Source organism: Emys orbicularis, chromosome 7 (genome assembly GCF_028017835.1).
Source record: "Emys orbicularis isolate rEmyOrb1 chromosome 7, rEmyOrb1.hap1, whole genome shotgun sequence".
Classification (NCBI taxonomy): Eukaryota; Metazoa; Chordata; order Testudines; family Emydidae; genus Emys; species Emys orbicularis.
In genome coordinates, this window is record NC_088689.1 from 113695392 (window position 1) to 113839570 (window position 144179).

The 144179-nt window shown below is 41.0% G+C and overlaps 1 protein-coding gene across 1 annotated transcript; it reads left to right on the forward strand.

Annotated features, from left to right (window-relative positions):
• The first annotated feature begins 7404 nt into the window (after positions 1 to 7404).
• RAD18 (RAD18 E3 ubiquitin protein ligase) lies at positions 7405 to 91179 on the forward strand. Its single transcript, XM_065407787.1, has 12 exons — positions 7405 to 7496; positions 8484 to 8565; positions 15046 to 15107; positions 16905 to 16975; positions 32808 to 33166; positions 36107 to 36206; positions 39536 to 39720; positions 52229 to 52305; positions 53192 to 53252; positions 66509 to 66643; positions 70547 to 70709; positions 91092 to 91179. Exons 1-12 carry the CDS (start codon positions 7449 to 7451, stop codon positions 91156 to 91158), a joined length of 1410 nt encoding a protein of 469 aa, XP_065263859.1. The 5' UTR covers positions 7405 to 7448; the 3' UTR covers positions 91159 to 91179.
• Positions 91180 to 144179: the final 53000 nt, after the last annotated feature.

The following is a 144179-nucleotide window of genomic DNA, read 5'->3' on the forward strand; positions in this document are numbered from 1 at the left end:
AAACAGTTTCATTGGCTTAGATTCTGTTTCCACATTCAGTGTGACAGCTGCTAAAAATATCAGTCACTATGGAAATAAAATTAAACTGGAAATGGTAAACAAAGTCCATTTAAAATGGTGTTTTGGGAGTAGTTTTACACATTGTTAGACATAACTCCCAAACTTGTAGAACTATAATTTTTTTATATTGATCATGAACTGCAGGTGTTGAAATTTTGAGTATGAACAACTATTTGAGCAAAAATTATTGTATAAGATTTTTAAAGTTCCTATGTTGGTATTTAATTAGACTTAATTAGAAAATGAAAATTGAATAATACATTCTGATTATAATAAAAATAACTTAATAGCACTTTATAAAGCTTTAAGCACTATCCAACCATTAACTAATTAATCCTGACGACACCCTTGAGGAGGAGGTAGGTAAGTATTATCATCACAGTTTTACAACTATGGACAGGTTCAATGACTTGCTCAAGGTCAAAAATGAGATTCAGTGTCTTAGATGAAATATTAGAACTCATAAGTGCCTGACACCTAGTCACAACTTTCTCTCATAGATTACATTCATTTTACTCCACACTCATGTGGAGTGAAAATGGTACAGGAAATAGAGAGAGATAAAAAGATTTTAAAATTGTTAAACTTATAATTATTGTATTAAAGCATGTAGAACATGGATAATAATTTGTTATGCAGAAGAAGAGACTGACTAATAATGGTTACACATTCTATAGGTAGCATCTTCTACCTGCTACTCTTAAAGTACTTTACAAATATTAGAGGGGTAGCCGTGTTAGTCTGTATCCACAAAAACAACGAGGAGTCCGGTGGCACCTTAAAGACTAACAGATTTATTTGGGCATAAGCTTTCGTAGGTAAAAACTCCACTTCTTCAGATGCATGGAGACTGGGTTTTTTACCCACAAAAGCTTATGCCCAAATAAATCTGTTAGTCTTTAAGGTGTCACCAGACTCCTTGTTGTTTTTACAAACATTATTAGTATATTAAGCTCTATATCACCTCTAACAAGTAATTCACTTTCTTTTTTTCAGATGGGTAAAATGATGTACAAAGAGATTGTGACTTACCCCAGTTGGTGGCAGAACAGACAATAGCCCCCGAGTGTCTTGTGTCCAAGGTCCTTGCTCTGATCTCTTGACATATTCACTCCCATGAACAGAGGACGATTCAGAGAAAAAGGATTTTACAAATGAGGGGGCGGAATTTAAACAAATTAAAAAGGTGAACAGAAGGAACAGAAAACAGGAAGGAAAAGTGCCATTGACTCATGGTTTAAATTGAATTAGAGCATCTATTTTTCACATTCTTGTTCTAATTTATCAAGATTACACAGGACCTAACTTGTTTTGGTTTGAGAACATCAGCTATAAGTAAAGTTACAGCCTAAATTGCTCTTTGGAGGACAGAAAAAGAGTAATTTTCTGTAGTCAAGCCAGGGCAAAAGCTGGTTACTCTGTTATGACCTTTTGGGGTCCACCCACACCAGTGAGTAGTTGCCATCACCTGCTCAGTAACTTTTGGGTAGCTTGGTGCTGTGCGGCTATGGTTCAGATCTCTGACACTAGTCGCCAGCCCACAAGCATAAGGTCTCACCAGCCAAGTGAGTCTTTGCAGGGTGACATCAACAGCCCTTCTAGTCCTGAGTCTCCCCAAATATGTCCTCCTTGAGTTCTTAACTATCAGACATGCTGACTTTTCCCCTCTGGTTCATCACGCCTGAGAGCATGAACCCAGCCCCCGAGATATCAGCTTACTTTGGCTTACACAGTCTACATGGTTTGCATACCAGAGACCTGCTTGCAGTGAAAATAAACAAAAAGTTTGTTTAATAGAAAAAAACATAGATTCAAAGATGAAATAGTAAGGGAAAGCAAACATTACAACTTACACAAAAAATAAACACAAAGACGCAACCTCAGGCTTTATACTTTCATATTAGATAAAATCCCTTTTGCAATAAGAGTTACCTATTGCCTTAAAACCGTTTTGCAGCATATCCCCTAGTACGTTAATTAAATAACAAATTAGACCCAATGTTTATAGAAGGATCCAACTGAAAACCCCAGGGATCAATTAAATCCTCACATCCAAATCTATCTAGGTATTTATATAGCTCTCATCATTGTAGTGTCTGAACTCCCAGTTTATTCTGGTTTGTTTTTCATCTCCTTTCTCTGAAGCATCAGGGACGGCCATGGCTGGAGATGGGTCATTAGATGGGGAGGACCGGGGCTCTGAGGTGACACCAAGCATTCTCTCTCTCTAGTACTTGGCTGGTTGGTTCTTGCTCACGTGCTCAGGGTCTAACTGATTGCCATATATGGGTGGAGAAGGAATTTTCCCCCGGGGCAAACTGGCAGTCACCTTGGGGGATTTTTGCCTTCCTCTGCAGCGTGTGGGTGTGGATAATTTCCCTGCCATTGCGGTTGCCGTGGGCACTGGTGCACTGTGGTCCCTCCTATTCTCTGGCTGTGGCACATATAGTCTAGTCTCCTATAATACTTTGTATAATTTCAGTTTAATGTGTGGGTGCTGGGTGGTGGTGGTAGCCAGGTCAGACTAAATGATCCAGTGGTCCCTTCTAGCCTTAAATTCTGTGACTCTAAAAGTCATCAGTGATCTCCAGCATCTTCTCCTCAGGCAAAATTATGGACAAACTAATGGTCTTGTAGCATGTTCTGAAGACTACGCTGTTGCTCATGCTTACCATTGTATTGCTAGTCTTGCAATATTTGGCATTTTTCTTGACGCCTCTGCTCCTGGAATCATCAGATTATGTGTAGATCGCCACTTTTTTTTTTTAAAGCAAGTTTCTGCCCCTTGCGGTTGTGAAGAAAAGATTGAAAATGTGACCCTTAGAGGCAAATAAAAAGCTGCCCAAACTTATTTTTAAAGTTTAAATAAAATCTTGTGATAGTTGTCATCAGAGGTTCGGCTGTATGTGTGTTCCTTGTGTGCTGTCCCAGCTCTGTGCCAATAGCTGGCACAGCAGATCTTGAGCGAACCGCCTAATGACCACAAAATCCATTAAGGTGCGAAGGCACCTGGCCAGGTTTATTGTCAGCAAAGCACGGTCCTAGCTCCCCGGATCAATGTCTACAGTTACACTAGCACATGTATGTCGGTGACAATAGATGCAGCTCCGTCGGGGCGGACCTTTACACTGCCCTCTCGGCTGGACAAAAACACTCCCTCTGAGATACATCTTTATACACCAATACAAACAAGTTACTTCTCACCTTCTGACATATCAGGGTGCCACCCATTGCCTTGTATCTGTAGGTTCGATCAAAACAGCTCTATTCATCATGCTGTCATCCTGACCTTATCCTTAAAATGGGTCAGCGTATTCTTCTTATCGTTGGGGAATGTGTTTATCGGGGTGTTCTGGTACCACCCTTCTGCAATATGCTTGCGTGAGTGTTTTGTGCCTAGCACCTCTTAGGAATATGTGTTTTTGGGATGAAAATAGTGGAGTGTGATGTTGGATTCACTGGAGGGCCAGCGGCGGGATCCCAGGAGACGTCCCTGTGGACACAATGGGAGGCAATGTTTTCCCCAAGAATTGAAATTAGCGGGGGTGTTTGAATTTACAGGGAGGAGTGTCAGGGCCGATGAGGGGTCAGACCGTGAGGGTGAAGGTGGGCTGTATGGCACCATAGTAAAAACTGAAAAATGTTTCATGACCATTTTATTAGATTTAACTCATGTTTTAAAATCATCATACAAATTAAAGTTGGCTACTCACGTCTTCTATGAAGCACTACATCTATATCCTTCTTGGTTTCTTGTTATAATTTTGCACAACTCTGTTAATGAACTTCTTGAATGCAATGCGTTCATCTTTGGTGGCTTCTCATGTGTCCGGTACTTCCATTCCTTCAATTGATATGCTCATTAGTTCATTCACATGATCAGGCAGAAGGCGACTTTTTTCCAAACACAAAATTCTACTCAATGATGAAAAAGAACGCTCAACTGTAGCTGTTGTGACTGGGAGTAGCAAGAGATGAATTCCTACTTCTTTCATCCCAGGAAACATAGCATAAAGATCGGGTCGAGCCACTAGTGATAATAAAAAAGAAGTTGAAGTCAAATCTTCATTCATACATCGTATGATATTCCACTCTGTGTTCAAATTCTCTATTCTGTCCTGAGCACATGGCAGCCCCCTTGCTGGTAGTGCCTTACTCACTCCACTCAACTGTCTGTGTTTTATAGGACAGGGATCTTTAAAAGCTATGTAGAGGTTGAGTAAAATCTAGAAGTCGCTGTTGTAGATTTTTAAGAATCAAGTCTGTGTACTTTTTCAGTTGTCTTATCAAACACTTCTTGTCCTCTTCACTTAAGGATTCAATATAAATGCCTTCATTGGTCAACTTCTGGACTGAAGTCTTTGCTTCTTCCAGTACTTTTTCAATGGATAGCTCTCTGATCCAAATGTAGTTTCTATTGCTGGACAAAGATCTACTACTGTTTGTAGCAGATGCCTGGATGGCATTGTTTTATGACCCAAGTGTTTTCAGTAGACTTACAAGAGAGAGAATGGCAATAGTCTTCTCTGAACGTAGTAGCAAAAGTAATCCACCAGCCTCATTACTTAGATCCATCCCATCTTGGTAGATACTTTCCAAAGCCAGTAATAATGGCTGGAGTAATTTTAAGACAACAGTCCACGATTGCTCATGAGAAAGCCAGAGGGTTTTCCCAGGTTGGACTAATTTGAACTTCAGTCCCAATGTATCTTCTATATATTCCAAGATATTCAGTCTTTTTGGACTCTTGTTGAAAAAAGAATATAATGAAGACATTAAATTTATAGCTTTTTAAATGTCTTTTGAAGAGTCTGCAGCTCGTACTAGCGCTAGTTGGAGTAGATGGCCTCTGCAGTGTGTATAGAAGAGATTAGGGTTACACTTTTATCTGAGCAAAGCTTGTACTCCACCATGTCTTCCAGAGAAGTTTGCAGCTCCATCAAATGCACAAGCAGCTATCTGTTTGGGGTCCAACTGACAAGCATTTAACTCTTCTAAGATTGGGTTGTCACAGATGCAGCCGATGTGTCTTCTATAACTTGAACATCTAGAAATGCATCTACTGGCCTATCACTGACATCAAGATAACGTACACAATGACTTAATACTTGATGCCCATTTGCATTGGTGCATTCATCAGCCAGGTATGCAAATTTTTTGAATGTGGTGAGAGAGTTCTTCACTTTTTCAACTGTTGAGTCTTTCAGTGTTGCACCACATGCTTCTAGCCAGTCAGTTGAGTTTCTTGCAGAAAGATAGTGAGCATTTGCTGGTCTTGTTTAGAACCAGTGTTCAACTTCAGGATGAACATTGGCCTCCAGTTTGTAGTATGTGGTATCTCTTGCTTAAATAGAAAGTATGATGCCACAGCCCTGTGTGTTCGCATGAACTGTGTTGTGTGTCCAGCATTCTTAACAGCCTCATTAACACTCACCGGTGTTGTCCTTGGTCAGTGGAGACTCAGAGTTCAGAGGTGCTTTCACATGAGTTCACCTCCCAGGTGGGGGGCAAGAAGGCACCTTGCTTGTTCCTCCAGCTGCTCACTGTTCGCTCTGGCCACTGTTGTTCATTGTGCTACCGTTCACTCCATTGCTCTGTTGCCAATGGCCCTGCACCATCACCTTCTGCTGCCACCTGCCACTGTGACCTCTGCGAGTTGGTCTCTTGAGGTTCTACCCAGCTCTCTGTGATTTCACTGAGCTCTCAGTGCGGGAACCTCACTGCTAGTGCAGACTGGGTCATCTCTTCCACAGAAACACTGTCCCACAGCAGGTCTAAGTGCTTAGACCTGATTTTCAGTGATTTCAGCTGTAGTGGTCACTTAACAAAACAAAAGACTATCTATGGAGCCTAATCAGCTCTTTCTTTAAACTGTGGCGAGGGGCAGGTCAAATTTAAAAATTTTATTAAGATGATGTTAAAAAAATAGTAAACAGAATTTGAGCATAGAAGTTTCTGGTTATCAGGGAATAACATACAGATTATCGAGGGTGCAAAGTTTGGTTTAAGATCAGGTGGCATGAGGAATACATAGTCTGCAATATCCCCGATTGGGGGTAAAAGGTTGATGGGTTAAAGTACAGACATTGAGATATGAGGGTATGAAGTTCATAGAGTGGTTGTGTTCGGTTGTGGAGTATAATGAGTGGATATGATGATGAGGATGGATTGACCCTCATTTGGTGAGATTTAATGTTTAGGGAGTTTATGGTTCCAGTTCATATGATCCAACGGAGAAGGTCACTTGGTCCCTTTCTCGTAGTGGGAGAATGATGTCACTAGTACTTGTGACTCAGGCAGACCATCAAGCAAAACACCTGTCCCCATCCTCTCTTGATGCCCTCAATCAGCACAGGCTAAGTACAGTTCTACTGCCCTTTATTCATACAATAAGAATACATTACCCCCCTCATTCATGGGATTTGTAACCCAACCCCAGCCAAAATCTATTACTTGGGCAATACAGCTCTGTTTGCTGGATACCTATGTAGATTAGGTGTGAATGTAAATACACTCTGGTCCTGAAACCTTTCCCCCCAGCTCATCAGTAGCTGTCAGGGAGAGCTCATTTAGACTTTGCTTACAAATCATAATTTGAAATTATTAGGTTGGCCAACATCACCGAAATGAATGCACTGACATTGTCATAAAAAACAACAGCTGTATAAGGAAACTAGTCTATGTTCATTGTTTTCAAATCTATTATACTTTTTCAGATGCACATATTTTATCATACACTTTATATGCTTTTAACGTTTGTATTAATGTTTCCATTTCAATTCAAATTTCCAAACAATCACTAAATTGGCAACGCTGCATGTAACTAGTTCACAAAACTGGGGGGGGGGTGTTGGTGAAATTCAGGGGGGGGGGGTAGGGAAATCCCTGAGGGGAGGGTCCCATTGCACCTGCTGGCCCCTGTATTTTAAACAGCCCTGGCAGTGTCTCTGGGAGAGGGAGGCTGATACTGCAGCAAAGAAGGAATCCCTCAGTGGTTTGAGCATTGGCCTGCTAAACCCAAGGTTGTGAGTTCAATCCTTGAGGGGGCCGCTTAGGGATCTGGGGCAAAATCAGTACTTGGTCCTGCTCGTGAAGGCAGGGGGCTGGAATCGATGACCTTTCAGGGTCCCTTCCAGTTCTAGGAGATAGGTATATCTTCCCCTAGAGGGACAAGCCTTCTCCCCCCCCCCCATGACTGGCCCCGCTCCCACCCTGGCCGGCCCAGCCACAGCTCTGCCAGGGGAGCAGAGCGCAGCCGCCACACAAACTACATCTCCCAGCAACCTCCGGGGCGGGGCCGGAAGTATGCGCGCGCCGGTTGCTGAGCGCGGGTGATTTGGGGCCGGCTGCGTGCGGGTTGGGAGCTGGCCCTGCCTGTGGCGGGTACCATGGCGCTGGCCGAGCCGCGCTGGCCGCAGAACCTCTCCCTGCTGAAAGTAAGTAAGTGGGAGGGAGGCAGGCTCCTCGGGGCTTCAGTCCGGGCGCTGCGCTGGGGGTAGCTCACCGGAGCCGCCGATCCCAGCTGTATGGGCGTGTACTGAGCCCCCCCCCATGACAAGGGGGGTTACCAGCGGGGGGAGGCCTGGGGCCTGCCCACTGAGAACTGCGGGGGGCAGGACCGGGGGGGGAAGGGATGGAGGGGGGGCGTCCATTGGTGCTTATGGAGGATGGTAATAGACTTATGGTCCAAAGATCCTTATAAGTAAGAGTGGGGTCCATAAAATGCTTAATCAAGAGAGTGGTTCTCTAGAGCTGGCCAAGTGTCAGGGCTGGCATTTTGATTCATGGGGGCTCCGAAGAGTGACCATGGGGATACCTGAAGTATCAGAGGATTGCAGCTGGCCTTAGAGTGGAATTTACCTTCCCCACCCCTCCTAAAACTTTTAGGTAGCAGAGCAGGCCCTTTGCTTTTGACAAGACCCAGGCCCCCATTTTTGCTAGGGAGGAAGCTGGATGAGGAGAGTTTGTCAGGAGGAATGTCAGATAATATTGAATTGCTAGCAGAGCTTCCATTTGGGAAGGGTCTTCTGCAAGAACTGCCTTTCCCTTCCCCCTTTTCACCCTTGAGCTCTAGCAGAGGTGCCAAAGATTAAATATACACATTGGAACTGATTTTGGAAGCTGTTCTCAGTTCAGTTTGTTTATTGAATTTGTGTTCAGCAAGCTGCTACCGAATAGCTATGTGACAATTTGCATTTGTGTTGGCATTTAGTGTAACAGCTTTTGATGTAAAGCAACTGTTAAACTCATCCCCAAGAGATGTGAGAGATTGTTGTTTTTCATCTATGGGGTTTAGGAAACTGGTGGACAAGAATTTCTGAGAGTGAAAGCATGTAGATATTTCTTATATCAGACGTATAGTCAGATGAAGAGCTCTTGAAGGGTGCCTTTGAATGACCTTAACTTTATTTTTCCCATTTCAGGCAGTGGATGATTTGTTGCGTTGTGGGATATGCTTTGATTACTTTGATATTGCAATGATCATACCACAGTGTTCACATAACTGTAAGTACAGGAGTATTTTTATGGGTGTGTGTGTATGTATCCCTTACTAGTGCCTGACTCTCATTCCATCCTGCCATCTCTTCTGTTAGATGTTGGGGTACGCCTACACAGCAGTGTAAGCCCACGCTCAAGCCTTATCCCCCTGGCGTCCACACACCAATTATGTTAACCTAGGGCTTGAACCTATGGTCTCAGGACCCTGCAGGCTGGAGGGTCAAGGCCCTTGTTAAGCTGACACCTAGATAGTGGCATAGAGAGTACACTTATAAAGTTTGCGGCTGATGGCAAGCTTGGGAGGGGTTGCAAGTGCTCTGGAGGATAGGATTAAAATTCAAAATGATCTGGACAAGCCGGAGAAATGGCCTGAAGAAAATAGGATGAAATTCAATAAGGACAAATGCAAAGTACTCCACTTAGGAAGGAACCATCAATTGGACACATACAAAATGGGAAATGACTGCCTAGGAAGGAGTACTGTGGAAAGGGATCTAGGGGTCATAGTGGATCGCAAGCTAAATATGAGTCAACAGCGTAATACTGTTGCAAAAAAAGCAAATATCGTTATGGGATGTATTAGCAGGAGTGTTGTAAGCAAGACACACGAAGTAATTCTTCCGCTCTACTCCGCGCTGATTAGGCCTCAACTGATGTATTGTGTCCAGTTCTGGGCACCACGTTTCAGGAAAGATGTGGACAAATTGGAGAAAGTCCAGACATGAACAAAAAAATGATAATGGTCTAGAAAAATGACCTATGGGGGAAGATTGGAAAAAAAATATTAAGTTAGTTTAGTTTGGAGAAGAGAAACTGAGGGGTGATATGATAACAGTTTTCAAGTACATAAGAGGTTGTTACAAGGAGGAGGGAGGTAAATTGTTGTCTTTAATCTTTGAGGATAGGACAAGAAGCAATGATCTTAAATTGCAGCAAGGGCAGTTTAGTTGGACATTAGGAAAAACTTCCTAACTGTCAGGTTGGTTAAGCACTGGAATAAATTGCCTATGGAGTAGAATCAGCTTGGCCAGGATGTTGGGAGTTATCTCTCCCCTGGTTGTGCTGATCCAGGAGCTCTGCCACTCCGCCTCCCTACAGGGCAGCCTCTTGGTCCCACTCCGCCCTCTGTCCCTTGCTTCTGGGGCTCCCCTGCCCTTCCTGGGGCTGCGTGTGCAGAGATGCCTGGGCAGCATGCGCTGAGGGCGGTGAATGGGAGCCAGTCCCAAAACTTCACCACAGTCTCCTGGGGATCCCTTATCCCTGCCTGCAGCAGTGTGGCAGAGGCTGGGATAAGGGATTCCGGGGGGAGGGGAGGGGTGCTGGAGCACGCTGCACCCAAGGCCAGGGGATGCACTTCATTGCTCCACAGCTGGCAGTAGCCAGCTGGAGTGTGTGTGTGTGTGTGGGGGGGGGGGGGGGATTTTTCTTCTGAAACCTACACTCTATGTCAACCTTCAAAACAAACAGACAAAAATAAATAAATAACCAGCCAAACAAAAACACCTTCATTGAACATCCCATTTTAAAAATTAAGAATCGCAAAGTTTCATTTTAATAGTTTGTCAGCCCTGGACACGGATGTCCTAATTATCCTCAGAACAGGTGCCCATGGGCATTTTCCTGCCAGTGTGACTCAGCCTAGAGGTGGAGAGCCCCATTCTCAAACTAGATGGTAGTTCAGTATAAAGCCTTTTCAAACTGCCTACCAAAGGAGCTCATTGTGCAGTTTATGTGCTTATGTGCTCCTTATGGGCACCTGAGTCCCATCAGTAACACCATCAGAGTTAGGAAACAGGGTGGGCAGTAGAGCTTTCTCATTTTGCAACACATTCGGAGGGCTAGCGCGTCAATGCTGGTTTGGTGGGGAGGAGAAGGCGCTAGGCACTTTGGAATAGGGTTACTTTGACTCGGGTCTGTGCACTGCAGTGTGGACGCCAGAGTTCTAGGTTCGAGCTCGGGTCAGAAAATCCTTAACCTAGGGTTAAAATACAGTATAGACGTGCAAGCCCAGTGTTCTCTGACACAGCTCAGCTGACTCAAGTCCCACTAACCCTGGGTTTACATTGCTGGCTAGTCATGCCCTTAGTGTTTGTGTGCAGATAGGTGAGCCTTTTTACTTCCTTTGCTTTTTACTACAAGCTCATGCATACTGTCCTGTGACTAACATTCTAGGTTAGTAAAGGTCATATAAAAGACCTGCCACTTGTACTCAGCGGTTACAATGAGCAGTTGCAGAACTTGATTCTATAGCCATGCTCTGAACAGGAGTTCTATTCACTTGAATTAACAGGAGTTCTACATGTGGAGTGACTGCAGAATCGGGCCCTATGTGAGTGGACCCCTTGTGTGGTACATCAACAGATGGAGGCTAAAGTTATGCAGAATCCTTTCCTGCCCACCCCCCTTTGGCCTTATAAAACTTATTGCCTAGAGCTGTATTAAATTTTCCATGCATCTCTCCACTCTGTCCCAGGGCATACAGGGACAACTGTGTTAAATGGGACCCGAAACCCTGACTCCAACGAAGCCTCACTGGCATTGAGCCCAAGGGGGTGCAAATCAAGGCCAGAGCTAAAGCTGAGGTATAGAAGCTTAGGGCAGGTCTACACTACGGCAGGGATCGACGCTCTGAGATGGATCCACCGGCGGTCGATTTAGCGGGTCTAGTAAAGACTCACCAAATCGACTGCAGATCGCTCTCCAGTCGACCCGTGTATTCTACCCCCGACGAGAAGAGTAAGGTAAATCGACAGGAGATTTTCTCCTGTCGACCCCCCACGGTGTAGACCCCACGGTAACTCGACCTAAGGTGTGTCGACTCCAGCTACGTTATTCACGTAGCTGGAGTTGCATAGCATAGGTCGACTTACCGCGGTAGTGTAGACATAGCCTTAGTGTGCATGATCCTGGCCTTTTGTGATTTCCTCCAGGATCTATCAGGGTTGGGGGATGTTCCTGTGGTTTTTACCGCAGGGAGCTAGCCCCTTCCTGCACCCTGTTCTCATGGCATGCTGTAGAGAGTTGGTGCAGAGGTTTCCTCATAAAAATTCCTCTCTGGTGGTGGTTCACATGGAAAGTTATGATCTGGTCATTTATTATTTACTGGAGTGCAGTGCAGAGCTTATAGGTTCTTGATGGGAATTTAAAAAAAAAATGTATAGCCCTTTTAAACGGGTGCAAGGAGGGGGTGGCCCAGGTTCCCTCCCCCAGCCTTCGACCACAGCTGGGTGGTGTAACAGCGGAGTCCCTACTCTGCTGGCATAGCAGAGGGGAGGCAAGGTCAAATTTGAGTGATGTTGTGACTCCGTGTGCCAGGTTGCAATGCCATTCAAATTTGGGGCAGTTCGGCAGGCAACTTACCCCCCCTCCCAGCAAAATTCTAGTTGTGTCCTTGCTTCTAAATCAGAACTCACAGATGGTGCCTCGTACTAGATGGTTCAGTGGTAACCATTGTCTTTAGTGAGCAAAGACCACCATCTTTCATCTATACATCCTAGCCGACACTTTCACAAATGCAGGTTGTAAATTGGGCAGTCATTTTTCTGAGAGGTTTGTTGGGAAACAACCACTGTTTTTTTGAGAATGCAGATGTCTGTTGTGGGGACTAGTGGATTTAAATGCCATTGTTTTTATTACAAAGAGTGTATTTCTATCAACTCACTGCTGAAGTGTCTTTCAGAATAATACATTAGCAAAACCTAGAGTCAGGAACAGGGCTCAAAGTTGTCTTGTAGATGGGATTATAGGTGGAGCTGGTAGTGCTGCCTTTAGTTAAGATTACCTGTCATCTCCCATTATAAGATCCTGTTTTCAGTTGATTATGATTTTGCCAAATATTAACTGTCTTGGTTGAAATTTTCCATGCTGGGTGTCTGCCTCAGGCTGAATTTGCTGGCAAGTTTCAGCAAAAAAGTGCTTTAGCTATTTCTAAGAATGAGATTAGGAAAAAATACATGTTTAAAAAAAAATTACAGTTGGTTTGTTGAGAAGCTATGTAGCTTAAATGCTTTGGCTCAAGGGCTTGAAATTTGACAAGGGTGTTGCCCTGGTGGTGCCTTTTGCTGGTTGTGCCAAAAAATGTACATGTTGGGCCAATTCAGATACCTCTGAAAATCTGTTTGCACCTAGTCTGTAGAGCCTTGGTGGAGTTTGGTAGCTAAATTCTTGGAAGATTACATCTCTACTGAGTGTGCTCTACCCTAGGGTTGCAGGGGCCAAGCAGGACTTTCCGTGCAATTGCTGTTCCTGGGTGCTATGGGTTGCTCTGGCACCGGGCACCAGGGAGACTCTTCAGTGGTGTCAATGCTGCTGGTATTGATATGCTAGCACGGGGATCGGCAACCTTTGGCACGTGGCCCAACAGGGAAATCCGCTGGTGGGCCGGGACGGTTTGTTTACCTGCAGCGTCTGCAGGTTCGGCTGATCACAGCTCCCACTGGCCATGGTTTGCCGTTCCATGCCAATGGGGCTGCGGGAAGTGGCGGCCAGCACATCCCTTGTCCCACGTCGCTTCCCGCAGCCCTGGATCGGCCGAATATGCGGACGCTGCAGGTAAACAAACTGTCCTGGCCCCCTAGCGGATTTCCTTGACGGGCCGCGTGCCAAAGGTTGCCGATCCCTGTGCTGGCATATGTACAATGGGGCTGAGTTAAGTTTGTGCAGGCATCCTTAATTCTGGCATTTCCCAACTTTTGAGTGCTTGGTTTTGTAACCCTAATGTTCTTTTCACATTGTGTTAGGGCTTCTCTATACTTATGACTAAATTGGCACTGCTGCGAACATTTACTTGACAGTAGACTAGTAGGGAATAAAAACCTATCAGCAGAGAACTTAATCAGATCTATTAATTTACATAACAGTAACACAGAGCACTCATATGCTTATGGAGCTTTACATTCTCAAAGCACTTAAGACCTTCCTCACAGGAGTGTTTTTATCTCCATTTTACTGAATGGAGAAATTGAGGCAGAGAAGCGAAGTGCCATGCCCATATCCACGCACTGAGTCATTGTCAGAGCTGGGATTGGAACTCAGGAATTCCTAGGCCCTTCTTACTCCTTTAATCCAAAGAAGCCCTTCTGGAAGGCTCAATTCTGCAAGATGCTAAGCATCCTCAACTCCCACTGAGGTAAACTTTCAACTTTGGTTGAGGGTGCTCAGCACATTGCAGGATCAAGCCCTTACCCCTTTAATCATTTCTTAGCAGGAAGATAAAAATAATGGCTAATTGAAGGTTCTCTGAAGTTAATGGGAGTTAGTGAATTGACTTCAGTGAGCTTTGGACAAGGCCCTGAAAGACAGGAGCATGCAACCTGTGTTAAATCTTCCCCATGATTTTACTCCATATACTGGATGGGATTTGAATTTTGTGGTTCTAGGAAGCGTAGTTATTTCAAACTTGAAGGTTAGCTCAGTAAACTATGATATTTTAACAATAGTAGTTGATGTTGCTTTGGGATATATTGGCTAAATATATTTTTTTTTAAATGGACACAGACTGAGATCAAATGCTGAAATATGCTGGTAAAGGTTCCATTAAAATAGAATAGTATTCTTTATTGAATGTTTCTGTTTTTACGTATGACTATAATTACTTTAGTTCACATTTTGCTAGATTTAATATATATATATATTTATATATATAGTTACTCAGCAATGTGTTTAAAAAAAAAACCAAAACAAAATAAGGAGTCCTTGTGGCACCTTAGAGACTAACACATTTTTTTGGGCATAAGCTTTCGTGGGCTAGAACCCACTTCATCAGATGCATGAAGTGAAAAATACAGGAGTCGGAATAAATACATGAAAGGATGGGGGTTGCTTTACCAAGTGTGAGGTCAGTCTAACAAGATAAATCAATTAACACCAGGATACCAAGGGTAACTTTTGAAGTGGTAAGAGAGTGGCCCATTACAGACAGTTGACAAGAAGGTGTGAGTAACAGTAGGGAGAAATTAGTATTGGGGAAATTAGGTTTAGGTTTTGTAATGACCCAACCACTCCCAGTCTTTATTCAGGCCTAATCTGATGGTATCCAGTTTGCAAATTAATTCTAGTTCTGCAGCTTCACATTGGAGTCTGTTTTTGAAGGGTTTTTTTTGTTGAAGAATTGCCACTTTTAGGTCTGTTATTGAGTGACCAGAGAGACTGAAGTGTTAGTTTTTGAATGTTATGATTCCTGATGTCAGATTGGTGTCCATTTATGCTTTTGCATAGAGACTGTCCGGGTTTGGCCAATGTTCATGGCAGAGGGGTATTTATGCCTGCTCCTGTATTTTTCACTGCATGCATCTGATGAAGTGGGTTCTAGCCCACAAAAGCTTATGCCCAAATAAATTTGTTAGCCTCTAAGGTGCCACAAGGACTCCTTGTTTTTTTTTTGCTGATACAGACTAACACGGCTACCACTCTGAAACCTGTCAACAATGTGTGTTCATCTTAGCTTAGTACACTCTGATTATATGGTATGTAATTTGTTTTTTTCAGATTGTTCCCTTTGTATACGCAAATTTCTGTCTTACAAAACTCAATGTCCAACATGTTGTGTGGTAAGTGTTTTTGTTTTGTTTTTCTTATATATTGTTTTGGGCAAATCTTTAGTATTAAGACTTTTTTTCCTCTTTGGGTCTAATCAGATATGTCATTGTATGATATATAGAACTGCTTCTTATATTGTTCACCTCTGCTGGTATTTTCAAATGAGAGAGCCTCAAGTTGAGCACCTAAAATCCATATCTAGGCAGCTAAGTCATGATTTTTTTCAGAGGTCCTGAATATTCATTGAAGTCATTGCAATCTTTGGCACCTAAATAAGTGGTCTAATACAGATTTAGGCACTTACTTGTAGGCACCTGAGTTTGAAAATGTTGCATTTATTCCCCAAAGGGACAATGAATTTTCATCAAGCTTTGACCATTCCATGGTTCACATTACCGGTCTTTTAAAGAGACACTGTCAGGTTGAATTTGATCCAGAATTTAGGATTAGTAAAAATAAACTTTTACAGAACCTATAGCCAATAGAAATGGCTTTTGATTGATTCTCCCCCTCCCCCCCCCCCCCACCGCATTTTTTAAATTGAGGAGTACATGTTATTTTGAGGTGGCTGGTGATGGAATGTTTAGATTGAGTATACTCAGAAGTGATTTTTGTGATTTCCCCTCCCCCCCATGAGAGCATTTTCTAACATTCTAGTTCTAATTAATTAAATCTTGTCGATGCTGCTGGGACACTTTGCATAGTGGAGATTAAGTGTATTCCTATGTGTCTATTGTGTAGAATAAGTAGTTTAATATATTTGCTACTCATATTGTAAAATGAGTTCCATACAACTCATCAGATGTGTAGTGCAGCCACTTCTGGGGTGGAGGATGGCAGTATACTATAGAGCAGAGGCATGGTAGATGTTTGCCATGGATACTGGGGTAAATCCCTTCTCTTCTGAAAAACACTGAGGACCAGCAATACCCGTGCAGCACAGGCAGGACTTTCTTATTAAGATCTTATCTGAAATACTTTCACTTAATAAAGTGCATGGAAGACCATTTGTTTTAGACTTTAAGATAGGATTTGCCTTTAAGCCAGTTGGGTTTTACTGGATGTTTTTAAATGATAGCCTACTTAAACACAACAAACAATGTTTCAAAAGTACTGGCAAAATAGAGGTAATTTTCATTACATATTCCTAAAGCATGAGTCCGTTCAAGGCAAGAATTCAGAAAGGTCTAGTTGTAATATATTGTCAGTTTTTTGACGTTTTAAAAAAGTGCAGACTCTTCAGTATATATTTCTGAACTGCACATTTTATATCCATCCTTCTACCGTCTTAAAAATCCCATTGATTGATATGAGTAAGGGAAAAGGAAGCTCTGGAATGGTAACACAGGAGAAAAATTAAAATAGAGAGGAAGGTTCTTTTAAAAGAATGATATGTATGCAGAAGACTACCCCATAATCTGTATCTTTTATTCCATCATTATTCAGACTGACATTTTCCTTTGTTTACTCCTTCTTGCTTAATGTTCGCATCTCATCCTTAGGAGCCTACTTTTGTCTTCCAAAATGATTGGAGCTTGGGTACAATAAAGCATTGTTGGAGACTAGTGTTAATGGGGTTGGTCTTAGAACAAAGTATTGTTTTTTATCCATACTTCTGGGTATTACCTAACATTTTCGAGACTCACTTATTTCAGGGTCTTAGATGGGTTTCAGTAGAAGATATTTGTACTTCATTTTTATGCAACTTTTTTGACTTAACAATTTTGAGGGGTGGTGTCCGAAACACACATCTGAGAAGTAAATTATGTTTGCTTGAACACTGTCTGTTTACTTCTGTTCTTTTGTAGGCAGTCACGGAACCCGACCTGAAAAATAACCGGATATTAGATGAGCTGGTAAAAAACTTTAATTCTGCAAGGTACAACAGAATTTTTCAAATATTACATATGCTTCCATGGTTAGAAATATAGACATCACTTGACTCCTTTCGCTAAGCCTGCATGCCATAGTGTGTGTGTGTGTGTGTGTGTTTTGAGTTAGAAACCCAGGCCCATGTGTCATAATGCAACCAAAGAGAATAAACTATTGAAAATTTTCACATCCGTATCTCATATAGTAGATGAATCGATTAATGGGTGTATGTGGGGAGATTAACGTTTAATTTGTAATCTAAATGCCACAAGGATTGACAAATTTTCGGAAAAAAGGGCCTGATTGTAAGGTGCATTTTGCATACTTTTAGTTATAGATGAAGTAAATGGAATCTTGTATAGGCAGAAGATGTCTCTAATTGTTTATTATTACAGGTTTTTATAAGGAACCCATCATTGTGATAGCTGTGCACATAATCTGGTTTAAAAAAAAAAAAAAGGGGGGCGGTGGGGGAGATGGGGTGTTTAGCTCTTCCATTTTTACAAATTACGTAGTTTCATTCTGTTCAACCAAATAGACCACCATTCTGATTTGAGGCAGATGACCATTTTGAGAACTTGTTCACAGTTTACGAAAAAATACTCCTGGGCTGTGTAATAATCTTTGTGAAAGATACTAGGTGCTGGAATGTGTTCCAGTTTACATTGTGTGCACCAACACAAATACAAATAAAGATACATTTACTTCTACTTTTTCGTACTTGGATTCTTTGCACTTGCCTGATCCAATATCTACTGAAGTCTATGAGAGCCTTTGCATGGATTTCAGTAGACTTTGGACCTGGCCCTTCATATTTTGTAATGGTGCCCTCTATACAAGTATGTAAGATAGTTGGTAGCAGTATTACAGCTGCTTTGTGGTGCTTCAATTAATTAATTTTATACTCAAGTTTACTCTGACCTACGGTTACCAGATAGCAACTGTGAAAAAACAGAACGGGGATGGGGGGGGGGGGGGGTAATAGGCGCCTATATAAGAAAAAGTCCCCAAAAACAGGACTGTCCCTTTGAAAACGGGACATCTGGTCACCCTACTCTGACCTGTGACCTCCATCCTAGTCAGGTTTGCTTGAAGCCCATAGCAGTACTGTAATTACTGGAAGTCAAAACTGATAATTGTATCTGCCACATATTGCATTGGACAGTAACAAATTGAGTGTTGGGTATGCCTGGAATTTCAGTTAAATAGTAAGATCTGCAAACAGACATACTCTGTAGCATATACTATACTAGAAAAGCTCCTCTGTTTATGTAAATGAATGGTCTTTAGCTGAAAATGATTGTAAGAAAGTCATAACTGCAGTAGAAATGCTAAAATAGATATGTTGTGTGCTAGTGTTACAGTATAAAGTTTGTTACTGTGATTCTAAAATGATAATTAACTATAAAATTGTAAACATGACAAGCCTATGAAAAGCTGAGAGTGAAGTCCATTTTTCTATGGGATGCTGTACTAGTCTTTAACTACTAAGGTAAGTTCAGTGGAATAAACAGAATACTATTTCAGACTCTTTTGGAACCTTTAATAAATGAGATTTATAATGCAATTGAACCTTAGACTTTTCCTAACAGCTAGTGATTTGCTAAATGAAAGAGGAGAAAGCCAAAGCCATAAATAACCATGCAACACTGAGATTCCTCACAACCAGCCATTAACAAAGAAAATGTAATAGAGAACCTGGCAGTGAGGCAGAGCAGGTTCTGGAAAATTTCCTGTAACTCACTAGTCCTGCTGCTGTTGCCAGCCAAGGTACTCTGCCACCTTGGAAGGCCTTTAAGCTCATATTGCTACTGATTTCCCATAAGACCCTTCAGAGTCATAGATTCATGTTAGGAGCCAGTGTACAGGGACAAGGTGAAAAGCAGTGTCAGAGTGCACAAGGTACTTCCTCTGTGAAAGAGATGTTGCCAAATCCATTTTAGGATTATAGTGACTGTTTTATTAAAAGGTGCGGATGAAAGTTGGACAACTTCTTTGCCAGTTGTGAGAATGAACTGTGTTAGCATTGATCTGCTTGTCTTCCAGTTCCTAAATGTAATTTCTTTAGTGGGTGATTCATGCTCATTTGCCTGAATGGTTCCACTGAACTTCTGACCTCCCTGTACAGTGTAAACTGTTCTTTTAAATACATTACTAACTCATATATATATATGAGGCCTTAAGCCTCTGGTTACTTTTTTTAACCTCAACAAAACAGGTTAACTTTATTAATAGGCTAATATACATATACCCATTTCCTTTTAAGATAAGGGCAATTGCACTGGGGAAAGGGATTGAATACTGAGATTAGTACAGGGCAGTACTCTGATGGGTTTTCTCTGTAATAGTAATGCTTTTCTTAAATGTAAGGAGTTAATTTTGGACATGGAGACTTACATCATTGCTGTGTTTCTTAAAGAAATGAGGAAACACAGGTGAACCACAGAATGGAGAAAAGGTTGCAGTGATACTCATTCAAAAGGGCTTGTATTTCAGTCTAGAAAATCCTAAAACCTGGAACCAGCTTAGAAAAGTCCCTTTCATAGGTGAAAGGCAACTGTAAAAAAATTATTCTGAAGAAGACTTGAGTGATGTTGCGGATATTCTGTGGAAGCAGATGTTTTTGAACAGAAACAGAGGCCTTCTGAAGCAGAGATGATATAATGGAAACCATGAGAGAGCTATTTGTTAGATGCCTGAGACAATAATGGGAGGAAAGAAAGGTCTACCATGCCAAGAGAAGAAGGAGATGGACTGGGAAGACCTACATTGCCACATCCTATGGCAGCAGCTGCTTTACATACTTACGGGGCTTAATGAAGTTCCAGCTTGCATTAGGGATGCCTCTGAAGGGCACATAAAAACCTTACTGAATTTAAATTTTATTTCTTTCACTCATTCTTGTTGGAGAATTTGTGATCCAGAGACGAATTGGAAAGTCTACTCCTAGAGTTTATTCTGACACGGTGAGGGTGGGAAAAGAGAAAATACTTTTGCGACAGTATTGTATTACAAATACCCATAATTTAAAGAAAAGTATTTGAACAGTACTTTTTAGCCATGGATTAAAAAAACAACACTACTTTTATAACTTGTCTGGGTGAATTTTTTTTATTTTTTTTAAAACAGAAAAAGGGAGTTAATTTCAATCCGGCTGCAGATTTTTGATTTAAAAAGGCTCGTAGAAAAGTACTAGTTTTGTGTGAGAAATTAAAAAAAAAAAAAAAAAAAAAATTCCCCAAATTTCCCATGAAAATTTCTCTCTTTTATGACACACTGAAAAACAAAAATTTTCACCGAAATCATAACTTATTTTTGGTTTCAAGGTTTTCATGGGAAACAAAATAGAAAATTTCAACAATAATGAACATTTTCAGCAAAATCATCTTTTTGGTTGAAAAAATGTTTTGATAAAAATATTTCAACCAGGTCCAAGGATTATTCACTCAGAAGATAATTCTCACATGAACTTAAGGGGCAGAATAAATGTAAAGTTGTCCAAGGAGCCTAAAATCTGAATTTTTCTAGTTAGTTAATAGATTTGCAGGAATATTATGCCTTCACTTGGATGTTATCTTCCTTATTTCCTGCTTTGCTCTTGGTTCGCCTTAGGGATTTATTTTGTAGCCCTGAATAGTGGGAACAGCAAAAGCAGCACAAGTTGGTGTAGAATTTACCACAGAGTCGATGCATTTGTCTCTGTGAGATTTCTTGCCCTAACAAAAGGGTAATGGAGAGACTGATAAAAGGAGTAAGATAGCAAGTGATTGTTTTTGTTCTTTGCTCCTTTTTTTAATTGTGCTTCGTTATGGGAAGCAAATGTGGCTATGGGCCATTGTTTTTTTTGCCTTTTTTTTTTTTTTAAAGCTGACCCCTGCTTGAAAGTCAATGAGGAGTTTGGCTTCATAAATGATGACAGGATATAGTGTTCATTTTGTGTGTCTGTCTCCTGAGAAAGGTCCAGGGATGCAATTAGATTTAATTGAATTTTAAAAAAAAGATTTTAAATTGCACAATTCCAATATTTGAGCTTGCACTTTCTCTCTAGTGACAAATGGATTTTTTTTTTTATTAGGATTTAATTTTTCAGGGAACAAGCAGTGCTGACTTGGATCCATTATGATATTGAATCTTAAACCTTAATTTATTTTGACTGCTTTGATGAATCAATATAAATCTTATAGTTCACAGTGGTTTAATAGTCTTCCCCCTTGTGACTTGAAATTTCTCAACATAGAGCTGGATCAGTAGACCTAAAACAGTAGTGTCCTCTACTAACCTGGGAAGCATGTAAAACAGCCTTGAAAAAAACATTTCGCAGAGGGGAAAGGTGTACTTGTAGTGCATCAATACTGAATACTGTTCCTTACTGACCTTTGTGGTTACTGTGAATTCCCATATTAGAAAGTGATTTTGAATATTTTTCTTTGATGACTGTCAGGTTGCAGGAAGTGTCTTGAGGCATAGAATAGGAATATGCATCATAAAATATTTTAATTGGAAAGATGACCTCAAATGCATTAAATTAGTGGAAGTACTGAATTTTGAGCCAAAGTTATATTTGGAAGATTATGTAAGGGCTTGTCTACATGGTGTATTAGTCCACGCCAGAGAGATTCTAGTGTGAAATAGGACTATATCCGTGTGCACTAGAGAACTTTTAATGTGTGCCAGCAGGGTCTACATGGGCCAATTAGTGTCATGCTAGTGCACACTAGAATTTACACCCCTCCAGTGCAGATTAATGCACTGTGTAGACAAGCCCTCAGTAATACCTTCGTTTGCAAGTCTCTGCAGTAGAATTGCATCAGATTCATTAAAGGGATAAGTTTATTTGTTTTCCATTTTTCCAATTTTAATGAATAATTGGTGCTCTATCTTCTTTCTATTGTGTGTGCACAGAAGGACAGCTATAGTTTACTATTCCTAAGCTCTTTTCTGAGATGTCTTTTGAGACTCTTATAATTTTCCAATTCACCTTTTTAAGCTGAAGTTTTTCAGCCTTATATTTTTTTTGAAAGTATGTGCAGAAGTATTCAGCTGTTTACTGAGGACAAGAAGGGTGAGGGTGGGGAAATATGCCAGGCCCATTTTGTACTCACTCGTGTGGTGCTAAGACTTCCTGGGATATATCCCATGATTCGTAGCGCCTCAGGAAGCTGAACTGCTCTATGAACTCTTCCTAGTGAATTATGGGAGAACTTGTCTGTCTTTTCTGGGCACACAGAGTAGAAGGGGGTATTGTGGAAAGGTATTGGAGGACTAGCAGCACTGAATTGGTTGCGTTTATACTACAGAGTGGCCATATTAGCAGCTGACAAGTTGTGCTAGGCTATGCCCCTGTGTGGGCCAGCCAATTCAAACAAAAAGCACCACAGTCCTGAGTTAAGGGGTTTTGTGTGTGGATGGGACTGAATTAAGGGTAACACTGGACTTATAACTCAAGTTAACTTAGTAAGGGCTCATCTTCATTGCCGTGCTTAGGATAGACAGTGGCTAAAAGGAGAGTAGCCTCCCTTCATGGAAATACAATGGCTAGAAAGCACAGGAACAATTGGTCTCAGATACACTGCAATAACTACTGGTAGTTGATTTTTGGACACCCAATGAGAGTTTGGAAGGCAATAGGGAAACAAAGGATGAGGGTGGTTCCCCAGTCACCTCCATGTGTGGGTAGATTGCTGAAGGAGCCTAAGTGCTATGATCAGGCCATAGAAAAGCCTAGTTGGAGAGAGCTTTGTGTGAAATGATGATGATGGGCTGTAATGGCTTGGTGAAAGACGCAGTGTTCTTACTGTGTAGAAATGTGATTGTTTCTCTCGCCCCCATGTGGTTTAGTGTGTGGAAAGGATGGTTATTCATCCTTGATGTGTGGAAAGGGATGTGCCTATAGCTTTAAGGGGATGGGGACTGATTGGCTCTGTCCTGATGTATAAAGAGCAGTGTCATTAAGCTGTGCACGTTTAGTGCTAGCTGTGGACAGGGCAGTGCATCAGAGAGGAAACAAAATGGGTGCCTTGGAGGCCTTCTGAATAAAGTATGAGAAGCATATGGCAAAGCAATTGTGGTTCCTCAAGGCAGTGGCGTTCTTAAGCCAGAAATCTGTTCTGTTAGTGGGGAGTCTTGCTTAATTTTAATGTGGTGGTGTTGTGTATGATACTTGCCAAAAAAAGCTCTCTCAGCTGATGCGTGCAAGAACAGAAACCACCTTGTTTGCTTCAAGACTACCAGTCTCTCCTGTATGTTACTCTCAGGCATGCAAGAGAATGAATGCATCACTGGGATACACAGTTTACATTTACATATTTTTGAGACTGGGCTTACAGTTCTGTAAGTAATCTCTTAATCAGTTGTAAGTGATCTTGAAATCACATGCAGGAGCTAGGAGACTGCTTGTGAGGTGACTGCAGTTGTAAAAATGAAAATATCTGCAGTAGTCATTCGTTTATTGCCTGACATGGCAGTTCCTCTGCAGGCAAAGGTGATTCCAGAGGGAATATTGCTGCATGTGGACTGTGCTCATCCAGCTCTTACGCCCCCATTTTATAATACACAGGGCCGGTTTCTGTCCTGCAGTGGTTTGTGCAAGACACTCTTTCCTATTCCTCCCTCCCCCCCCCCCCCCCCCAAAAGAGAACCTCTCTCAAGTGCCTGACTTTCAAATGTGCCAAGCACCTGCAGCTTATATTGATTTCAGTTTGAGCCCAGGTGCTCAGCATTTTTAGGCCTTAAATAAATAAATATTGTGTGTGCCACAAAATTCAAATATTTCTCTTAAACAGGCCTTTAGGAAAGGAAAATGCTAATGTTGCAAGCACATTTTGGAAAATGCTGAATAAAAGCTTATGCTCCAAGGTCAGTGTGTGCATGGGCATGGAAAGGAATAACCATAATAATTCTAAAAAGTCTTAGGCCCTGATCCTGCAAATTCTTCTGTTTGTGCTTAACTTCAAGCCCATGTGTGTTTGCAGGATGGGGGACCTAATAAGGATGATGTGGGCCTCTGAATGTTTGCGAACTGCCCACTGTGTGCAGTGACTCCTGCCCCGCTAGGTGGATATAGAGGGCTCTGAATTGGTATAGTTCCACAGCACAGGTGTATGAGAAGGATTCTGAGGGCTTGTCTTCATTACCACACTACATCAGTGCTGCTGCAGCGCATCTGGTGAAGACACGCTACATCGATGGGAGAGTGCTCGCCTGTCAACATAATTACTCCATCTCGACGATAGGCGGAAGCTATGTTGTCAGGAGAGTGTCTCCGGAGGACACTTTAAGTTGATGTAACTTATGTCGCACAGGGGGGTGGTTTTTCACACCCCTGCGAGGCGTAAGTTACATTGACTTAAGCAGTAGCGTAGATAAGCCATAAGAAGCTGCTTTGGGTGGGGAGTCTTTTTGGGGACTGCATCCCATAGAACTGTGTTCCACATGATCTCCCTGCAACTGACTGGAGGAGAGGGAGTTTTGGGGGGAGGGGCAGGCTACATGCCAATTCACTGGACTTTTGGGGGGCAAGGGAGTGCCCCCCTTTGGGGGCAGTTGCAGCCCTGAGGCTACTTTTGTGGCTGAAGAACAGCCTTTCCCCAGCCTTCTTGGATTTCACCAGCTCACAGCCTGGTTATTTGGACCATGCTCTAGGGACAAAATTTACCACTCTTCGAATGAGGCATGAAAACGAATTGTGGATCTTGGAGGGTAAAATGGACTGCTGTTGCTGCTGCCCTTATGTGTTAACAGTGCTGAGCTGCATCATTGGCAGTAGGAACAGTGGTTTCCAAACTAATCAGAAATAAAAACTTGGGGTGATGTGGTTAAAAAAAGCTCATCTGCCTTAAAGCTTGTCTTTACTACAACAATTAGCTGAAGTTAATACTGTAAAGTTACTTCACTTGAGCTCTTCTAGCTCAAGAGAGAGCAGCCAACTGAGAAACAACACTCAAGTGACACAGAGTGATTCGATAAGCAGTTGGTGGGTTGTTATAATTCAACCTGCTGCATCCCTAGTCCATTATTAGTGAGAGCATAAGCTGCTCTGGAGCTTCAGCCCATGCCTCCTGATAGGCCAGTTAGCTTGAACTTCAGGTACCACTTAACTTGAGCGATAGATTTTTGTGTGTGGACAGGAATTGGGTTGGGGCAAACCTTGAGTTATACGTTGAGCTAGGAAGGCAGTGAAGACAAGCCCTTATTCTATAATAGCAGTCATTTGGGTGAAGGTGGTCAGTCAATTTGTGTATCACAGAAACAGAAAATTTATTTGGTCTGAACTGAAAATGATCATTGTTCTTTATGTATGTGGTAAAGAGAGAACTCCCTCCCCCACCCCAATGGTGATGGCCGTGTTTTCTAGTCAAGAATACTTGTTATTCAGGAGAGGAAATAAAACCTCCTCTCCCCTCCCCCCCCCCCCCATCTTCCCCACATAGATAATTGCCATTTGAAAGCGCTGTAATTTTTTATATAGATGTACACTTTCAGGAGAATTTGTATGTGTGGGTTATAACTACCATGCCATACATTTATATCGGTCCCATGTAATTGTTCTCTAGGAGGCTTAACCCATTTTCCTCTCCTGAATTCTTATTTGAAACCTATTTGGAAGCAGTGAGTTTTCACCCACTTCTCTTTATTTGCTATCTCATTGTTGCGGGGCAAGTACGCACCATCACCCTAGGGGTGGGGCAAAGGCATGGTAGCGCAGTGGTTAAGTCAGTATGGCTGCCTTCAGCCTCAGGGCTGTGTGGTTCAATGGCCAGTGTCAGTAGGACTCCCCTGGGCTGCGGGGAAGTGCGGCCCAAGGGGCAGAGTCAGTAGGAGGGGGTTTGCTGGGCTGCCCCCCAAAGTGGGTGGCTGGGGTAGGGGGACCCAGACCCTCCCTGCTTCACTGGGTCCCAGCCCAGGTCCCTGGTAGTGGCGAATGGTTTCACCTCTAAATCAGCACGGATTCTGCCCACAACACGCCAACTGCTGCAGGGACACTGGCTAGTTCCTCCCTGGGCGACCTCCTACCGTGACTCCTGTAGTTGAAGTCGGGGTGTCTTTGGAGTCTCCTTGGGTGGTGACTGCAATCTCCCTGGGGCGTCTGCAGGTACCTGGGCACCTGCCTGGGTCTCAGAATCTCCTGCTCCCACGGTCCGGGATGCTGTCTGCTCCTTGGCTGGAGACAGCAAGGTGCATCCTTCCTCCTCAGCAGTCAGCTCAGACTGAGCTAGGCTGTTCCCTTTTATACTGTAGCAGCAGTTGGAGCATGCCCAGCAGGGTCGAGGGGACATGGCTTCCGCTGCTCAGAGTGCTGCCGTAACCCCTTCCGCTCCAGTGTGGGGCAAGTAAACCCCGTCGCACTCATAAACACTTGTGCAAGGGAAATGTGCTTATGATCAATGGGATCCAGGATCTCCTGATATAAGAAGGAACTTGTGGTGTACTTTTGCTTTATGATTTCGTTTGGTTTTGCTTTTATTTACATTGTGCATCTTAGAGGGTGCTCTGTACAAGTTTCCCCAGGTATTGTGTGACATTATTAAAGCTATGCCTACTGCCACTGGGCACCTAGACAGGGCAAGCTCTTTACATGGAACCATAGGTATATACACCAATTTACAGACAAAAGAGAAATTCACTGCCCTAAAGAATTTATAATCTACATTAGACATAACACAGGAAGATGACAATAAACAAAGAGTAGGAGGGATGGAGATGTAAGGGTTAAAACAGTGAAAGTTTGTGAGATGTTGATTTTTTACAGATCTTGTTGGCTCCTCTTTATACCTTTAAAACTAAAGACCATACACATTCTCAAACTGAGGTTTCCCAGTTATGAGGCTGTAACCTTTCAGATAGGATAATATGCTGCTGTGTTAAAATTATAAAACACATCATAGATAATTTAGCTGAGGGTAAAAGTCGTTCTTAATTTATAGTTATATACACTTTGCAATATGTTTGCAATTTCAAATATGCAATCTTACTGCGTCAAACCAGTACTTACCACTTGAATCAGTTTCTAGGTGAAATTTACAAATCTGGGTGTGACAGAAAGTGAGCATTACCATTAGTTATATGAAAACAACGAGGAGTCCGGTGGCACCTTAATGACTAACAGATTTATTTGGGCATAAGCTTTCTTCAGTTGCATCTGAAGAAGTGGGATTTTTTACCTACAAAAGCTTATGTCCAAATAAATCTGTTAGTCTTTAAGGTGCTACTGGACTCCTTGTTGTTTTTGTGGATACAGACTAACATGGCTACCCCTCTGATACTTGGCATTAGTTATATGGTAGCCTTGTATCTGGCCTTTCTGCCTTCTGGGTTTGGAGCAGGGGTGGGCAAACTACGGGCTGCAGGCTGGATCCAGCCCATCAGGGCTTTGGATCCGGCCTGCGGGATTGCCACCCCCGTGGTGCCGCGGGCCCCGCACCGCTCTCGGAAGCGGCCAGCATCACATCCCTGGGGAACGGGTGTGTGCGGGCAGAGGGCTCCACGTGCTGCCCTTGCCTGCGGGCACTGCCCACCGCAGCTCCCATTGGCCAGGAATGGGGAACCGCGGCCAATGAGAGCTTTGGGGGAGGTACCCACAGATGAGGGCAGCACACGGAGCCCTCTGCCCTCCCCTCCCCCAGGGGCTGCAGAGATGTGCTGGCCACTTCCGGGAGTGGCGCGGTGTCAGGACAGGCAGGGAGCCTGCCTTAGCCCCGCTGTGTGCTGCTGCCACCCCGGAGCCGCTCAAGGTAAGCGGCGCTGGGCCGGAGCCCGCACCCTGAACTCCTGCACCCTAACCCCCTGCTGCACCCCGCAACCCCCTGCACCTCAACCCCTGCCCTGAGCCCCCTCATACATCCTGCAGCTCTCCTCTGCCCCAACCCCTTTCCCTGAACCCCTTCCTGCATACTGCACCCCCTGCCACACCCCGCACTCCCTTCTGCATCCCAACCCTCTGCCCCAGCCCTACATTCATGGCCCTGCCTGCAATTTCCCCACCCACATGTGGCCCTCAGGCCAAAAAGTTTGCCCACCCCTGGTTTGGAGGGACAAATGAAACTGCAGTATAATCCTAGTTGTCAAAACCACTTGGAGCAACTATTGTCAGAACCACTAGGGATAATTTGAAGTTGGGATAACTGGGATTCAATAGACGGGAAGAGAAGGTGGTGGCAGTTAATAATAAAGAAAGCTTCAAGTAGTGTTGGTTCAGGTAAATGGGGCTATATTGTATTTACAACCAAACATACCAGTGACTTTTCATTAGATTTTGGCATTGTGTTGGGGATGTTGTTTGGTTCGTCACACACAAAATATAGCCACTAGATGTCACCACACAGCTAAATGTAGCTGTGGTATGTTGTCAAAAAAACATTCGACTCAGAAAATCCCATTGTGTGACTTTTGTCTCCTTTCTGGAATTTAGTAGCGGTATTTTGATTCTCCCATAAAATAAGTGTAGACTGACCTGATCCATTTGTGTTTTGGTAGACAAGTTAAAATATAGTAGTCATAGCATGGATGTCTGAATTGTGAAGGTGTAAAGTTCTTTCTATTGTGTGTAGTCCAAAGTTTGGTTACCAATGTCTTTAAAAAGTCTGTTTTAAATCTTCATTGTCTAACTCAACATGAGAGAGAACTCTGAGAATATACTTGATTGTTGTTCACAGTTCAGTTTGGGTAATTGATGTAATTTTGTGAGAATCTTGCAAGTTAATTTTGATATATATTTTATTTATTTATTTATCCAATACGATTTGTGGAGTGGTGTTAGTATTTCAGTAGAGGAAAAGAGTTTATACAAGCTTCTTTTTCTGTCTTCCTTAAGAAAATATGTGGTTCTCTTAGACAGGTTTTATAGTTAATATAGAATTTTAGCCCATTTTATTGATAGAGAAACTAGGTTTTTGTATTTATTTTTTAGAAGCAATTTGTGTTCTTCCCCTCACCCCAATCATTGCCCCTTGCATTGATGCCTACTTTATACCAGAACACATTTTTAGGATAGGAGCTGGAGTTAACAAAAACTGCATACAGGATAGTTGTCTGTATATTAATATCTCTTAGTTGTATTTATGTAGGATCGTGGACCTATTGTTCTAGCCACTGTACACTGAGATACAAGATGTTCCCTTCCCAGTAGAGTTTATAATCTTACTAAGATGAGACACTACAAGCTGTAGGCAGGGTATATTGATCTTTCCCTGGAAAGATATTTTACTCTTTTCTTAATATTTATCAGTCTTTCAGTTTGGTGAGTTGGTAAGCTGATCAGAAGAGTGAATTTAATTCAGACATCTGTCAACCATGGGCTGGAACCTCTCCAAACTGTAAAGAAATATAATTCTGTCTCCATTATTTTTTTAAATAGGAAACCACATTGTTTTGTTGAGGGAATGTGACATCTATGACATGAAACAATAAGCTGAAAAGATAGGAGAAATAGATTCAGCTCTATCGTGTAAGAAAACTGAGTTATGGGCCACTAGGTAATCTTTTAGATATTTCACCAATAAGAACATATTAGAAGTTTTTTTATCATCAGCAATAACATGAGAGAGCTGATCTGTGTTACAAAGCCAAATGATTATCTTTTCTGATCTGTTTTATGTTATCTGAACTGCACATAGTTTAGTTTGCTGCAGTGGAGGGAATGGTACCGGCTCGATTTCTGTATAAAAGAACAATTTGAAAAGACTGTTTGCTGACTGTGAATACGTGTTTATGGTCGATTTTGAAGAAATATGCATTTTATGTGACAGTAAGAAAAACATCTTGCCCTGACCTTCTTTTCTTTCCCCCTATTCTGCTCACCTCCTCCCCGAAAGCTGTGCCGTTAGCAAGACACACTGATGGAGTGAATTGTGCCTAAATATTTATGGATAATAGGTGTCTAATTTCTTTGCATCTTTGATGTAGGATGTAGCAGTCCACCATATGACAAATCTTATAAAATTTCAGCATATTACTCTTAATTTGAAGATTACTGTGCAGTGATCTGCACTTGTCTTGTCCTAGTCTCCCATATATGAATTATAATGTTCTTTTGTTGATGCCTAAGGCTTTAAATGGATATACTGTCTCATAGTTTTCTGATCTTTTAGGATGAAATTAACCCCCCATGTAAGCTTCTAACAGGGAGCATAAGTGAGTCATAAAAACACTCTGCACGAGGTGAATTTCACTCTTTATGTTCAGAACCAGCTAGTTCTTATTTTTCCTGAATTTAGTCCTGTGACAACAGTAGCTAGTGTTTTCTGTTATTGCATGTCTGTCATGGACTAACAATCCTTTCACCAGTAGAAACTTAGACCACATCTGTTTGAGAGCAGACAGCAAAACATTTGTTGTTGCCACAGTTAATTGCTCTTGACTCTCTTGTTTGTGCTGTAGAAGTTCACCGTGCCCTGGGACTATTGTAAATGTGAATTTGCCAGTGTAAGGTTGAATTTTGTAATGCAGGAAAATCAGAATGAGAGCTCTGGGTTCTCTGTATGTCTCTTAAATAGCTACTGCAATTATACCAATGGTACATGGGCTAACAGGTTCAGTGAGAGTGGTAACTGTGGTCCTTACATTAATGTGGTCCTTAAATTAATATAAGAGCCATTGACTAGTAGTATTGCAGATTCACCTGGTGGCAGAAGTATGGATTTAAAAAAAACAACCAACCAAAGGATCTTGTGCAGTTGCTGCACCTTAAACAACTAATAAAAATAGTCTAACTAGTATGGCCTAGTATAAGAATGTCTCAAATTGGACATTGTTACTTGTTCTTTCTTTAATGGGAGCTTTCTGTTGAGTGGACAGTCATCATCTTTACCAAGGAGGAGAAATCCTCAGGTAATGCAGAGGATGAATACAGAGCAATCCATTGGGGGGAGGGATAGCTCAGTGGTTTGAGCATTGGCCTGCTAAACCCAGGGTGGTGAGTTCAGTCCTTGAGGGGGCCATTTAGGGACCTGGGGCAAAAATCTGTCTGGGGATTGGCCCTGCTTTGAGCAGGGGGTTGGACTAGATGACCTCCTGAGGTCCCTTCCAACCCTGACATTCTAGCAAAAGACTGCGCTAGTACAAATGGTGTAATGACATTGTTTTTGAGATGGTCCCTGACTGTTTCTTGAGTTATTGATGCAGAATGCCAGTACGCATAGGCTTATATCTGTCGCTTGAAGATACTAATCCTGCAACTTCAAGTAAGAATAAAAATAAATACCTGATACCTCTGTTCCCTTCCATTTTTAAAGGATTGGAACAGTTGTATGCTGTTTACTTTGATATAATGTAACATATTGCCAGCCAGTTTGATACATTTAAAAATGTAACTTACTTGTAGTCTCTTGGTTTTGCAAAAAACCCAACCCAAACCAAAAAATCTTTTTCCTTCCAGACTTAACACCATTTCCCCCCTTTATTTTTATAATAGATTATGGTGCATTTGTGTTGTCCCTAGTGACATTCTTCTCCTTTTATCCTTTTCTCTTTCTTTCCTACCTCATATTCTCTACCTATTCCATTTATATTTTATTTCTCCTTTTCTATGCCACCTCAAAATATCTGTTGCATTCACACTTCTTTCTCTCCCCGCGGCAGCACCTGGGTTGGGGGAGAGGCGCCTCGCCCCGCTGCAGCAGCCCCGGGGCTGGGGCCGTGAGAGAGGCGCCTTGCCCCGCAGCAGCCCTGTGTGCCCCAAGCTCCCCCATCACCACCCCTCACCTCACCCTACTGCCCCCACCTATTCCCCACCTCATCCCACTGCCATCTTCCAGGCTCACCTGTGGCCACGCCCCTGAGTGCAGTGTGCACATCTGCATGGCTCTGCTAATTAAGTGTGCTGCCCTTTGTGGCTTCCTGTGGCCTTCCTTCAGTTTTCAGGTAGTTGCAAAATAGATACCTGTGTCCACTACTCTGTATTTCTTTAGCCTCAATTGATGAGTTATTGTCTACAAGTAGCACCAGTGGCTGCCTCTGCTACTATTCAAAGCTTTCCCAATCTTGAACAGAATGAAATTGACCTGATTCCTGTTAGTTTCACTGTTGCCTTTAGGGGGTGTAATATTTATATTGCCTCTCTCTAAGAAGTGCAGCACAAAAACAAGCAGCTCTGAGATGGTGGTAGGGGCCAATGAGACCCTTCATATAACGTAAGACAGCCCTGGGGATTACCACAGCCTGTTCGCAACTGCCTGTGGTCAAAGTGCCACCCAGAATTCCAGCATGGTTACCACTCTGAAACCTGACACCGTAACATGTCCCTTGGCCCCCTGTGCGGGGGATTGAAGTGTGGTGGCCTCATTGGGCAATATAAGCTGCCTTGTGCAAACCTGGGTCAGGAAGAAGTTTCCCAAGGCCCGCTCTGGAACGCTAATGGACATCTTAATTTTCTTCAGCAGCATGAAAGGCCTATAGCAGCAAGGAGGGTCTTTCCCAGGGTTCTTTAGCAGTTTTCACTTAAGCGTTTTCACTGTGCTTTAGCTTCACAGAGTTCTGAGCTGCCACAGAGGCACTAGCTCTGTCTGTAGATTTAGGAAGGTAGCACTGTGGTTACACTTGATTAATGTTTAGTAAGTTCTCTTTGCTGGAAGAGCTGGATGCTTCTTATTTGTAATGAGTTCTTTGATTCTTCTGAACCCTTGAATATGAGTGCTTCCTATTTTACACGAGGAGGTGGATTTCTCAAGCTGTGCCTTGTTAACAGGCAGGGGAATGACAAAGAATTGGAACTAGAGCTTAGGAAGCTTCCCTACTCTCTTTACTCCCTGCTTTTTTCCCCAAAGAAGGGTAGAGGGAAGGCTGTCAGAGGGACCCAATAATATTATGTTTATCTAATTATATGTTTACCTTTTGGATATTTCTAGGCAGCAACTGTTCGAGTTGGTCTTGGATTCATCACCAGTTTCTCCTTCAACAAACTATACCAAATATTCTACTGGCAAAGGTCATGCTGCAGGTTCCATGGTTGGTTCAGCTTTAAAACAAGACAGACAACTTATAGACCATTTCTTGATAAAGGAAAACACTCAGACCCCTAAAAGGACATCTGTAGCTGCTGAGGTGGACTATAAAGGTTGCAACAATGAACAAGAAACAGATAATAGATGTTGTAGTTCTGCAGAGACTCATGATGTGGTCAATGAAGGGATGGCAGCCACAAGTCCCGAAGGCATGAGAAATCCTGAGAAACCCTCTACATCTGTAATGAAAGTAGTTACAAAAGGTGAGTTGCCTATGTTGTCTTTCTCATTCCATGCTTCAGTCTTCTACTCTGTTTGTCGCCAATATCAGATATACACTGCCTGCCTTAAAATGCTGAATTAATCTTTCTGTATTACTTTGAGATGAAAGGTACACATATTTACATTTTGCTATGTTTAATTGGGATGTGCTTCATCCAGAGGGCTGCATTATTGGGACATCTTTGGGTTTGTCTGCACTGCAAGGAAAAACCCATGGCTGGCCCATGCCAGCTGGCTTGGGCTAAGGGGCTGCTTAATTGCAGTGTAGTCGGTCAGGCTTGGACAGGAGACTGGGCTCTAGGGCCTCTTGAGGTGGGAGGGCCTCAGAGCTTGGGCTGCAGCCAGAGCCCAAATATCTATACCACAATTAAACAACCCATTAGTCTGAGCCCCATGAGCCCAAGTTAGCTGGCACAGGACAGCCGCAGTGTCTAACTGAAATGTAGACATACCCTTTGAGGGTACTGAATGGTATTGGCGGCTGCTGCTTAATCAGGATGATGTTGCATTAAAAACATACTTCATGGGGGGACTTGAGCCAGCACCAAATGATTAATATGTAATTCAACTCTAAGAAAGTTATTAATAAAAACACAGGACTTTTTTTAAGGCACTTTAGGATTACATAGCAAACTTACTCAGTTTCAAATTATTGTTTTTCATAAGATGTTTGCTGTCTAATCACTATGTTCTTTCTGGCTCTCACATCCTTGCTCACATTGACCCAAGTGAAGTGTATTAAGGTGTAGTTATAATGCAGTTGAGGGATACACATATAGGCATATTGTTTATTTGCAGTTGCATTTTAGTTAACAATTCTGTTGATATGCTGTCCAGAAAAAGATAATACTTCAGCCTGCTGTAGGTCTGTGTCCTCTGTAGAGCTAAGAAGAGTAAAAATTAGTAGTTTCAATTTTCAGAATAAATGAAATCTGCTAAAATAAAAGTGGAATCTTCTTAATTTTGACATCCTTGTGGTACCTTATTGTCCTGATTAAAGAACAAAATGGAAATAAATGTATTGTGCAAGTGTAAAAATGTGACTATTATCGCATCTTTATTTCTTCTTTTAAATCTCTATTTGACAATTTATTAGTAAGGCTACGATTTAGTCTCGGGTAATTTTAGTAAAAGTCATGGACAGGTCACGGGCAATAAACAAAAAATCACGGCTAGTGACCTTTCTGACTTTTATTAAAAACACTGCTAACTAAATCGTAGGTGCTCGGAGAGAGGGGGCTGCTGCCTTGCGGGGGTGCTCTGGTGGTTGCTGCCTCTCCTCGGGGCTGGGGGGCGGCCCGGGGCCCCGCCGCTGCTGCCGCCGACACTCCTCCAGTCAAGGAATCCGTGACTTCTGGGACCTCCATGAAAGACTCGCATATTTATTTATTAGTAGACTAGAGCTCACAAGTCTGTACAGTACCTATTCATCAGCTTGCTAAACACCACTTAAATATGCGCTTATGGTCAGAAAAGTGGCTATGTAAAAATATTATCCACATACCCAGATGATCTGCTACTTGGTATTGTGCATCATATTTGCTCATTGAAACCAACTGTAAGGTCTTTCTGTATAGTATACGCCTCATTTGTTCTTTGGTAAATGAAGATTTCAGGGCTACCATTTTTATGATTAACAGCTAAACCTTTGATCACTCCCAGCATTCATTACATAAATTATTCCAACAAATCTGATAGAGTTGGCCAAACAATGCAAGAAAGATTCTCTCGTCAGCATCTGCTGAGCCTAAAGTTGTTACAAAGGAGAATATTATTTCTGATGCAATGTTGGGAGTTGAACCATAAATCTCAGATGCAATAATAGGCTGTGTAGAGTTGTTTGTTTATTGTACTTCTGTCTTGGCTAAGGTATTTCTGATTTGAAATACTGATTCAGGAGCCAGTTTCAAAAGGTTTTTGTAAATGTGTTAGTCAAAGTCTCAGACATCATCAAATTTCTTTACAAGAAACAGTATTAGAGGGACATCAAGAATTAATTTTCTTGTTTAAAACTGATCCTTTTCGTATTAGCACAGTGGTGATGATCGAAGAATCTCACTCTCAAATTATGCCTTAAATATTACTGGGTAGAGGGGTTTTATACAAAGTGATTGACCACATAAGGGCAAGCATATTAAAAGAATAAAAGGTTTTAGCGACATCTTTGCGGATCTCAATGTTCCTTTTTACAAATACATACTCAGGGGAACATAAATACATGAAGAGTTCATTTAAGATGATCTCTGCTGTAGGTGGAGGAGGGAGCACGTCTTACTGGCAGAGCAGGAGATTTTGTATCAGTTCTCGGTTATGCTGTAAGACCATGGCTAAGTCACAACTTCTCTCTGCCTCGGTTACCCATACAAAAAATGAGGTTAATACTTGTCTTTGTTGCAGGGCTCCTGTAAGGCACAGTTAATTAATGAATATATGAAAGTAGTCCTTTTGAAATCCTTGGATTAAGGAAGTGCTACATGAGTATGAAGTATTAGCATAATTTATTATTCATCAGAATTTAAGAACAATTTCCTTACTGGGAATTGAAATAATTCAAACTATGTAAACTCACAGTAATGCACAATTACAGTGGCATAGAAGCCCAAATATTGTTACCCCTATATTTGCAGCGTTCATTAGCTTTATTATAGCAAACATATGAAACATATAAGCTGTGACACGGTAGAAAATGCTGCTCAAAATATTGAAAAAGGTAGGAATAAAGGTTTTAGAAATGGAAATGATTACCTTTTTAGTATTCGTCTGGGTGGATGTGCCAAATTTCTAAAAAGAAAAACTGGAATTCTGTGTTTGACTCTCCAATAAATAACTATTGTATTTTTCATATGAAAATATTGGGCTTTGCTGTAAGTAATAAACAAGCTTTTAAAAATCCATCAAGTTGCCCTTTATTTTATTTTCAGTGGATTGTCCTGTGTGTGAGGTTGCTATTCCAGAGCAATATATAAACAGACACCTAGATAGTTGTTTGACGAGAGATGAGAAGAAGGACAGTCTCAGAAGGTAAGAAACTTAAATTTAAGAACTTGTATGTGAATTTGACCAGTTGCTGCTACTGTTGGAGTGAGATGCTTGCAGTGATATATTATAATAGTGAACTGTCTGCTTCTCTGTTACGTGCTGTGGACGTCGAAGTTGCTATGTAAATAACGACGGTGATGATTTTCTTCTCTCAACACGATACATTCAGTGCCAACCTTATTTCTTTCCTTGTAATTGAGTCAAAGTTTTATAATGGTAGGAAATTTGGTTAAATTTTATAGGTTTTATGTTGAGTATAGTCTTGTATGTTAGTGTCTCTGTAGTTTTGTTCATTGAAATTCTATCTAGATGGGTTTTCTCTTCATTTTTTTCAATGGATGAGAAGGGGCCCTTGCTTCAAATTTTCCTCTTTAAAGCTCTGATATTGAGCCAAAAAGTGGGTGCTCCACAAGCTCTCAAGTTAAAAAGTAAAATGTACAGTCTCCTGCTTTCAGGGGAGGGGTCTCAGTTGGATTGGGCGCAGCTTGCTCTTTAAGGCCCTGATACTGCAAAGACTTGTGCACATGCTTTACTTTATGCATGCATCCCAGGGCCAGTGTTCTGTTACAGGTACCCTCCTAATGATGTCCCACTTTTGCCCTATTCACATCAGCGATATGAAGTCTTCTCCCTCATTGTTGTCAATTATCTAAATTGAGCAGGAATATTATCTTCCACTGCTACAGATCATTGAGCCATGCAGAAATTTTGCTGCATGTACCCTTGGCATTCTAATTTTATTTCCAGAGTCCTCTGACCCGTCTCCACTCTCCCTCTTGATGAGTCCTGTGCTGTGACAGTTTTCCAACCATAGAATGCTAGGTAACATCTTCAGAGACATCTTCAAACAGTGCCTTGTTTTTGCGAGAGTCACGTTGCTAGAGGACAATACAAGTGCTTCCTCCTCATCCAATTTCTGAGCACTATTTCTAGACCTTGCTGGCCCTGGATCGCTGACACTGTTGTGCCAACACTAAAAGTGATTTTATGTCTGCTTTATTCAGTGCAGGTTTAAACTTGTGTTCTGCATTCTCATGCTTACTACAACAAAATCTACCAGCTGAAGTGTTTGCAAGTGAATAATGGCATCAAAATGTTGGAATTGAGTTGAAAGACTTTGTGCTCTATTCTGCTGCTCAGTGAGATTGTTGTCACTGTTTTCTTGACAAATGAGAAAATGGGCTAAATTTTCATTTTGGTTGCTAGATCCAAGATTTTAAATACAGAACTCTTGTGGTTTTTCAAGAGAACAGCTAATTGTGTGTGTTAGTGTGTCCGTTGCCGTCAAGAAGACAACGACAAACAATCGTAACCAGTCTTATTGCCACAGGAGTCTACTGTGCAGCGCCAAACAGGTGCTAACATCTTATTATTTTGACTGGTTGTTGACCTTTAGTTAACTCTTTTAGTTGCAGTTGTTAAGTGCTCATGGCACGGGCATGGTTGAAACACACTTTCCCTTTAGAATATAAAGAATTTACACTTTTTTGTATAATTTGATTTATTTTCATCTAGACTTCTCAGAGTTTAAAAGAGTATCCAAGAAGGTATTTGTCATGAGGGATTACTTACTGTGGAATTAAGCGTGACCTTGGAAATATTTTTATTTTTTTGCAATAACACTTCAGATCTCTGTAGCACTTGGTATGTTTTTAGTTCCTCTCCGAGGAATTTGCTCAGTTTCTGCTTGGTCTTAAATTAAGGGCATATTGAATGCTGTATTAAGAAGTGACATTTCAGTGAGGGTAGTTATTTAGTTCTAAATTGCACACAGGAGATTGATAATTATAGATAAGCATGACTTTAGAAATTTAGATTTTTTTTTTTTTAAACAAAACATCCGTAGAGATCCAACATTCTGGTGGAATAGCTCGCATTATCATGCAGCCGTCTTTGCTCTCCCTTCCCCCCCCCCATTCTCAGTCCTCTAGATCATGCAGCCTGTCCATTACAATAGGTGTTAAACGTTTGCAGAACTTTGAAAAGATTTAATTCTATGAAAAGTTTGTTCCGCAATAGAATCTTAAACATCTCTCTTTTCTTGAAAGTAATTGGGAGGAAATGCATCTTTTTGCCAGATGTGCTACAATGATTACAAGAGATTAAAGTAAAGTAATTAGGGTCGTTATGAAAACCTGTTTTGTAGTCATTTTAAATTTATTTTCAGTATTATGAGCTAAAATTGCTTGAAAATACACTCTTCAAATGAAAAGTAAACTATCTTTTACTCTAGGGGTAGAAAGCTGTTACATAATGTATAATGTAGAGCGCCATAGTTAAATTTCTGCAAGGGGTTTATTGTCTTCTGCTTCAGAAAAGAAAAGCATCTGTAAGTGTTATCTTCTTGTATCACTAGCACAAGATTATTTAAATTGAAGATTAGCTAGGAATTAATATGGGTCACTGTCCAAATCTAATCAGCTCAGATAAAATTTCACCATTAAGGTGAACTGAGCATACATTTGCAGTTTTATGCATTTTCTGTCTCCAAGATTATGAGTAGAGAGAATGTTACGCTCATTCAAAAATGTAAATGTTACGCTGAGCCTTCCGTTTTCTATTATTTCCTGTAATTAAGCCATTTCCCCTGTGCTACAGCAGAATGGATGTCTTCATATTCTTATTTCACACTAAGCAATGTCAGGAAGTGGAGTTCTGTGTAAGAGGTAATTAATTGGGAGAACACTATTAATTTTCTTAATATAATTTATCAGGTGGCATCTACAAATTTGCTTTCAGGATAGTTATTTGACGGTTTTTTCCTTGGAGTATTTCTTTCAGCAAACTGGAAAGTTTTCTAACACAAATCTACGTTCTGACCTTTTAAAATCTCAATAACTGTGCAATTAAGGCACAGCCAGTATTTGGATGGAAAACCTAGGAGCTGAATTCCCTCTAAGTCCAGGCTGAACCTAGGCCTCAGGGTAGCAACTGATATGAATTTGAAGTCTTCACCCATTATAGCTATTAAAGACCCCATGGTGCTTGTTACAAGAGATGGAGGTGTTCATCTCAATTTGCTGATCAAATTTCAACTAGAGTAATTGCATTCTGTATATTTAAAATTTCCCCCTTAGCTTTAGATGGATAAGGTGTTCTCACTTCATAGGGATGTTACTGTAGGTACTGCATTGCACCCTAGAGGTAGCAACATTTCAATGGTTTGTCACGATTCTTATAAGCATTACATGTAAAGTGCTTTGAGAGCCTTCTGGATGAAAAGCACTATAGAATTGTAAGTCATTGCTTGGTTTCCTGCTATACAAGACAGAATTTCTTGGTTTTTCATTGGCTTAGTTTTTCTCCTGCAGTTCTGGTCACAAAAGGAAGTCCCTGCCTAAAGTCGTTTACAACTTACTTTCTGACCGTGATTTGAAGAAGAAGCTAAAGGAACGTGGGCTGTCTATCCAAGGAACCAGGCAACAGCTCATTAAAAGACATCAAGAATTTGTGCATATGCATAATGCTCAATGTGATTCTTTAAATCCCAAATCAGGTAGGATGGCAAAGCTATAATGTTTTCTCCTAGAGTTCCTAATACATTTTATGAAATTATCTCTCTTTTTCTCTATCCTGTGAGAAACTGAATTAGCTCTCAGAGTAGGTGCAAGACAGATTGGGGCCTTGTGGGAGAACATGGGGATTAAGAGAATTTGTATTAATCATGTAAAATGTGACCTATGAAGCTAAAATGGCAAAATTAGTTGACACACATACTGGGAGAGCATCCAGCACAAACAATTTGTAACTTTATAAAAAAAAAAAAAACCTCTTCTTTTCCAGTGTGATAAAATCCTCTGACACTTCCTGGTTTGCTCAATGAATTCCAAAATGTTTTGTGGCGCTACTGATACTGCATGTGAATAATGATGTTGGGGTGTCTCCAGATTAAACTCTTTGGGTCATCACTAGCAAGCTAGGAAATATCAGAGGATTTTAAGAATGCCAGAGGAATTTCTGTGTTGAATTTCTCCTCATCTTGCTCAGTGGGGCATTCTGTATATATTGTTGGGTTTAACGTCAATTTTAGTCTTGTAAAGAGGAGGTGATGTGGAGTGTGTGAAATTAATGAGTAAGAAAGTGCATTGCTATGGAGATTCCTCCCTCCCCCCCGCCCCCCGTCAATATAGATATGTGGCTTTGCTGCAGTATAATTAACTGTAACCATAGAGCTCTCTAAACAGTTTCCTTTGCTTTGTTGGGAAATGGAACTCGTTCTAACATCTAATGAAATTACAGGGTAAATATTCTTTAAGCAACAAACCACCGTTTGTCTGGTGCCAGTTGCATTCTCCTTAGATAATGCCATCTGTGGGACATGAATGAAATGCAGCCAAGCCTTCCAATCTCTACATGGGCATGTTCGCTCTCTTGGATTTCTTCTGGCTTTATAGGTAACATGACCTTTGTTGTTTCTGAGTAGTGCATGTGAGTTAGAGGGAAGCAACTGTATCTGTTACATATACAAAACAATTGGCACAATGGTATCAAAATAATTTAGTGTAGTTCAAGCCCCAAAGATAACTCAAAAATAATCTCTTGGTATAATTTATAAAAAGTTAATTCTTATGTCTTTTTCCAAGACTGACTGTTTGCTGTCACACATTTAATTTCTATTTTTATTATTATACTTGTTCAATTGAACATACTTAATTGAATATTATTATTATTTGTGTTACTGTAGTGCCTAAGATCCGGTGTGCTGGGTGCTGTACAAAGACAGCACAAAAAAATAATTCCTGCCCCAAGGAGCTCATAATCTAAAGTTTATAAGGGGGGCAGTGGCACCCCTGCCTCCAGCTGTTTTGTGACTCGCTTCTCAGTCCTGAAAATGTTTTTACCTGAAACTATTAATCTAATTTGTGTCATATTAATGAATAATTTCAATGCCCTAAAAAATGCATTTTTTGATCAATTTACTTTTTAGTTTGCCTGAAATCACACAGGTATTCCGTGGCAGAGCCAGGAATGGAGCCCATGTTCCATGAAGGTTCTGTGCGTTAATTACCAGATCATCCATCCATCCTTCCCGTGAAAATGAAAACACAGTTACTTGCCCCATATATAGAAAGAGAGGAAGCAAAAAACTATTGGTATACTTTTCCTATAGAAAAGAATGTTATCCTAAAACGTGGGTTCTCAGCATGTGGAGTTGTGAATGAGAATCAGGGGAGGTCGTGACCATCAAGACTTTCCCATATTGCTTTATGAGAAGGTATCCTGGCTGGTTCTGGTAGGGAAGGTAAAGGCCAAGAATCATTTCCTTAATTGAATTAAAGGTTGTTTTATGCTAATCCTTTAGGATTGTCCCAAATCTATAGTGCAGAAGTGACTGATGGCTAATTTATAATCTTATCTATTAGAAATGTCTGCCTTTTTAATCAGTGAATACCTGTATCCCATACCACCTAAATACCTGGAAAAAATGTTGAACTCCAACCTGAGTTCTCATGCAGAGATATAATGTGCACCAGAATAGAAACTGATGTAAAACTCTTTGCAGCAGTATGTTTGTCACATTTGTGAATGAGCCCAGATTGCAAAGTTGGAATTTTCTGATGGTGGGACAGTCAGAAAACCAGAAATAATTCTTACATTTTTAAAAAATAAAACAAGTAGGGGTAAAACCATTATGCCTTCTTCCGTCTCATTGTGGAAACACGGTTATGGGGCAAACTATTGAGCACTGGGAAACAAAATATTATACCAAAGAATACAACTTAATTTATCTGAAATGACTGTTTACATATCTCCATAAATCTGCATGGCAATTTCCAGTAGCGAAGTGATGATGACAAAATGCAAAGAATGAAATGTAAGCCTTGAAGAGCTTGCTTGCACTCTGAAGATAGCAATAGATACAACATAGTGATTTGAAACAACATGATTGGGACTACAGTGATGGTGCTGTATGATTCTGTTGGATTTTCAGATGCTTTTAGTAGGACAGGGAAAGTTCACGCACAATAGGGAGACTGTTCTAAGATGAATGGGCTGCCTGGAAGAAGGAGGGCATGGATGGGAATGGATAAAGGAGATTGGGGAGTAACTTAGGTGGGGTAGGGAGTAGGCAGAGATAAAGACATGGGGTTGGAGTTAAAATTTCTGAAAATGAGGAAAAACAACGAGGAATCCTTGTGGCACCTGAGAGACTAACCAATTTATTTGGGCATTTTGTTAGTCTCTAAGAGTACGTCCAGACTACCCGCCGTATCGGCAGGTAGCAATCGATTTATCGCGGATTGATATATCGCGTCTCATTAAGACGCGATATATCGATCCCCGAACATGCTCCCCGTTGACTCCGGAACTCCACCGGAGCGAGCAGCAGTTGCGGAGTCGACGGGGGAGCCGCGGCCGTCAATCCCGCGCCGTGAGGACGGGAAGTAAGTCGGAATAAGATATGTCGACTTCAGCTACAGTATTCCCGTAGCTGAAGTTGCGTATCTTACATCGACACTCCCCCCAGTGTAGACCAGGCCTAAGGTGCCACAAGGACTCCTCGTTGTTTTTGCTGATACAGACTAACATGGCTACCACTCTGAAACCTGAAAGTGAGGAGAAGCTTGAACATGTGGAATTAAAATGGGAAGTCAGTACAATGATTGGAGATGGGTTGATATGGTTAGAGATGAATGATGTTGACAGCTGTTTAATCACCCTAGTAGCTTAAATGGAAGAGAGGCTACTTTTTTATTGCTGCATTTTAGAATTGATTTATAATAGCTATTAGTGTAGTTTAAACCAGCTTTAATTTAATGACCAAATTTAGCAAAGGTGGTAGTGGGTTACAACTCCCTCTGAAGTCATGGTGAGTTGTGACCATTCACAGCAATACTGAATTTGGCCTAATATCTTGTCTTGCTGACTGTCAGTTCAGGGCAACACAACACATAGCAAAACTTTCTATTTTCATGCATACTTTAAATTCAGACTAAACACAGAAAATGCATCAATGATTATAGAATAAGTAGATCTGATTCTCCTCTTAATACGGGGGTAGCAGTTGACTTCAGTGGAATCACTTTGATTGTACCCTGGTCCTGGTGTAAGAAAGAGGAGAATCAGTACAGTTTAGCTTTGTCTTGTAAAATACAGGGGTTAGCAATTGTGGGTGAATGTAGGAGAATCTAGGAAATCTGTAAATATGTATTATATGAGAATTGCATTCTCCCTACCTTCTTTCAAAAACATTTCCCCTCCATCCATACCCTCAAATAAAATTCAAAGAACCCTTTTGTAACTAAGTATGTTAACCTACAGGAAAATGTTAAGTGTGGTTATGGTCAGAAGACTTTTTCTTGGACACGTAGTACCTTCTTAATTAACAGGTCTGCTCCCTGTGTGTATTTCAAGTCACATCTGCTTGCTTTTCTGACAAAAATGAATTCCTCCTACTTTTTACTTCTGCTAGCACAGCATAGCCTATAAAGATATTGGAGAGTGAACTCGATTGTAGTCTGGCTTGGGCATCAAGAAAGAGAATCTTTAAGTTCCAGTAGCAGAATGTTTTACTGGTGAAGGTGTGTGAGCCAGAAAGAAAACAGCTTGACTTTAAATTCCAGGATAAGTCTGCAGTGCTGGCAGATAGTTTAAGGAAAAAAATAATAAATTGAGCAAGCTAAACTCTTGGAATCCCACAATGCTATTTTTTCAGACTATAAGCACCTTTAAAGTAATTTGTTTTCCATTACTGCGTCTGCTGGGAGCAGAATTTAAATACTCAGGAAGAAGATGTACACTAAAATAATATGATCCTCAATATACTGCACAAAATTATCAGCTCTTTGTTAGAGAAGCTGAGATCTAAAATAATGAGAGAAAATAATTTGTGAATGATGATGATGAGTGCTAAAGAAAGTGCCCACAAAAACTAAGGCTTTGTCTACACACGAACATTTAGTTTGCCGCACTAGCCTGCTGCAGACTAACTGTTCTTGTGGACCCTGCTGAAGTGCATTAACAGTTGGTTAACACACTTTGATCTAGTCCTCTTTGAAATTAACTAACCGTTAATGCACTGAGCAGGGTCCACAGGGGGGGGTGTGTGTGTGTGTGTGTGTGTGTGTGTGTGTGTGTGTATTGAGACCCCAGCTTGCTGCAGACTAGTTGTTCGGGTAGACAACCCCTAAAAGAATGGAAGGCAGTCAGCTTTCATTTCAAACAAACAAAAATGGTAAGTGAAAAACACAAAGGAAAAGTCTTTTGTATGTTGCTGTGGGGGAATAGATTCTCAGTATACAGTAATGTGCTTAGGAGAGAGAAGCAGACTATGGTGGTGAAGAGGTTATAAAATGGTTTGTTTACAAAACAACAAATGTGAAGGTGAAGATCCTTTATCTGTCTTCCATAAATCCACAACAGAATTATGGCTCTTTATTTAACTGTGGCATATATATTATTTTTTGTGTAATGTACTTGCAGCAAGCAAAGTTTAAAAAAAAAAAAAAAAGGCAATTTTTGAATTGCTTCTGAATAATTATTTTAAGGGACTATGAAATGACTTTCTAGGAATATGATATTGTACAAAGAAACTATAATACCTCTTACTTGAAAGAAGAAAGTGAGTTTGTATATTCCGGAGCCACATACCATATTTTACATATTAAGAGATAACTTTGCCTTCAGTTTAAGATTACTATTATGTATACATACCAAAATGCAAACAGTTTTAAAGTAGATAAATATACATATACACGTAATAATTCCTAGTCACTGATATGTACACTAGTACAAAGTAGCCTATTAAAAAGCATATGCTTTTTCTTCCTGAACAGCTATACTAGATTACTCAGCATGTTTATCAGGAAATCATGAGCCATAGCAGGTTTCTAACTTTTGTGTGTAGTCACTAATTTTTTAATCTTGGTCACCTAGTGAGGGTAACTATATCTATCTATCTAAAGCCATATGTCGCTGGTAGCAACAAATGAATGGTGGACTTTAATTCTACAAAACGCTGGCTAGTGGTCCTACAGAAGGAATACACAGGTTAGATTTGGGAGCAGTAGTCATTATTATTTAATATTTATATTGCCATAATTGCCCGGAGGCCCAAAGCAGAATTGGCACACCGGTGTAGTAAGGCATTGTATGATAACATACCTGCCCTGAATAGTTTACAAAATGTGTGTTACTTAAGAACATTTGTACTTGGGTTTTCTATCATTCCACTGTCCTATTTTAAAGCACTCTCTTTCCTATGCTATTAATCATAGAGGAAAATGTTTTATATGTATAATCTTTTTAGATGTAATGCTCGCAATAGCTTTAGATATGGGTAGTGGGTTAGCCTTTGTGATTAGAACCCCCATGTAATGAATGTAATTTCAATCTGTAAAATGAAAACAAACAAACAAAAAACACCATACCCCAGTAGAACCTCATTGGTGACTGGAAAATCCTTTGCAAACTAATGAATTTTTCATATTCAGTTTTTAGTCCTGCAAAGGGATCCACCAACATGGATTCATATGCCTGAACAGAGATCTAGGGAAGTAAGGGAAGATCCTGCCTATTAAAGTAGATGAGACTCTGTATGGGGGCTGGATTAGCATTAGCGCTTTTAGAGAGTAGGTCATGAGCGAAACAATTCTACAAGTTTCCTTGACCAATCAAGGGTGAATAGAATGTTGGGAAGAGATATAAGTGCAGAAGGTTATGGCCTTCTCTTAAACTGTGAGGTAATGCTTTTAAACTTCCTCCTTTGTGGGTCCTATTTATGTTCTGTTTATCATCTTAGGGTACGTCTATACTTACTTCCTGGTCCGGATGTAAGCGATCGATCTTCTGGGATCGATTTATCGCGTCTTGTCTAGACGCGATAAATCGATCCCGGATCGATCCCGGAAGTGCTTGCCGTCGACGCCGGTACTCCAGCTCAGCGAGAGGAGTACGCAGCATCGACGGGGGAGCCTGCCTGCAGCGTCTGGACCCGCGGTAAGTTCGGACTAAGGTACTTCGAATTCAGCTACATTATTAACGTAGCTGAATTTGCGTACCTTAGTCCGAAGTGGTGGGTTAGTCTGGACCAGGCCTTAGAGGGCAGATCTGTGTTGGTTACTAGGGGAGGAAGAACAGGAAAAGCAAAGTACAAGCTCCAGAGAGAGAGGGAGGTGAGCATTTTGGGAAACCCATGTGCTGGAAATATTTATTTTCCCCTTAACTTTCACACATGTCCACCTGTATTTTCAAACAGGATCATGTTGTGTGTATGCATCTCATGGTTTTGTGCATGCATGTTTTAAAATATTGTATAAAACATATGCAATAGTTATTTTATGGTTTGCAATTATGCTCACACTTCATTTGAAAATATTGTTTAGTTAATTGTAGATTCGTTCAATTAAAGAGATATAGATGCTTTCGTATAACTTATTTACTAAAGGAACAAAACTAAACTTTCAAGTGTCTTAACATTTGAGTGCTTTCACTTGATCTCCACTCATTACTGTTGTACAGTATGCCTATGTGGTAAGCTGCTAGTGTTAGTTTGTTTTAAATGTAGGCAAACTAAGGGCTAGTCTACACTGGCAATGTTAAAGCGCTCCCGTGGCTGGGAGAGAGCTCTCCCAGCCCTTTAAAAAACCCATCTCCACGCAGGGCCGGCTCCAGGCACCAGGCAACCAAGCACGTGCTTGGGGCGGCACCTGGTAAGGGGAAGCCAATCTTGGGGTGGCGGGGGGCAGCGCGGCGCTTGGTGGGGGGGGTTCCGGCGGCGCAGTGCTCGGTGGAGGGTGTTCGGCGGCGCGGTGCTCCGCGGGGGGTGTTCGGCGGCGCGGCGCTCAGCGGCGCGGCGCTCAGTGGGGGGTTTTTGGCGGTGCTTTCGTGGGGGGGCTTCAGCAGTGCAGCGCCGCGCCGCGGGGGGCGGAGGTGTTGCGGCGCTCCACGGAGGGTGGGGGTGTTCGGCAGCTCGGCGGGGGGTGTTCGGCAGTGCGGCGGGGGGGCGGGGGCTGTTCGGCGGCGCTCGGTGGGGGGTTTCGGCGGCGCGGCGCTCGGCGGGGGGCAGGGGTGTTCGGCGGCGCTCGGCGGGGGGCAGGGGTGTTCGGCAGCGCTCCGCTCGGCGGGGGGTGTTCGGCAGCGCTCCGCGTGGGGGGGTTCAGCAGCGTGGCAGGGGGCGGCGGTTGTTCGGTGGCGCAGTGCTCGGCGGGGGGGGGGGGGGGTTTCGGCGGCGCGGCACTCGGTGGGGGGGGGGTGTTACGGCGGGCGGCTCTTTTTTTTGCTGCTTGGGGTGGCAAAAAAGTTAGAGCCGGCCCTGCCTCCACGAGGGGCGTAGCTACCAGCGCTGGGAGCGCGGCTCTCAGCGCTGGTGCACTGTCTGCACTGGCGCTTTGCAGCGCTGAAAGTTGCTGCGCTCAGAGGGGTGTGGTTTTTTTCACACCCCTGAGCGAGAAAGTTGCAGCGTTGTAAAGTGCCAGTGTGGACAAGCCCTTAGGCTTGGTCTACACTGCAGAGTTAGGTCGACATAAGACATCTTAAGTCGACCTAATTATGTCAGTGTCTACACTAGAATGCTGCTTCTGCCGAAGTAAGTGGCCTGCTACACAGACATAATAATTCCACCTCTATGAGAAGCGTAGCGCTTATGTTGGTGTAGCTATGGTGATGCAGTGTCCCTGTAGACACTGCATTACTTACATCAGCTGTTTACTGTCACTGTCAGCAACAGGGCTCACAGCTGGAGCTGTGAAATTGACAAGAATGTCTGTTTCCAGTAGGTTCCCTGGGGTGAAATTGAGCTTTGTGTGGGGCTCACAGCTGGCCCCGCTCACCCCAGCTGTCAGCACAGCGTGGGGCTCACACCAGGAACCCTCCCCCCACCCCCATACTCCTGGGTTACAGCCTGAGCTGGAGCCGAGCTGTGAGCCTGGCACAGGGCTCAATTTTTACTCCTGGGGGAATTCTGCATCACTGCAGGCATACAGAATTCGCAGATTTCTTTGCTTCCCCACCGAAAAATGACTTTCTGATGGGGAAGCAATGGGAAGCCACAAGAGTGGTCACGTGCCCCTCCCCAGCAGCACAGGCGCGTGGTTTCAGGCACCCAGAGTGGCTTGTGGAGGGGTAAATCACTGCGGCGTTGTTGGGGACGCCTGCCCGTGCTGGGTCAGACACCCCTCCCCCCCCAATCCGCCCAACCCCCGTGCATCTGGACCCCCCCACCAAACCCAGACCCCCCCCCTGCCGAGCCTCACCCACTGCTACCAGAACCCCCCCACCCCCCACACACGACCTTCCTGAAGCCCCACCTGGGGCTGGGGATGCCCTGGCTGATGGCTCCTACCCTGTGCTGGGCTCAGCTGCTAGTCCGGACTGGGCTGGGGGTGGAGGAGGAGTGCACTTCTCCTGCATGGAGTGGCCAGGGCCAGCCAGAGCCACCCCAGAAACCTGCCCCGCTTCCTGCACCTCAGCCACGAGGGAAAGGGGTAACTATATGGGGTTATCCTGATCTATCCAAGCCCTGTGCATCCAGATGCCCCCAGACCCTCCCCACAGGGCCACACACACTCAAACCCCCACCCCGATGAGTCCTACCCCCTATGTACCTGGACCCCTCCCACTAAGCCCCCCACACCCAGACCCCCCCGATGAACCCCATCTCTCCACACCCAGACCGCCCCCCTTGCTAGCCCTAACCACCTTCACTGGACCCCCCTGCAGAGTCCTATTGCTCCTGCACCTTGAACCCTCCCAACGAGCTCTTGTGTATCCAGATCTCTTCCCCCCCCCCCCCGCACCTGGACCCCCCACGGAGCCCCTGTACACATATTGCCCCCCTCAGAACCCTCTCACCCCACACCTGGGTTCCCCACACTAAGCACGTCCACACTTGAATCCTGCCGGGCTCCAGATTTGAGCCTTGTGCAGCTGTCAGTGCCCCACTTCAGTCAGTGAAAGCGCTCCTAGTGAGTGCAGGCTCCACCAGCAGAAGGAGGGTAGGGTGGACACCACAGCCTATTGAATTACTGTGGTGGCTGTAGATCGACCTAAATTAAGTCGACCTAATTTTGTAGTTTAGACAAGTCCTTAGACATGGAGAGGTTATGTCACTTGCTTAGATCACACAATGAGGCAGTGGCAGAAATGAAAACAGAACCCTGAAGCCCTGACTCCTCTTCTGTAACCACTAGACTATACTGTGTTTGAGAATATAATTACCAGTATTCTAATAAACATGGTAATTTTTATTCAGTGTGTAGTGTAAAAAATATATTCTTGTGTCCAAATAATGTTAAACAGCAAAAGGTTCTAGGTAAGCTTGGCAGAATTCAACTTTTCTATAATTTTGATGGATAATATCAATATTTATTTTTAAGTATTTTTAAAGATTTTTTTTTATCAATATTAAATTTTCATAATTGCACAAAATTATGGGTTTTAAGATTTTTTTCTATTAGTGATTTAAATGTTTACAGTTTCAGGAAACTATGAGGCAGGTCAAAATTATTTCATGACAGAAGATCTTGAAATTGAAAAAGTTAAGGTTTTAAAACACAGTGTCAACATAATATGTCAAAATATACAAAGTAAATGTCATTTAATCAACAAATCAGACCTGTTTTTACTATTCATTCTCTAGTCCATTTGTAACCAGCCTAATCCAAAATCGAAGTAAAAAAAATAACTGGATTTTGACTCTGATAAATTCTCAAGTAGCATTTTTCTTTCTTTGCCTATCTGTAAAGTTTGATTATCATCTATGGAAATATGTTTTCATTGGTTTGGTTGCATATGGTGAAATTGATATTTTCTGACATTTATCTATTAAAAATCTAATCCTTCCAAGCCTAGTTTTAGGCCAGTATTTTCATAAACAGGAGCCTAAAGTTAGGCATCCAGGTTGGAACTGTGCTTTTCAAAATTATGTCACTTATTTAGCAGTCTGTAAGGAATTCGAAATCTAACTTTCGACTCCTGATTTTGAAAATCTTGACCTTACTTCCCAGTTAATAATACTCTCAGGATTATATAACTTAGTATTTGATGTTTGCACCAAAATGTATGGGTACCTCACAGAAACAAGTACAGATAGGGCACTTTACAGAACAGTAAAGAACTCTCAGTTTGACATATCCAGCACTTCGGGTGGTTTTTCATTTTGTTCCTTATTTTACTAAATTATTGACTAAGAGTAAAATATTTTAAAGCATGTAAATGATTTAGGAGCCGAAGTCCCACTGACTTTCAATTAACTGTAAGCATATAAATTGCTAAATCCATTTTAAAAATGGGACTTGTAAACTTCATCCTAATTTTAAAACTGAGTTTGATTACAGCAAGCTTCCTTTAATTATGGAGGCTCAGTAGCGACTCCATCTTTAAGGTGTGTGAGATTTGCCCTTAAGTTAGGATTAAAACTCCCTATTGACAATTTCATTATTGAATTTTAGTCTCCAGATTTAACATAACTCTTCAGAGGACAATTGTATTTACTATAATAGTTTTTACTAACTTTATTTAAAAAAAAAAAAAAAAAAAAAAAAAAAGAAACAGTAAAAATGTCCCCCCTTGAATTGACAGGAAATTGTGGCAGGTGGAAGAAGGATGCAGTCATGCAAGGTTTAGACAGTTCAGAGAGGTCAAGCAGGAGCACAGGAGTGGAGGGAAGCATTCATGGAAGTGGGGTTTTTACTGGTGTAGGATTTGTTTTGGCAAGAACAACATAAAAAGAAACCAGTTCTGATAAGGCTTCAGTAGCATGTTTACACAAGACCCACTAAACGTAGGTGCTGCAGTACACACAGTTCTGTATTACAGTTCCAGGGTTCTGGGCATTACTCTGTTCTAAGGGTGAATTTTCACATATAGATTCCCATAGTAGTAATGAATACTTCCACAGCGTACTTTAAGCAGCAGCCCATAAATGATGCAGTGCTACCTTTACCAAGTTTTCACTCAATGTGCTTCTTATAAAGCTGGAATATTAAATCCCAGGAAGCATTAATTCATCCTCAACTATAGCAAAGCTGCTGGGGCCATTGTGAAATAAGGGGATAGCTGAATTGCTGAAAGAGTATGTGAGCCACGTTCCTGGATTTTGGTTTAAACCAGTTTCTCTCCAATTTTTATTCCTATATAATTTAAGATTTTTTTATTCTCTGACCAAACCCTGAACACTTAATTGTCTCATGAAAGTATTTGTTTTTATAAATGCACATAGTTTTCTGGTGGCTCTGCAGATATATTTAGGCATAGAGATAAATTAGTAATTTAAATGGCACAATAAATTACACACAGTACTGCATAGCTCTAGTTATGTCTAGAGTGTTAATGAGCCCACTTGTCCCTAATCGTAAGCTTTAGATGTGCCTTGTTTAATTCTTACGGTAATATGTGATCTTTGTTTGGACTGTGGGTTTTGGACTGACACCGACAGGCAGTTTTGTTTTGCATTTGGGATGTAGTCCTTGGAGCTAAAAATAATATAAACAGCATATTTCATAATTTAATCTCTTTTTCATTTAAATATGTGCTATAAAATGGAGACTTTGTACAAATATATCTGTCTATATATCATAGAAAATCTAATATGCTGGTACAACATCCAATGAAAATCTTATATATAGGGAGGGAGAGAGAGAGATTGGAAATGAATTTTATATTGGGAGAAAGTAAGAGATAATGGCCTGGGACTGGCTAGGAGCCATCTGAAAGCAAGCACTGTGTAACCTTCCTCAAGGCAGTTCTGCCAGGGCCCATAGCTCTTGACCTTGTGTTCCTTTCCTGAGTCTTGTGCACAGACTACCAATACTACTGAACTATTGCAAATTCTGGTTTTGCAGTGTTAACAAATGTCCACTAGTCTACTGGGATAAGCCTATTCTATTTTGTTTTCACTTGTGACTCAAATCTAAATTTCAGACCAAGTGTCCTGAGGTGGAAGATTAATGCATGTAGCCCTGAATGTCATTTAGTTCTAGGACAGTTCTTTTCAATGCTGTTTTATTCTTTCTTAACAGCCATATTGTGGTTCTTCCATTTATAATGCTTGTTGATATTAACAGTTGCAGAAATAGTGAAAGAGCTTGAAAACAACGAGAAAACTCGGACTCAACTTGAATTTAATAAAGCTGGTGAAAATGTAAGTTTATTATCTCTGTACTAAAAGAGTTATGGAGTGGGACATGAAGCATTTTTACATATTACTTCATTAAAGGAATTGCTGGTTCCTTTCAGTGTGCTAAAATATTCAACTGGAAAACCATTTATATCTGGGGCTAAATCCTACCCAACTCAATCCTTCTGAGCAGGGAGAGGGGTGATGGTGGTACTTCTAACAGGAGAGCACTGTTATTGGTATATGGCAGGATGGCTTTGGGGAGGGAAAGGGGGAGCAGAATGCTTGGTGCCAAGACACTACAGCTCCTTTACATTTAAATTAACCATTAGTAGCATATTCAAGATATTTGTGTGGGTGTATTTTAAATAACTAGTGTAAAACAATTTACAGATAAAATGTCATATCGCTTATTGTTAAGGGGAATACTAGTTTGTGTAGTACTGATGCGTCTATGGTCAAACCACCTACACTTGAGCATTTTATGATTGCAATAAAAATACCAAAGGGTTTTTATAAAGTGAGATAAAGATACTGACCTGGCCTTGAACCAATCAGAAGTCTGGAGGGAGGCCTTAAGGAAGGTCTATTTTTGTTCTGTTTAGTCTCCTTACCAGCTTGGTATTCTCCTGCTGCTCTTGTGAAAGTAGAGCAAAGGGGCACTTTATAAATAGCCCAGGTATATATTAAATGTTAACAGGTAGGGCTGATCAGAGATGGTGGGAAGGAGCTGGACAATATATCTTCTCCCACATAGGATTGACATAGTGTCTAAAGAGTGGGGGTAAAAAGGAATATTTCCTCTGGTTCAAAGGTAAGTTTCCTTCATGTTCTGACATTACAGCTGGTGTTTTTAAAATGTTACTATATCTTCATTTTCTTCAAATGAACATTTTGTATCACTTTGCAGAGCATGACATTTACAAAGGACCAGACAGAAAAGGAAATAGATGAGATTCACACCGATTATCGTAAGTAATACAACTTTTGCATTTTGTGTTTTAGAAACTCCTATTCTTCGCTGTAGGCATACGTGCAAATATAAAAATAGCCTCTCTGTGCCTCAGTTCCCCATCTGTTTAAAAAAAATGAGGACAGTAATATTTCTCTGTCTTTACAGGGGTGTTGTGAGGCATTAATATACAATCGATATTGTGAGGCACTCAGTGTGGGTGGAGGCTATATATCTTAGGCAGAGCATGATCTTCCTCCCTCACCGAAGAAGATAATTAACTAATGCATCCAGTACAGTTTCTGGACCATACCCAGGCCTAAACCCAAACTGACAGGGCTCAAGAATTCTTGAAGTTGAAGGATTCCGTTGCAGTTGTCTCAGTACTACATTCCCAATAACCTACTTCAAAAAGGGAAGATTCAGTATGCAGTAATTACACAGTTTGTCCCCAGCAGCAGTTGGTGTGTTGAGCAAGTTGGTGTGTTGAAAAATCTTTTCTTTGAGACCCGGCACCTAAATAAAGGGTAAGTTTTTAACAGTGAGGGTAACTAACCATTGGAACAATTTACCAAGGGTCCTGGTGGATTCTTCTTCACTGGCCATTTTTAAAAGAGATGTTCAATGTATTTTTTGCGGGAAGTTCTTATGGCCTGTGTTACACAGGAAGTCAGACTAGATTATCACAATGGTCCCTTCTGGCCTGGGATTCTATGAACCTGTCCTTCCAGAAGGGAAATGTTCAATTCCATTAACAAGACCAATTACTTACTAGATTTTCCAAGCAAGAGGATGGGTTTTCTTGCTATTTAAAAATGTATTATGTAGTGTGCATTTATAAATGTAGTATTATGTAGTGTGCATTTTATTCCTTTTATGATCTGATCCTTCCTAACATCTCCTAAGAGAGGGAATTAGGAGCTCTTGGTACCACTTGGGATGCACCCTTATTGACTGGGTTGCATTCTTGCATTCAGATTGTTGGACCTGCATCCTGTTTTCCAATAACTTGCTGCAGAAATTGCATTCAGTATATTGATTTCCCTGTTACTCGTTGTGTATTTGCTGGGTTATAAGTAGATCCTTAGCTCCTGAATTGTAATTTTGTTGTTCTTGGATTTTTTCCTCTCCTGTCTACCCCTGTCATTTCACTTCATCGGCAGTCTGCTTGGAAACTCAAGCAATCACAACAGTGAGCCATATCCCACCAATACAATTTTCAACGTTTTACAGGAGCATTACATTTTAATGTCTTCCATTTTAAGCATGGAGTAGATGTGCAATGAAAGGATAGTTTGTCCTGGTTATATTTAAGGATCCATTTAAAACTGTAATGTGGCCATATTTCCTGTTTCTACCTATCTTTCCTCCAATGCCTTAGGGCCAAACTAATCCCTAGAGCAGGGGTCGGCAACGTTTGGCACGCGGCTCGCCAGGGTAAGCACCCTGGCGGGCCGGGCCAGTTTATTTACCTGCTGATGCGGCAGGTTCGGCCGATCGCGGCCCCCCCTCGCCGCGGTTCGCCGTCCCGGGCCAATGGGGGCGGCGAGAAGCGGCGCGGGTGAGGGATGTGCTGGCCGCGGCTTCCCGCTGCCCCCATTGGCCCGGGACGGCGAACCGCGGCGAGTGGGGGCCGCGATCGGCCGAACCTGCCGCGTCAGCAGGTAAATAAACTGACCCGGCCCACTAAGGTGCATACCCTGGTGAGCCGCGTGCCAAACGTTGCCGACCCCTGCCCTAGAGTAATGCAACTCTGCATTTACTAGATACAATTCTGATGATGTTCGTAAAGTTGCAACCATTATGCAAAGCCTGAATTTGGGCTTGAATTGTAGGCAAACCTTCTTCTCTTTTACTTTTAACAGTTTTATTTCAGGTATATTTATTTATATCTCTTCATACACGTTGTTGGTTTTAGATCTTAAGCAGTTTCATTTAAGTCAAAACAATTAATTAATAATAGTTCTGCTTCCATGCAAAAATCTCTCCTAATACAATTCAGGGGAACAGAAATGCATAAATTCTGATTGTTAAGCTTAATGGTTTCTAAAAGGCATGCTTTCCTAATTCTGACAAGCGTCTAGTAGCTCTTTAAGGGGCTGATCCAAAATCCATTTAAGTCATGTGTTTGAACAAAGGATCATGGGCTGCTGAGGATAAGTCTCAAAATGTATCCAGACTTAGACTCCAATCCTGAAAAGTTAGAGGACATTTCAGAATTTAAAAGACTTTCACTAGGTATGTTTTTGTCTGTAATATGGAGGGGCTTCAGGGTTTTAATATATAGCATGAAACACTTTCATCCTTTTAATTTAGTACGTTTGCCTCCAAAGGTTCCAAATTCATAGCTGAATTCATGTTCATTCTTTGGCTTCCTGCTGGCATGAGTTCCATAACATGCTAAAATATTCCATATGCGGTATTATTTCTTTTGTTGTATTCTTCAGTATGAAACTTGCGACGAGGTGGTATTTCCTTCAACAACCTCTTTAAAAGGCTCAAAGTAGCCAGAAGCAAGACCCATTTTCTTCTATTGAGTACAGTTTGCCATACTGTTGGCAAATGGTGAAGTACGAAATTCCCTCTTCAGGTATATGTTAAGTGTTTAGAATGACAAATCAATATTTTTTGGCTCAGTAATCTGAATGAGGGTTTGTATGCCTGCTGCTAAAGGCCACTTGAGCTGCTACGAGAATCTGTACCTTTAAAAATAAAAAAAATAAAGGTGATTCTTTGTGTGTCAGAGTGGATCCCAGTGTAAGTGTGCCTGCGTCTCATGTACACAACTTCAGAATCTTTTGAATAGCTGGGTCTATCAGGGCGGCACATTCTCAGCAAATTCTCCATTTGCCACTCCTCCTCGCACCCCAGTAATTGAGGGACGTGAGGCTCAAGCTGCACTTCTTGCCCTGCCATGAGAAGGGGCAAAGCAAGCCCAGATGATGTTCCAGCTGCCCTCTCCACGCGAAGACTCATCTTTTTCTCCTAGCAAGGCAGTTGCACCAACCCTAACCCACCTCTGGAAGACTTTAGGGCATTCCAGGAGCTTCTAACAAGACAGCAGACACCTTGGAAATTGAGATGACAGTAATCCAAGAGAACATACACAAGCTGTTCAACATCTTGAGCTCCTCGGTGCCCACAAAGATTGCCCTGCTGGTTAACAAGGGCAAGTTGGAGACTGCGAAGGATCACTGGCACATGCTGGCCTCACTTCTTCTAACTTTGAAGCAAGTGCAGAAACCTTACCAAGTCCCGCCTAAGGGCTTTGAACAGTTCTTCTCACATCCCACACCAGGATTTCCAGTCCTTTCAGTGATTCAGGGGAGAAAACAAAAAAAAAAAATCAACTAAAGGGACCCCAAAGAATAAGGATCTCAAGAAGCTGGATCTTTTGGGGTGGAAAAAAGGCCTACTCGGCCTCCCTGCAAGTTAGAACCACTCATTATCAAGCTCTGTTTTGCAAAATAGAGCTTCCTGATATTGGAATGGGTGACCCTCTTCCTGTTGAGGCTCCCACAAGAGTGCCGGTAGGAACTCAAAGACCCCATCAAAGAAGGGCAAATAGTAGCCAGAACATTGCACTTCAGCCTGATTCCCAGAGGCAGTAGGTTTGAAGAGATGGTTGCGAGCCACACTGAAACCAAGTTCCTATAGCCAATCTTCGGAAATTGCCTCATCCTTTTCCATTGGCCAGGGATCACAGCTGACAAATGGGTGATAGACATAGTTACTTATGGCTACCCCATCAAGTTCTTCTCTTTACTCCCTACCAGCCCTCTTCACTGTCTCTCTTTGGGGAATCTTCTCACAAGAGCCAGTTGCAACAAAAAACAAACAAACAAACAAAAAGTGGCCTCATTGCTCTGTCTAGGAGCCATAGAAAAAGTTTTGTGAGATTACAGGCGCAGATATTTCCACATTCTGAAGAAGAAATGGGGGGAGAGGTCTTTGTCCTGTCTTAGACCTGAGGAGACTGAATACATACATATGCTGCCTCAGCTTCAGAATGGTAACACTTGCCTCATCATTCCAGCTCCTCAGACTCACGACTGGTTTGTGACTGTCGACTTGCAGGATACGTACTTCCACATCACCATCCACCCAGCCCACAGGAAGTACCTCAGATTTACAGTGGGACAGAATCATTACCAGTACATGGTACTGCTTTTTGGATTCTCTGCCTCATCAAGCGACTTCACAAAGTGCCTTGCTATGGTGGCAGCACTCCTAAGGAGGAGAGGCATCCACACCTATTTGTATTTAGTCGACTGATCGATCAGAGGCAAATCCTATCACAAAACTCTGGCAAATCTAAATTATACCTGTGACAGATATGAGACCTTGGAAGCGTAAGGCGTTAAAATGACTATATTTAAAGTACCAGATAGGCATGGACTTTTGGGACAGTGTGTTAAGTGGGTTTCCTGGGGCATAGCTAATGCAAATTCCCAAACCCCGGTTATTAAAAAACCTAGCTTTTTGAACCTGCACCGTGTGGATAGTGGTGATTACTTGTTCCTGGACACTGGATATTAAAGGTCCTAGCTATATAAAGAATCAGCTGAACTTTCCAGTTGGGGTCTGGTACCTGACCTAAAAACTGACATGAGCTTGTAACCAAGGAGAGGAAAAACCCCATTTCTGGGGTCTGAAATACTGGGGTTGGAGTTAAGGGTGACCTCTGGTAAGCTTTTAGTATGCATGTAGATTATTATTTTTGTTTTCTCTGTAATGCTTTTGCATTAAGAATGAAATGCACCTTGCTTTATGAAGGCTGGTTGGTAACTGGTATACGCTGTTGTAGCTCCTGGAGAAAGAGTTAACCACAGGTTAACTGGACCCTGGTTAGAATTGGTGGAAATAACAGTGAGGTGCAGAGAGGCTGCAAACCTAAATCCACAGTCTGAAGGGAGAGAGACACGGGTCTCTGCCCCAAGAGAGATGGTAGCTGGGAGGCCTAAAACCTTAAGTGGGTACCCTCAAGGAAGACCAGTAGTGGGTGTGTGTGTGTCAAAGGTGCCGTTAACTCTGAAACTGTGGCAATAGTCTTTCCCGGTTTATCGAACTGGGCCTCCTGGTGAACTATGAGAAATTGTCTCTTTCCATTCCCGATGACAGAATTCATAGGAGCCAGTGTAGAGTTCAAAACAGCGAGAGTGTACTTACCTCAGGACAGGTTTATCTCACTAAGGTCATTAATAAACAGGGTGATAGCATGTCCTATTATGATGTTATGGACCTGCTTACATTATTAGGCCGCGTATCAGTGGGTACATCTGTAACAGCACTTGACAGACTTCACTTGAGGCCTCTACAACTTTGGCTCAGGTCCATCTACTCTCTCACCAGGCATAGGCTGAGCAAGAGAGTAATAATTCTGGCTTTTGTCCTAAAGGCACTGACCTGGTGGCTACACCTCAACAGTGTCCAGAAAGGAGTATCACTCAAAACCCCATCCCCTTCTAGAGCTTTGGTTATGGATGTGTCTGGAACAGGCTGGGGGGGGGGGGGGGGGGAGGTTGGTCGGCCTGGGTGCCCTACTGCAGATACAAGGGACATGGTCCCTAGAAGACAGGAGATTACATATAAATGCCCTGGAACTGATATCCATTATACTGGTGTGTATGGTGTTCCTCCCAGTCTTAGGGCTCTGACTGATACTGTCAGATCACACACTAGAGATGTGCTACATAAACAAGAATGGGGCCAGCCCTCCTTCCCCTGCCCAGTGAAGAGGCGATTGAGCTATGGAATTGCTACTGCCTACACAGTATAGCCCCGATATCCCTGCATGCTCTGGGGTCGAGCAACAACTTGGCAGATTTCCTAAGTAGAGAAACTGCCGCCAACTAGAAGTGGTCACTACTGAAGTCTGTCCAGTTGATATTCCACCAATGGTGGAAATCTGGTGATAACCTGATCGCTTCTGGGGGCAGCACCAAATGTCCCAACCTCTGTTTCAGAGGGGGCATAAACCTTCCTTCTGCACTAGAATCAAGGAAATTTTTATGCTTTCACACCAATCCTACTGATATCCAAGGTGATTGCCAAACTCAGAGACCAGGCCAAGTGCATCCTTATATCTCCCTATGGGCCAAGACGTTCCGGCTGATGGACCTGCTCAGAATATTCTTGAAACCCCCTGGATCAGGCTATTGAACTGTTGACACCTTGCAAGATCATGGTCAAGTGTTCCATCCAGACCCAATGATGCTATAGTTGCTAACCTGGATGCTGGCTGGCTGAGTACTATGGGAAGAGACTGCTCTTTGCTCCTTTGTAATATAAGGCAGGAAGCTATTCACAAGAAAAGCTTCTTCCTTTAGATGGAAGCTCCAATTTGGCCTACACCTAGTGCAGTCCCTAATACCAAAGATTCTGGATTTGTAGTTGAAGCACTCTGTACTCTCAGTTCAATCATGGTCTGTCTAGTGGGAATATTGGCATATCATCCTCTGACACAGTTGTTGTCCGTCTTCTTTCATCCAGCGATATCCAAGTGTCATAAGGGCCTAATGCGTACATATCCACTGGTTGCCAAATCCATTCTGGCATGGGATCTCAACATCATCCTGCTTAAGTTTTTATGAAGCCTTCCTTTGAGCCCCTCTTGGAGAGCTCCATTCACCATTTTACCCTTGGAATGGTCTTTCTTGTGGCCATCACTGTGGCCATAAGAGTAAATGAGCTTAAGCCATTCATAATGGAATGGCCATATACTGTGTGCCATAAAGACAAGGTGATGTGAAAGATATTCTTAAGGTGCTTTTTCAGTTCCGCATAAACCAATCTATTGCCTTATCCTGAGGTCTTACCAAAACTGCATTCCATGAATGGGGAGAAGAAGCAACATACCCTGGATGTTTCCAGAGCTCTCCAATGTTACATTGACAGAACTAAATCTTTCAGACTGTCACTGCATTTATTTGTGACTACAGCTGATCAATCCAAATGCCAGGCTATTTCTTCAGACTGTCGAATGGATAATTCAGTGTACCTCACTGTGCTTTCAGCTGCCAGATGTGTTGACCCCACTGACTATCAAGTCTCACTCAACCACAGCCCAAGTAACTTCCTTGGCCTGTCTCTGTAACGTGCTGATATCTGAAGTTTACAAAGCTGCTACATGGAGAAATCTGCTCATATTTGTCAAACGTTATGCCCTGGACTTGACTGGTAGGTCCAATGCCAGAATTGGAAGAGTGGTAGTCCTCTCTAATTGACTGATGCAGCTGATACTCCTCTTTCCCATCATCTTGAAGAGGATACTGCTTGCCAGTCACAGTAGAATCCACACTGACCCATTCTCAAAGAAGAGAAAACAGTCACAGTGGTTCTTCAAGATGTTGTCAGTGTGAGTTCCATGGCTCATCTTCCGTTCCCACTTTAGGAGTCCTCAGCTAACATGAACTTCAAGTCGCGAGAGAACTGAAGGAGAGTTGCGCTTGCTCTGCCCTTTATGTCCTAGCACAAGAGCAGGAGGAGACATAGGGCAAGCCGTGGCCTCACCAGACACTACTATTCAAAAGAGTCTCGACTCATGCGCATGAGATGAATGTGCACCTACAGCAGGATCCATAGTCACTACAATATCTTGAAGAATTACTGGAGGGTAAGTAACCATTCTTTCCTTTCTGTAATAACACATGTACCTGCTGCTGTTCCCCTTGAAGTCAATGACCGAAGGATAGGGCCTTTTTTTATTGAATTTGGAGCTGGGAGGGTGCTCAGCTCTTCGCAGGATCAGGCTTCTGTTTTTTTTTCTGTAGATTTTCTTTTTTGTACAAAAAAGTTCATTTTCTACTGTAGCTTTTTGTTGTGAATCTTTTTGTTTGCCTTGTGAGTCAGAGAGGTTTAGTGATTGATGTCGTGGTTTTTTTTTTTTTTTTAAACGTTTGTAATTGCATTTGCAGTTGTATTATCAAAATATCCACAATTCTTAAAAACATGTCCCTGGTGTAATTTTCAGAGACTGCACACCAGTGGTTTATATTGTATGCTAGATGTGGCTTGTTTTCCAGGACATCACTTGTGTGATTTAAATGCTATGTAGCTGCACCACAAACTAAAAGAATACTGACAGAGGTGGAAAAAAATGCAAAGAGCCAGAAAAATATCTTAACCAATATGTATTGGTTTAATTCAGGCATTTTATATGCTAACTTTTTGACTGAAAAGTATTGTTCATGGTGTATTTATTTTCTGCCATCTGCAGCAAAAGGAAGGGTGTCAAATGTACAAGATAAGGGAATGCACCATTTTAAAATCTTTTTTCCCTTCAGTGGGTAAGAAAGCAGTTAGGATAAGCTAGGTCAAGTCAATATCTCACAACTTGAATTCATAGTTAAATAAATTATTATTTAAATGTGCATGGCGCTTTACAGAACACTTAATAGACAGCATCCTTGCATTGAGGAGTTTAATTTCTGTCTAAATTAGTCAACTCCATCCACCGCTGTGGTGTGTGAATATCTCCGATCTGATGCATAGGACAAGTTCTGATGGAAGAAGATGGGAGGCATCCTTGGTAAGAAGAGTAATGTTGAAAGGGTTGGCAGAAGAAGTGAGGTGGAAGGAGCTTGTTGTATGGATCATAGGAGGCACTTCCAAAAATATTTGTCTCTAGATGGGGAAAAAAAAAATCAAACTTCCATAGGTTTTATTTGTTTATTGAACCTAAGATCTTTGCCAAAGCACCTCTGGTTTCTGTGAACAGATCAGTGTGCTGATAATTCTTTAGCAGAGGGATATTCATAGAGGGATATTCAGATGAGACTTTTTGTTGTTATTGATTTTGATCATTTCATAAAAATCTGTTTTGTTAATTAATTTTCTATGCATCTTCTAACTTCCCTTTTTCTACCTGATCCAGTATTTGCATGCCAGAAAAATCTGGAACTTTGGAGGTCAGGGGAGTGTACTCCTCCTGGCTGCTGTGAAGAGCTAGGGAGCTCTATTTCCTCTTTATGATGGTTGAAAGACTGTGATAACTGATGAGTGAATAGGAGAGGAAAGGGTGACCGGAAGGGAAAGAGAATGTGAGTGGGACTAAGTTCTTGAGGAGGAGGAGAAAGAGTATGAAGAGGGAGAGAAGTGAGTGGGAATGGGAAGGGAGACTGGGCATTTGGCAGTGAGACAGAGGAGTGGAGAGGGAGTAGAAGGGAGCTGGGGCCAAAAACACCAACGGGGGCCTCTTCCAATATCTTACAGGGTGGGCGGAGGGGTAGGTGAAGGTGGGGTGTGGGGTGATGGAGGGAAGTGCTGCTATTCTTCTTTTTCACAGTCTGCACGCAAGCTGTTTTAGAGTAAACCGAGAGATGGAGGCCGAATTTCCAGGGGGAAAAAATCGGGGCTTGGAAGGGTACTTCTGTGTCAACTGGGTCAAAAGTTTGATTTCACAATTGCAGGATTCACAGCACCTTGGTTTCAATACCAGAAATTAGCTTTCCTAAACACTGAAGTTATAGGACTGAATATGAAAGGTATATTAGATTCCCAGTCTACTAACATGGACTTTGTTGAGTGGACAAGTCCAAACTGCTTGTTAGCTCAGTACGTTTTGCAGTGGAAGTAGGTCCAGAGGTAAGCCAATGGAGCTATGCTGATTTACACCAGCTGAGGAGCTGACCCTTAGACTCCATTTATTTCTTCTGAGGGTTCAAATTAGTTTTTCTGCTACGTGGTTAGGATAGGATCTGCCTCCTCAGTCCTCTGCACAATAAGTGCATTCAGGGCAGCATGTGAATGGCTTTTACAAAGAAGCAGCATAAAACACTGTTGTAGTCTACCATAAAGCATAAATATTAATCTGGATATAGAAGGAATTGTTTCCAGGCACCACTATTCAGTAGCTGTATAATGTATGTCTGTACAGTACCCCTATATACTACTCTTCTGAGTAATGGTTTGCTTACATATCATACACCTGTGTTACCAACAGACTGCTGTTATAATAAATAGTGACAGACGAGAAACATTATTGTTTCTCAGAATCCCCTCTGGTAAATGAAGCATTGGAAAAATATTTCAGTTTCTTTGGTTTCGGGATAGTCATTTAACTCGTACATCTGTTCATGTTTTATTTTCTAGGTGATTTGGCTGTCTGAAATCTCTGTGGACGGGCTCTTTGGGTATATTTATGTGGAGTCCTGGAGAATGTTGAGATTTTTTGTGTGTGTGTGTCAGTAAAAACAGATCTTCATTGTTGTATGAAAATTTCAGAAATATATTGGGATCAGGGCTTATTTAATTCAAAACAAAACAATGGAAAACAAATGGCTGCTTCTTCCACCAGGTTAGATAGTCCAAATACTAATTATTCTGAAAAGCCAAAAAAGAGTAATCTATTTTTCAAGACAACTCTAGATTTTGGGATTTTTCAATGGAAAGAAATGTGTAGCCTAACTCTGCCTTTAGATTGCAATTAATCTAAAACTAACTACAGGTATTAATACATTTTCATGGCTTTCCTTACTACTGTAATTACAGTCAAATAACTAATCTTTTGTAAATGTCATTTAAAAAAAAATAAATGGTATGTTCTCACCCTATAGGTAGTGTGTAATCTACATAATCTTCTGTCTGAGCAAACTTCTCATTTTGCCAGCCTTTTAGTAAGAGAGTTTTGAGTATCCAAATAATAAGCATTACTTTGACTACCAGAAGCTGATCATAAACATACTAAATCAATCATCTACATAACTAAAGGGCAGCATTGAACTGTGATTAGGAATGTTCTGAATCACTGAGGTATCATAAATAAATAAAACACAGAAGTGTATTAAAATTTCCTTTATTGAAAAAATTGTCATCATCTTGGAACAGAGACTTTTTTTTTCAAACATGAAATAACAGATGTAGTCGTAAAATTTAACTCTCTGTAGTAATATTTATTAAATTGTGATGCTATTTGACAAAAGATCTATTGCCTATAAAATCCATTTGGCAAAGTTGCTCAAAAAACAGAGTGCATGGATTTTGAATTACAACTGAAAGTTACATTAGTGCAGAATGGAGATTACTATTCTATGCATAGCATTTTTAACATTGCTTTATAGAACTGTTGACCATGCTTTTGCCTAAAACAATATGCAGATATCTGTTCACTGTCCCTTTCCAGAGACATCAATATAGGGAAGGTAAGGAAAATTATGCAAAGTCTGAACTTTCTTTATTAAATCTTTGTTTCTATTGAGTCTAGAAACTGAAATGGAATGCTGGGAGGTTGACAACAATGGCACCCAGATAAGACAGTGATGGGTAGGGTGTCTTGGTATTGAAAAAGTTGAGGATAGCCAGCCTAGAACAATGCTTCCCTAAGCAATCAATGCTTCCTTTTATATAACATGAAGGCTATGTTTTCAGGGGAGCTGAATTAATTAATTAAGGCTGCATAGGCATTCTGGCATTTCATAACTTTTGAATACTTGATTTTGCAACCGTAATAATGTTAGTGTTGGTGCAATTTTTTAAAAGCTAGGCGTCTGCTCTTTGTGACATTTGGCATTTTCTTTGCAAAGCCACTTATGACCGTCTTTCTGAATTCACATTTTCATTCAGAAAAAGGTAGTAGTTGGCTATTCAAAGCTAGTGCTTTATTTTACAGAAATATTGATGTAATTTTGGTGTAGCTGTAATTTATAGTGGCAGTCCTCACCTGTGTTAGATTGGGGGCAGTGAGGTGAGAAGTGAAATTAGCAAATACAAAATTCTAAGAAGATTAGTGGAGCTTTCTCATTATTTTGGTTACCTGGAAGCCATGATTGTGTGTGTGCAGAAAAGGCAGTTCTGCAAGTTCTGTGGACATCTGCAGCGAAGAGAGAACATCAGTGATGTGTGGCCTTAAGTTCCCCTTTAGGTGTTTTTAGCCTTCCCTAGTGGCACAAAATGCCTTAACATTTGTTTTTGATTTCTTTTCTTACAAGAAAAACAGAGTTCCAAATTGTGGTCTGGATCAGCAGTGGTTCACTGAGAGCTGTCTGGCATCTCTCTCTGTTAAGTTTTGAAAGGCTCCCTGTAATATATAATATAAGAGTGTCTGAGTTATATTGATTGTCCTGAGGACTGAATCCTCTATGCACGGAACAGGGCAGAGCAGCAGCAGTACAATTTTTTCCTACACAGTGATCTACCTCTTTCCCCTGGAAGTAGAGGGGACCATCGCTAGGAGTAAGAGAGGCAGTCCAGTCTCCATAACCATTCTTTTGTCTCTGTCAGATAGTGCCAGCCATGGCAATGTAGATAGCTTTCCACCGTGTAATGGACTGAAATCTCTAGCACCTTCTGCATAGGCCTCTGAACAGATCGGTTGTGATTATTTTCATTAACTATTGTCCCACTGTGAATTAGGACAAGTGACAGAGGTGAAAAGCTTGCTATCCCCTTACTGATCAATTCACTGAGCCATCTGGACCCTAATGAGCAACCAGTACTCCAGCTAATCCCAAGGAAACTAGAATTCTTCAACAGCATTATCTAATATTATGGCAAGAATAACTAAATTATTTAGCAGATTTTTTTTTTAAAATTGGCAGACGATGGTATTGGGGAAAAACAAACACTATTTAATTCCAATGTGCTTGCACACTTAACCTGGCTTTTGAATGAACAGATGTTTTTGTTCTATAGCACATCTTGCTTTAAAAAAAAGTTTAAAATGAATTTTAGCAAAATGCAAACGGACTAGTAACATTTCTTTTTGCATGTTCTCTTGTTCTACCTTGCATGTGTGACGCTGTTTTATGGACAACATTTTTGTAAATGTTTTAAAAAACAAACCTTTCCATTTTCTTAAAGTAGGGGAAAAATCCTGAGTCTCTTATTTAGATTTTTGACCTTTTAAAAAAAATCTTTCACATAATTCTATACCTAGTAGTTGATGATGTAAAATAACTGTCTAAAGTAACCAGAATAACTGTGGAAATTATTTTTGAATACAGAAAGATATGTGGTTCCAGAGATTTTAAACAAGTTGATTTAAAAAAAACCCCAAATTAACTAGAGAGATACTGAAATCCTAGTTCCTCTGAAATTAATGGCAAAACTCCCACTGACTTCAGTGAGCACTTTTCATAATTGAGCCCTTAAATAGAACACTTAAAATGTTGCAACAGCGAGTCAGTTGGTGATTTTTTTTAAAATGGAGATATGTTTTCATTATTATGCATTTGTGTTTTTGTTCATGTCCTTTTCACTCTCCCCTGGCACACTCATGGTGCTGCCTGTTCTCTGAGCAATTTGTTTTTCATAGAGGAGTGTAATTTTGTGTTTCAGGGAATAAACATAAAGGTGAATTTCAGCTTTTAGTGGATCAGGTAAATAACCGATGGAAGAAAACTGGTAAAAGGAAAATCGAGAGCTTACAAGAGAGAGAAGCACCCACTGCTGAAGAACAGACTATGGACACAGGTGAGTAATGTTTAATACATCTGAAAATAAAAATAATTCTTGGGTTTCCCTAAGAAATGATGCATGCACGCATACCCCAAAGCCACCAATTAAACAGCGTCAACTACCCTGTGGTCATGTAGGTCATGATTTAACAAGGTAAATATTTACATACTTAAGGTTAAGCATGTGAGTAGTCCAGTCTCTAGGAATAACATCCAGCATTTTTATGATATTGCTTGTTGTGGCAATGTGGGTATACCTTTGGTCATGCTTTGGGGATGATCTAGGAGGATACTTCTAAGTCTAAGCCTTGTGGAATTTAAACATGTGAAGCTTACAGAATTTCAACTAAATTCCACTGACCAAAGTTGGATACATGTTGTTGGCTGTTACTTCAGAGAACTTGGCAGTTTACTTTATCAGCCATTTAAATCCCTGCTTTTCTCACGGTAACAGCATTGGTGCTTTGGCCTGTCAATGGCTCGTAACCTATCTCCTCTGACAGAGCTTTCATGAATAAAAATAAATGGAAATACCATTTTAACACCTGAACTTTATGCTTATCATTTCATACAGACCTTGATGCAGTAAATAATCATCTTCATTTGAACCATTACAATTTTAGAAATCTTGGGGGCAAAGTTTCTTTTTCAACTTGTTCCACAAATGATATCTCTTTTATATTTTGTCTCTCCCTCTGAAATCTTATTAGATGAAGGGATCCCAGACTCTGAAATATTAATTTCTAGCTATGCTCTGTTATAAACCTAGGTCTCATCATGATGTATAGGGATTGTATATATCTTTCATGCAGCCTTTCTGTTTGTGTTTTTCAATTGTCAGCTTTATTGACAAGCTAAACTAAAATAAGTCATACATAGTTTTTCCAAAAGCTTGCTCATATCCTTTTAAAAAAAAATACTCTCATCACATTTTCAGCTACATTGGTGTATTAAATCTTCAGCCCACAATACAGAGGATTCTGCTGTATTGAACTTGCATCATTGCCTCGTATACTATCCCAGCTAGTTTGCATCATTTGGTGTTCTTCGATTTCGCTTGGTGCAAGTGATCACAAAAGACACATGCAAAATATTCATTACACTTCATGTGCTCAGAACCTTCCGTAGTCTTTGAATTTTCAATTAATGTTTTTTTCTGCCAGATCTTCGCTGCATCTGACTGTTCTTTCATCCATAAATCTTGTGTCTGCTTGGCAACTCTTAATAAAAAAATTAAACCCACCAAAAAAGTGTTTCTCAGTGTCTTCAATTAAAGGTAATTTTCTCTGTGTCAACCTGCAAATTTTAATTGGTGAGAGAGAAAAGAACAGTGCACTAGTGAACTCCTATGTGAAAGATTCACTAATGAGAATAGAAACATTCATGTGTGTTGTACATTTTTTTCTAGTTCTTCACAGAATTGGATATGTATTGGTATGTACTTTGTTGGCTCTTCATTTAGTATCTCCCATTGACTTCTACTTTTTAGTGATTGTCGCCATTTCAGGATAATTACATATCTGACCCTATCCATGGTCTGCTCAAGGAATGTCCTCTCAGGTCTCAGGCTTGTAGCTATCACCTTTCTCTGGGCAGGGATCTGTTTCCCTCTCCCTCATGGCCAAGGGTTTTAGGCTACAGCTTCCCTGTAATTTATAGACTCTGACTTCAAGGTCAGAAGGGACCATTATGCTCTTCTAGTCTGACCTCCTGCACAAGGCAGGTCACAGAATCTCACCCGCCCCCTCCTGTAATAAACCCCTGACCTATGTCTGAGCTATTGAAGTCCTCAACTTGTGGTTTAAAGACTTCAAGGTGCAGCGAATCCTCCAGCAAGTGACCCGTCCCCCACGCTGCTGTGTTTATCCCAGCAAGTCTGGCTAGGAGTCCAGTTCCTGCACATTGCTTTCTCTCCAAGGACTGTGACCAGTGTACGCTGCTGATTATGAGTAACCAAACAGCTCTTTCAAGGCAGAGTACATTTATTTAAGCACAGAACCATACAAAGAAATCATATAAAACAACAAAAGGTCTAAACGCACACAAAACATACCAGAAGTCCCCTGTCAGTTCTACGTAGACCATAGCAGGTTTCAGTTCTTCCAGCCCTTTCTCAGGGTTTAGTGTGGTCCCCTCCAGACAAAAGGTCATGTCCATTTATTGAATCAAAATCAAGCTATCTTTATCAATTCTAGCTGACACTTTTTATACCCCACGTTCTTTCTTTGTCTCTTGCGTCTCTTGAACTTAACCTGAACCAATGTATGAAAACCACTCTAGGGGATGGTACGTCTCTGAAGCTGTTTACAGTTCTAGGGACTGCAGTAATTGCCCCTTTCTCCCTAAAGTTTATAGTCACTGGAGGAGCTGTGGTTAACGTGCCCTTTCCATGGAGCAGAATACAATCCGTAGCCTACAATGATATATATAGTATTTATAAAGTTAGTATAGTGTTCCCCAAAGATTCTGCATGTAGTCGCAATATCTGTCAGTGGGCAGGTTCTATTTAATGAGCTTTGCAAATCTTCCAAATTCCTACCATGTTTTTGATGATGCTTGAATCACTGTTCTCTTACTGCATCTGAGGAAAGATGATAAAGACTATCTCACTTGCTCTTGACCGCCTTTGTGTCTTAAATTTCTAATCTTCATAATATTTTTGTATTCTTTAAATATTGTTTGATTCGGTTTTTGACTAAGGCCGTGTATAAAAAGAGTTTTAATTTTGGATACTTCGTCTTTTGGGGGATTATATACAGACCTAATAGATCTTTCCCATTTCTAATCCATTAATTTCAATGGAGCTATGCTGATTTATGCTAATTGACCATCTAACTCACTGAATTTTGCAGTGCATTCGCAACTGGCAAGATGAATCCTCTTGATATTTTATTTGAAGGCGAGGGAAACTGTGCCTAAAACAAAATGCCTTGAAGCCTTTATCCACACTGTAGCTACAAAAGTATTTGGCATTTTGTCAAGATCAGTTCTGCAGTGCTAGGCAAAGTCATGGTTGACAGTCGTTCTTGAATTTTTTTTCTTCTAAATGATCATGGTTTACATTTCCGGTATTTGCAGGACACTTGTTCTTGCAAATTACCATAGTAGGGACTAATGCTTAGCAGGGTTTGAGCATTGTTTCTAAGCATGGTTTTAATATGGGCATAACAACATTGGAAAATGAGTGTAGACAAGGTATAAAAACAATTTAGTTTCTTTATAATATTTTCTAGGGAATAACGGACATCTTTGTCCCTCTGGAATGGCAAAGGGAATCACTTGGGGGTAACTACTGATAAAAACATTTGTCAAATATAAAATAATAATAGAATGGTTTTAGAATAGTATTTCCTAGACATGCTTCCTTAACTTAAAAGAAACAAAAAAGGCAGTATATTGACTTTTCTGTCTTTCCAGAGGCATTGGCAAATCATCAGCTTAGTTTTATTTACAGCCACCTTATTACCTTGAGCTGTCAAACTTCCAAGTTATAAAACTGTGGCCAGTAATGATATAAAGTGAATTTATACTGGGCACCAGGAAACAGAGCTGCCACATGTTGAGTATTTGCTAATTTTTAAAATATAGTGTCAGTTCCTGTGATTGGAGACAAATGCACATACACAGCCTTGGCAATTTCTCTCACCCTCGCTTAAAATAGATATTGGACAAATGTTGCTGTTATCTCTGGTTCATGGTGGGTGTTTACTATGTGGGGAAAAAATTAGGCAGTTTATTGAAACAGTGATAGAAATCTTGCACAGGTAGTCAAAGGAGGGGAGGAAGTATGTTTGAAATATGATTTAAATTTTATTTTTTGGCTTTTCCAAGTTGGGGAATAACAAACAGAAAAAAAACATAAAAGGGAAACTAAACTATTTACCAGGTATTAATCTCTGTCTTGTATTATTTCTGCCAGGAGAACAGAATATTAAAAAACAACGCACTGACCAGACCTTTGTAACAGATCAGTTACCTAAAGCCGAAATACCTGATTCTGACACAAGCAAATCCTATAATTTGGCTGAGGGCTCAGAATCTCTTTCTCCTCCATTCTCAGAGTCGTCGGGATCAGCAAGGAGGTTCGTGGCATACCGATTTATATCGATCTTTTCTTCCTTATGTATTTCATGATAGCCCTGTCAACAAAGATGGGAAGACTTGTGATAGCAGCAAAATACTGCCTTTCCCTGTGTTTTTATTTCAGCTTCTTGGCAATGAGTCCCTTTTTGTATCATTAAATTGGGGAATCAATTAATTACAAGTAATGTAACAAACTTGTGCATTTTCAAATAGTGATATATTTTTGAGAAGAGACTCGTTGGTTTTTTTTTATTGACAATGAATTACTTTGCTAATGTGAAACCAGTTTTGCTGACAAGTCCTTTCCATTGTTTGATGTTTAGTGCCTGTTTAGGATGTTTTCTGTCGAAGAATTAATCTGCCACCCATTCCTATGTCAGAACTGTGTCTCTTTCTAGTTTAGTTTTTGATGTCTCTATGATCTTATAGAACTATCTGGGAGTGTGTGTTAAGTAATCATTTATAAACTGCAATATACTGTCTGGCTAGGTCGCTTTTGTAAGTGAAAACATGCTCTCAAAGGAAATAGTTATATTGGCAATTTAATTTTAATGTATAGCAGACATTTTAAATGCACCTTTTTATCGCATCTTTTATCTGAGTTTCTCAAAGTACCATGCAAACAATAATTTCCCCTCCATGTTAAGTAGGGAAATACCATCTCTATTTTACAGATAAAGAAACTATAAGGCTCAGAATTTGTGGCTTGCTCATGATTGCTCAAGAAGTCGTCCGTGGAATCATTAGCAAAAAAATCAGTTGGCATGGCTTTCAAAAGTGCTATGCACTCTCAAGTTCTGTTGAAGTCAATGGAAACTGAGAATTAGGCCACACAGCTCCTAACCCTCACAAGACCATGCTGCTTTCCCATATTACTGCCATCTAGAAATAACGCAATTGTGTATGGACAATAGAGGTTTTGAAAAAACTAATCCAGTGATATAAAATATCTGGTACAATGGAGAATTAGCAAGTTTACAGAATGACGTGAATTGTGACTAAAAATAAAACAAAAACCCTCAACACAAACATGGAGAATAAAAGTAAGATTGCTTGTCTTACCCTTTTAGGCAATGAGACATTCAGTCACTTAAGGAACAATGTAGTGAGGGATATGGAGACAATAGGTTTTCCAAGGGATGACAAGCAATTTAATGATGGAAAAGAAAATTGAAGTCAAACATTTTAATTCATGCAAGGGGAATTTAAATTCTTTGCCCTACTGTGTAAAAAGGAGAATATGGGAGAGATGCTAGCAATAGAACATGTTTCCCAGAAGAGGAGGAAGAAATATTGGGGGAAATAGAGTTCCTTCCATAAAAGGTGATTTTAAAAAAATTGTGCTATTTGTTAAATGACTAGAGTCAGATGGGATCCATATGAAAAGACTCTAGGGCAGTGATACTCAGACCTCAGTGATTCAGGAGCCAAATTAGTGATCAGCATTACCCTAAAGAGCCACAGGAGTGTGAATTCATTGTTTCATTTACTATTTTTATAGTAAGCTTAAGCTTGTTTCTCTCACCAACAGAAGTTGGTCCAATAAAAGTTATTACCTCAGTCTCCTTGTGTCTCTCTAACGTCCTGGGACCAACACACCTGATAGACAGACATGTTCTAGAACAATAAGAGAATGAACCTGTAAATCACTGAACAGAGCCATCCTTTGTGAATGAAAGTAATGTAAAAGAACTGCTCATTACCTCTGTTTCGCTGTCTCAGTACATCTTTATATAATTGTTTTAATTGCACTTTTTTAATATAAAGTGGCTTTCTCTGAAGCTCCCCCCAGATGGTTATGAAGTTCTGACGTTCTAAAGAACATTCCTATGAACCTGTAGCTTAATATGGTCCAGGAGCACCTTGAAGCTGTTGCTTTAAACATATTTTTCTTGATTACTTTATTGAAAGAAACCCATTATGCATTTTCAGAGCTTTGTTAAAATGAATCATGAATGCTGGAGACTTGTATTCACGATTAGTGTATCTGGAGATGCTAGTGAGAGTAAAAGGGTCATTTTCATCTCTTGCTAAGCATGCGGTTACATGTTGCTTTAATTTTTTTATCAGTGATACATATGAGACAATGATGGTAATTATATCTTTGACTCCTATTAGCAAAACAATTTGTACAATAGTTTAGCTGGATCTGACATTATGCAAACTCAGTGAAGGGAATACTTTATCTTTCCTTCACCACTTGCTGACTAAAGACAACTGAGATGAATTGAAAGGATTCATTTTTGCCTTCGGATAAGCTGTTGCACATTGCCACATAGCTTTTAAATTAGCTTTTGTACTTGCATGCACAGGATCAGTAGCCTATTTTGTAAGTTATACAGTGATGCATACCTAAGGGAGGCATACCTAAGGGCGGCTCAAGCTTTGACCTTTTACATTCTTTTACATTCTCAGCAAAAGCCTTGCTTTGGGTAAATAATGAGCATGACTTTTAATTGTACCATTTGTCTTTTGTTTCTTCTCCTTGTCATCAGAAGTTTTGTTGCCACTGGCACTGGCTGAGGGGGTAGTCCCTCCATTCCATCTGCCAGTGGGAACCTCTTACTTCTATGACCTACAAATGACCCAGCTCCACTGTTTTTCCTCTCACCAGCTTTTTCTCTCGCCTTTGCTGGACTCGTTGCAGCTGGAGTCAGCCCTGCTTTATTGGCATTTTTTGTGTGTGTTATTTGTTTTGGCTTCATCTGTCTCGTTCTTTCCTGAAGCCTTGTGTTTCAAACCTGAAGCCCAATATAACCCTGGGGAACATGACTGAGCTGTAGTTGACAAAGGGTTTCGGGTAAATGTGTGGCAGCATGAACCCCACAGGTTCAGTTTGTGTACAGTTTGCAAATTGGAAGTCTGTTCACAAGGGTTGGTGGTGGTTCAACTCTATGAAGTTCATGTTGAGGGTCAGGTTTTACAAGCACACATCTCAAAGGGGGTTCCCTGCCCTGAACATTACTGCTACTATAACTGCCCCAGGACTTCTGCTTGTTGTTTTAGTTCTACAAAGTAGATAGAAGGGAAATCAGACTAATGAATGGAAAAAATAGCGCCTAATTCGCATCTGTTTTATTCATTTTATTTTCTTGATTTCAAGCTAACTTTGGCATTAACATCCCCAGAAAATCTGGAATTTTAATCTTTTTAAAATGAAAAGGCTTTTCTTGAGAGGCAGGAAAGCATGTAGTGGCTCATTAATTTTCTTTACCATACATTTCTGTTTTATTGCAAGTTTGGTGTTAAGATATGCCCTAGGCTGTAGGGCCCTCTCCTGCAGCCTTTTATGTCAATGTGGACTTTACTTCATGTAGGAATTTTAGGATCTTGCCTTCAGTGAAGTTACTTTCCTGTTTACATTTTACGTGGGCTTTCACACCTTAACTGGAAACATGGCTGCTTTTTTCTTGTTCATTGCTTAAAAGAACTGAACGTTCAGCAGCAAACAACAAACAAAAATTAAATCTCAGTTCTTCTTTAACTTTATTTAATTAAAGAAAATATTGAAAATAAGAAACTGTAGAATGTATAGTAGCAAAAACTGTAGGGTTGGATAATCGTTTGTTGTGTTTGTCTTTTGTCCATGTGTAGTGGGCTGTTACAGCGGGTCCCTGGTATACGTTGGGGTTGTGTTCCTGAAAAGGGCGATGGATACTGAAATGACGGATACCAGGGAATTTTTCCCAATAAGAAATAATGGCCCATGCTGCCTCTTCCTGCCCCCCCTCCACCCTCGCCCTGCCTCTTCCCACCCAGTTCCGCCCACTCCTCTGAGCGCGCCCTGTCTCCGCTCCTCCACCTCTGTCCCAGAGTCTCCTGGCCACCGGGGGAAGCACCCAAAGAAAAGCCACGCAAATGGTGAAGTGACGGATATGCGGATCGACACTGACGTGACTCGGAACAAGTTCCCCTAATGATGAGCGACGGATACGCGAAACGACAGATAAGGGGGAGATGTATATCGGAGACCCCCTATATGCAGTATGCTCTTTGGGTGAATTCTGACCATGATATGGTCTAGCTATCAGGTACCTAAGTCTTTTAGAACAGGGATGGGCAAACTTTTTGGCCTGAGGGCCACATTTGGGTGGGGAAATTGCATGCAGGGCTGGGGCAGGGGGTTGCAGGAGAGGTGCAGGGTGCGGCAGGAGGCTCAGGGCAGGGAGTTGGGGTGTGGGGTGCAGGAGGGGTTCGGGCTCTGGCCTGGCACCGCTTACCTGAAGCTGCTCCGAGGTGGCAGTGGTGTGCACCAGGGGAAGAGCAGGCTGCCTGCCCTGGCCCCGTGCCGCGCCACTCCCACACCACGTCCCTGCAGCCCCTGGGGGATGGGGGGCAAAGGGCTCCGTGCGCTGCCCGCCCCCCTCCACCAGGGGTCGCAGGGATGTGGTGCCGGCTGCTTCTGGGAGTGGCACGGGGCCCGCAGCGCCACAGGGGTGGCAATCCCGTGGGCTGTTGTTTGCCCACCCCTGTTTTAGAAAGTGTTGGCCCGCCTGCCAAGCTGAAGTAGTGATTATTATAAGTTCAATTATAAGTCTGTTCTGCTACCTTTCTGCTCTAATTACATAGGGTCCAGTTTTGTCACCCTTACTCACGCTGAGTAATACCTTACTCCACAAGTAGTCCCTTTCTAGTCATTGAGGCTACCCACAAGATGAAGCACTATTAAAAGTAGCTCATGTTGATAGACTGGCATGTAGGTAGCCATGCATTGTCGAATATCCAGTAAAATTGCCATCTGTACTTGAAATGTGAATGGAGTAGCTGATCTGATCGTGTGTGCGTGCATGCACACAAATCTGAGCTGGCAAAGTATTGCATGATTTGTTGGAAGAGGCCTTTACAATTTTATTTGCATATTGGGCAGTATGCCCACTCTGCACCCCCTTGTGTCCCCTGTGGCAGTGGCTCTGCCTCTGTTTCCCACTTAGTCCCAACAATAATTCTGCGACAGACCTGCCTTCTCTCAGGGAGGACCTGTCAGGTAGCAGCGTCTAGTGAAGTCCAAAAAGCATGAAACAACAAGGTCTTCTGCCCAACCTGGTCTCAGAGTGCTGACCCTGCAGGGCTTCTTCTCTGAAGTCCTTTCGCCTCAGTCTGGTCATCTCCAGGCTGTCTTCCTGGGGGTTAGTCTTTTCCAGGGCTTGCCACAAGGGCCCCCTTCTGGGCCAATCACAGAGTTAAGCTCCCTCCTGCAGATCTCCTCAACTGAGCGGTCCCAAGCCTTTAATGGAAATCACCCTGCTCTTCCCCAGATGAGTGTAATGATTGCATTGATCAGCTTGTAGGGAAGTGAGGTGGTAGCTGATCTGTGTCCGGCTGGGCTGAGACCAACACCTCTTAAAGGGCCAGCCCACCTATGACAGCATATCTTTCATATTTTCAATTAGTTTAGCATAAACTTTATGCAGATGATCTTAGTCTGTAGCCTTTATCCTCACATGCATGTATGTAGTCAGCACTTTCATTCAAGCTTTGGTTGTGACCTTCACTTCTTTTGTTGGTTTGATTTTTGGAGACATACAGTAAAAATCATTATAAATACAAACACACGAGAATGTGAAATATGTAGAAGATTTGGGGGGGGGTTCGGGGGAGGAATTTGGCATTCTTCAAAACTTTTTTCAATGTAAATTTGCAGAATAGTTGAGGAACAGATGTTTCGTTCACTGTCTTTAGAAGATTGTTAATCTCTAAGAATGATGCTTATGTAAAACTGTTTTTGTCAATAATTTATGCAGGTGTGATTTGTATTGCTGATTAGTAAGATCATTGTAGCTCAGAGTAAAGTATGAATTCTCTGGAGAATTGTAAGATAATTCTTTATGCCTACACTTTAAAAACCAAACAAGTTTTCTATAAACAGATGGTTGGGAATGAATAGATGGCAATCATTCTTGCCTCTCAAGTGAAATGTGCTGCCTTCTATTCACTCTTAGAACTTCTGTTAACCTATGTTTAGGGTACGTCTACACTTACTTCCTGGTTCGGCGGCAGGCAATCGATCTTCTGGGATCGATTTATCGCGTCTTGTGTAGACGCGATAAATCGATCCCGGAAGTGCTCGCCGTCGACGCCGGTACTCCAGCTCGGCGAGAGGAGTACGCGGCATCGACGGGGGAGCCTGCCTGCCGCGTCTGGACCCGCGGTAAGTTCGGACTAAGGTACTTCGAATTCAGCTACGTTATTAACGTAGCTGAATTTGCGTACCTTAGTCCGAAGTGGGGGGTTAGTGTGGACCAGGCCTTAGAGAAATAATGTAGTCAACTGACCTGCCTTTGTTTGGATAACTGAACATACATGTATTCAAATGTTCTTGTCAAGGAAAGTACATTTTATTTTACTTTTTTACTTTTAAAAATCCAAAATGGAATTATACTTTAGCTTATGGAGTTTGACAGTTTAATGGAAAAATGAAGCTATGTTTCTTAACCCAAGAAATTTTAGTATTTGCAGATTAATAGAGGAGATATTAACGACATAGACATAGACATAGACTGGACTAGATGACCTCCTGAGGTCCCTTCCAACCCTGATATTCTACGATTCTATGATTAAAACTCAGAATAATGTTGATTACTGTCATTTTTAATCTCATTTAGTTTATCAGTTTTTATTATTTCCTATTGTCCGTTCTGATAATTATCCTTGTTGGATCTTTTCATGCCTTCTAAGCTCATAGAGATGATTTGCAGATAAGTAGCTATTTCAAAATCAAAACCTCTTCGGAGTATATAACATTCCACATATAGTAACAATGGTTGAAGATAATCAAAATAGAGAGAAAAAACTCACCAGTTTAAATGGCTGCCATGAAAGTTTGTTTAACCCCATTTTCTATGTATATTAATGTTGAAAATAGATTTAGAGTTTAATGTAAACTGTGCATGTGTTTAATTGCTTTACTGCACTTGTATGCTCAATAGTATTTTTAATAATGAGACTGCCCAACTACTGACAACTTTTAAAAAAAAATGAATTAGCTATTGTATGTAAATCCATTTACAGACAGATTTATTAACATGGTCTGTTTATAGAGTGGGTACCTTCTGTTAAAGTCACTGTGTAGTGAAGACAAATTAATCTGCTTTTATTGTGCTATTTTTTATAATAGACTAAATGTATTCAAAAATAAAATTAACTGTACAAGCATTTCAGCATAAGTATTTAAACAGGAATCTTGTCTACGTTGTTTTGACTTTTCACCCTTTTCAGAAAGGGCTATGCAAAATTGCTTTGTCCATTTGTTTGTTTCTTGTTCCTCAAACACTGAGCATTTCCCAAACTTTACAGGGTTGATAGGAAAAGGGTATTAAATTTAAACTGAAATTGGCATAGAATGGTTGAGTACCTGATGTCAAGTATCAGAGGGTAGCCATGTTAGTCTGTATCCACAAAAACAATGAAGAGTGTCTGAAGAAGTGGGTTTTTTACCCACGAAAGCTTATGCCCAAATAAATCTGTTAGTCTTTAAGGTGCCACCGTTGTTTTTGTGAGTACCTGATATTTCAAGACCTCCGTGTTTTCTCTCCTGCCAAACCATTTTCTGTATTCCTCTTTCTGCCTTAAGTTTTAAATAGAGAGACAGGCTGAGTGAGGTAATATCTTTTATTGGACCAACTTCTTCAGCTCTGGGAAATGTATTCTCAGCGTTACACTAAATACAAGATGGAACAAATTGTTTAGCATAAGTAGTCAACATATTCTAAGGTTAAGTTGCACATTAACACCCCTGCAATCACAGGACAAAAAGGGGGACATTAGCAGGTTACAGATTGTTGTAATAAACCAAAAATATAGTTTCTTTATTAAGACCTTGATTTTTAGTGTCTAATAAAGTTATGAATTTGCAGCTTCCAGGCTCATCCTTTGCAGTGTTGTGCAGATTTCATTTGAGGACGAGGACTGAGAGGTCAGATATGGAGTGATTGTTCTGTGAAAAATGTTTGCCCACAGGTGGTATGGTGTGTTGGTACATTTTTCTCTGTGAGGTCATTCGAAAACGTAATGATTGTCTAGTATCACGCACATAGTTGTTGAGGCATTTAGTGCACTGGATGAGGTACACCACATGTTGTGATAGACATGTATAGGACACTGGATCTTGAAAGGTGTGTTGTGGGGAGTATTTGTCATTATAGCAGTGGACATATGTTAGCAGGTTTTGCATCTGTTTTTCTGGCAGGGTCTGGTGCTGCTTTGAGTTGTTGGGCCCTGGTGTGTGGGGAGTTTGCTTCTGATGATGAGCGTGGTGAGGCTGAGGTGTGTTGTTTGAAGGCCAGAAGAGAGGGTTCTGAAAAGATTTCATTTGTGGTGTGGTCCCCGTTGAGTATGGGTTGTAGTTGTTTAATGATACCCCGAATGGGTTCTAGCATGGGGTTGTAGGTGACAACTAGAGTAGTGCATTCAGAGAGCTTTTTTCTGTATTGAAGCAGGTTTCTTTGGGGTATTTGGGTAGCCCATTCCATGATGCGATCTACTTCACTGGTGGAGTGTCCTTGTTTGTTTGGTAAAAGCAGTTTCCTGTGGGTGGGGGTATGTGATGATTTCTTGTTTGAGATGGTCCTTTCTGGAATATGTGAGGTGTATGAGATAATTTCTCAGTTTTTCTGAAGTTCTTCTGCAGAGCTGTTCAGCACATTTGAAGTTGTATATTTGAAGTTTTAAATGTATAAACTTCAGTACTTGCTGTAAGAAAGTCTTGTAAATGATATTAGTGTTGCCTTTACTAATAATCTGAATGTACTTTACAGTCCCAGTCTGGTGGAGTATATGGATGCATTATGCCTAGCCAAAGACAGTGTTGTTGTCCCTCCCTTTTATGGGAACTAAATTTACTCTTAAGTGCAAAAACACACTGAAAAATATCCATAAATTCTTGAACTGTACCCATAATCTCACAGATGTGAACAGCAGGAGGTATCCATTGTAATTATCTGGACCTTCTTTACAAAAATAAATGTTTAGTAGTTGTCAGTGATTTTACTCTTTGATCCAGCTCCATGTTGAGCTGCCTCAAAGTAACTAGAGGCTCCAAAGAACTGTGTTTTTCAGAATTTTTTCTGCTTTTCCTCATCTTTTCTGCTTTGGGGATATTCCTTGTTTGTTTTTTAATTCAGGTTAGTGTGCTACTTAAAATCATGAACCTTAACAATCCGGTATTGCAGTGGTTCGAAATGATCTTAAAAAATGTGGCCAAGTTGTATGTTAAAGCAATACACACAAATTTAGACAATTAGACCGTGTCTGGAGTGCCCTTAGAGTACCACACATTGTAATTTCTTTGTCTTTTCAGCAGACATGGAGCAAGACTGATGCTAACAAAAAAGGTTTAAATGAAGTGCATAAATGACTGCAGATATGTGCAAGGCAACTGCCCATTGCCAGCAGTGCATTCCTCTCTCCAAACTGCACTTTGTTTGAAAAGCTACCAAATATGTTTTTCTGAGAGCCACAAAGATTGTACAGACCACCACTTTCCCTTGCAAGAGAAAACACATCATAAATTTTGGTGATTTTTAAAACAACTCCCTCCCTCCCATCTCCCCTGACCTAGCAAGTGGAGACTGTTAGGAAAATATCGCAGCCAAAGATGCAAAAAGCAGCCATATCACTTGGGCTCCCTTTGCCCTTGCTCTTCTCTCAGTCACTCTGAGAGATAATCTAAAACAGAAATACTAGTACTAAACCCAAGCCTGTCTGTTCTTTTTGCCCCTTGAGGAGTCTAATGCTGCAGCTGTGTTTACAGCCTACCCTTGGTTTTAGGCCTGAACCTACAGAATTCTTGCACCTCAGGAGACTGCTTTTTGTGCCAATCTTTCTTAGGTCAGTGTCTGGAGCAGTTTCTCAGTTTGCTTTGCTGCCTTTTGCTTGCTCCTTACAGTGGTGGACCTTAAGTAAACGAGGGCTAGTTTGAACATTTAGACTCAACCCTGATTATGAGTTAGCACCTAGCAGTGTCACCCCAGGAGGAGCATCAGTAAGGAATTGTCACTGTTCCTCTCTTGCTCCCTTTTTGGGGTGAGGCACACTGCCCACACTTGTGGTTTGCCCTGTCTACCTGCTAGCAATGGGGAACTTTGGATTACTCTCTTCCCTACATCCAGAACAGCAATACATGCAGCCCTCATCCAGCTGTGCGGGGGAAGAGTATGGACACTCCTCCTGCTCAGTTGCATCCGGGCTAGGGATGGTCTAGCTCAGGGATGGGAAAACGTTTTGGCCCGAGGGCCACATCTGGGTATGGAAATTGTATGGCGGGCCACGAATGCTCACAAAATTGGGGGTTGGGGTGCGGGATGGGGTGAGGGCTCTGGCTGGGGGTGCGGGCTCTGGGGTGGGGCCAGAAATGAGGAGTTAAAGGTGTGGGAGGGGCTCTGTGCTGGAGCAGGGGGTTAGGGAGTGCGGGGGTGTGTGAAGGCTCCAGCTGTGGGTACGGGCTCTGGGGTGGGGCTGGGGATGAGGGGTTTGGGGTGCAGGAAGGTGCTCCAGGCTGGGACCGAGGGGTTTGGAGGACGGGAGGGGGATCAGGGCTGGGGCAGGGGGTTGGGGCGCGGAAGGAGTTATGGGTTGCAGGCTCTGGGTGGTGCTTACCTCAAGCAGCTCCCGGAAGCAGCGGCATGTTCTCCCTCCAGCTCCTGCGCGGCACCGGCCAGGCGGCTTTGCGCGCTGCCCTATCTGCAGGCGCAGCCCCTGCAGCTCCCATTGGCCGCCATTCCTGGCCAATGGGAGTTGTGAGGGCAGTGCTTGGGGATGGAGGCAGCGTGCGGAGCCCTCTGGTTGCCCCTACGTGTAGGAGCCGGGGGTAGGGATATGCTGCTGCTTCCAGGAGCCATGCGGAGCCACAGCATGCGTGGAACGGGCAAGCCCCTGACCCCGCTCCCCAGCTGGAGCTCAAGGGCTGGATTAAAACATCTGATGGGCCAGACGCAGCCTGTGGGCCGTAGTTTGCCCACCCCGATCTAGCCCTAAAATAAATATTTACATTTGGGCAGTTTCAGTGTTTGAAGTACTCAAGGTATTTCCTATAGTAAATATTGGGAAGGAGCACCTGGATTCATTTTAGGGAAAACAGGCATTTTTTTGAATAGTCACCTCTGTATTTACTGTTGCATATACTGTAAGCTTAACTGGCTGCCCCAAAGGTTTCTTTTTAAAGTCAAAAAGGCTATTGACATTGGAAGTCTTATTTATCAGAATACATGCATTGCATTAGATTCAACATAGTGTAGCATTTTCTGTTTGATACCCGGGATTTAGGTAGGTACGATGTTAGGAAAACTGTGCTAGCTAGACCATGATTTATACCTCTTGTTACTGTCTATTCATGCTTCATATGAATTAAAAAACAACTCTTAATCACATTTGAAGGAAGATGCAGGGCAGATTCTTTGTACCCCTATGTCCTTTGGTGTAAGGTGGTGGTAATACATGGTGGAATGTAATAGTATGGTAATGTAGTTAGCATGAAATTAAAGTATCCTGTCTGATTCTTGAAACTATAGGGTTAATATATAATCAGATAAGTATTAAATGGAGCAAGTCTTCAAGAAAAAAGAATAATTTAGCTCTTTGATTTAAATAGCATTGCATATTTTGTGCAAGACCATGGTTTTTGTGAGTATTGCATTTTTTTTGATATCAGGATATCATCTGGCAATAGTCATTGGAGTACATTTCAAAGTCCAAACCTGCATGTTAAATATTTATAGGAGAGTAATAAAGAGAGAAGGATTTTTGAGCAAAAGACCCTTAAAGTTTAAAAGAATGTATGGTTTCTGACTTTTTTTGTAATGAAGCACTGTACTCTAGGTAATTTAATTACCCCTATATTGTTACATTCATAAAAACATGTATGTAACTAAATGATTAATACTAGTCCTTGAATTTTTTCTTTTAATATGACCATAGTGTATCAGTGATAGAAATTGGTACATTATTAGTTTAACTAGTACTGAGCTGCTGATATTCTAGATATGTATGCTCATGTTTTTAATTGAGGAAATGAGAGTAAAGGGCATTTGATACATGTCCAAAGGCTTTTAATAAAATATGTAACTATGGAGTATGACAGTAATCCAAACATGTTCAGTCTTTTTTTTCATCAATTGCTAAACCCACCCAAAGAACAAAATATAAAATGCCAAATGAACAAAACTACAAAAATGCATGACTTTTAAAGGATAATTTTTCCAACAGCATTAAATGAAGTCATGCATCTAGCTTTCGTGAACTGCTGTGTTCTGTATAAGTAGTTGTGGTACAGTAACTCCTCGCTTAACGTTGTAGTTATGTTCCTGAAAAATGCTACTTGAAGCGAAATGATGTTAAGCGAATCCAATTTCCCCATAAGAATTAATGTAAAGGGCGGGGGGGAGGTTTAGGTTCCAGGGAAATTTTTTTCGCCTGACAAAAGACTATATTTTTTGAGGTGATGGAGTCAGAGGGTGGAAGAGGAAGGGATATTTCCCAGAGAATGCCTTACTGCTAAATGATGAACTAGCACTCGGCTGAGCCCTCAAGGGTTATCACGTTGTTAATGTAGCCTCACACTCTACAAGAGAGCAGGAATCGAGGGAGGGGAGACACGATGGCAGAGAGAGACAGAGACACACACCTGTGTGTGTGTGTGAGAGAGGGAGAGACAGAGAGACACACCGTGTGTGAGAGGGAGGGAGAGAGAGAGACGCGCATTGCCCCTTTAAGTACGCTGACCCCACTCTAAGTACACTGCCTTTTTAAGTAGATGAGCAAGTTGAGACAGCAGCTGCTGCCAGGAGGCTCCTTCTGTCCTGAGCCCTTTTCTGTGTCCGCTCTGCTCTGTGGAGATGGATTTCAGGAACGGGGAGCAGCAGCGGGGGGAGGTGGATATCCTGACATTAGCACCACTCTTCCCCCTTCCCCCCTTGCACAGCAAGCAGGAGGCTCCCGGGAGCAGCTCCAAGGCAGAAGGCAGGAGCTTACAAACAAACAAACAAACAAAAAGCTACTCTATAAAATCTCTTGATGTGAGGGAGGCACCATTAATGGTGATAGCAGTTGCACTTGTGTGCTAATGGAACATCAGACACTTCTGTATCTAATGTTTGCTGGAATGGCTAACCAATAGGCTAAGCTATTAAGGTGTGTAATGAAATATGACAACTTAATTTGAAATTCTCACTGAAGAGGGTGAATAGACTTAGAGACAGAACTTCAGTTCATATAAATCTGTGGTTTTCAACCTCTGGTCCACGGACCCCTGGTGTCCGCAGACTACATCTAAGATTTCCAAAGGGGTCCGCACCTCCATTTGAAATTTTTTAGGGGTCCACAAATGAAAAAAAGTTGAAAACTAATGGTATAAATCAATGTAGCTTCATTGGAGTCAGTGTAGCAGGGCCAATTTAAAGTTCTGAGCTTCTGATCCCTGGTATTAAGGCCTCATCCAAAGCCCATTAAAGTCAGTTGGAGTCTTGGCATTAACTTTTTGTGCTTTAGATGAGGCTCCAATGTACAGATTTAGCAAAGCACTTAAGCATGTGCTGAAGTACTTTGCTGAACTGGAGCTTTTGTCTTCCAACTTAAGAAGCAGATATAGGGAGTGTAGGAGGCCCCTTTTCATTTAGAAAACATGACGTTTACCAGATAGCAACAGTTCTACTAACCTCTAAATGAAATGTCTGGTCAAAGGGACACTCAGGTTAAAAAAAAAAAATGATATGATCGAGTCTCTTGCTGAATTGGATAGATGAACTACAGTCACTTATTGTGGATCCTGAGATGAGATCAAAGACCAATTTTGGACCTGCAGCCCTGTCCACAAGTGCCACAGGTGAAAACAATTGTAGATGAATATACACTGCTTTTAGCTTTATGCTTTGCACATCTCTCCTTGATTGCAGCAGTCTATGCACTCTCAAAGTTTTCCAGTCCAAGGTACAGAGACCTTGTTATGAACTAGGAGCTCCCAGGTGTTGAGGTCAACATTGCAAGATTGCAGGTTTACCTTCAGAAGAGTGTCTTTGTATTGTTTTCTTGGCCTGCCCCTAAAATAAGTTCCGGTCTGCAATTCTCCATAGAAGACATCCTTTGGTATTTTATTGTTGGACATCAGACCGCATCACCGCACCATCTCAGCTGTGCTCTCACTGTAAAAGTGTCACCGCTTATGATGTCTCAGCACTCAAGGACCTCGGTGTTTGGAATCAAATCTTGCTATTTAATACCCATTAACTATCATAGACATTGTATGTGCAATTAGTCCAAGTATTTTATGTGGCATTGATAAATAGTCCATGTATCTCAGCCATTTAGGAGTGTGGTATGACAACAGCATGGTAACATCAATTGTTGTTTGCAGTTCTGACACCGTTTTTGTGAAGTTTTCTGAAGGCACTTCTGGCTGCCCCAATACATTTCATAATGTTGTCATCAGTCATTGAATTACGTGAAACAAAACTGTGTAGGTAGCAAAATTTGCCAGTGAGCTTGAATGATACATCATCGATGGATGCACCTGGAGTACTTGCAGTACTTCTTGGTTGAAGTTGGACCATGACTTCTGTCATCTTTGAGTTGATAGTTAATCAGTAGGAAAGATAATCAGACAGATTTGTTAACGGCTTTTATCTCTTTTGCTGTAAACCCCTGACAGATTTTTATGCTCCTCTTCCACATGCTGTTCTGTATGGAGACATCATTGGGAGAGTGGATCCCAGTGAGGTGATGACAGTACAGCTATGTGAAGCCAGATGTGTATCTGCTCTATAAATCAAGTTTATATCTTTCCCCAGAGGTCAATCATGTTTCATTTGTAGAATAATTGACTTTTAACTGACCTGAGGCATAAGCTACTGAGTTCTATATCTGCTCCCAAATGTATTCTAGAAGTTCTCAGACTTCGAGCTGTCAAAAATGTTTTACTATCCTTGTGTTATAATGAAAGTGCACTAGGTTTGTCATTTTTAAAAACAGGCATGATAAAAGAAGGCATTTAGTTGGCAAAATTTCTGCCGTGTGAGTATTTAATATTGGTGCAAAGCTTGTACATCATTAATAATAAATACCTAGCACTTATGTAGCTATTAATTATTGGGTAATTTACTTTGCCAATTAAAGAAGGAAAAACAGAGAGATAATCCCTACTCCATATTTTGGACTCTATTTACCATTTAAAATTGCTCTTATTAATCATGTTCATTATGGAAGTGCCAATGGGCCAGCCAAGTACAGTGTCCTTTTGAGCTATATACTAGAATTTGAGAGTATCAGGGGGTAGCCATGTTAGTCGGTATCCACAAAAAGAACAAGGAGTCCGGTGGCACCTTAAAGACTAACAGATTTATTTGGGCATAAGCTTTCGTGGGTAAAAAACCTCACTTCTTCAGATGCATCTTTTTTCTCATCTGAAGAAGTGACTTTTTTACCCACAAAAGCTTATGCCCAAATAAATCTGTTAGTCTTTAAAGTGCCACCGGACTCCTTGTTCTTTTTGTCGAATTAGAGACGCTCCTTATCCCAAAGATCTTACCGTCTAAATAGACAAGACAGACTAAAGATAGGGGCATGAACAATGCGGTGTTAGCCAATATTTGTTCCACAACCTTATTTCCATTTTCTTTTGTTTAAATCATGGTGGGATTATGTTCAGAAGTGATCAGCCAGATGGTAACATAGTGGTAATGTGATTAGAAGGCAACATGGTAAAGATTTGAAGAGTATGTTGGAAATAAAGAATTTGTAGCCTTTAGTCTCAACATGTAAAATACACAACAGTCCGGCCACCTCTGCTGCTGTTCTGTTTTCCTGGAAATAAACTTCCTATCAGTGAAAATTAATGTTATTTTGAAATAAGAACTATTTTTCTGTGTCCTTTATATTAAAAACGTTCTCTTTTTAATCAGCTATTGATTTTCTATCATGGCATAACCTTTGTTTAAAGCGATAATGCACTTCACAACATCAGTAATATTAGATACCCAGAAACCTGTTGTTTGGCCGTGTGCCTCACTGTGCACCCAAAATGTGTGAGCATTCATTATGTCTGGTTTCAGAGGGGTAGCCTACTGTCCGGTAGGTGTGTGCAGGGGAACATCTATCACTGGTGGTGGGACTCGTTCACCTGCACATCTACCAATGTGATATATGCCATCATTTGCCACCAATGCCCCTCTGCCATGTACATTGGCCAAAGCGGACAGTCTCTATGCAAAAGAATAAATGGACACAAATCAGACATCAAGAATTGTAACATTCAAAAACCAGTAGGAGAGCCCTTCAATCTCCCTGGACACTCAATAACAGACTTAAAAGTGGCCATTCTTCAACAAAAAAAAACTTCAAAAAGTTTCAACGAGAAACTGCAGAACTGAAATTAATTTGCAAACTTGACACCATCAAATTAGGCCTGAATAAAGACTGGAAGTGGCTGGGTCACTACAAAAAGTAATTTTCCATCTGTTGATACTCGCACCTTCTTGTCAACTGTTGGGAATGGGCGACATCCACCCTGATTGAATTGGCCTCGTTAGCACTGACACCCCACTTGGTAAGGCAACTCCCATCTTTTCATGTGATGTAATATATATACCTGCCTACTGTATTTTTCTCTCCATTAATCTGATGAAGTGGGTTTTAGCCCACAAAAGCTTATGCCCAAATAAATTTGTTAGTCTCTAAGGTGCCACAAGGACTCCTCGGGTTTTTTTTTCTTTTTTTCCTTTCATTATGTCTGTGCATCGAATTACGCTTCTGCTTACCCATATAGGATGTGGGCTGGTTATCACTTAAACCAGTGCACAACTGCAGTAGCTCCACTGAAGTCAACAGTGTAGCATTGTTTTAAGATTAGTGTGTATATAGTATACTCCTGTTTATCTGAATTCCCTTTATCCGAAAATCCTAATTATACAAATTCACAGTGTGTCCCCCATGTACCCCTGTATTAATCACCAGCTAATTATCTGCTAAGCACCTGTAGTGCTAATCGATTAAAAAAAACATTGAATGCTAACAGGTGCAAAGAGGCTACTTAAGAAGTTATTAGTGGGTTTATCTGAACATCCGGTTATCCGAAAGTTTTGGGTGTCCACAAGGCCATTCAGATAAATGGGAGTGTACTGTACATCAAATCCATTCCAATTGAGTGCCTTCTTAATTATTGGTTGCTGCAGCCTGCCAGTGCTGCTTCTGCCTTGGTCAGAGGAGCCATCTCAAGAATAATATGGGATATTTTTTTCCAGGGTGTGCACTCAGACAGTGGTCATTTCCGTGACAACAGAATTTGCTCTCATTAGACCACTAGGCAGGCCTGCTACTCCATTCTTAATGAGCTCTGTTGTGTCTGGACATTTACGGCATTTAAGATCCCACAAACCCAGAGTGATCTGAGATCCTTAAATTACCTATGCACAGTGAAGTGACTATATGACAGGCAACAATTACTTTGCATTCCTTTTCTTGCTGTTCTTTTTTTTTCTTTAAGTATGTTTATTTGTTCTGGGGCTATAAAGGGCATGGCAAATTAACTTTTTTTTTCCCCTTCAGGCGCTCTGATGTATCTTTTTACTTTAGTTAACTTTCGCAGATTAGTTGAATTATTGCACCGTAACAAACCAATTATTTCCTCCCCAACTCCCCAGCCCCTGAGAGTTGAATTAACTATAAAATCACAGTCCATTTGTTTCTGCAGCTCTTAGCTGGTGCAGTATGCTGGTGCTCTGTGACAGGGCTGATGTTTCAATACCTGATTCAGCAGAGTGTTTAAGCACATGAGTAGTCACATTCAGAATTCATGGGATTGCTCGTGCTTACAGCGAAGCATGTGCTTAAGTGCTTTGCTGAATTTGAGTAACACAAGTGACTTCTACATAGGTCACGTTAAATCATTCCTCTCCTCTTAACTTTCCCGCTTGTGGGAAGGATGGAATTGGAGGGGTGTCAGACATTTCTGTTTGTTTTGGGGGGGAAGAGTCTGTCATTCACCGCTATCAGCTGCGTGGTTTATGTTTATGTAGCCATGTTAATGATTGTATACATTCGCGCACACACAACAGCCTTTGGAACTTGTTTAGAATGCTGAAGCTTGATCTGGAGAGTTACTGAGCCCACCAGGCAAGTGTCCATTCGTAAGCCAGATGCAACTCAAGTGGAGATCCCAGGCAGTCATGGAGCAGCTTTTCTCCCATTCTGCATCCTGTGGGGGAAACAGAATTCCTTCCCGTTGGCCCCGATGGGGCCCACTTGTGCCAAGCCCTACGGCCCAGAATTGGTGCATGAGAAAGATATTTACCCCATAATCACAATCACTGCTCTTAATTTCAGATTATGGTAGTCTATATGTTTTATAATATTTGTTAATTACCGATTCTTTATTCAGTGGTTCACAAATGCTCCAAAGGAGTCATTGGAAAAAGTCTAATGCTTCGCAGGAAACTGAAAACCCATTCTGCTTTGAAATAATTTTGTCCGTATACCTCCATTGGTTCTGCTTTTTATCTTCCCTTTTCATCATTATGACTGAGCACATTTGCACGGAGACACAAAATGGGTGAGGTAATATCCCAAGCTTTCTACAATAACACTGCAGGCACATTCGCATAAGAAGTCTCACTGTTCCATAGCACTTAATCTGATTTTGGTACCTTATTTCTCCTCTGAAATCCTAATCCTTTTAGTGATTTCACAATTATCTCTATGGCAGCTAATTGTAATCTTTGCAATCAAGGTTTGTACCTTCATCTGGGGAATAAGCAGCAAGAAGAAGAGAACTGGTAATGGATGAACAGATCCTAATTTTTATGTACACGTTCTGGCCTTTAATTGTAGTTTTTAAAAGGAAAGTCGGAAAATGCTATACATGTTTGATTCAAGCACTGACTGGGACAGTGTTGCCTTGTATATTAAGCATTGCACTGGGGTTTAGGAACTTCTGATACCGATTCCCAGCCACATATACAGGCTGCACACTGGCACAGTCATTCTTAAATTATTTTTAAAAATGTGGCACTCTGTCTCATTAAGATTCCATCCTAGTGCTGTGTGGAGTGTAAGAGGTTGTAGAAGGTAGCGTGAAAGATGGCTTAGATTAGGTGCACTGGGAAACCTGGAGAGGGTTGGAAACCGAGCAAGAGGACGTGTTGGAGCAGCAGTTGGCAGGCAGGAGGAAATATAAAGTAGATTGTTTGGCCAGAAGGAGCAGATGCAGTAGCAATATGAATGTTGGGAATGAAGGAATCAGTTGGAGATTGGAAAGACAAGGTTCAGATGGGAGTCATTAGGGAATAAAATTTGTGATGCTCCACAAAAGCAGCACGTTTTTGCTCCACCAGTGACCATGATGTGATTAAATTGTTCATAAGAAACTCTGACATTTATCATCCGTTAGTTTGAACAGGGATTTTTTTTTTCATTTTTCTCTTATTTGTGCTTAAATTATTCATACATTTTCATGGTTTTGATCCAATATATTGAAATTATTTTTAAAAAAAAAAAGCTTTTCTCTTCAATGACGTTGCATGATTTTAGTGCTTGGAGAGTTTGTTCACCATAACATGAACAGGTTCCCTACACTTGAAAAAATCCTGTGAAATGATTGTGAGAGGTAGACAAGGAGTGGAGTTAAGCCAAAACGACAGTACATTGGTTTATTGTTTGGAAAATGGCAATATGATTAGGATTTTTACACTTCAATATGATTAGGATTTTTACACTTAATTTGTCGTTCTTCAACAGAGGTGATAAATTTTGTAAAGAAATTGACATTCTGCTATTCTGCTATCAAAGGTTTGACAGAAAAATTGACAGGAAAATATTTATCTTTGAAAAGAAACTCGACACAATCTCTTTACATTAAAATCTGCCTAGTCAAACTGTTCATGCATGATGGACCCTGTAAACGGACAAGGATTACTATTCTCATCTCCTTCAGACTCGTCAATCTTGTGGCTGTCATGTTTAACTGCCTCCATGGTGGTGCTCACATAATACATTTGAGTCTTTATTTCATGATGCTAACCTAAATGGCAACTAAAGGGCCAGTTTCTCTATGCTAATGTGCGCCCCTCCCCCTTGTACTACGTGATTGGTGCAAAGAGGAGGGAAAGCAGTTGGATCTGGCCAGCGGAGAATTCCACCAACATGGCTGATTCTTCCTCCCTGCTCACACAGTGAGCTCTGGTTCAAGAAGTGGGAAGGAGAAGTGGCTATGCTCAGCTGCTGTGTGGTCCTTTAGGCTCACTAACCTATACTGGAGCCTCAATCAGCTAAGGATCACCCTGAGAATCGGGGAGCTATAAGAATGAATTTATTATTGAAAGTCCAGTTCTGGATAATTGTCAAGGATTGCATATATAGACTAAAAGGTTTTTTTTTTGTGTTTTTTTTTTATATTATCCTTTCAGCTCCAGTTCAGATATTTTGCGAGACCTGCAAGAAGTTGAGATGGTTTCAGAGTCATCAGATAAGTGAGTACAGTACATGGATGAATGAGGTAATTGGTTGAGACTATTTTAGGCCATTTAATTGTTTCCTCTGCATAAATAAAAAGGCTTGGTTTAAATAAACAAGTAACAGAAAACTTGTAGTTAAGAATGCCACGATGGAGTTAGAAATGTTGGAAGATTTTGCATCACAAATTTTACAAATCAAGCACATTTTATTTCAAGTATTCATTTTGGATTCCTTTTGTGTGGAGGGAGAAGTCCCCGCTCCTCTGCGTTTAAAAGCTCACCGTTTTTTAGAACAGAAAATAACTTTTTAATTATTTGCGTTATGGTAGTGTCTAGTGGTCCCATCTGAGATCAGGCTTAATTGTACTAAGCATTGTATAAATATATAGTGAGAAATGGCCCATGTCCCAAAAGCTTACAGTGTAAATTGATCAGGACACACAAAGGGTGGGAGCGGAAATAGAGGCACAGAGTGATAGATGGTTTTGCCCAAGATCACACAACAGTGGCAGAGCTAGAAATAGAACCAAGGTGTTCAGAGTCCCAGTCCGGTGCCCTATCCCCAGTAAATTTCTAAAATCCTCAGAAGAGGAAATAGAAATCAAGATTTGGAAGGATTCTGCAACAATACTGCAGTTTGTCATGCGAGACTGAGACATTTTTTTAAGTCATACGATTGGACTAGTTAGTATTTCTGAAAAATCCAGTATGCCCAGAGGACTGAACTAATTTTGCATGTAAGGTCCCTCTGCTGGTGCTGGAATCCCTGCTTGAATATCATGCCAGCTGCAGTAGTTGGGCATAAGAGGGTGATATTAGAGGAATCATATCCGACTTAATTGTGAATTAATTTTTTTAAGGAAGTCCTTAGAATAGTTAATTGGGGAAATTATCTCAAGAACATGTGTATTCAGTAGATTGATGCAGCTCTTCATAAACCTTATAGTCCATAACTGAAATAAAATTTGGAACTCTTAAAAGTGTGTATATTATTTACTCAATAAAGTATGGTGCTGTATTGGATAATAACAGTTTATAATGGAAACACTGACAAGGCCTTGATTATAATGGTGCCAGAAATCAATGGGAATGTTAATCAGTAGTAAAGTATCAAATAAGTAATCATTAGAAGTTTAGTGTAGAACAGCCCTTGGTTAGAAGAGAAATGTGTGATGTTTAGAAGAAGAATGTTCATAAGCATAATTTCTGACAGCACCTAAAAGTGATTTACTGAGACTAGCATAAAATATTCAGTTGTACCTATTTTCCAGTGCTGTAGTCTGCATTGTAACGTTTTCCTCATGATTTTCCTCTGCTGCTGTTTCCATTGTCTAGAACGGTGTTTCTCAAACTGGAGTCCATGGAGGGTACTCCAAGGGATCAACTCCTCCCCTTTCCTCCCTGCATGCCAGGGAACAGCTGTTCAGCAGTGTGCAGGAGGCTCTGGAAGGGAGGGGAAGAAGTGGGGGTGGGGTGCGTTTGGGGAGGGGACGGAATCATGCCTGGGGCCACTGGCCCTGCTGATTAACCCCTCACCCTCCCTCCCAGTGCCTCCTGCATGCAGGGGAACAGCTGTTCCGCAGCATGCAGGAGGCGCTGGGAGGGAGGGGGAAGAGCATGGACAGGGTGCGCTTGGGGGAGGTGGCTGAAAGAGGTGGGGAAGAGATGGAGTCGGGTGGGGCCTTGGGAGAAGGGGTGGAGTAGGGGCAGGGCCAGTGGCTGAGTGGTGGGTTTGGGGATCCATGAAAATTTCAAAATCAAAACGGCAGTCCTCGGGTTGCTAAAGTTTGAGAACCGCTGGTCTAGAACATTAGCCCAAAAGGCAAGCAACCGTAGCTGCCTTTGCAGCAGGCGGGAGTTAGAACTCCTAATAGTTAGGGTATACTCATGCATGAACCGCTTGACTCCTTCCTCAAACACCCTCTTCCTGAAAAGACACATGCGAGTATCATTGTATGATCGGTATGCAGGTGTTGGCAACATAGTAAGGGATGCAAACTCCTTCAAATGAGTTATAGTACTTGGACCATAACATACTATCGAGCATGACATGACAGAGTTGGTTACTGGTCCCCTTATCTACAGTTATTTTGAATGTCATTTGAACATAAATCTAAGAGATCCTGTTCTTGAAGTTTATTGGGGCAGTAGTTTATTTTAGGATTGGGCTTGAAAGGGGTAGAATAGATTGTACCTTTTTATTCTGTCAAGTGAAGTTGAAAATGGGATGAAAATAACTCAAGGCTAAAATATGAAATATTGTACGTGTTATTTTTCCGAAACCCAGCAGCAATGTGATTTGCGGTGATTTCTTATACCTTCCATTGGCAAAATATGTATATATTTATCTTGCATCTGTTCTTTAGACAATTGGAATGTCCATAAAGACTTATCTGGGACATTTAGTCACTTCCCTGAAATTGTCACTTTCTTGGTTCAATTCAGGTAACATTGCTGCAAGGTACTGAAAAAGTGTTGCTGGGTTTGTTTCCTTCCAGATACTAATAACTGGTTTCAAAGGCAACTATTAGGCTGAAAAAGTAACAAATAAAAGTGGCTAAGGAACAGATTTATACTGCTAAGAAGCTACAAAAATGAGAACTATATTTGTTTCTTTGCAGTTCTTGTGGTTAATGAGGGGAGAGAGGTATATAAAATATTCCATCTTGATGGGTAGTTAGGAAGCTACCTATATCTCTCTTTAGTCTCCCATTTTTGATCAGCATATAAATAAGGGTACGTGTTTACATATTTGCCTTTTTTTTTTTTTTGAAGAGGAAGGGCAAATGTGGCGAGAACTCCTCCCCTTCTCCCGCACCACCACGATGCACCTTTGCAGAACAGATCCGTACTCTTGTAAATGTTTCTACAAAATGATACATCCAGATCAACAAATTTCATTTTGGTGCACCATATAAAAGGGATTGCTTATTGACTGAAACTTGCTTAGTCAAAAAATGACTACAGTGCGTGGTTTCAAATATGAATCAGCAGAGAAGTTATTGCAGATGACAAACATAATAATCATCTGACAATATCAGATGAAAGAAGGAAATTGAAAAGGTCTTTAGATTTGTCCTAAATGATTGTTTGAAGCATGACATTTGACGTCCACTGCTCGGAATGTTTCCTATTGGGTTACAATTTCTTAAAAGAGAAATCATCATAGATATATTTTATGTCCACTGAAAGCAAAATACAAATTAGATGAAATTTATAAAAGCAAACCAAAAAAGCACATCAGGGTATATATTTGCATTTCTTATGCTGAAGACTTCACATATTATCCATAATGAACTGGGAGCTTGTTATAAGCTAGATGTATTCAGTTCAAATGTAGTTTCCAGATTTTAGAAAATGCATCTTTATCAATTTGTTTAATTCATAATATCCCATAATATAAAAGAAACAACGTCAGCTAATAGTTTCTGACACAATGGAACTGGATGTTGCTGTCATTGAAATGAGTGGCAAAATTTCCATTGGCTTGAAATGGGAGCAGGATCAAAGAAAAGGGGGAGCCCAGCTGCTAGAGGGCTCTGCTGCATCAGCAGCTGCAGAGTGGTCCCACTGCTTGGAGGAGGAGAAGGAATCCTTCTCCCTTAGATGCCCAGAATCTGCCCAGAGCACAGCCCGCTTGCTGAGGGCTGAAAGATTCAGAGAGAATTTGGTCCTGTACTGTAGAGAGGTCTCATTATATGCTCCCAAGAAGGATAGGCTGGTTTCTTGCTTCTCAGACCACAGCTGGAGTCCTCCACAGTGATCATGTGGAGTAATGTGGCCATATGCATGAATAAAGCAAACTGCAGCAATGTATATATCTTTCATTCCTTTATACAATATTTTTATCACTTCTCATCAGCTAGATGGATATCTTCCTTTTTTCCATTTTTTTAGCTCGTGGCTTAATAGTAGCACCTTATATGACAGATTACAGTATATTTATTTTCAATATTTTACTATAAGACTTAATTGCAGCCCTGTTTTTTGTTGCGTAAAGTACTAGTATTTGATCCATGCTTTCCATGTGAGGATATTTCAGTGTACATTCTGGGGATTTTTTTATTTGTCCATAACTTGCCAAAGTTGCAGCTTATTTATGGATCCTATCGTAACATTTTTTTCCATCTGGTTCCACATTTAGAACCCATTGTTTAAATATTTTGGCAGTTGGAAATAATTTTCTCAGTGGAAACAATGCATTGATTATTTTTCTTTCTTACACCAGTCTTGATTATTTAGTATTATCCAGTATATCATTGCCATGTATTTTGAGAATGTCATGCAAAGGTTAATGGGGCAGCTAAAAATCTCTCCCCAGTGGTGGGACTCTTATTTTCCCAACATCATCATTATCCTCTGAGTCATAGATGGAAGGCCACCATTTTTAAACTGGAAGGCCACCATTTTTAAACTACCAGGCAATGACATGCAGCTAGTTTTCCCAGTGACGACAGAATAAAAATCCTATGCTCTCTTTTGCGCCACTGAAACTGTGATCCAGAGAGTGCCAATGATTGATTCGGTTTGAGCAGAAATCCAAAGGTTAAGGGAGTGGAACCATTAGCTTCTTTGTGGGTTTGCAGACCATGTTCTGTAGTGGAAGAGAGAGTTGAAACTTGCAGAGTTTCTGTTCTCCTATGCAGAATATTTCTGCACAGCAGTGTGGGAAATTAATATTAGCAAGATGACTTGTTCATAGAAAAATCATTTCTTGCCCCTGGTAATTTTCTAAACCAGAGAAACTAGTCAAACATCTGATAGGTTTATTTCAGCCAAGCTGTAATAACATGTGGACAGGTTGATTTGTGCACAAGAATCTAGAGCAGAAAGTAAACTACAACTTTGATTATGCTTCATGTTCTTCAGGTTAATTATAGAACATTATTTATACTTCAGTAAGTGGACACTGAGCTGTACAATAGGTAAACTGTATCAAACAAGTGCCTTAGCCTGAAGAGTTTATGATGTAAAATCACAAACAGGTACATTGTGGAACAGTCAGAATGGCATGTGTGTGGAACTGAGTTTATTTAAAATTAGTCAAGCCAGATATAGACCATTGTTATCACATACTTTTCTATAAATATTTGCAAGAAGGGGATACTATGTCGAATGGTAGATGGATAGGCTACAGATTTTGGCTGTATGTTTTATAACTTCACTTAATATATCTATCTATATATATTAGTGAAGAAGACATTAGTAACATTCCCCAGGGTACAGTCTGGACTGCTGAACTCAATTCTCCAATCTGGGATGCCTATTACACTGCTTCGCTGTGAGAGCAACCACTGGCCTTGCTCACACACTTCCTCTAGCATGTAAATTACTCCCAGCTGAGTTATATAAGTACTTCTAGCCAGCCACTTCTGAATTGTTCTGGGGTGACACCAACAAATACCCAGTTCCAGACTTTTTCCTAGAAATATACATCTTGTACTTCCCAGCTGTTTCCGTCTGTGCAGTACAAGCTCATAGAAAGTCTGTCATTTCATTAATAGAAAATGATATTCACAAACCCTGTTATCGCAAATGGGGGGTTTCAAAACTCTTCAATCCAAACATACACTGGTTTAGATAAAATAAAAAAAGTGTATTAAGTACAGAAAGATAGATTTTAAGTGATTTCAAGTAATGAGGCATAAAAGTCAGAATTAGTTACAAAGAAATAAAAGGTAAAATGCAAACTAGTACCTAACTTAACAAGCTAAGTGAATTTAAAGCAAAAGATTTCTCTCCCCATATGCTCACAGCAGTCTGGCTGGATTCCTTCAGCCACGACCACTTCCCAAGTTAAATGATACTTCCTTTGTCTTTCAAACATTGTTGATGCTGTGAGTAGCAATAAGGGGAGAGAGGTGGTTTGTGTCTTCTGTTCCTCATTTTTGTATCTTTTTCTTCTCTTTGAGAATCATCTCCAGCTGGGGTTCAGGCAACTGCCAGTCTGTTTACACGGTAACCGTCAACTGTTCCATTGCCAAAATGTAAATTTCTCGCTCACACCCTTTTTCCTGCCAAAAAATGGCCACTTACCCAGGTGATAGTCCATTTGATTTTGTTGACACCTGGCTGAGGTGTCAGTTTGTCTTTTGTCTCCGAGGAACTGGTTTGGGCTGCTTCTCCAAATTTGGAATATGCCTCAGTAACATCAGGCAGTAGAATATTTACATGCAATGTTGCCACAATATTTTATCAGGACAATAATGATCAGCAAATTATGAGTTTTCAAATGATACCTCACAAAGCCTATTTTGTACAAAATTTATCAGTCTTGTAAAAGTTGTGAATATAGAGGTGTGACACTGCTCCCCATATTCTTCAGTGATGATATTCTGATATAATTGTCATAATTATCATGTATTTTATGCAAGATAAGTCATGTGAGGTGTCATTGAAAAAGTTATGATTAGCTGAATATGATTATCCTATTTGTATGCATATATCATTTTTGTATCTGAAGTTATGAATATTGACTGTGCATCTGTTTTTCAAATGTAGTTACACCTGGGTAACACCCACTAGACAAGATGGGTCTAGATAGTGGGTGGGGAAGGGCCTATCCAGGGCAATGGGCCAGTAGGAAAAAACAATAGGGCTTAGAAGAAGCTTATCTCCCTCCTGTGAACGCTCCAAACAGCCTGTGAGTGATGGCTGCTATGACTCTACAAGGACATGTGATGAGACCACATGTCTCTAGACTCCATCTTGGGATGTCAGTATTTTTCCACAGACTGGTCTGGGGACCTAGCTTTGGGAACAAAGAGTTTCTGCCATATGCAAAAGCTATATAAGGGAAGGGGAGTGACATCATCTGGGGTTCTTCACCGCTCACACACAAAGACTCCTGGAAACACCTGAAGAACAAAGACTGAACTGGGGGAAGTGCTGGATCCAAGCTAAAGGGGTTTTTAGCCTGTGAATGAAACACCTGGGAATTCCAAGCTGTAAAGCAAGTGCAGCTTGCCCTTTAAGAATCTGCAGCCTGCTTGTATCATCTCTTAGGATGAGAATCTGCTATTCCTAGCGAATCTATTTAGTATATTAAGTTTAGTTTGCGTTTTTTGTTTATTTGCTAGGTAATCTGCTTTGATCTGTTTGCCATTACTTAAAATCTCTCTTTCGTAGTTAATAAACTTGTTTTTGCTTTATCTAAACCAGTGAGTTGGACTGAGGTGTGTGGGAATCATAACTCAGAGCAGAAGGCTGTTGCATATTCCTTTACACATTGAGGAAGGGGGCAAATTTTATGAGCTTACGTTGTACAGTTCCCTGTGCAGTGCAAGACAGTATAATTTTGGGTTTATACTCCAGAGGGGGTGCGTACCTGAGGAGCTGGGAGTAGCCTTTCCATGCAGGGGCTGGTCAGAGAGCTTGCTTGTACCTGTAGCTGGGTATGTCCCTACCTATACGCATGTTGGTGAAAGTGCAGGCTGGAGGGCTTTGTAGCTTGTCACAGCAGTACAGTGTGAGAGGGAGCCCTGGCTGGTGGGTCAAGGGGCTCATTGTTACCCCAGTTCCAGGTGGCACCCCGGGGGGGAACCTGTCATAAGGGGTACAGTCTGTCATAGTGGTGAATAGTCTCCTACTTTGGAAGAAGTCAAGCAGTAAAGCTAGAATAGTAAAATGTATAATATCTGCATAGAATGAGATTTCAAGTTTATTCTGTGACTTGAGTAATCTGTTCTTGCAAGGATAGTCATACGCTGCTAAGACAAAAATAGATGCAACTGGCAGCTGCACTATGTAACATGATACAACTGGCACAGCAGATAGTTTTGATCAGTATTTCTTAGCCATATACTATACTATAGTTTAGCTACTCTTTAAAACAAAAGCCAACATTTGTGAAATATATTGTCATCTTGTATCTAGAGTATACTAAACAGAAAAATCTAATATGTATAGGAAGAAGGCTTTTCAACATATGGTACAAAAATAAAAGTTAATACTGAACTCTTATATAAATTTTACCTTTTTTCCGGCACTTAGATCAACTTTGAAAGGTAAAGAATGGTTAAAGTGATACTCTTCCGCTTTCTTGAAGGTATCTTTGGATATAGATGGGCTAACCTACTGAACTGGGCTTTAAACTAGGTTTAATGGTATGAGACAAAAGCCCACAGGTAAGTCCAAAACAGAGAGACCTGTGTGAAAGTTTGGAATCTGGGGGAAAACAGGCAATCACAGCAGGGACAAAGGAAAGACTAGAGGGAATATAGAGGGGAAACCTAATGAACATCTTAGATGTCTGTTTACTAATGCAAGAAATATGGGGAATATACAACTAAAAATACTGGTGAATAATCATAATTATGATATACGTGGCATCACAGAAACTTGGTGGGATAATTCATGTGACTGGAATATTTGTATAGAAATGTACAGTTTGTTCAGGAAGGACAGGCCAGGGAAAAAAGGGAGGAGGTGTTGCCTTGTATATCAAAGATGCATACGCTTGCATTGATTGAGGTAGAAGTGGGAGGCAGACCTGTTGAAAGTCTCTGGATAAAAGGGGTAAAAAAACCCAGGGTGATGTCATGGTAGATGTCTACCATAGACCATCTAACCAGAAAGGAGAGGTGGATGAGGCTTTTTTTAAACAACTGACAAAATCATCCAAAACACAGGACTTAGTGGTGATAGGGGATTTCAACTACCCAGACATCTTTTGGGAAAATAATACAACATGTCATAGATTATCCAATACGTTTTTGGAATGAAGATGGAGAAAGCAACTAGGGGAGAGGCGATTCTAGATTTGATTCTGACAAACTGGAGGAACTGGTTGAGAATTTGTAGGTGAAAGGCACCTTAGGAGAAAGTGATCATGAAATGATAGAGTTCATGATTCGAAGGAATGGTAGGAGGGAAAACAGCAGATTTCAAGAAGGCAAACTTTAGCAAACTCATAGAATTGGTAGGTAAGATCCCATGGGAAGCAAGTCTGAAGGGGAAAAAGGGTTCAGGAGAGTTGGTGTTTTTTCAAAGAAACCTTATTGGGGCACAAGAGCAAACTATCCCAATGCATAGGAAAGAGAGGAAGTATGGTGAGAGACCACCCTGGCTTAACCAGGAGATCTTCAACAACCTAAAACTCCAAAAAGAGTCATATAAAAAGTGGAAACTACGTCAAATTATGGAAGATGAATATTAAAAAAACCCCACAAGCATGTAGGGACAAAATTGAATGGCCAAGGCAAAAAATAAGATTAATCTAGCTAGGGACATAAAGGGTAACAAGAAAATATTTTACAAATACAGATGAGAAGCCAGAGGAAGATCAAGGATAGGTAGGCCCATTACTCAATGAAGGAAGGACAATCACAGAAAACACAGCATTGGCCAAAGTGTTAAATACCTTTTTTGTTTCAATTTTCACCTATCAAGTTAGCAATGATTGGATGACTAACATAGTGAACATCAGTGTAAATGGGGTAGGATCTGAGGCTAAAGCAAGAAAAGAACAAGTTAAGGATTACTGAGACAAGTTAGATGTCTTCAAGATGGTAGGGCCTGATGAAATGCATCCTAGAATACTTATGGAGCTAGCTGAAGAGATCTCTGAGCCATTCATAATTATCTTTGAGAACTTGTAAAGGATGGGAGAGATCCAGAGGGTTGGGAAAGTGCACATATAGTACCTGTCTATAGAAAGGGGAATAAAGACAACCCAGGGAATTATAGGCCAGTCATCTTATCTTTGGTACCTGGAAAGATTCTGGACCAAATAACCAATCAGTTTGTAAGCACCTAGAAGAAAATAAAGGGATGACTAACAATCAACATGGATTTGTCAAGAACAAATAATGTCAAACCAACCTAATATCCTTCTTTGACAGGGTAACAAGCCTTGTGGAGAGGGGATAAGCAGTAGATATATCCCAACTTTACTAAGGGCACGTCTTCACTGGCAATGTTAAAGCACTGCCGCGGCAACGCTTTAATGTGGCTTGTGTAGTCGCGGCATAGCACTGGGAGAGAGCTCTCCCAGCGCTCTAAAAAAACCCACCTCCACGAGGGGAATAGCGTGCTGGTGCACTGTTTACACTGGCACTTTAAAGCGCTGAAACTTGCAGCGCTCAGGGGGGTGTTTTTTTCACACCCCTGAGTGAGAAAGTTACAACACTGTAAAGTACCAGTGTAGACAAGCCCTAAGGCTTTTGATACTGTCGCACATGAACAAACTTGAGAAATATAGCCTAGACAAGCCGATTGTGAGGTGGGTGAACAACTGGGAAAAGCTAGAGTAGTTATCAGTGGTTCACAGTGAAGGTGGAAGGGCATATTGAGTGGGGTCCTGCAGGGATCTGTTCTGGATCCAGCTCTATTTAATATCTTCATAAAATAGTTGGATAATGGCATAGAGAGGACACTCATAAAGTTTGTGGATGATACCAAGCTAGGAGGGGTTGCAAACACTTTGGAGGGCAGGACTAGAACTCAAAATGATCTGGACAAACTGGAGAAATGGTCTGAAATAAGTTGGATGAAATTCAATAAATGTAAAGAACTACACTTAGGAAGAAATAATCAATTACACAAATACAAAATGGTAAATGACTACCTAAGTAGGAGTACTTCAGGAAAGGATCTGGAGGTTATAGTAGAACACAAACTAATGTAATACTGTTGCAAAAAAAGTGAACATCGTTTTGGTATGTATTAGCAGGAGTGTTGTAAGCATGCCATGAGATGTAATTCTTTGACTCTGCTCATCACTGATAAGGCCTCAACTGGAGTAGTGTCCAGTTCTGAGCACCACACCTTGGGAAGGATGTGGATAAATTGGAGAACGTCCAGAGAAGAGCAACAAAAATGATTAAAGGTCTAGAAAACGTTGACCTACAAGGAAAGACTGAAAAAACTATGTTTAGTCTGGAGAAGAGAAGATGGGGGAGGGGTGGGCGGCACAGTAATATATGTAAACGGTTGTTATAAATTGTTTCCTTAACCACTGAGGATAAGAAGTAATTGGCTTAAATTGCAGCAAGGGAGATTTAGGTTGTTACACATTAGGAAAAAATGTCCTAACTGTAAGGGTAGTTAAGCAGTGGAACAAATTACCTAGGGAGGTTGTGGAATGTCAATCACTGGAGATTTTTGAGAACAGGTTAGACAAACACCCACCAGAGGTGGTCAGATAATAGTTAGTCCTGCCTCAGTGAAGGTGACTGGACTGGATGACCTCTCAAGGCCCCTTCCAGTCCTACATTTCTATGATTCTGCGATCAGACCCAAAATGTAGGTTTTATGATGGGAGGAAATTTTTTAAAATATGTATCCAAATAGAAATGTTTACCCACTTAGTATTTGCAAATCCAACATTACAGTATTGTGCTAGAGTGTGAGAACCTACAGAGTAAAACTGACTAGGAACCTTATCTACCTTACTTGTTGGTAACATAGGTACAATAAAAAAGATTTTTTTATCCAAAAAACCATAAAACCTGCAGCTTTAACTTGACCGTCCCCTTTTAAACACCACTTTTTAAAAATACTTAATTATTACTCTGAAGCCACATTTCCTTTCTATGAAGAAGAGGCTAATAAATATTACTACCCATACAACATAAAATTGTAAGGGACAGCTGACGTTCATTGTTTTGGTTTTTAAAGCAGGATGATTTTTGTAACCTTAATAGAGAAATGATTATTCCTCAGCTAAATGACCATTCTTTCTGTCAAGTCTGATTCAGAACATTTAACAATCCTCTAACCTTTTATTTAATGTGTTTTTTATGTTTTCCACCCTAATGACATTTATTCTGTTGGGAATTAAAGCTTTCTTTGGGACTGAATGGATTACAATGAATATGTCAACTAGCTGCTCTGTGTTGAGTAGTAAAAGGATAGCTCAGTAATTTAATTTGCGTAGGGTGATGGTGGTGCGGCGGAATGTATTTCTATGAATGGGAAATCAGCTTTGGATACTTCTCCACAGATCGCTTTTTCTAATGCACTCCTTTCAGTCTCCACTCAGAGCTGGAACAATCAGCTAGGATTCTTTTGTTGAACTCCTGAAGCCAGATGACAGAGTGCTTTCAATGGGGAGTCCTTGACTTTGGCAGGATATACCACAGCCCAGTATGGCAGCCTTTAGGGTATGATGCCGATGCCTTGTAATTTATCCTTTTCTTTTCAGGGTTAGTGGCTACGAGAGAATTTGAGGGTATCTGAGGGTAAAAGGTGGAGAGTGGCAGTGGCAGAAAAGGATCTTTCTTTTGATTATTTGATGGCAATAGTTTTGTTTTTAGTGTTTGACAGTACACCTAGTATGAGGGTGACAGGTATGTTACAAATTTCAAAACGAATAGGGTCCTCTGAAAGACCATCAGAAACCAGATAGCAATCTATACACTTCTGCTCACAGGTAGCTAATCTGGTTATTCCTTGCCCTAGGCAGATCAAGACAGAGCATAATTGAGACTGTAGTTTTTGGATTTTAATTGAATTCTAGACCTTTTATTTTCCAGTAACTTAAAGTTGGTCTGATCTTACCAACTTCTCCAGTTGCATTACCTTTGTTCAGACACAACAGTTTGAAAATGAAAAAGTTCCAAACCAGGGCAGTATTGTCAGTTTTATTGATTGCAACAGGATTATTTGTTGTATATATTAATTTAAGTGGTAGAGCTAATAAAGGATATTTTAGTATTCATATGCTGCAGTTAATAAATTGCCTAGTCTCATAAAGCTTTTAATGAGCACCATAGAGATGTTACATTAATCTTCTGGAGTCCCCCTTTATTTGCACTAATCAGTGTACATTGACATACACCAGTTAAAAGTTAATATTGAAGCAGTAAATCCAAAGATTAGTTATTTTATTTATTGCACTTAATAGTTATTAATGAAAAGTGTGGAAATGGGCAGCTTAGTAACATCTTATTCCTTTTTACTGGCCTTTTGGCCACTTTTTTTAACCTAAATCTTGGGCTCATTCCTGAAATGTATTAAAGCACAAGTTTTATGTTCCCTTTGCTTTCAGAAAGGTGTTTTTTTTTTTGTTTGCTGCTTCTCATCCTCTGGAGAAGTAACAAATCAAGCTGCTACCTTTTCAAATATGCCAAGGAGGCTTGCAAACAAAGTAATTTGGAATGTATGTGCAGATCACCCAAATCTAATGAAATTGAGGAGCCATAGCAGGTGCTCACTACTGAAATCTGTAGATTGTACTGGAAATCTTCATGGTGATGGCTTTATGATGGGGACATCTATACACAAGATATTGGTTCAAGACATGAATCTGAATCCTTCCTAGACCTTCAGACACCATTTAAGGCAGTGATTCTCAAATGGTGAGTCCTGGCAGGGTTCTAGATGGTTTGTCATGCCCATCACTGGGTTCTGGCATATGCACACACATGTGTCTCCTGGCCCAGTATGGAGGGCAGGTCTATAGGGTTTGGGTGGGTGTTAGAGAGCAAGCTCACCTAGCAGTGGTGGATCCTGTCCTGCCCGACTCTCCATTCAATTTCATTAGAACTCTGAATGAAACCTGGATATTGCAGTTTTTCTATTGAGATATTAATGAAGCTGCAGAAAAAAATCTATGTATACTTCTATTGTATCCTTTCAGGGAGGGGGGCAGAGGAAAATTGTTATAATAAATATATTGCTGATATAGGAGTTTCCTCCATTTCTTATTCTCCTTTTTAATTTTGAGAACAAAGTGAAATTTGGTGCTGGTGGAAGGTACCTCCCAGGTGAGGCTGGAGCCCCTGAGTTGGAGGTGAAGGGTACCAGATGGACAGCCATGCAGTCTGAAAGTTTATCGTTATCCACAGAACTGGTATGCCGTGAGCACTGGAAATGCAAACTTCCCCAGACCTCCCCTTCCATTGTGCTTCAGCACAGTGGGTCACTTCTGAGGGTGAGAGAATAATTCAGTTTGCATGCCCATTCAGTGCTTGTTTTCATTCAGCCAACTTGCATGGCAGTTGCAGTAGTTTTGGGGTGATGACACTGAAAACTGGTATGAGAACACAAGTTCATTTTGCACACTGTATACCATGTACGTTTTGCAACAGGTACAATCAGATGCAACGTGGAATAGCTTCAGACAAATGAAAATCTCCACTTCCCAATACATGACCTATACAGTTCCCCATGAAATATTTTATTCTGAAAGGTGACTGTGGTAAGATGTTGATGTAATGTTTGGCTGTGTGTGCGTGTATTTCATCTGTGTGCCGTCCCAGCCCTGCACAGACAGCTGGTACACGGCAGACCTTGAGCGAACCACCCAATGACCACAAGCTCTGTTAAGGGATGAAGGCACCCAGCCAGCTTTATTGTTGACAAAGCACGGTACTAGTATTTCGCAGACTCTACCAGACCATTAATACATGTATGCCCGTAACAATGGACCAGCTTAGTCAACGATGGGATTTTCTGTTCCTCCCTAGGCTACACAAAGATGCTCCCTCTGAGATAAATCTTATACCCCGATACAAACAAGTTAATGCTGCCCCTCTGACATAGTTAGTTACTGCCCCCAGACGTGGCTTGTTATCACCCATCACCTTGTACATCTTGGTTTGATTAAAACATCTCTGTTACGTAGTGTCATCCTGACCTTATCTTTTAGGAGGGGTCAGTGTATTCCTGTTATCCTTGGGGAATGTTTTTGTATCATCCTTGATATCGGGATGTTTTGGTACCACTTGATATCAGGATGTGTTCGCACAAGTACTTTGTGACTAGCACTTCTTAGGAATGTGTATTTCTGCAATATCAGCCCTGTTCTTGCCAGATTTTGTGAACTTGCAAGCTTGCAGAGCCTGACGTTTGCTCACAGCCTGACTTTTGCTAACTTTACTTTATATTAGCAAAGCTTGGCCACTACTTTAGCTTAGGCCTCATACCAGCCCTTTGATATAAGGGCTTACATTTTAGGCGCTCTTTCTACTACAGTGACTATAAAAATATGAAAGGCTTCTGTATTTATTGTAGATGATTTTCAGATCCTATTTGCTCAGTGTACAAGTAGAAAAAAAAATGTGGATTTTTTTAACTCTACACTGTCAGCTTGACATGGGATCTGAAAATCAGCCTTTCCTTTTCTCCAAGAGTAAAGGTCCTGCAGTTAGAATATAAATGCCAAGTTTTGTTGGAGGCGGTTATGAAACAAAATGGAGAATCCAGCTTCACCTTTCTATACCCGCATTTGCTCAGTAGAGCTAAAGGGAGTTTGGGATTGGGATGTAAACCCAAATCCTGCAATGTAGTGTGCGTGGGCAGATTCCCATTGACTTCAGTGGAGCTTTCCATGGGCACAAGAGTCCACTCATGTTACAACTCATTGCCTAATGAATAGCCTTGGTGAATAAGCAGATATGACTCTGACGTACAGGGAAGATCTGTAGAGTAAGGAGCCAATTTGACATAATCAGCATTCTGAGTATATCTGTATTTTGGTAAATACACAATAGATTTTGATCAGCACTGATGAGGTTTAAACAAGGGTGATTTTCATTACCCTTGTAATAGCATACATTTAATTGATAGCTGATTGTCATGGCCATCTAAATTGGGTCACTGCCTAGGATCTGATATTTTTCCAATTGTTTGTATTTGGTGCTTCACAATGGCTTACTAGCACTTTTGTTTACTTAGTCTATTTTAATATACCCTTCTTAAAGGTTTTTATTGTATCTTACAGCTGCTAATTGCTTCTTGGTTCCTTAAAGGCTCTTGTTCCATAAAAATCCCACAAAGTTGTTCCATTCTGGTATCCAAATGAGTTTTTTGGACTGGCTTCTTAACTAACCTACAATCCTTTCAATTAAATTCATTATATTCATTTTAGCTTAGTTTGTTTTTAATTAAACTCATGGGTACAGTGTAAATTCATGTTTAGTCTGGCATCACTGCAAAGCATGCTAAGTTTCAGTAGACATTTGCTTAATGAGATCATAGCTTAATTGGCAATTTTAGATGCCATCAGGGTGCACCAGTTAAGTGTATTTTGCTATATTGATGAAACTATTATTTCATGGCTAAATGACCATTCATTTTACTTGATTCTGTTAATAACCTTTATTAGCTTACCTAGACTTAACTTTTTCTGAGATGGAGATGAGAAGCTATGTCCTCTGGAATTATGGGTTTGGGTTGGGTTTTTTCCCCTGTTTTCCTCCCCCTTCCTCCATTAAGTAATTGATCATGTACATACTTTTTTTTTTTAAATACTACAGATTCTTTACCTCATCCCCTTCTCTACAAATATTAAAATCTTCATTTGTTAGTAGAAGGGCAAGTGTACTTGTTTGGGATTTGACTTCAATGGAGTGACACCAGTTTATCTACAGTTCAGTGGTGGATCTGTACCTAAGTGAACAAACCCATTATTGTCATTAAAATGAATGTATTCGTGTACTCGAGTCTGTTTTAAAACAATAATCTTCAGTAATTGAAGTCTTGGACCCTGATTATACAATGTGTTTCCGAGTAAGTTGACCACTTGGCCCACAAGAAGCCCCATTGATTTCTGTGGAGCTCATCACAGGCTGAGGCGTTTGCTCATGCAGAGCACACTGTGGGAACAGGGCTGAATAATAAAATGCCTATTGTAAAAGGACTAGTCCAGCAGAAACTATAGAAGTAAATTGATGTTATAGGCTTGATTTTTTCCCTCCAAAATATCTGTTACCAGCAGTTCCCACTTACGCATACAAAAAGTACTCAATATGTGGTAGCTCCCATTGTTCTCAGTGGGAGTTACAGAATGCTGACCATCTTTTGAAAGTCTGGCTTTAACTGTAGGTGGTGAGCACTTCTGAAAATCTGTCTGAATACAATGCATAATTACTCTGAAAAATTTATGAACATTACCTGAACGCCTATATAACTCTTCCTTGAAAAACAGTGTCTCAAAGAGTACATTCTAGTCTTTGTTTCAGATTAATCCATCTCTCTTCCAAACTCTGGTGGAGAGAGAGACTTTTTTCTTCCCCACCCTTTAAAAATAAGTCTGCTTCAGAGTTTAGGACAATTATAGGCAAATCTGCACTTTTGTTGTTACATTTCTCAAAATATATAATATCCTTTTTCTTAAAGCAAAGAACATACTGACTTTAAAATACATCTTTGTTAATGGTAGGATAACATATAGGATTTTGTCCCACTTCACATAAACACTGTTGATTAACTTGGTTCATTTCAGAGAATCATTTGATCTGTAGTCATAACAACTGAATAATTGTTTCAGATTAATAAATTTACTTAATGACTGTCTGGGCTCCACAAACATATATAGTATTTCTCAAACTAATTCCTTCAGATATTTCAGCAGTCATTTTTGTCCTATAATCTCCACCTCTTATTCCCCAGATGGATTAGAAATACCTGAACCCATGCTTACTTTCAGTGAATGTTCTGTATTGCTAAAGACCATCTGTAACATTCCATGCCTATTATATCAAAAAAGGTGGAATTGTGGGTTTTATGGTAAAAGAATGAAATTTGCCACAGTCTTAGGGCATGACCTAATAAAGATTTTCAGATATGGGGCCATCACCAACTCATCCCATGTGGCTATGGCAGCAATTTTAATAACATTGTCATAATTGGCAAATAACATTTAACAATTGGACATACAAGGGATATATTCTTGGTTTTGCTTCAGTCTGACCTTAACATTGGTGTAAGAACATATTTTGATTGGCATTGTGGTCGTGGCACAATTTAGTCATTTCTTTCAGATGCTACTTTTGTTGTGTGAAAACTGCTTGGTGATTTGGGTAATATTAACTGTACACAATAGTGAAAGATGTTGGATTACTATTGGCTGTTGATAGTACTTCAAACATGTCAGAAAGATTCAAGCTTGTTTGAGAGCCAGGGCCATCAACAGAGACATCCCTTTCATCTACTGATTGGAGCAGCGTGTGTTTTATCAGGAAGACAAAAGTGCAGAGTTGTTTAATCCAGAAGAATAAAAAAAGAGAGCATATTGGCTCTATCAGACTCTAGCAGAAGATTTCAGATGTTTCCATAAATTGAATGCATTTGCCATATCCATTGAAATACATAGATTAAATGATGGTGATGGTATTGAAAAAACTTTGAACAAGAACAGTGGTGTTGGCACAAATCTTGCTACATCATGTTTAACAGGACCAAACTTAAAAAGGCCGAGGGGAAAAAAAACTGAGAAAGCTATGGATCGCCCTGATGAACTGCAGAGGAAATGCACACATTTAAGTGACCGGCACAAAGAACCTCCAGAAAAAGAAACATGCTTTATTTGTGAAATGCACATACCATCAAAAGACCTCCATGAGGCTTATACCCCTGACATTGATAATAGAGTCTGCAGGTGTGCATGCCAGGTGCAAAACCAGCACTTACTTGCAAAACTGAGTGTGGCGCAAGAGGCAAAGTATCATGATCATGCAAGATGTTTGGTGTCTCCCTACAACAAAGTCAAGGAGAGGAAAACTGAGCAAAGCAACACAGATGATGTCCCATGGAATTGCTTTTGCTGAACTGATAGTATACATTGAAGAGACAAGACCAAATGAAGACATGGCTCCAGTCTTTAAATTGAAGACCTCAAAAGGCTCTCTACTGCTAGGCTAGAACAGCTGGGGGTGACACTGGCTGGGCACATTCACAGCACTGAATTAAAATCTTGTATCCTTTCACGCATTCCAGATCTCCAAGCACACAGAGAAGGACACAATATGTTCCTTGCCTTCAATCAGGATATTGGACCGGCCTTCCAAAAAGTATGTGAGGAAGACTGTGATGAAGCAGCACTTCACCTGTCCCAAACAGCAAAAATTATATGAAGTCACGTTTCAAATGAAAACAGAGTTTACTGGATCATTTGACCCAGGATGCCAAGCAAAATCTGTGCCTGAGTCAATATTGGCACTGATGCCCAGGATATTGGATAATCCAAACATTAAAATTCAGTCAGAACAAGTTTCCATTTATCCAGCTACCCTTACTTTTGAGTTGCAGTATAACAACATCCCTCTCCATGAAGGAATAGAAAGTTTGTACCACAACAAAGCTTGAGAAACACTTTTACCAATCTACATTGGTTTGATGCTTCATGCACAGACATGAAAAAGTAAGCTAATAGATACTGTCTTTAAACTTGGATTGTCCATCTTCTGACAGTGGTGGCCATCTCTACCAGCATAGCAAACAGTGCATGACAACACTTCAAGGATGAGACTGTAGTCTGTCCTCTATAGCTTCATGGTGGTCTGTTCACTACTGCAGCCATAGACAGCATAGAGAATAATCCTAGCTCAACCACAGCAACAGACTCCTTCCACGGAACTGGGATATCACTTTTTCAGCATCCCAGTACTCAAGATGGGGGAGTTGTCTATGGAATTCTCACCCAAGATTGTGAGACTGCAGCATCAGTGAAGAAGACCTCATTGATTTTGAAGAAAACCAATGCTCTTATCCCTGCTGCAGATATTGATATCAAGAATGATTACCAGCTGGTTACGCAAGCCCAGCAAGAAGAATGCTGGTGGCTTGATCAAGTAAGGCAGGCAGCAAGATTGGATACCTTCAACAGAGATCAAGACATTTCCTAGGTAGCTTATCATGCCAGCAGACAGCCAGTGCCAGACTTACCCCCAGCCATCACAGTGCTTCTTTCACTCCTTCTAGACGACTCCAAGTCTGTGGCAATGATATGTCATACCATGAGTGTTATAAGGAATTCTGCACACTACCTAAAGTCATGCCAAGTATCAGTGATCACTGTGGATCAGCCCATTTTCACCATAATCAAACATAAAGTGTGGGTGTGCAGAAGACACATTTATCATTATGCTGGGTGGTATACATCTGGAAATGGCAAGTCTAAAGGAGATTGGCTAGAAGATAGTAGATGGACAGAAGCCCTTGTTCAGGCCAAAGTGGCCTCCCCAGGAATGGTTGACTCCTCCTTGAAAGTGTCTCATGTTACATGTACTAGGCATACTCTCAAAGTAACTACCAGCAATCTATACATCTTGCTCCAAAATGCATATACCCTATATACCCAAGCTCTCAGGGAAGATGAGGTTTCCATGGGGTATGATAAATTGTGTCACAAGCAAAAACTAGAAAGTCCAGTGTTCCACTTCTGGCATCCCATGCTTCATCTGGAACTTCTTATATAGACCTATGTGCTGTCAGTCCACCAGGCAAAACTTTGCTCTCTACATTGAATGCATTGGAAAGATGTCACCCTAGTTCTTTGTGTTAGCTCATACTAATTATGCTTGTTGGATTCCTGTTCACCTCCTAGATATGGTAAGCCTTCACACATGCATCCAGACACAGCTAGAGAGTTTCTAAAGGGGAACTTCACCATTCACAAGATACAACATGTTTTCTCTGCAATCACACTTAACCATGCTCATGAGCAAAATAAGGCCATAATCAAAGGGGATGGTGGAGCTGTTGGTCTCACACAAAGTCCAGAGGTCCTTTGGCACTGGATGATAGAGTGACCAGAGGTGGTCAAATTGATAGGAGAATTTGAAGCCACGCCAGAGAAAGGAACCACCTGAAATGGGTCTAACACCAAGCAACCTGTGCAGATGAAAGGTGTCCTGGCTTCTTTTGCACGACATGTCAAGATATTTGTTGAGGTCAGAAGACATGTGTAACCCCTTCTCAGAAGAGTGTGTTGACTTAAACTGGACACCAAAGGCATTAGAGAACCTGCTGTGATTGTCCCTGTTAGGGAGGTTAAAAAGATCGGGCAGCAGCAGTACACCACATTTGTAACAGAGAGATTGCAGGACAAAGCCAAGCCATTAACAGAGACTAGCAAGTGAAATAATAATAAAGGGAAATAATTTTCCTTTGTTCAGATGACCTCCTGCAAGGGAGATCTCCAAGACCAAATTGCAGCTCTCCCTGAAAAATGGTGGGGACTCTGATATTTCAGTATATTGAAGACGTGAAAGACTTTTTTTTTTGTTTCTTAATTCATTTTAGGCTGTGTGTTTACATAAGCTGCCTTTTCAATCTTTTTGAGAGACAGCAATATCCTGTTATGCATAGATCAATCTGAAATGTTATTAGCAAAGAGAAATGTAACTTTCTGTTCATGAATAGAAACTTATAAATGTACTATGCTATTTTTCTATATAATATTTTAGTAAATGCTCCCTGGTGACATGCTACAGAACATGTTAATTCTTAATATTTTCATATAATTTCAAGCCATCACAATTCATTACTTTAGTTTTTAGGACACCTGAGACAATATGAATATAAATGCACAGAAATGAAAACCCACTGGAATGTTTTCATATCATAAACAAAATCTATCAGAAAAACATCAGGAAAATGCATTCAGATTTTAAAATGTCTGCCACAGATATTGTGGCATGAATTGGTGATGGCTCCATACATGAAAATCTTCTAGGTTATGCCCGAAGACTAGCAAATTTCATGCTTTTATCATAAAACCCACAATTCTTTCACAAATCTGATCCGCTATTAATGGAACTCTGAAACAGATACATACTAGTCTGTACAAATTTAAACTTTTATAGCTTTACTGGCAGATGTAGTTCTTCATTTAAAGCGTAGGAAGAGTGTATATTTTTTTTAATCTCACAAATACGAAAATAGTTCCTGATTGTAAGCAGAAATCTATGTGCATGTAAGGCCTTGTCTACACTACGAGAGTACTTCGATTTTAGTTAATTCGACTATGTGGAATCGATATTACTAAGTCGAACGTGTGTGTCCACACTAAGGACAGTAATTCGACTTTGTGAGACTTTGTGAGTCCACACTAACGGGGCAAGCGTCGACATTGGAAGCGGTGCACTGTGGGCAGCTATCCCACAGTTCCCGCAGTCCCCCCTGCCCATTGGAATTCTGGGTCGAGCCCCAAATGCCTTCTGGGTAAAAAAATGTGTCGAGGGTGCTTTTGGGCGCCTGTCGTCATCCGTCCGTCACTCACGAACTCCCTCCCTCCCTCCCTGAAAGCGCCGGCGGGAAATCAGTTCGCGCGCTTTTCTGATTACTGACAGCGCGGACGCCACAGCAGTGCGAGCATGGATCCCGCTGCGACCATCGCTGCAGTTGTGGCAGTTCTCAACGCCTCGCAGCTTCTCCTCCACCTGTACCAGAGGCAGCTGCAGATCAATCATGAGAGGAGGCTACGGCACCACCGTGACGGCATGAAGTCGGACACTAGCTCCGACCTCTCTGAGAACATGAGACCCAGCGCCCAGGACATCTCGCTGTCACTGGGTCTTGTTGATACTGTTGAACGGCGATTCTGGGCCCGTGAAACAAGCACGGAATGGTGGGACCGCATAGTGCTGCAGGTCTGGGATGAATCCCAGTGGCTGCGCAACTTTCGCATGCGGAAGGGGACTTTCCTCGAACTGTGTGAGTTGCTGTCCTCTGCCCTGAAGCGAAAGGACACCCGGATGCGGGCAGCCCTGACTGTCCAGAAGCGAGTGGCCATAGCCCTCTGGAAGCTCGCAACGCCAGACAGCTACCGGTCCGTCGCTAACCAGTTTGGCGTGGGCAAGTCTACCGTGGGGGTTGCTGTTATGCAAGTAGCCAGGGCAATCGTCAAGCTACTGCTATCTAAGGTAGTGACCCTGGGAAACGTGGAGCTCATCAGAGATGGCTTTGCCGAGATGGGATTCCCAAACTGCGGTGGGGCTATAGATGGGACTCACATCCCTATCCTGGGACGGGACCACCAGGCCAGCCAGTACATCAACCGGAAGGGCTACTTTTCCATGGTGCTGCAAGCACTGGTGGACCATCGGGGACGTTTTACCAATATCTACGTTGGATGGCCTGGCAAGGTTCATGACGCTAGGGTGTTCAGGAACTCTGGTCTGTGTAGACGGCTGCAGGAAGGTCTTTACTTCCCGGACCACAAAGTAACTGTTGGTGATGTGGAGATGCCTACAGTCATCCTCGGGGACCCTGCATACCCGCTAATGCCCTGGCTCATGAAGCCCTACACTGGCACACTGGACTCAGGGAAAGAACTATTCAACTACCGGCTCAGCAAGTGCAGAATGGTGGTGGAGTGTGCTTTTGGCCGTCTCAAGGGGAGATGGAGAAGCCTACTCACTTGCTGTGATCTCAGCGAGACCAATATCCCCATTGTGATAGCTGCTTGCTGTGTGCTCCACAATTTGTGTGAGAGCAAGGGGGAGACCTATATGTCGGGGTGGGAGGTTGAGGCAAATAGCCTGGCTTCTGATTACGTCCAGCCAGACAGCAGGGCGATTAGAAGATCACAGCGGGATGCGCTGTGCATCAGGGAGGCTTTGAAAGCCAGGTTCCTGACTGAGCAGGGTCTCCAGTGACTTTTTACTTTGTGGACACAGATGCTGAACCTGCCCCCGTTTCTTTACCCAGTTACTGTTGACTATCCTTCCAAGTTACATACCCCCTTCCCCACCTTCCCAACAAATAAAATCTGTTCCGTTTTGTTAATGAACAAGGTTCTCTTTTTTACTGTTTTCGCGGGAATGTTTTAAACCGGGGACGCAGACTGTGGCGGGGGGCGGGCTTAGTGTTTTGATGCAAATGATGCTTCTAAAGTCCGGGAATGACAGGCTCCGCAGTGCTGGATTGGTTGTTTCAACGCAGCCTGCCAGCAGTCCTGGGCGGGACTGCATGTATGTGTCGGCCAAGTGACTTTCTGGCAGGGGGCGGAGGGTAACAGATCCCCTGCTGCGTGGCTCTGTGATCCAGGATAAGGACCGCGGCAGAGGATCTCTAACTGCCCTCCCCCGCCACAAAGTCACAGATCAACCCCCTCGCACCCCAGAACATGAAAACCGCCTCCCAGACTGACCAGGGTAACTGGTGACTGTACTGTGTATGTGTCCTGATGCTGGACCTGCCCCCGCCTCTGTAGCCTGCTACAGGTGACTGTCCTGTCCAAGTAACAAACCCCTTTCCCCCTTCAGACAGAATCCCCTCCAAAAGACACTCTCGGAAACAGTACTTAACAGAAACAGATGTTTTATTATGAACCGCACATGAAAAGGGGGGGGGGGAAACTTGGACGTGGGCTAGTGTGAGATGGGTAGGAAAGGACTTTTCAAACTTTGGAACGAGAGCCTTCCATTGCTGCAGCAGTGTGCAGGGGCCGACTGAAAGTTTTAACGGCCCTTGCCGCCCCTCCTTCTTTGTACTTTTGGTGAGGGGGGTGTGGGACTTGGTGGCGGGGGAGGGCGGTTAGAGATGGACAGCAGCAGGGCTCTGTCCTCCTGCCTCCGGTCTTGCAGAACATCCACTAGGCGCCGTAGCGTCTCCGTTTGCTCCCTCATTAGTCCAAGCAGGGTTTGAGTAGCCTGCTGGTCCTCCTGGCGCCACCTCTCCTCCCGTTCCATGACTGCTCTGTGCATTTGTGACAAGTTCTCCCTCCACTGTGTCGTCTGGGCTGCCTGCTCTCGTGAGCAGTCCATAAATTCATAAAACATGTCTTCCTGCGTCTTTCTCTTCCTTCTTCTAATCTGCGCTAGCCTCTGGGAGTGTGATGCCAGGCTGGGTTGGGAGACAGTCGCAGATGTGTCTGTGGGAATGGGAAAAAGGGAGTAAATTCCTGAGACAGATAAATGAAGTTGCTAACAAAGAACATAGTCTTTCTCTGTGAACAACACCATGCACTGGACCTTTCACATGTGCACTCAGGACAAGGTCGAATTTTCGGCCCTCGCCTTGACTGCCTGGGGTCCTGCAGTTGCGATCAGAGAAGCGTTTCAGGACACCTCTACTTCTGTTGCTGGAAAACATGGTAAGCCGTACACTTGTTGCAGCTTAAAAATGTAATAGTAGCACTGGGCTCCTTTCGCACTGAATGCAAGGCCACTCTCTGCTGGCAGCAATCAGGGAAGCATGAGCTCTGCCCCTGTCCCACCACCTCGCGGCTGTCCCCGGGAAAGCTCCCTGTATGCTGCCCCTCTGCCGCCTCCACCGCGTGGCTGTAAAGCAGTCCCAATACTAACATTCCCCTCCCTAATTTAAAGCAGGGCGTCATGTGTGACATTACACTCATGAGGATCTCGGAGACCGAGAGGGGAAGGATGCTGCGTGAGACCATGCAGAGGCCTGGGCCGTATGCCGCCATGCTGTGCCGCGCACTGATCCCGGACTACCTGATGGACTCATGGCGTGGGAACGTGTGTTACCACGGGGGACCGAACAAGATCGCCCTGCCGTGGAACCTCATGCGCATGCTGGAGCGGTACCTCCAGGAGAGCTATGCCGAGCTATCCCAGGAGGACTGTCTGTCCATTCCCGGGCACATTGACCGTCTTTTCATTTAAGTTCAGCATAACGGACTACAGAGTGGAGCGTCCTGTGGTGGCCTAATCATGAATATCCGGACATTACTTGATTTTCTATACATAGTTAGGAGTAAATAGTTCACTAAGCCAACTAAATCATGAATAACAAATTACTAATATAGTTAATATTCCTGTTTTGTTATAAATAAAAGTTTCTATGTTTAAAAGAGTGACTGAAAAGCCCATTCTTAACAATATAAATATTCCAGTTATGTTTAAATGAAATGTTGAGATGTTTAAAGCACTCACTGCTTGATCCTTCCCCTGATTCGGTGTCCGGGGTAACGGCTGTGGACGGTTGGTAGGGGATCTCGGTAAGGGTGATGAAGAGCTCCTGGCTGTCGGGGAAATCAGCGGTGCAAGCGCTGTCGACTGCCTCGTCCTCCTCATCTCCTTCCTCATCTTCCCCGTCACCTAACATTTCCGAGGAGGAACCGGCCGTGGACAATATCCCATCCTCGGAGTCCACGGTCACTGGTGGGGTAGTGGTGGCGGCCGCACCTAGGATGGAATGCAGTGCCTCGTAGAAACGTGATGTGTGGGGCTGGGATCCGGAGCGTCGGTTTGCCTCTTTGGTTTTTTGGTAGCCTTGTCTCAGCTCCTTGATTTTCACGCGGCACTGCGTTGCATCCCGGCTGTATCCTCTCTCTGCCATGGCTTTAGAGATCTTCTCATAGATCTTTGCATTCCTTCTTTTGGAGCGCAGCTCTGAAAGCACGGACTCATCGCCCCACACAGCGATGAGATCCAAGACTTCCCGATCAGTCCATGCTGGGACCCTCTTTCTATTAGATTGCACGGCCAACTCTGCTGGAGAGCTCTGCATCGTTGCCAGTGCTGCTGAGCTCTCCACGCTGTCCAAACAGAAAATGAGATTCAAACTGGCCAGACAGGAAAAGGAATTCAAATTTTCCCGGGGCTTTTCCTGTGTGGCTGGTCAGAGCATCCGAGCTCGAAGTGCTGTCCAGAGCGTCAACAGAGTGGTGCACTGTGGGATAGCTCCCGGAGCTATTACCGTCGATTTCCATCCACACCTAGCCTAATTCGATATTGCCATTTCGAATTTAGCGCTACTCCTCTCGTTTTCGAGGATTACAGAAGTCTAATTTAAAAGAGCTCTATTTCGAACTAAATAGCTTCGTGGTGTGGACGGGTGCAGGGTTAATTCGATGTAACGGCGCTAAATTCGATATAAACTCCTAGTGTAGACCAGGCCTAAGGCAGGGGTGGCCAACCTGTGGCTCCGGAGCCACATGCGGCTTTTCAGAAGTTAATATGTGGCTCCTTGTATAGGCACCGACTCCGGGGGTGGAGCTACAGGCGCCAACTTTCCAATGTGCCGGGGGGTGCTCACTGCTCTGCCACAGGCCCTGCCCCCACTCCAACCCTTCCCGCCCCCTCCCCTCAGCCTGCAGTGCCCTTGCTCCTCCTCCTCCCTCTCCCCTACCCCCCGAGCCTCCTGCATGCCACAAAATAGCTGATCGGGAGGGAGGGAGAGGTACTGATTGCCAGGGCTGCCGGTGGGTGGGAGGTGCTGGGAGCGGGGTGGGGGGGCTGCTGTGGCTCTTTGGCAATGTACATTGGTAAATTCTGGCTCCTTCTCAGGCTCAGGTTGGCCACCCCTGATGGTAAGGGATAAGGTCAGGGCCTAAAAATTCAGATAAGCCTGGAATTTGCAAGACCATGGGTCTTCATAAAGCATTTGTTGTTATGGTGATATTAGAATGTCTTTCGAAAGTAGCTTTATTAAAAAATTAAATCTAGGCACCCAGCTGCCTAGTGCCTGAGACAGGAAGTGCCATCCACCACCCACAGAGCTGTGAAACTGACTTATACACCCAAGGGTTGCCTTGACTTCAATAAAGGTGTGTTAAGTCATGTCAGCTAATAACTATATTATAATTGATGTAGTAGCTGATCAACTTGACTTGGGCCTAGGCTTCAACATGAGCAGCTAGAATGTGTTAAAAGTATCCAGAATGGCCAACTCTCAAGATATTTGGTGTATTTTACCAAACCCCCACCTCCTACAGTCATATAATTATATACAATTCTTTTTGTTTTTGTTCTTTAATTAAAGCTAAGTTTCTATCCATGGTTTCAGATAAATGTTTAAAAACATGACCCATAAAGGTTAAAAAACTAGAAGACAAAAAGCTAACCAAATTGATACACTTTTTTTTAATTCTCATGGTTTCTTGGAGCCTGACTCATGATTTTTAAGCACTTAGAGTTGGCAGCAGTACACTGTGTTGTCTACACTACACTTTTAGGATGTGTTAGTGCATGTGTGTTAGCTAACACTTCCTAATTATGCATCTTTAAATCCTAGTCAAGTCAAACCTACAGTGTTGTCAAATGAACAAACTGAAAACATTAAAGTATTCTTTAACTTCTTTCAGCTGTAATTATCTTCTCTGTTCCTTGTAACTGCAGTAGGTTAAAAATATATATATATTTCACACTGAAACACTATCCCTTTAATGTTAAATGTTCAGAATGTCAGATAAGACTTTGTTTATTCACTCAGCTTCTAGGGGTTCATCTGGGGCTTTCAATTTAATTCATACATTGTATATAGAAATACTTCCCGGAGGCCTGGCACTTCCTCAGTTTGTTGAATAGGGTCTTGGGGCCAGATTTCCATACATATTTAAGAGTTTAAAGATACAGAGAGCTGCCTGGAGAGATTTTCAGAAGCGTCTATAAGCAGATTAGGAACCCATGTCCCATTGAAATCAATGAGAGTTAATCATATAACCTGTTTACGTGCCCTTAAATTATCTTTGAAAATCTGATCCCTGGAGACTACTGTAACAATATGGTGAACACCTTTTTGCTTTACTAGAAAGTGAACTTGTCACTGGAACTGCACTCTTCATTTCATGGAGAAAATGGCTCTGATTCTGAAAGCTGTAGTACTTCGCTCTGGGGTCCACTTGTGTAGGAGTTGCTGTATTGAGACTTCAAGGTTTCAGTGCGCATTATTCCTTGATAGGGAATAACGCGCAAGGGCCAAGTATTCTCTTTGTTGCTTGTCAGTAAAAATCACCTTCCTGGTGGTGGTCATCTCAGCTAGAAGGATAGGGGAGATGCAAGCTCTCATGGAGGGTCTGCTATACATGTTTTTTTCACAAGGACACAGAGTCACCCTTAGGTCTAACTCCAAATATCCGCCTATGCTGGTATCCAACTTTCATATCAACCAATGCATTCGCAATCCAGATTTCTTTCTGAAACATGATTCGTCCCCAGGTGAAGAGAGACTTCATGTGCTAGATGATGTTTGGGCTTTATTTATTTTTTTATTTGGACAGAACCAAAGCAGATGTATGCCCAGTCTTTGTGGCGTTTGCTGAGAGGGTTAGGTGTCAATCAGTATCATCACAGAGACAATCCAGGTGGATCTCAGACTGTGTTACTCTAGCCAATAAAGACCCACCAGTGCAGTTAGGGATCACTCTACCTGTGCTTCTACAGCCTGCTTTGCAGATGTCCCCATTTCTGAAATATACAGAGTGGCAACATGGAGTTCTGTCCACACCTTTATTTTCCGTTATTCCTTGGTGCAAGCCTTCAGGTTGGATATAGACTTCAGGGGGCACTCCTATGATCACTCTTCAAGTAGACCTTCACTCACTTGCCTCCTGACTTTCAGAGGACTACTTGTGATCACAAAGAATACAATCTGTGTGGACAATCACTCAAAGAAGGAAATACTGTTACTTACCCAACACTAATAATAGTTCTTCAAGATGTGTTGTCCACACAGATTCCACTCCATCCATGCTCATCAGAATCCTATACCTGGAATTTTTATTGGCAAAGGAACTGAGCATGGGGGGAGGATGCCCTGTCCCTTATAACCCCCATTACAGGAAATGAGAATGTGTGAGGGCACAGAGAATGTGTAAATAGCCCCAATGGACACTGCTATTGAAAAGAATCCAATCTTGTATGTGTAGGGCACATGGGCACCAAGAGTGGAATCTGTGTGGACAATACATCTCAAAGAACTGCAGTAAACTGTAGGGTAAGTAACTGTATCTTCTAATGCTGGCAGTGATAGAACAATTTAATGTACTTAGAATAACTATTAAAAGCCTTGGCATGCATATCACAAATGGAAAGCATAGTGCAATGAAAATGGATGCTTAGAATGAACAACTTCTTACAAACTTGCTCAGCACCCTTATGGTTCCCTTACACACAGCAACCGTTTTTTAAAATAAAAAAACGTACTTGTGGTTTGTAGAATGCTTTATACAAAGTGCTAATAATAAAACACCTCAGATGAATAGTTGTTAAATTAATAACAATCTTACATTTATTTCTAGATCTTTGTCAAAACTTTGTTTTGAATAATATAACAAGATATTTTTTAAATGATAAAGCCATGCAGATCCATTGCAAAGGGTCTTTTGGAGATAAGTCAATCAATGATGGGCTTATTAGAGTTGAAGATATCACTAGTTTTATATTTAAATAATATAATGGAGTTGTTATAATAAAGTACCATTATCAAATCAATGCCTGCTTGACAAAAAAAGATATGTTATCTAGGTTTAAATCTGTTTTTACTCGGTGACCTTGAATATGATTTACCTTTTTTTAAATGATAAATTTTAGTATTCATGAAAGTGGGGGACAGGTATATGTCAACATTTTACCTTGTAAACTCTTTTTAAATCAGTGCACTCCATTACTGATTTAGGCTGTGATCGTGCAAATACTTCTGCATGTGTGTAACTTTACATACTGTGAATATCTTGATTGATTTTTAATGTGACTACTCACAGTGCATAAAGTTAGTATATGCTTAAGTCTGTGCAGGAGCAGGACTTTACATAACTCCTAAGTTTGGCCTTGCTTCAGCAAAGCACTGAAGGATGTGCTTAGCTCCCATTGACTTCAAATGCACATATGTGCGTCAGTACTGTCCTGAATAGGGATGCTGTTCTGAATTGGGGCCTGTAATCTCACAAAAACTGTCATTTGTATGCTGGTCTCTAATGAGTATAAATGTGCCCTGAGCCCTTCCAAACTTGGTGAAATTGTTCCTATATCTAAACTCTTTGAACCTATGGTGACAGAGGGTTAGAGGCTAATGCATTAACCTACTGTGCCACCTACAGTAGACCCTCGGATAAGAATTTAGCATAAATTAATAAGTTAATTGAATTTTGCAGACATGTTGTACCTTGTCAAACTCATATTGACATTCAGAATTAAAATAATTTGATTTTAAGAGATTAGATGCCGAAACTGTGTCTCCGAATGCCATTTGATAATAGTGAAATGCTACAAGAACTCAGTGTGTGTTTCTCCTACTTTTTTTGTTCAAAGTGAATATAAATGGATTTCTTCACAAGCACAGTTTAAAGAATCTGCTGTTTCCATCTCTATCCATTTTAATAGTAAAGAGTTTGTAAAGCTAATAGCACTTTTAATATAGGAACAAAATAGAAAAATACTTTTTATAAAGAGCCATCACACAATTAGATTTTTGGGTTTCTACAACGTGTACTTTCACTTTAAAGACAGCATGAACACCGCTGTGTACCGTGTAATAGATCTGGTAAACAGTTTATATTGAGTTTTCTATTTCTGATATGTTGAAAAGCTCATTAATCTAGTGTTTCACATTTTGTGGCATGCATACTATAAATGTTCTGTCCTAATGAATTCTATACTACTAGCAAATTATCCAATTTCTGCTCTGGAAATGAAGCAGTGTGATGATTTGGGGGATCTGTCTATACAATTTATAAATTCTGGTTGATACTATAAAATTGTTACTGAGAAGATGGTTCTATCACTGAATGTCTCTATGTAAATGTGGTATCCACTATGGGCTGGCGGGGGGCTGTATCATGTCTCTGCCAGACCAGTGACAATGTTCATTAGAATTTAATGATTGGACAATATGTATGCTGAAGAGGTTGCCTGAGTGGAGAAACTATTTTTTTCCCAACTTCCCTCAACAAGGGCTGGGGGCTTGGTGAGTGGAAAGTTACCAGCAGCAGAATAAAGGCATCAAGGTAGTGATGCTAGCCTTTAAAATGGACTCACAGGGGAAATTTAGAGAGAGATGGGAGACTTTTGGCAGGAGAGAGGGAAGGCATGTTCCAGCCAAGGTCAATGACAGCTGAGGGAGAAGGTTCCATGTTTCAGAACACAAGCCATGTACTGCAGAATAATGACCTTGGATGGCTCCAGGTGACTTTGACCCCAACCCAAAGAACACTCCGGAGTGATGAGGAAACTGAAACAGGGAAATACATGTAAAGTTTATTATTTTTGTATTGATCTGTGTATTTCTTAAAGAGCAATGTTGATAGAATTCTGTGCAGTGTCTGCATTTCATATGTTACAGCTACCATGTGCCCCCTTCGAGAGAGAAACCAGAAGGCTCACACTTGGTGCTCGAGTTCTGGGAGAGGGTGTGTTTAAGCTATGTGGGAAGTCTGGCTGAGTCAGCACTAGTTAAGGGGCTGGACAGAGGGCCTTGTTTATGGAGCTCATAGGAGGCGGTGCTAGATAGAACTGCATCCTGAGAGTGTGTCCAGAGCCCCTAAGACAGCGGCAGTGCCCAGTTCAGAGCCTTAAAACATGCAGGATCCAATGGCTGGATTCACTCAGTGGTCTAGTGAGTTGTCAGGAGGGGGATGCGCCATAGGAGTTGTGACAGGCAGGACATTTGGATTAGTGACCTTTTATTTTCAGTGTATTTGCATTGTTTACAAATCAGTGAGATATTTGTCACCTTGATCTGGGTATTTGGTATTGTGGGATCACAAAATCTCAAATACTGGTTTCAAATTCTAGTTTCCTGACAGACTTAAAACATTGCTCCTGAATGTTTGGTTCTTAAGTAATTTGATTTTTGAAAGGTTTCACGAATATAATGAATGTTTAATGATTATGAATGGAGATGTTTTGCAGTGACTGAATTTAAGTGTTCTGCATGTGAGTGGTGGTGCAAATTCCAAGGCAGCTATGCGTATACATCTCAGTACCTGACCTTGTAACATTCTCAACAGTTCTATACAGCATCTTTCCATGGGATTGTGGTTTTTTGATATGAACAAATATCCACTAGGGATTAGATCGATGCTACTGTCTTTGTGTGATTGTAATCTAATTACAAGCCTGTTTCTAAATAAGTTTCTATGACACCAGAGCCCCACATTTTGGTCCTGATCCTGCAAACCCTAACTCAAGTGAACAGCTCCACTGAAGACAAAGACCATGTGAGTGAAGGTTTGCTGAGTGAGCCCTTGGGTTGTTTTTAATCGCTATTGGCTGAAAAAAAAGTTTGTGTAACACACATCTGTTCTGGTTCAGTAATAATTATAAAGTTTCAGTGTTACTTATTCAGAAAGTCACATGCCTGTGCATGTTAAGCGTGGGCTTGGCTTACTTCTGTGAAACCTGATCATATGTGTAAAGTTAAGCATATCTTTAAGTGTACTTCCTACATCGAGGCCTCATGCTGTTGCTTTCTTTTTATATACAGAAGTACTTTAGTTTGGTCTTTGAGTGTTTACATCAGCATTTCCATTACTGTGCTAACTGATTGCCTTTCATCTGTAATGATCACCACGTAGTTTGCAGAATAAAGTTTCATTTTAAAAGTACAATACAGTTAAAACTTTAAAAGGTAAACCTCCTTAACTATGTGATGAATGAAGAAAAGTAAGTAAATGAACAGCACAATTAGGCTTAGCTTTTTAGGTCTTTAAATTTTAATAATATAACTTTTCACTATTTTTGCTGTTTACTTTAACATTTCTTTGAACAAAGAAAATAAATTTAGTGGGTTTAATTTTTGTTTCTAGGGAATTTCACTGGTTCTCATGCATAAATTAAATTCTGTTATATTTGGATTGAAAATATTGTAAGGGATGTTTGCTTCTAAAATGAAATTACAGTTTCAATAAAAGAGGCTTGTATGGGGCTCTGGTTTTGTAAAATCTTTTTTAAATAATATTTTTCTTTTATAAACTCTACATTTTGAACAAAACTTGATCTGATAGTAAACATTTATATCATAGCTTAATATTTTACAAACATTTTGTTAAAATATTCTATTAGGGTATTTCTGCAAAGTAAATATAAATTAATTGTATACTGCTTCTGACAACAAGCAATATTAAGTCAAATTTTAAGTGTGGTTTTTTTATAAACAAAATTTGTTTGTAAGTAGTATAGCACTAGATGAAAGAAATTACTGTTTGGATGACTTTAGAAAAATCAGTTTTAAATTGGCTTAAACATACGGGGATAGAGGCAGCGTTATATGAAATGTTCATTCATATAGAAATAAAATTGGTATTCCTAAAACTTCTTGAAACCCAAATACACACAAATTGTTTTCCAATGAATTTTTCGGAAGAGATAAAAAACACTAGAGAGGGAGCAGGGTTTTACTTTATGCACTAAGCTGAAGGGATATTTGGTGGGGAATAATTTATAATGTCCTTCAGATTTAAATAGATAATTAAGCTCACGTTTTTATTAAACAGAACGAAAGGAAGCTGGCATGAGAGCAGAGAGTTGTATGTTTTGAATTTATGTAACGCTTGGGTAGCCAGTCTCTCCACATTTGTGGAATGCAAATTCATTACAGATTGATGCACTTGTCCTATAATTGTCCTAGGGACTGTTTCTGCTTCTTGCTGACATACTGTGCTCCCTTAAACCAATGACACTGCTTGCTACCCAATCTAATGCTTATCCCATATCCCTAAAAACAACTATATTTGCACTTCTCATGGTGTATCCCCTTCCTCCTAACTGTTTATACATTTCAGCAAATAGATGACTACATGCTTGGCTGCTACATCATGGAATGGCTACTGTTACAGTGTCGAGGGCCATATGTTGGAACACTGAGTTCTTTTTTGGGACACAGTATATAAAGCATCCTAGAGAGCGAAAAATAACAAAGTTAGACTCATCTTAGAAAATGAAAACTAATAATCTGAAATGCATACACAGTATTAAGTGGGAGGAAGCTGGGAATGAGTAAAATTGAAAGAGACTTGGGTATGATAGTGAAGAGCATATTAGACAAGAGTATGTATACAGAAAAGCAAAATTATTTTGGCCAACTGTGCTGCCATAGTCCTTGGCAGAGGCATTGTGTAATGGATTAGGGAGGCAATAATCAGTGTCTAATCAGTTCTGGTATGATCTGGAATATTGAATTGATTTCTGGAGTCCTCATTACTAGAGAGATGTTAAGCAATAAGAGGGATATCAGAAGGGAGCAACAAAAATTATCAAGGGACTAGAGGAAGTATTAATGAAGTTAATTTGCCACAATAATTGCCTGGCTAAGCAGTGACTAAATGAAGACCGAATAATGGTCTACAAAAACTTTAAAGGTATAAATTTTATGGATGGAGAGAGATTATTTTGGGTAGTGCAAGAGCAGGGTTTTGATAGAAATAGTGAAGTAAATATCAGAAAATACTTCACACCAGCGTGATCCATCTGCTTGAGCTGAGGAAATGACACTTCAATCTAGACCCAGCAAAGTACTAATAAATGTACTTCAGGAAACAATCCTGCATTGGAAGGACAATTGTTCCCAAACTTTTCTATGATGCAGATCACCTCCTAATAGAAAGTGTTTCATGGAAAATCTCCTCTGCCTGTCATGACTGCTTAAAACACCACCTCTCGTTTACAATCAAATAACATCCTGTGGCAACTATGGCAATTGTTTATAGGAAAAGTAACATTAAGAAAGTATTTAATGTATGTAATATAATTAGTATCTGGAAAAAAGGATGTGAAACCAGCACCATGTGACCACCAGCAAGTGCTCTGAATACCATCCAGGGTCCATATAATTAGAGGTTGACTAATGCTCTAAAGCATGAAGGTTTATATCCCTTTCCTTTGCATGCATGTCACGTGCACTGAATGTTTCTTTGACTGAAACTGGTTAATTTGCAAGAATCTGGTACATAGATACCAAAAGAAACCACTCTCTGGCATATTTTGTGTTCTGAATAAGTTGAAAATAGCTCTGATGCTGATGTTTCAAAAATGACATTTTGGAATTTGGCAAACTTATAAAAGAGCTGCAGCAACCTAGATCTGTTATGAATACTTTCATAAGTTGGCTTATGTGTTTCAGTTCAACGTGGAACTGCCTTTAGCAATGTGTTACAGTAATGAGATATTTCACGCTATACAGCCACACCACTTGCATTGAAATTAAATGATGCAGGACTGTGAGCTGTAGCAGAGAAGGGGATGGGTGTATGTAATATATATATATATATATAAAATTTAATATTTTATTTCATTAATTTTTAAAGGTACCGATTTTTTTTTCTGGATTAAAGCTAATATGTTGTCTTCCACTAACGTGCTGGGGATCAAAATCAGCCAGAATTGGGTTTTGGGCAAGACTGGAAGAGGGAAATGGTAGCCACTGTTTTGATTCCCTCACTTCCCCCATGCATGCAGAAATCAAATTCTCAAAGTTCTTAGGTTTGCAGCTTCATTAGCCAGGAAGGGCTTGGATGGGGTCATTCTGTTGTTTGCTTCATTCTGTGGATAACTGAGTGGGATTTAATCAAGCTGTGATGCTTTTTTGAGATGCTCAGGACTCTGAGTCACCTTATTACCCCACTGCCTACAGCAAGAGGAAGCTTTGCTTGTGCTTATCTGGCTGTCAGCTGCCACCACTAGCCTATTAACCATGCAAACACTCTCCTCTGGGCAATGCTAACCCTTACTGTACCTTGCAGGTTAACAATATGTGCACCCCAATCTCCCTTGAAGCATTCCCCTGCAGTGTCCAGCCTTTAGCCATTGGACATTCTCAGTAACTGTCCCCAAAGGAACAGTGTGCAGGCCAGCTTGTTTAGGTCAGCTGAGGATCAGGTCCAGTTACATAACAGGGATCCATTTGCCTGTAGGCATTCAGGGGTTCTTAGGGTCACACAAACCAGCAAAGGAGCATTCTAAATCCTGAGCATTCTAGTGTTCACCCTGATGTTCAGGGACATAGTCAGTGACTTTGCAGGGGTTTCATGCAGGTGCTGGGGCCCTTCCGCTCTCATTTCAATGCAGGACTGGGCTCTGAAATATGAGTTGCTCCAGTCAAACTCCAGTTGTTGGAGGCGGTAATTTTGGCACTTCAGACTTTTCCATTTTTACCCTCAGTTGCAATTCCCAGTTTAGCCAGATTATTTTTCCTGGACAAATTTTGGCAAATGGTAAAAACAGACTGTATTTTTGTGGAGAATTCTGGTATTGTAATAGCTATGGACTGGTGAACATTATATCACTCATGTCATCACTACATGGGATTCCAAGCTGTTAGTCTGAGGGCTTGTCTACATTACCAGCTGGATCAACGGGCAGCGATCGATCCAGCGGGGGTCGATTTATCGTGTCTAGCCTAAATGCGATAAATCAACCGCCGAGCGCTCTCCCGTCAACTCCAGTACTCCACCAGGGCGAGAGGCGCAGGCGGAGTTGACGGGGGAGCATCAGCTGTCGACTTACCACAGTGAAGACACTGCGGTAAGTAGATCTAAGTACGTTGACTTCAGCTACGTTATTTATATAGCTGAAGTTGTGTAACTTAGATCGATCTCTTTCCCTCCTCCCGCCCCCCCCCCCCCACCGCGTGTAGACCGGGCCTGAGAGAGGCAATTTAGCTGCCTAATTTAAACACACCCAAATTCTACTCAATTTTAATTAACTCTGTGAATAAGGAAAAAAAACGTATTTCTTTGAGTTGGTGATGGAAAATTCATTGGTCGTAAGTGTGAAGATCCTCTGGCAACAGGGGCGGCTCCAGGCACCAGCGCACCAAGCACGTGCCTGGGGCAGCAAGCTGCGGGGGATGGCCTGCCGGTCGCTGTGGGGGCAGCAATCAGGGAGCCTTTGGAGGCATGCCTGCGGGAGGTCCGCCAGTCCCGCAGCTTCGGCGGCAATTCGGCGGACCTCCCGCAAGCATGCCACCGAATCCGCATTACCAGCGGACCTCCCGCAGGCACGCCGCCGGAAGCCGCCTGACTGCCGTCCTTGGGGCGGCAAAATACATAGAGCCGCCCCTGTCTGGCAAATGGGGTCTGTCTCAAGAAAACTCCCCAAAAGTTCCTTTTTTAATAGGGAGCTATGGCAAATATCACTTGTAACTTCTCTCAAGCTCTTTATTGCCAGGAAGAGTTCCATTTTAAGTAGACCTCTTTCAATAACTTACCTATACTGCTTTGTCAACATTAGCCGTGATACCGGAGGGTTATCTTTCAAATTAAAAATGAAGAGAATTTTACTCTTTTTCTTCAGAAACGCTGAAGGGAGGAACTGTATTATTCTTCCAATATTTTGTAACACCAAGAAAGTGCCTGATGGTTGTGTTTTCAATAAGCAATAAACATTTAATTTCAGCTGCAGCAGAGCCTTGTGAGGCAAGAATGTCAGCTAACTAACCTGGAAAACACAGTCCAGTTTATGGTTTCAAATAACTTTTCTGAAACATATCTCCATAGCTGACATCCTGCTTCAGTGGAATTTTCCTTTGTAAACTATACATAAATATCTTGTTCCATCGTTAACAAAATTGCTTTATACTGCAGATTAAAGATGAACATCGTGCTTCAGTCTCAGTTCTATAATCTTTTTCTTTATTTGTGAGCCATAGGAAATTTTTACTGATACTAACAGGCTAGAGATCTTTTTTGGGGGGTGGAGGGGGGAGGTTAACTGGTAGTTAAAATAAGGGAGTTTAACATTTACTGTGGCTAGAGCCCCAAAATGATGCAGCTAACATCAAAACATGGCATATGAGAAGTTATTTATTGTAAAATCAAATCCATGTGTTTTTGTAAAAAAAAAAAAATTAATAAACGGCAGAATATAAAATATTCCCCTTGCTGTGCACCCATTCTTTTATCAAGACTCTTTTGGGGGGGAGAAAGAGAGGTAGTCAGGTGGTGGTGACTAGACAGTTTCTCCCCCAAAAGCGTGGGGGACACTTTCTCATGACAGCAGCCACTCACTTTCTCTACACTCTGTGTAGCCTTCTCCCTCTAGCATACCCAGGGCAGCAGCCAAATTTTTGTTGGTTTAACTGAACTACAGCCAGTGAGAAAATGAACCAGGAATGGGATTAGAGCAAGGAAATGAACATCAACAGGAAGCAACAAGATTTAGCATAGGTGTTCCAACTCCATGGCACTGCCTGAATACACATTGATGGGTGTGGATGTGTGGGAGGAACTGCGTAGATTGGCCTTTCCTTACCAATTTAAACACACATGCACACACGGTCATTTTATTAGCTAGGAATTTTACAGTATTAGAGTAAGAATAATGTAGCCGTTTTTCACAAGGAAAATTAGTTGCTTAGGAAGCTGGACGGCAAAGTTGTAGAGACTATCTTGCTGAGACATCAGTAATTTGGGGTGCGTCATTTAAATGGCAGGCAGATTGGGCGTTTACGCCTCATTTAGTGACATACTGTCTCCACAGGAGGTTAGGACATCTTGTCAATGTATTTAAAAAAAAAAAATTGGGGATTGCTTGTGAAAAAATGTGCAAGTATGTCTAACATAAATGGCATAAACTTGGATCTTGATATCCTCATGCTTTGGGGGGAGGGATAACTCAGTGGTTTGAGCATTGGCCTGCTAAACCCAAGGTTGTGAGTTCAATCCTTGAGGGGGCCACTTAGGGATCTGGGGCAAAATCAGTACTTGGTCCTGCTAGTGAAGGCAGGGGGCTGGACTCGATGACCTTTCAAGGTCTGTTCTAGGAGATAGGATATATCTCCATTAATTTTTTTTTTTAAAGAAAATAGATATTATGCTTAAAATTTTCCCAGTTAACACTGGTCAAGATAATTTGATATGGTACTGATAAAACGTACATAGAAAACAGTAAACTGGCCACATTACTAAATTGAAGATTTCTTTTGCCTGTCAAACAAAACTCCAAAGCTTAAGTTTATTTTTTTTCCTGCAAAGTAGAACTCAAGTAAGGATAACAGCATTTAGGGCTTATCTACACAAGAAAAAAGTCTGCAGGTGCTGGTGTACACCAGCTACTCCCCACTAACTCCCTGTGTGGACACTCTTGCTACACACAGTGCGTTTGTGCACATTAGCTTAATGCACTTTGGAAATGTACTAGGCTAAACCACTCAAGGGACCCCTAAAGTGCAATAAGAGTGTTTACATGAGGAGTTGTGCGAAGTAGCTAGTGTGCTTTTAATTCACACTTTAGCTTACTACACACTAATTTCCCCATGTAAACAAGGTATTACAGAGATATGAGCCTTAGAAATACCCAAAATAGAACTGATCCATCTTTACAGCATTCCTATGAAGTAAGTATTATTCCCATTTTACTGATAGGAAAACTGAGGTAAAAAAGCAAAGCGATTCACAAATTTAAGGGCTGGATTCTGCAAGGTACTGAGCACTCTGGCCCCAGTGCAATAAGGCATTTAACTAAGAGCCTAACTTTAAGCATTTATATGTTACCATTGGGCCAGATCCTCAGCTGCTGAAAATTGACTATGCCCATTTACTCTAGTTTAGGAACTGTCCCACTGACTTCAATGGGGTTCTTTTATACTTTAGTACCTTTTTTGAGTCGGAGCCCTAGTGAGCTATGTGATTGCTATTTTTTATGAAAATGGTAATTTTCTTTTTCTTTTGCAAGTGTTGGGCCCTCATAGGGAATGCTATAATAAAGTCACATTCACATTCTCTCAGGCTTCAGACTCATGGATTGGGGTTTACCATATTTGGTGGTCGTGATTCCAAAGTTTTGATGTCTATTTTTATGAAAGTTATGAGAAGTAAAGAGAGAACCATGTGCTACTAATTAGAGAACAATTTTAGAGACCCAGGAAAGTATTATTTCAAGGACTAATCGGGCTGCAGTTTAGTCTTTTTATTAATTCTATATGATCCAGCCTGTCACTCTTATGTTGAGTGTCCGTGTACCCAAGAGAACTGATACTTTGCATGAAACATGATATTGGCATCCTGGAGAGTTGCTTACTGAACTGAAGTCTTAAGCTGTCAATTCACTGAAATGTTTTTGAAGAGCAACCACTCCACATTTTAACAGTTTATGGTGTCCTCTTTACTCCATGACAATAAATGTTCAGAATCTCTGGCTGGTTGGGATTTGCCCCCTTAGGTACAGAAGAGAGATTCTGTACTGACAACTGTTCTTTTGGGTTGATGCTATTTGTAGAGAGGACCCTGATACCAAGAGCTCTGTTTTCCACCTTATTTTCACGAACCGGTGGCTATGAAGCAGACAAAATAAGTTAAAGCAGTATTGTGTTTTATTCTCCCAAAGAATATAGAAGAAGGGTGTGCGCCGGGTGCTTATAATTCTTAGTAGAAATATTCAATTTTTAATTACATTCAGAACCAATTACAAAATGCATTTTCTTTTCTATTTTCTTTCACAGCAGCTTTCCAGATGTAAAAGTTAGCAAACGAAAATCACGTCGCCCCAAAACACCAGAAAGTGGTCAAGTACTTCCCAGGAGTAAGCGGCGGAAGAACTAGCAATATGGTCACCTTACTTCTAAGCCTATGCAGTCAACTGGATGCTGTACGACGTTTCCATACAGACTCCTTATTTTTTCCCAGCATATTTGGAGCACTTAAGAATTTAAAGCACTGAAATTATGTGTATTCATATCATTTTAACTGCCTTGAAATAACGGATTTACTTTATGCTTTGCATCAAATGTGTTTGCTCACAATACCACAGGCCATTTCACTTTAAGAATGGACATACAGTATCAGTATCTTTCTATAAACATTTAACTCTTCTGCCCATATTTTTAGCATGAGAGATATAGTGTATTGTGGGGGAAATGGTTTTTATCATTTAGGACCAAATTTTGACACCTTTTCTCACCTTGAAGAGTAGTTTGCTCCACAAGTAGCCCTCTTGAGATCAATGTGACTAGTTGTGGAGCAAGTTGTTGCTTAATGGACAAGACGGGCACCTTATAAAGGACAGCGCGGTGTTGCACTGCTTCAGGAGTAGAGCACCGACCAAATGGTGATTGTCTCAGTTGAATCCCTACTTCCCCCTTGCTGGAAGTGGGGAAGCAGGCTTTGCTGGTTCATTTCCTTGCACTGCTTACCTCCACTCGGCTGGCTCAGTTGACTGACTGGTGCACTGTGGGAGGCAGAGACAGAAGACTGACTCCCTATCTACTGGTGTAGGAGAGAGCATGTAGCTGTCTGATGCTGACTCCTCTGTACTGGGTGGTAGGGGATGCATAGGCCAGCTCACAGCTGGGCCCAGTGTGAATAAGGATTTCAGAATCTCTCCCTTACCCACTGCATAAATAGATAAACAGAGGCCTACATTTAAAATGTCTACAATTCTTAGGAATTACTGTAGAATGTTCAACATGCCACCAGGAGACAAACCATACTGAAGAATAATCTAAATCTAGTGACCTTTTGTATTGTCAGCATTTTATCTTAAATGTATGTGGCAGTTGGGCTCTGTTTGCATTGGTATTAACCCAAAATCCTTGCCTTTTTGAAATCCTAAGGCGGATGATACTGCAGGGGGATTAGTATATTTGGTCGCTTTGGAGTAATTTGATTTTGCAGGTGGTATAAATATTTCATATTTCAAACCATTTCAGGCCCAAAGCAATATGCCGTGTGAGAATGTATATTTGTAAGGTTATTCTTATTCCTTAGTAATCTTTCATTATTGCAATTTAACCATTACGTTGAAATTGGAGATTCTATGGTTCTCAGACTTTAATTATTCTAGCTGTGAAATAAATATTAAAATGTATATACGCATATTTTTAATAAAGTTAGGAGTTTTCCTAGTTGAAAGCAATACGAGAAAATTAAAGGAGCTCTTTCCTTTAAATAGTACGAATGCAGAGGAAACACATCCTCCATGAATTTAAAAATTATCAAATTTCGTCTTAGGAAGCAAAGTCTGCACTGGTCATGACTTGTCTTTGTGTTTTGTGTGACACACAAAATCCAAAAACTGGTTAAGGTGGATGGTTCTGTGAATTTATATTTTAAAATACAGTTTTGAGGTCTGAGATTACCCATGCTTCTACTGGGCAAATTGCTTACTATCAGGGTATTCCCATTCAACCCAGGGTATTAAACAATACATCTGGTCTAATGGTGTGCAAACTGTCATAGCACAGATAAGAAATAAGAGATTGGATGTTAAGATTCTCAATTACAGCAATCCCTTTGGGAGAAGGTAGCTACTAACTCCATTTAGTAGGTCATTGTATTGTGATTCATGGCAACTAACAGAAGCAGGATGTAAATTCCACACAATTATATAGAGAAAGATATAACATTTTTTATATCGGTCACATCTCTTGACTTAAATGGAGCTATGACAGCTTATACCGGCTGAGGATGTCCTCAGTGGGTTTGCAGACAAGGTCCTTGGTTTTTTTTATAGCCCTATTTTTACAACAAGTTGGGGTTAGTAAGATACTTTAAAAAAAAAAAAAATACAATATGATTTTACTCACTGCTAGGCATGGACAACTGCATCAAGGAAAATTTAACCAATACTAGCACATACATGGAATTTAACCGCAGAGACAAGTGTGAATAAAATTTGAGGAGCAACAACATCTGGGCCTTTAATCTGCCACTAGTTGTGCGAACAGGAGGCTCTGAATCTGATGAAATGTCAAGGAGTATTCTAGCTCAGTTGAAGTAGTGAGTATCGTTAGTTTGTTAATGTTGGTACAAAAGGCAACTGTTTAAGATTATAGAATTGCCAACTTGTTTTTAAAGATGTGCCTTTGCAAAGATAAACACATGAGGATGTAAACAAAAAAAATCCCTTTAGAAAAACCACTGTATCTTGGTGGAGTTGGATCTGTTAGTTTTCCTGTTCATGGTGTGTGCGCCTTGTGCTATGGATATCACTAGTACACGAGGTTATTTCTGTATACTCTGCAGCCAGTTTTGGAAGCAGTCACCCTGAAACAGTGAAATGTTTAAAACATAATATTTTGTGAAAGTTAAATACATGGCAAAATTCAGGATATTCTAGGAAAATCATGTGAATGATTGAAGGCTGTGTTCCAGAGATCTATTCTCTCAGTGTACTCTGTTCCCTGAGCATCAAAATGGCCCTATGTCTTATACATACATGATGGAAAATCAGAAATCATTAAACTAGAGTGATGTCATTGCAAGCAATACAGTAAGATAGATAGATATAAAATAATTTAAAAGAAGAAATCTGCTGGTTAGAGTTTTTGTTTTCCAATTTGTTTTCATTGCTGATTGTTTTAATTTTTTTTATTTTGTGATACTGTCTGCTAATGTCTCTTTCTAATAAAACTCTACAAATGCTTCTGTGGTGAGACCCATTTATTTCTTCTCTCCCCGTTGTAAGACTTTATGGGTACTTAATTTCCCTTTCTTGCCTGCATCTGTCACGTCTCTAGTCATTTAACATTTTGATTTTACCCTTTTTATATGTTTGCACCAATTTTGGTGACCACCACTAATTTAATTATTATTGACTTTATGCTGGAGAAAACACTGACAAAGACAGACATGAAGTAGCCACATGGGGCATCGAGAAGTGGTTTTAAATTCTTTTAGGAAATCATGAAAGAATTACACTGAGCAGTAAATAAAGGCAAGAATCTGTAATCACGTAACAAAGTTAACTCCTTGGCCTCAGCTTTGCTACCATGCCCCTATAGATCATTTTGGTTATAGATCTGACCAAAGCAGCAATGTTGTTTGCAGTAGCGTTGTAGCCGTGTTGGTCCCAGGATATTACAAAGACAAGGTAGGTGAGGTAATATCGTTTATTGGACCAATTGAGACTTGAGGAAGAGCTCTGTGTAGCTTGAAAGCTTTTATCTTTCACCAACAGAAGTTGCTCCAAAATTTTTCCTCACCCATCTTGTCTCCCCAAAGCAGCAATGGAATTAGAGGGTATCCATTATTACTGAATCCCATTTCCAAAGTAAGATCACATTCCAGTCCTAATTGAAACTGAAGTACATGTAGATGCTATGACTTAGGCTATGTCTACACTACCGTGGTAAGTTGACCTACCCTACGCAACTCCAGCTACGTGAATAACTTACCGCATTAATGTGGGGTCTACGCTGTGGGGAGTCAATGGGAGAAAATCTTCCGTCAATTTATCTTACTCTTCTCGTCGGGGTAGAGTACAGGGGTCCACTGGAGAGCGATCTGCAGTCGATTTGGTAGGTCTTTACTAGACCCACTAAATCGACCGGTGGATCGCTCTCAGAGTGTCGATCCCGGCTGCAGTGTAGACCTGCCCTTAGGGAACAAAATGATAAAGTCCATGCTTACCAGATTCTCTTTAGTTTGTTTTCATTCTGGGGGCCAGTTATTTTACTGTATGATTAACTATCAATGGTGTTGTATAACATTTATAGCAATGCTAGTTGCATTCTTGCCTGCTGGTAAGTGCAGCATTCTCTCACCTACATTGTATATCTTTCAGAATGGTTTAACATTGGGTGGGATGGGTCCATATGTTCCCCTGTTGTGCAAAAGAACACAGAGGGGAACAAGCTAGTGTAAAACAATGAGTGAAGGAGTTAGCACATTCTCTCCATCCCCCTTTCCATCAACTCAGAATATGCCTCATGCCAATTGGAAAGGTATTTTGGAAGAAGATCCTATACAGTGTGTTAGAAGATCCTTCTTCAAAAACATTCTCAAAGCATGACCTGTCTGAGAAAACTCTGGTGGTTTTTGGTGGCTAAATACTGCAGCAATCAAAGAAAATATTGCAGAGTACAGAGGGAGAACATCCGTTATAAGTGTTGTACACAAAAGTGATTACTGCTTAAATGAAATGAATAATTAAATACTCTGTACAATGAAGAGATTTTCGCTAAGGTCATGTCTAGACTAGGAAAATAGCTAATGTTTAAGAACATGGTAGCTAACATTTTTTCACCAATATGTATTAGCTAGTGTTTTTGAAAACTAGTATAGTCAGTTGGGTCCCTTTAAAACATATTAGCTGGCCAGCACCGGGAGACAGCCTACAGCCTTAATGCCATTGTTGGGTGACCATAAGTAGTTGTCAATGCCAAGTAATTGATGAAAAAGATAAAGCTACTGTATATTGTTTGAATATCTTAACTTCTTTCCATTGAAGTTGCCTTTGCGTGTTGTGTTGGAATGCTGGCAATACCATCTATTTATGAGGGATTTGTGGTAAGTATGGAAAAGGCTTTATTCCTGATGTCCCAAAAACAATTAATCTCTCTTCATGCTATGTGGGAAAGTTCTTCCAGCTTGTCTGGAGCTGTGTGTGCAATGTATTTCCAACCACCAGCATGATAAATATGACATTAAGAGCACTGTCTCAGTTGTGTGTGTATCTGTTGATGCTGTCTAAATCTATTCCTCTTGCTTTGGAGGTATTTCAAATGCTGCACTTATAAAATAAATGCACAGATAGAAATGTTGTGGTGCGTTTTGGTAATTGACTCATTACTTTTGGATTTGAGGATGGAGATACTACTTATAGTTAATGTATTGTATCGGGTGTAGATGTATTGTCATCAATGTTATGTATTAAATTCTTTACAAACACAAGTTATATTACTCTGAAACCGGGACAGAGTTATATAAGACTGTCTTAATGGAACTGAACCAATACTGTCTTTTAGGGAGAGAATATTAAAGGATCAGAGTTATGATTTATGTGTATCTTAAAGGGAAGTTACATAATACTCTCACATTATTTAATAATGGCTAAGACTAGGGATAGCATGATGGCTTACCATTGGCTGTTGCATAGAGGCTGCTAAATTCCTAGATTCCTGTCATTAGGAACAGCAATCTTTGAAATAATATATTTTTGACCGAAAGGTGGATTTTTGGACTCCTAATTTTTGCTGCCAAAAGTGTTTTTAGTCTTCATATCTCTACCATCAAACATACATTATGAAAAGCACACTTTAGGCAGGAGAAAATAACTTCCAAAACTCTGCTCACTTTTGGCATAACAAAATGATTTTCTAATGTGTATGCAGTGTCCTATTTAGAAGCTTTTGGGAACTTCTTTGCTCATTGATAGGAAAGATTTTCAGCTCACTGCCATGAATCATGCAGAGTTTCCACTTGCAGCTCCTGGAGTTACAAACAGGTATTTCTCATTAGCTCTTTGGCTAATCGATTTAAAATAGACGATATAATCTTTCAGTTGATGCTAGAGCCCAAACCATTACCAAGAAGAGTTTGTCTGATTTTTGACACCACTGAGCGATGGTGAATTTTGTTGACTAAGTATCCCAACTGGACATGATTGTTGTTGTTTTCAAGACACTTCTAGATTTAATATATAGCGTGGTTGCAGCTTCTGTGAAAAGTCTGTAATGTCCTCCTCATGCCATGACATGCTCGGTGTGGGATGGGTAATGATGCAGGAGTAGGGAAGGGATAGTCTGGACTGGGATTCATGAGATTTGGGATTAATTCCAACCCAGGCTTCCTATATGACCTTGAGTAAATCTCATAATCTATCCTGTGCCTCAGTTCCTCATTTGTAAAATGGGGATAACACCTCCCTACCTGGCAGGGGCAGTTTGAGGATAAAATTCATTAATAATGACTGTGAAGTGCTCAGATACTACAGGGATAAGGCCATAAAAGCTCCTGAATAGATGGATGTTTATAACCATAAAAGAATATTTTTTTCCTGCTTACATTGATAGCATTCTCCACCCTAAGCTATTCACAGGGACGGATTGTCCTAGAAAAAGTTTTGTTATTGAAAGCACTTAAATGTTTGTTAAAGTGTTTCCCTGGCAAAAGCATTCACATCTAAACTTCTGTGATGCCAAGATTTATCAATGTAACTGTCAGATGCCAAAGATTTATCATCAAAAAAATTCAAATGCCAAACTTCTATTGCTGAAAATATTAAATGTTGAAACCTAGAGCGGATAATAATGTATCAGTGACACAGACTGCTAACAACTTTGATTTCATTTTTTTCAATAAACCCTTTACAAGAGATTTTGTGGAGGCTTCTGAAAGTTTTAAAGTGCAGAAAGCAAGTTGTAGAGGTTTTAATAAATATAAATTTTCAAGTTATAGGAAAACAAGACAAAGAAAAGGTGAGATGATAATCAAAATTCTCCTACCAGAAGAATTTTCTTTAAAGCTTTATTATTAAAATATGGTGTGACCAATTTACTGTAAATAGTCCAAAAAACAACAACCCCCAACAACCCTTCTATATCATTAGAATAATCACACATGAAAATGGAGATAATTTTCTGTTCCAAGTTGATGGTTGAAAATAGGGCTTGTTTTCTATTGGCACTGAAAATTCTTGTGCACAATCTTCCCTTTCTATGAGGGGAGGCAGTGCACCGGGGCAGTCCCATGGCTGTAGTGCATCCATGGCAGATGAAGTCCACCTGTGGAGCCTCTAAAAGAATGTAGGAGAACGAGGCACCCAAACTACAACTCCCACAAGGCACCACAGGGGCACGTCTAAATCTAAATATTTTGTGCTTAAGCCAAAATATTTTGTTTTTTAGGCATTATGATTTTTTTAATGAAAAACCAAAATTTTTCATGAACAATCAGATACTTTTCACACACAAAAATTTGATTAGGCAAAACCCCAATTTTACATCCAAAAAATAGTTTCAGTGGAAAATTTTCCACCAGCCTAAAGATGAGCACAGTCCAGCCTACTGGAGATATTGACCCATCTATTGCACATTGTGGCAGTCAGAACACAGAATAAAGAATTTTATAATGATGATATGAGTGAAGGGAATAATTACACCACAAATTCTGAGACCCATAGCAATGTCATGGAGCAATAGAAATACATCTATAAAAATGAAAAGAGGCACATTCATGACAACTAAGTTCAGACGGGAAATAAATCTTAAGGACAGATATGCTGTTGAGGACATGTGGCTATTACAACCTGATGAGTTTACTGGGTTAACACTGAATCACTTGTGCAATTAATCACAGAGATAAGGAAGTAACTATTTTTCAAAGTTTGATTTTTTAAATGTAATTTCATTTAATAACATAAGATTGAATGTTAGAGGAGTTGTGTGCTAGTCAAATTTCTATTTTAATAGAAAATCAATCAGTACTTCATGAATATGGAGTGGTTCTCCTATCTACTTATGTGATCATTCTCTGTGAATATTGAAATTTGACCTTTTTCACTGTGCTGTTATTTCATCTATCTACTTCTGAATTTTAACCACTGGCGACATGTGCAGACAATAGTTGATTATAATCCTAAGAGCAGCAAAATATGGCTACCTACAAACATAGCAAAATAAATGTTTCTTTCATTCATAGGTAAGCATGTTTCCTTAACAAGGGGGGAGGGGGATTCTGTTTGCTATATAGTCAGTGTCATTTTCTGGGAAATAAAACAAAATCTACCTTTAAGGAAGAAAGGATGAAATGTCCATTGAACTCAGTGGGACTTGCAGGTTTCTCGGCGTTTCTTGGGATGAAGTCCGAAGGGAGAGCAAATTAAAACAAAAGAGCTGTGAAAAATAGAGAAAAGGGAAAATAATTATATTAAGGACCCAATTCTGAACCCAATGGAGGCAGATCAGGCCTGAAGCATATTAAGATAATATAGGTCTAGATATTTTTATTCAGGACTTAGTACAATGGGGTCCTGGTCCATAATTGAGGATAATGGCAGCAGTCCTGGATGCTTTACATGTATAGTTCTTTAATTATATATTGCATTCCCCTTGAAAGCTGCGTTAGTTGTTTAGGCTCTAATATTTCAAGAGTCCAAATTAATTTGAATTACTTGTTTGACAAGTGTTATCCCAGCAGGCCCTGATAATGGACCACACTTGATTTACTAGTCTCTGCTTCCTTTAACTAATGACCTGGCCAGATTTAATGGCAACAATATGTAAAAGAGAACATGCTGGGCATATTCGATGTACTTTAGAAGAGCAACACAGTAATGGGCGGCTGGATCTGTGTAGACACCTAAAACGCACTTAAAAGATGCTTCAAAAGTTTTCTTTTGTTCTCTGTTGCTAATCCAGGGAGTTTATTTCTGATTGAGATGATTTAGGTTGTGAAACAGGAAATGAGAGAGTTTTTAAAAGGAAATATGGTCAAAATATTGCTTTAAATGGAATAGTGTAAAGAGTAATTCATATTGATCTCAATTATCGTGAAATGCAAGCCTCAAAGATGTGCAACTCTGCAGTGTCTCAGAATAAATTTACATCACATATTCCCTGCATTTTAAGGGGCAAAGCAGTTTGCAGTCCCTAACGTTCTTCTAGGCACCATGTGTACAATCAGCAGTGCCCAGAGCTGATCTAAAATTAAAAGTGTCATCAAATTCTTTCCGAACTTGCTATATTTTTCAAGGAGTGCCAGCATAATTAGGGCTCCTTGGGAAAATGCCTAGTAGCAAATGAGCAAATTCTGTGAATTTTTTTCTTTAATCACTATTTTAATATTTTGTGCATGCACTGGGAGAATGTTGGTCAGAGCACTTAAAAATGTAAATAAGCAGGTTTTTGTGTTTGCAAGGAGCAGACTACAGAATAGCTAGATCAGCTTCAGTAGTTGATAGAAATGTTGGACTCCAAGTGAAGCAGCTCTACGCAAATGCTGCTTTTCAAAATCCCTGTTGTATCATCATTACATCATTCATATATCGTGCTTGTGCATTGGTTAATAAATCCTATTACCAGCCAACAGAGTGCTTTTTAAAGTAGTAATTGCAAGGAACTGGGAGTTAGAATGCCTATGTTTTATTTCTAGCTCTGTCCGTGATCTGCTGTCTACAGCTCATCAAAAGATGGGGAAATGGCAAGTTTTCAGTAAAAAATCGAAATCCAAATCTTCACCCCAAAACCATAGCCATTTGATTCTGAAATGCCACTGGATGCTTCATGGGCATTGTAGTTAGGGTGCTTCGTGCTTCCCTGATCCTCTGTAGGTTGGGCTCCGTAGTCAGACTAACTCTTTCATCATTCACCTCTGTCGTTTTGCCTCTTGTAGAGGGGAGTCCGTTCATTGTGGAAGTCACATGGCTGCAATTCATCCTGGGAGATGAAGTCTGGCTGTGGAATCTGGCCCACATAGAGAAAATGGGAACACGAGGCACCTGAACTACAACACCCAAGAGGCACTGTGGCACATTTTCAGTATCGAAATATTTCAGTTTTCAAGCATTCAGTTTTTTGATGAATAATCAAAATTTTTGGTGAAAAAAGTCCTCTTTAAATGAAAATTTTACTTTAGTCCAAAACACAATTTTACGTAGGAAAACAGTTTCAAAACAACATTTTCAACGATTCCTAGCTACATGAGATTGGATAAGTCACTAAACTTCTCATTATTTCAGTTTCTGCTACCAGAGAGGCTTAAATAGTACTATTGACCTCCCTCAGAGGTGTGGAGTCATAATGCGTGCTTTGAAATTTCCTTAAAAACCATAAAGACCTGTTTATTTGAGAACATTTGTAAAAGTGCCCTTGAAATCCACAGGATTCTGTAGAAATCTGTAGGCAGCAGTGCTAGCAGGATTGCATTGCCAAATTGGGCCTCTGTTTGCCCGGTACTTCCTAGAGCTGGCCAGAGGAGGACTATTCCATTTTCATAACTTTTGACTGTTAGAAATTTGTTTTTGTTCCACATAGGAATGGGAAAAAACCTCACAAACAACCCTTCAGACTTTTTCATGAAACAGAATTGTGGTGAAACATCTGTTTTCAGATCAAAAAGGTCAGGTTTTCGATTTGGTTCCATCTCTCTCTCGAGTGCAAAGTTACCACAGAGCTGACCCTGAGCCTCAGAAACTTTCCTATTGAAAGTGATACATCTCCACAAAGCAGCATATTTTGACGAATATACATTTTGTCGAAAATATTGTGGTCGGCTCTAGTGCTTAGCTTTAAAATCATTCCGGTTTTAAATTAGATAGCTAGATACGGCTGCCTGCCAGCAGTTGCAGTATCCCCTAGATATTCCAATTTATCAAGTGTTGGGAAGTACAGCCATACCAAGATAAATTTATTTAACTATTTAAGGCAATTCTGAAAAGTTTTCAAGGCTGACTAATATACATGTGCCTAGACACATTATTGAAAATGAGAGCCATGTATGTACCCTGATAGACGACAGATGGTACTAGCTCTTCTGATGCATGGGAATATGTGACATAAATAGGTACTAGGACAATTTTTGAAACCATGCTAATTAACTGATACACAGTCTTATGGTAATAGAATGTCATGTTGTGTGGGCTCCTTTCTGTCCTTGGAGCATGCCAGATTGTGTCATTTGACTCACTCCACAACTTACCAACTAATTATGTAAAAGCAGCAAAGAGTCCTGTGGCACCTTATAGACTAACAGACGTATTGGAGAATGAGCTTTCGTGAGTGAATACCCACTTCGTCAGATGTTAGTCTATAAGGTGCCACAGGACTCTTTGCTGCTTTTACAGATCCAGACTAACACGGCTACCCCTCTGATACTTGACAACTAATTATGAGCATCATCTAATGATATTCTAAAGCTGTACTTTATGGGCTAGGGACTGTTGCAATAACCAGGCCTGCAAATTTACCCTAAATGTGAGCTCAATTTTAAGAAGTGAGTGAAAGTTCATAAAATGTCACAATAATCTATAACTACAAATGTTAATGGGAAAAGGTGCAAAAGGCAGACAGACTGAATGAATCCAAACAAAAAAGGCCTCTTGATATAAATCAAGGGCTGTGTCAAAAATATGCCTGATAAACAAGAGAAGTGTGGGACTGGAAATCAGTGGACCAAAATTGATGTGTTGAAAATTAGGTCTAATTGGTGGGCAAAATAATGAGGGGATGGGCTATTCCACCCATCACTCACCTTTTGGAGTCCTTAAATAAAATACTTTTTTGGGGTGGACACAAAAACAAACAAACAAAAATGCTGGCTGCTTGAAAGATGGGAGAATAGGAAGAAGCAAGCTTCATCATCATGAGCGCCACCCACACTATCTCCTGGGACCCCAGGATGCATTGTGACACCATTGGGCCATCCTTGTCCTGAACCCAAAAGATGTCCTGAGAGGCCAAAGAAAGAGGGACCCAGATGACATCACCACCATCACCGGGTTTGGCTAAATTCCAAATACCCTCTGAGTGGGATGTGAGACTTTGTCACCCTTTTCTCCCCCTGTGTTTCATTTTCCTTCCCCACCTTATTTCTTCTCTTTCCAGTTCCTTTCCCTTTGCCTTCTGTTTAGAAAGAGTGTGGTTTAGCACCACTGCTGTAAGCCTGTGATCCGAAAGAGGCAGCTAAAAGCAATGCCTTAAACAGCTTGATGCTGGTACAAGTTTGCCAGGTCTTGGAGTGGCTGATATTACTGTGTGCTGTGCCTGTGTTTTTCCAGCAGTGAGAGTCAACACCAGAGACAAAAGCTGCAATTTCTTCCTTTGCTATTCTTTTCTCTCCCCTTGTGTGTGTTTGCTTTGTTTTGTCTTTTAGGAAAGGGACCAGACTTTAACAACAGTAGTAGCAAAGACAGTGTTACCCGGGGTTCTTTCAACCCAGGGCTCTTGGTAACTTTTACTCTGTGTGAAGTGGCGTCAGGAAATAAATCAGGGGAGACACGGCCGTCCGACCGATAGATGGCTGGCACAAACAGGACA

What these genes read in the sequence shown, in the direction of transcription:
- RAD18 (XM_065407787.1), top strand. Translation starts at nt 7,449, where the DNA reads ATGGCGCTGGCCGAGCCGCGCTGGCCGCAGAACCTCTCCCTGCTGAAA. An exon ending in TTAATAAAGCTGGTGAAAAT is followed by an intron (nt 52,306 to 53,191) that starts GTAAGTTTATTA and finishes ATCACTTTGCAG; the next exon opens with AGCATGACATTTACAAAGGA. An exon ending in AGAACAGACTATGGACACAG is followed by an intron (nt 66,644 to 70,546) that starts GTGAGTAATGTT and finishes TATTTCTGCCAG; the next exon opens with GAGAACAGAATATTAAAAAA.